The sequence below is a fragment of the Balaenoptera musculus genome, chromosome 1 (assembly GCF_009873245.2).
Source record: "Balaenoptera musculus isolate JJ_BM4_2016_0621 chromosome 1, mBalMus1.pri.v3, whole genome shotgun sequence".
Taxonomy (NCBI): domain Eukaryota; kingdom Metazoa; phylum Chordata; class Mammalia; order Artiodactyla; family Balaenopteridae; genus Balaenoptera; species Balaenoptera musculus.
This window is the reverse complement of record NC_045785.1, coordinates 16948399-17092577: the sequence shown is the minus strand read 5'-3', so window position 1 is coordinate 17092577 and position 144179 is coordinate 16948399. Positions and strand designations below refer to the sequence as shown.

The window sequence follows — 144179 nt, the reverse complement described above, 5'->3', positions numbered from 1 at the left end:
GGAGGACGGGAGCTGCTCACCTACAGGCAGTGGGGCTCGGAGTAGGGGTTCAGAGGAGGCAGTCCTGGGGGACGATGAGGCCCAGGGTGGCCACGGGGTGGGCAGGTGGAGGGAATGAGTCACTGGAGACAAGACAGTCCAGGAACTGAGTGACCAGGTGCTAGATAGGCCATCCACGAAGTCACTAAAGTCACCCTGGATGACAGTAGGATGGAGTGGAGGGAAGGGCGTGAGCCAAGTCTTCAGGGAATGTGCAGGGTGGCAGGGAGGTCAGGGCGACAGCAGTGAGAAGGACCCCAGCCTGCCAGAGCGTGGCAGGGTTAGGAAGGAGTGTCCCCAAGGAAAGCAGGGTCCTAGAAGGGGAAGGGAGCTGGTGTCAGGCTAAGGTGGTGGAGCATCTGTGAGCTATAAAGACATCCAGGACCTGCACAGGGGACCAAAGGCCTGGGCAAGGATGGCGTCTATGGTGAGGGGAAGGAAGGCAAGAAAATGGGAGGATGAGACTGCATTATCCTACCACACAGATGAGAAAACGGAGGCCCAGAGAGAAGAGACTCACCCAGGGTCACACAGAAAGTGACTGAACTTGAACTGGACCCAGGCCTTTGCTCTGGCCACTCAAGCCTACACAGATCCCTTCACATCTCTAGGCCTCAGTTTCCCCATCCATCAAACAAGATCAGCAGGTGTGGTGGCTAGATCTCAGCCGCAGCCCATGAAGATTTGGGGGTTACACAAAAGTTCTTGCGGTGAGAGATCCCCTTCTCCCAGCCCTGCCCATTTTAACTGAGTCACCTCCGAAAAGACAGAACTTTAAAAATTCCTCCAGCTCTGTGTTAGGTCCTCAGGGGAACTGAGTCACAGGAAAGGTGGAGACTACAAGGAAGCTGGTGGTTGGTGCAGGTGAAATCGGGCTGCCGCCAGGACCATCACACAGGTGCCCTCTCTCCCCAGAGGTGGCATCACACCCACCCTGTAACCCACCTGTGTTGATCTGGCCACAAGAAGCCCTGTACAGTGAATGGTCCTCGACACCAGAGGCTTGTTCCCCAGCTCCCTGCCTGTCTTCATCCCAGCCCAGTTCCTCTACCTGCCTCTGGAGCCATCCTCCCACGGCTTGCTTCTCGCCCCTCTCCTGCTGTGGTCTTCCATAGCGCCCCCATTGCCTGTATAAAAAATCAGCTTCTTACCTAGCATGCCAGGCCCTTGTGACCCAAACCCATTGGCCTCCACAGCAACACCATCCAAGAGTCCTCCACTCCAACCCATGCTTCTCAGCTCCAGGCCTGGGTCGTGCCGTTCCTCCGCCAACAGGGAATAGCGTTTCCTCTCTGCTGATCCAAATCATACAAATATAAAACCAAAACCCCAATGTCACCATGTCCTCTAGGTTCACCGTGGCCTTAATTTCAAAATAAAATCATTCAAAACCCTATGCCCCATACTTCAGAAAGCCCAAAGCCCTTCTTGATGCTCCTGGGACCTTGTGAGAGGGTTTGTGGTTCCTGTCTCCCTCCACTCCTACATCTGCTCTTGGCCTGAGCCACGTCTCCACTGCATCGTGCTGTCTGCCGCCCCCTCTGCTCCTGTGTGCAGCCTCCGCCATGACTCCTTCACCCCCGAAGGCCACAGACACAAGGCTGTGTGTGCAACAGAACCCACTGAAGGGTCAGGGAAAGAAGGGAGACTCCTGGACCTAACCAGCAACACCACCAAAGTGACCAGTTCACTTACTGTTTGGGACATTCGGGCCCTCGCTGCCAGCCCGTTCCCTGCCTCTGGCTGCTCCCACATTCCCAAGCCCCTCCCTCCCAAAGAGCCCGCTGCTCGTCCCCACCCTGCTTTGAGTCCCGGGCCTCCCAAAGTCTCTCTCCAGCGGCCCAGAGATGACTCCCAAACTCCTCCTCGTTACACAGACCCACGTCCTTCACTTTACAAGGAACTTCCTCTTCTAGACCAGGCCCGATGTGGGGGTGGGGTGGGGAGACCCTGCCCTTTCATAACCAAAATGGGCCTCTCAAGGAGTTTGGGCACAGTGGTTAGGAATCCACCTGCCAATGCAGGGGACATGGGTTCGAGCCCTGGTCCGGGAAGATCCCACGTGCCGCACAGCAACTAAGCCCACGAGCCACAACTACTAAGCCCGCGCGCCACAACTATTGAAGCCCGCACGCCTAGAGCCAGTGCTCTGCAGCAAAGAGAAGCCACCGCAATGAGAAGCCCGCGCACCACAATGAAGAGTAGCCCCCGCTCACCACAATTGGAGAAAAGCCCGCATGCAGCAACAAGACCCAATGCAGCCAAAAATAAATAAGTAAATAAATTTATTTTAAAAAAATTTAAGAAAGAAAAAAAGGGGGTTTTCTGAAGTGAAAGTGCAGCCTCCTTCTGTTACAGCCCCATCTCAAGCGAGGAGCAGCTGCCCTCAATCCTTTATTTAAGCAGCAATGTTCTTGTTTTCGTAGAATGGAATTTTAGAGTCAGAAGCAGGACCATCAAGTCCAAGGTCATCATTTAACAGATGAGAGGTCGACAGAGACCCAGGGGTCAGGATCCCACCCAAAGAAAGCCCAGCAATTCAGTGCCAAGGCTGGGGCAGAACCTAGTTCTCTGATTCCAGGTCTGGGGCTTCTCTGCTCCCCTCACCACCTGCTCCTTCATATCCAGTACAAAGCCGGGAGGTGGGCAGGAGGGACCTGACATTTACTGAGCACCTACTATGTACCAGGCATGATGCCAAGCATTTTATGTGCATTATGTCATTTAATCCTCACATCTACTCTTGAAATGGGAAATGCTATTATCCCCGTTTTACAGATGAGCAAACTGACACCTGAAGAGGAAGCCCACGGTCAGTTGCCCAAGGTTCACCAGTTCAGAACTGGAATTAAACCAAAGCCAACTCTTTAGGAAACTGACCAAGCTTGGTCTGAAGCAGGGTTCTTATTATTCATCACAATAAAAGCAAACATTGGTGGACTCTTTGCTTGTGCCAAGCAACCATATGAAATTTTGCATGATTCATCCTTGTTTACTCTTCACAATAATCCCAGGATGCATGTAGGATTATTCCCATTTTACACACAAGGAAACTGAGTCCCAGAGAGGTAAGGTGATATGCCCAAGCTCTCACAGCTGATTAGCGGCAGAGGTAAATTCAAACCTAGATCCATCTGGCTCCAAGCCAATGTTCTTTCCATTCCCCTTCCCCCAGGGCCCTCATCACCCCCCTTTCTGCTGTGGAAGGACAGGTGTAGACACAAAGGCCTGTGCCTGCCTCTCTCCTCGGCCTCGCACCAGCTTTAGGGCCTTTTTTCCCCTCCACTCGTGGATTCACTTCTGGGCACTGGAATGTGGTTATGATCATGGTGCCAGCCTAGAAGGGGTAGTCCCCCCCCTTCCCTCCCCTGAGCCCCACCATCCCCACTCCCAGGTCTCAGCAAAAAGGACTAGGTTTGGGGTTAGGAGGCCCCTCTGGGTAAAGTCCTGGCTGCCTGGCCCAGGCAGCCCCTCGAGTTGGACATTGGGCACCACTCAGGGACTGAACAGCTGATCCCTGTGGTCCCATCCAGGGCCAAGATGGGATCCCCCTCTGTCCAGACACTCTCACGACCACCTTCTCCTCCCCACTGGGGCCCTGACTCTCAGCTCCTCTATCCCAGGAGTTTGTAGATTTGCAGGGTGTGTGCATTGACTGCCAGCCACAGACTCCAATTTGGCTTCCTTAAGCTTGAAGGGTGTTTACTGGGGGTTGTGGAGAGCTCACACAGAGTGGCAGGCAGGCTGGAGAACCAGGTCCAGACTCAAGTCAGGAGAAGAGGGCTTGGGTCTGTCCAGCAGTACCAGCAGCATCTCATCATGTCCCACTGGCTCTGAATGAACCAACCCCTGTGGCTGAGGGAACACGATGACCAGGCTGGCTTAGGCAACTCACACGTTCCACCTCTAAGGGGTAAGAGTCACACAAGACAGTGGACTGAGAGGGCAGGGGAGGATGCCCAGGGATCCTGGGTGCTGTAGGCATTGTTTCTTCCATCCACATAGACTAGAGGCTTCTCTGGCTTGGTACTGTGCCTCTCACATCATACTAATTGTTCCCCTAGAGCAGGAAGGGCCATGTTTCCACGTTAGAGGGAGGGAGAGAGGAGGAAGGGAGGATGGAAGGTGCACTTTTAAGCACTGATTATGCATTTAACCCAGTGCTGGCCTCTTTCACACAGGGTATCCCTGCAAGTAAGGGAGGGTGATCCTAGGGGAGCAAATAGCCTGTGCAAAGGTATGGAGGCGTGACACAGTGAGACTGCAGAGTGGCTCAGGACTGAAGCCAGGGAGGTAAGGCAGGGGAGGAGGCTGGAGGGGTGGACCAGGGTCTGACTGGGAAGGGCCTGGAACACCAGGCCAAAAAACTGGCCTCTCACTAAAGACTGGGCAGCCACTGGGGCTTGGCGTGGTCTCCTCCCTCCCAGTGGGGCCCAGAGTCCAGCCACCCCACAAAATAAGACCCTCCTAAGAAGTGCTCCTGCCTGGGCCATGGTGGGAACTCCCCATCACCCAGGTTCAGACCCTCCTCCTGGTGAGGCCTGCATCCGGATACAGCCTGTGCCCACGCCCAGTGGGGCTGAACAGACAAGCGAGGAGAGACAAGCAACAAAAGACACGAGCCCAGATGCTACCTGGGCAGCCTGTCTGCAGAAGGGCAGGAAGAGAGTGCTGAGCAGAGATGAAAAGACAACAATGTTGATTTTTGAACTACTTTTATAAAGTTAAAAATGAGCTGCAAAGCAAAATAATCACTGCTTTTTTAGCTAAAGACATACAACATTGTTCTTAGTTTTAACTCAACTAAGATGATTCTTTGCCTGGTGGCCACAGATTCGTTCTATCATTTGATCGGTGTGTTAACAATCACCAGCCCCAAATCTCTCTGCAATTGATCTGTACAGATGCCCACATGTCTCCATAGATTTGTCATCTCTTGGTCCAGTCAGTCCAAGATGCCTGCGACCTGTGAATATGCTACTGAGGCGTACACAGCCTGACCCACTAGGGCAGGACAATCAAGCTTTGGGGTCTGGAGTGAGTGGGATTGGGGTGGGTCTTAAGGAGAGGCCTCAGGACATATCTAGAGAAGGTGAATGACCAGGGAACAACCTGGACTCAAATCACAGCTCCACTTACAAGCCATGAAAACTTGGCCAAATCACCTCACCTTTCTGAGTTTCAACTTCCTCATCTATAAAATGGAGATAACAACATTGACCCCTCAGAATTGTTGTAAATGTTAAGAAATCGGATGCAAAGGCACCTAGCAAGACACAGCACACATAGTAGACCCATAGAATATGGCCACTTTCCTGTCCTTAATCAATCCTGCTGGTTAGTTGAATCCATTCTCTTGCCTTCCCAGAATGCCCACCCCCAGCCCGCCCCAGGCCCCATCCTCAAAGCCTGTGGGAAGGTAACATTCCCTTATAAGGTGACTCCTGGAGCAGGGCTCGTTAGATGGGTCCGACCAGCCTCAGAAGGAGACACGTCCAGGGCCCCAGCCTGGAGCCCACGGCATGAGGTGTGATGGCTGCCAGATGATGACCTACCCTGAGTCACAGCAACAAACAAAGCCTGAAGTTTCCCCTGGCAACGGCCCCACCACCAGGTAAGCCCATTTACCGGCAGCATCTCGGCAGAGCCAGCGCCGCCAGCGCTGCCAGAGCCGGCAGGGTACTTGATGAAGACCTAAGTCTGAACCTGCCAGGCCTCATAGGAAGCAGAGCCGCTGGGCTCCACTCCCTGGGCAGGGCCACGTGGGGCTTCAGAGATGCTGGAGGCCATTACAGATGGCAAAGGGCTCCATCCTTCCATTCATTCAAAGGGGCTCTGATGGCAGCCACCATGCGGCTCACCCGTCCTCTGGCCACTCTGCCTTCTTTCTCATCAGGACCAAGATTGCCCCCGGCCCTTCTCTCCTCTTCCTCACCCACCAGAGGTCACAAACTGCTGGGGGGGCCATGGCCAGGCTGCAGATGGGTTCTGTGGATAAACGCATGGGCTCTGGAACCAGACTTGCCTGAGTATGCATCTTGTTCTGACCCTATCCAGCTCGGGTCCTTGGGTGAGTTACACAGCCTCTCCATGCCTCTGTTTCCTCATCTGCAAAACAAGATAAATTCCTCATAGAGTTGTTGTAAGGAAAAGGAGCTTAGAGCAACCCATAGATGTACTACCCAATTTTGCCTTTGAAGTTGAGCCAACATTTTAAAATAAGGCTATTTCACAGAAAAATCCAGATTTCTGGCTTTTCTTGAAAAATCAAGGGACTTCCCTGGTGGCACAGTAGTTAAGACTCCACACTCCCAATGCAGGGGGCCCCGGTTCGATCCCTGATCAAGGAACTAGATCCCACATGCACGCCGCAACTAAGAGTTTGCATGCCACAACTAAGGAGCCTGCATGATGCAGCTAAGCAGCCGATGAGCTGCAACTAAGGAGCCCACAAACTGCAACTAAGGAGCCCTCGAGCCACAACTAAGGAGCCCGCCTGCCGCAACTAAGGAGCCTGCAGGCCACAACTAAGACCCAGCACAACCAAATAAATAAATACTTTTTAAAAAGAAAGGAAAAGAAAAATCAAAAATTTGGGAAGACACATTACTGCAAGGCACCAAGTGGCATTCCTTTTGGACCACTGGTTTTCACCTCTGGTGATACCTTAGAACCACAGAATCACCTGGGTAGCTATTAAAATATTTTGCTGTCCAGGCCCCACCCTGGACCAATAAAGTCATATTCTCCAGGGATGGGGTCCAGGAATCCTATTTTGTAAAAGTGCCCCTGGTGATTCTAGTGGCTAGTCTAGTTTGTTTTAGGCAGACTGTGGACTTTCCAGTTGGCCATGGGGACATTTGTTCTTCATCATTTCACTGGTTTGTTTTAATTAGAGAGCAATTGTTGGATCCCTGCCCTTTTAAAAATGGGAAATAGAAGCAGACCCACAAAGCCATAAGGTCTCTCTCACACCTGACCAACTTAGCTCACTCATGTGCCCGCCTGGCCCCCAAAAGCAGCAGCCTGTGACCCTGGTCTCTGCTCCCTCCTTGGCCAGCCTCATCCCACTTGTAACCTCAAGACAGGAAACTTCCAAGTCCTCATCTCTAATCCAACCTCACCACATCAGGAACTCTTGTTTTTTAGTGCCTTCACCCCCATTCCTGCCTTCTTTCCCAGTAAACTTCTATTCATCCTTCATGGCCCTGCTCAAGGGCCACCTCCCCTAAGAAGCCCTCCTCAATTTTCCAGGCAGAGTTGAAGTTTTCTTGCCAGGCAGAGTTGAAGTTTTCTTCCTCTAAGTCCCAGAAGTATATTGTATATCTCACTATCTGTACACTGAGTCCCAGTCTTCATTCCTTAGGGGTCTGATCCCACTAGACTGAGAGCTTCTCAAGAGTGGGGTCTTATCTGGAGCCCTAAGACCTAGCTCAGGACCTAGTTTCCTGACCTCTCAGCCTCTTCTTTCACACAGCTTCCCTCCCTCATGACTCCCCTTTGCACAGCCCCTCATGGCCTCTCAGCCTCTCTCCATATCTCCTCCAGCTTCAGATCCCCCTTCTGGCTGCCTCGATCTCTCCTCATCTCAAAGCTCAGGTCTGGGATCTGCTCAGGCCAGTTTAGCTCTTCTCATTGAGTCACAATGAGATTCTGGCCCTGGATTGGCTGCCTTTAGCTCAGGACCCATTCTTGTCCAATTAACTGTGGCTGGGGGGGTGTCATGAGGTGCAAACGTGGACTCCTTGAGCAGGGGTGAGGATGGGAGACCTTCCTCTCCCAGGGGGTGGTAGCCACTGCAGGCACAGTGATGGCCATGCAAAGTATACTTCCCCTGCAGGGCCTCAGGGTCCCCATCTGCTGACACCCTCGGTGACCCCACTCCTCTCTGCTCTCCTCCCTCCCCTCCTTTCGCTCCTCCCCAGTCACCTCTCACATCTCCAGGCTCCCCGTCCATCCAGTGACAGCTCGCCATGCACCATGCCTGTCTCCTCCTCCTCCTCCTCCTCACCTTGTGAATGAACCTGTCCAGGGTGACTTCAGAGGAAGTCTGGGGTAGGTTTTCCAGATTAAATACGGGAAGCTCAGTTAAATTTGAAGTTCAGATACACAATAATTATTTAGTATAAGTATGTCCCAAATAGCGCATGAGACATACTTATACTACCAAAAAAAAAAAAAAAAGGATTTGTTGTTTGTCTGAAATTCAAATTTAAGGAGATGTCCTATATTTTTATGTGCTAAACCTGGCAACTCTAAAATGAGTCCCCACGGTGAGGCGGGTCCCAGTGGAATTCTCACCCCGCCAGGGGTGAGATACACCTCGGTTGAATCACACTGAATGTGCCCTTTCGAGAAGCAGGTCTCTCTGGGGTGATGACAACTGGATGAGTCTCAGAATTCCAGCACCACCTCTCCCATGTGTCCGCTGGGAACCCTGAACGGCTTAAGGAAATGGGGATTCTTTGGCTCCTGTCACTGAGGAGTCCAGGGGCGGGCTGGCTCTGTGAGGCCTCAGCAGAGGCCCAAACCGCTCTCCAAGGACCCAGCTCCTCCCTCTCCAGTTCAGCTCCCCTCTCCTGCGTGCTGGCCCCGTTCACAGGCAAGTTTGCCCTCAGAATTTATCACCTTCGGCCACTACAGACCTCCGCGCCTCTTTAGATTTAAATCCTCCAAGTCACTGTGGGTGGCTCCTTCCCAGAAGCCCCAGCGAAACTCCCATTGCTTCTCATTGGCTCTGATTAGGTCACTTCGCCATCCCTGAGCCAATCAGTGTGGCCAGGGAAATCCAACGCTCTGATTGGCCAGATCTGAGTCACAGGCCACCTTTGGAACCAGTGGGAGCAGCCAGTCTCCCGGAGCTTTATCAGGGTGCAGTCTTGCAGGGAGGAAAAATGGGTCCTGGAGGCAGGAAGGACAGATGACCGCTATGGTCCTGCAATACACACCCTCGCCTCATCACACCCTCACAGCTGTGACTGTAACATTTTCAAGAGGAGCACGCCTTTTCCATATAAACGTTTTCCCAGATTTTACATTTAGTATTGATTAGACGATAAACCACCTAATAGTTTTTTAACATGTGAATTCAGAAATTCCTTGAAACTAATTTGTATTTTATTCATCCCTTCAGCATCATTATACATGTATGTATTCAGCCTGCAGACAATGCCTGACAATGCACAACGGCTTTGAGGACACCCTTCACAATTACCCAGTCTGCCTCCCCAAGAATGGACCCACAGAGTGCATCGCCAGAGCCTTGTGGGAAATCGCCCAGCCTGTGTTTGACGAGGCTTCTCAATGAATGACAGACTTTTCTCCCACCTTGCTGCAGACCCTTCAGCAGGTGTATCACTGAAGGCTCTTTGGTTGTAAACAACAGAAATGAATCTTGCTAGATTCAGCAAAAGGAAAAATATTGGAAGGCTGCTACTGGGAGTTCACAGGATCCACAGGGGGCCAGAGCACCGGCTTGGGAACCAAGGATGCTGCAGAAGTTAGATAGCAAAAGGTACATCGGGTTCACGACTGGAATAATATGGTGAGGATCCTGACACAGAGATAGATGGACCAGCCTCTTCCACTCAAGATTCCATCTCAGTAAAGGAGCTTTTGTTTAGCCCACCTTTGGCTAGGGAAGGTGGGACCCCTGCCATAATTCCAGGAAAAGAAACCAGAGTGCTGGCCTGCAGGGGAGGAGATGCTGACAGCCAGAAGCAAGGAATATTCCCTGCAGGGATGATACTCCCTTCAGGTGGTTTAGATTGGGATACACCCTCCTCAGTCAGGAGTGTGGCTGTCAATTATTTTGCTATTAGAGTTGCCACCACTTTTGGTTGGTTTTTTTTTTTTTTTTCTTTTTGGTTATTCTGGAAGCATTCATTTGGATTTTTCCCTGCTCTGGTTTTCTTTATGTTTCCATAATCTTTCGGCTCCTGGGTGGTCTGGTTTCCGACAGGCAGCACTGTCAGCTGGTTCTCACAGAGCCCATGTGCTCATGGAGGAAATGTGGCCTGAGCTGATGTCACCACACCCACAGAAAGGAAGTGACAGCTACACAAGGTGGAGAAGTGTATGTGTTGAATCTGTAAGGGTGACTTTGGTTACTAGGAACAGAAAACTCAATTCAAACAGCCATAAATAATAAAGGCGATTTATTGGCTCACATTTTTTGAAAAGTCCTTCAGGAAAGGCTTGATCCAGCAGCTTAACAGTGCTAGCAAGGACTCAGTTTCTTTCTCTTACTCAACTTGCCTTTTTCAAAACTGGCTTCCCTTATCGTCCCAGGACACCTCCCAGCAGTTCCCAAGAAAAAGATCACTTCATTCGTGATCAGTAGGGTATCAGAGAAGCATCTTTGTTCCAGAATTCCCAGCAAAAGTCCTAAGCTTCACTCTGATGTGACAGGTCTAGATCACATGCCCAACACAAAACCAATCACTGAGCCAGGGGGTTGAAATGCACTTGTTGCCTTAGCCCTGCTCCTGCCTAGCACCAGCAGTGGAATCAGTCCCGGCAACTACATGGCTCCCCAAACCACAATCAAGGTTATCTGGGAGGGCAGAGGGGTGCTGAGAACGCCACGCACTCGGCCCACTGCATTGGGCAGCCACCTATTGGGTTGGCCAAAAAAGTTCATTCGGGTTTTTCCATAAGATGTTATGGAAAAAACCAAACGAAATTTTGGCCAACCCAATACATGGGAGTTAGTTGATTAATCATCGTAATTGCAGCTCCCATCATGAACTGCATTAAGCACTTCACATGCATGAGTTATGTGATCACAGAATCCTGGGAGGTGGCCTTTTAATCCTATTTTGCAGAGAAGGAAGCAGGTTAAGTGAAGTGACTTGAAGCATCGTAGCTGGTATGAGTCAGAGACAAGATATGAACCCAAAATCTGTCTGATCCCCCAATCCATTCTCCTAACCTGTACCCCATCGTCCTCTTAATAATGTGGAAGTCACTGCTGGGGACTCCAAAAAGGGAGCACACTTATTTAACAGGGCTTAACTGAGCACCTATTATGTGTCAGGCATCCTGCCGGCCTCCGAGTACTCAGAGGTCAGAGAGGTATGAGGTTCATGGCCTAGAAAGAGAGACAGGCACAAACCTATAATGACAACCCAGTGGGAAGCACTATTTATTGCTATGGTGGGCATTTCACATACATTATCTCATTGAATCCTTAAATACACCCTGGGAAAGATGGTCTTATCACTCTGGATTCCTGAGTTAGCAGGGGGACAGTAAGTTTAAGTCACTCCAGGTCACTCAGCTGCCTGGGCAACTCTACCTGCTCTCACTTTCTGGAAGCTGAGGGGTCACTCACAAAGGTCAGATCAGCAAGAAGACAGCCATGACAGGTACAAGTTCACTGAGAATTCATGGCCTGGAGGAGGGGAGATGTGCTGTGGATTGGGGTGGGCTGGAGAGGAACACATTTTTCTGAGCATGGAGAGTAAGGGTACAAATTCAAGGTACCCAGGCTGGCACTGGTGCCGACCACTTCCCCCGCATGCTCTGGGGATTTGTTTTTGCAATATTCCCACCTCTGGGAATTCCCATCCCAGAATCTCAAACCTGCTTGACTCTCTCCATATTGCTCAAACCCCAAGGTTAGCATAAGAGAATTTTAATAGCTACAGTTTACACCCCTTCTCGGTGCCAAGGCTTCACCTGTCTTCTGATCACCCTGCAAGGTAGGAATGTAGACATCATTTTACAAGCAAAGAAAATTGAGTCCTAGAGACAGAGGTCAGAAGTCACGGGGCCAGAATACACCCCCCAGACCTGACTTTAGGGTCCTTGCTCGTCCTGAGATGCTGAAGTTCCTCAGGCTGTACATATCCTGGCCGTCAGGGGCGGAGGAGGCTGTGTTCATCCTGAGTCACCCTCCTGTAGGCTTCTCTCTGTCCAGCCCTCTGGCTTGGGCTCCTAGCTATGGACATTCTAGAAGCCTCAGGCACCTCACTGCAGATGTTCCCTCAACAGGGAGCTGGGTTCCCCAAGCCTCTCTAAACCTGCCACTCATTTCTCAAAGCCGTCATGGAAGAGATAATTGCAGAGAAAAAAACATGGAGAAGAAGAATACGGGTTTTGAAGACAGGAAGACTTGAGTCGGAATCCAGGCTCGGCCGCTCACATGCTGTGTGACCTTGAGCAAGTCATTTCCTGTCTCTGAGCCTCAGTTTTCAGAGCCAGTTAAATGAGAGCCGATAATCCCCACTCCATAGGTTTCCGTGTAAGCCAGGAACCTAGAAGCTGTCCTTCAAATGTTTATCTCTTCCCACCCCTCCACCATTCAATCAGGTCCCCAATTCTATTAATTTTAGCTCCAAAATGTATTTCAAATTCATCCTGTCTCCTATGTCAATTCCTTCACTTAAGCCACCATCGCCTCCTGCCTGGATGACTGCTGTAGCCAACTGTCTCTCAGTACCTACTTGCCCCCTTCAGTCCATTCTCCATAGCGTAGCCAAAGAGATCTTTATAGAGCATATATTCTGTGATGCCACCCCGAGTTACAACTCTCCAAGGGCTTCCTATGGCTCTCAAGGAAAGGCCAAAATTCCTACTGTTGCCTCCACAGAGAGGCCCGCATGGGCTGACTGCCAACATACTCACTCATCTCTTGCTCTCTCCCCAGGGCTCTCTGCACCCAACCTCACAGCTGTTCTGCTCCTTCTGTCTCAAACACTCTTCCCCATTCTATGCCAGTTAATTCCCACTTCTGTGTCAAACCCTTATTCAAAGGCTAGTTCCTCCAGGAAGCCTTCCTTGATTTCTCAGACCAGATCAGATTCCCTCATTTACTGATCTCACCCTGTACTTCTTTGTGACACCAATCACAATTACAATTATATAAGTATTGGTCACACTGGTCCTTGAACATCTGTCTTCTCAGTCATGGACACATTATTTTCGCCTCTTGCTCAAGAGAACGCCCCCCACCAGTTGTCTCAGAAGTGGGTCCGAAATTAGATTGGCTATGTGGGTGTTGCTAGAGAAGGGGAAGCTGTAGGGATCCTGGTTGGGGCAAGCATCTTCAGGGACCCATCAAGAATGCTCAGGTGAGGGGCTTCCCTGGTGGCGCAGTGGTTAAGAATCCGCCTGCCAATGCAGGGGACACAGGTTCAATCCCTGGTCTGGGAAGATCCCACATTCCGTGGAGCAACTAAGCCCGTGCGCCACAACTACTGAGCCTGCGCTCTAGAGCCCGTGAGCCACAACTACTGAGCCCACGAGCCACAACTACTGAGCCCACGAGCCACAACTACTGAGTCCATGTGCTGCAACTACTGAAGCCCGTGCACCTAGAGCCCGTGCTCCACAACAAGAGAAGCCGCTGCAATGAGAAGCCCACACACCGAAATGAAGAGTAGCCCCTGCTTGCTGCAACTAGAGGAAGCCCACGTGCAGCAACGAAGACCCAACACAGCCAAAAATAAATAAGTAAATAAATAAATTTATTAAAAAAAAAAAAAAAAAGAATGCTCAGGGTGAATGAAGCCCCAGGCAGAGAAGGTACAACCAAGAGATGGAGACAGAGCAGTTGAGCCTGAAATGTTCTTTTGCCCTAGAGCCAGCAGCATGGGAAAGTCTTCTGATCACAGGATGCCCTCCCCCGCTGTGTTTTGTTTTGTTTTGCTTTGCTTGAGCTGGTTTCACCTTGCAAATAACAGATGAGAGGAAGCCAATATATGGAGCTTTCTAGACTGAAGCTCCATGGAGGTGAAGACTGTGAGTTTGGCAACTTCGGGTCTGTACCCCAAGCTCAGAGCCTGATTGATTACCGTTTGTTGGATGAGAAATGAAATAGCAAGTAGACAGCCCATAGTGTGGGACAGAAAGGAGTAGTGATGATTAAGAAAGGTGATGTACATATTTACAGATGAAATATTTGATGTCTGAGATTTGATTCAAAACAATCTGTGAAGAGTGGAGAGTGGGTCAGAGTACAGATGAAACAAGACTGGTCACGTATTGATGACTGTTGAAGGAGGGAAATGGAAACAGCAATTGTCTCTACTTTGGTGTCGTTTTTACATTCTATAGTAAAAAGTTTTTTTAAAAATTAAAAAAAATAAAACAGAATGAATCAGCATTGAATGGCTGCTTACTGTAAAAAACAAAAAAGAAAGAAAGAAAGGAGATGTACACAGATAACCAACAAGGACCTACTGTATAGCACAGGGAACTATACTCAATATTTTGTAATAACCTATAAGGGAAAAGAATGTGAAAAAGAAAATATATGTATGTATGTGTGTGTGTGTGTGTGTGTAACTGAATCACTGTGCTGTAAATCAACTATACTTCAATAAAATTTAAAAAGGAAAAAATAAAGGTGATGTCCTCTTTCTCTCCCGTCACACAGATGCTGCCAGGTTGACCAGAGCAGAGCCTCCCTGATGTCCCGACTCCAGGACCCTCCTCCCTGGGGAGCAGACAATGCCAGCCCCCAAGCCAGCCCAGCCAGGGCCAGCTTCTGTGACAGCAGACTCGTCTTGGGCCCTCCCTTTGGTGCCCTCCACCTCACTCTCAGAGCACGAGGCCTCTGGTTTCCCTCCTTCACTTACCAGAATACTCCAGAGCTGACCTATCACCCAGGTGCACACCCAAGTAGCCAAGGCAACTGTTTACCCTCTGCCCTTAGAAACCATCTCTGGCTTGTGGCAGTAGGCACCCAACACAGCTGCCCTCTGCCCACAGCCTGGCCGAACAAGCAAAGGTGTTTCCTGCTGGGGCTGGCATTGCCAGGCTGGGTTTCCTACCCATCCACACGCCCTACTGCTCCCGTCCACCCTGGCTCCCCGCAGCCCCAGTGCACCACACACTCACCTTCTGGTCTGTCTGGGAGCCAAGGGGATTGAGAGTCAGAACTCACCTCTTCTTGCTCCTCCAGACACACGGCCCAAGGCATCAGCAAACACCAGGCAGATGGAGGAGGTCAAGCCCTTGGGCTCTGGAGTCACAGAGCCCTGGGTCCAAATCCCCCGTCCACCTGCTGCCTTGTGACCTCAAGCCGGGCACTGCATCTCTCTGAGCCTCCATTTCTCCCTATGTAGCATGAGGGTAACAACTGTGGCCTCCCCTTTGGGCTGTTGTGACAATGAAATCGGCTTAGTGCCTGGCATGTGACTGGACACTGACTGACTGGAGGGGCTCTGTTCCAGGGGCTCAGCCCTCTCCTGGGGGGACAGGGAGGGCTCAACCCTTTCCTGGGGGGATGCTGTGCTGGGAGAGTCCTGCCTCACCCCGTGGCAAGTCCTGTTTTAGGGGTGGCCACCTGGCTGGGAGACAACCAGCGGGTTTGAGCTGGTGCCTCATTTGTGTAGCCAGCACCCTGCATTAACTTGACTTGTGTTTATTTGGGGGGAGGCTCTGGGATGTCCAACTGTGGTTTGGGGGTCTGAAGGGCTCCCAAGTTGTCCCTGGACACTGCTGACGCCCTGGTGGTCCCAGTCCTCCTTTGTGACGGGGACCCGCCCCCCCCCTTGCCCTCTTGAGGATCTTCAGAGCCATACCCACCTCCTTCCCCATCACCCTGTCACCACTCCAGAAACACAGCACATGCACCCATCCAATTTCCCCAGAGTTCTACTCTTTCCTAAAACATCTGTTCCCCAGCCTGTGAACACTAGCTTTGGAGTCAGCAAGTGAGGATGTTCTACTGGCTGTGTGGACTTGGACAAGTCACCTGGCCTCTCTGAGCACCATAGGATGGGGAAAACATTACCTAACCCCCTGGACACTGTGAGGATTAGACATGGAAACTTAAGGAAGCTCTGGACATGGCAGGCCCTAAGTAAATGATGAACATACGTGGCAAGGAAATGACACATATTGGCATTCCCCCCCACCCTTCCCTTGCTCGCTGTCTAAGGAGGGGGCAGGCTTAAAGCAGAGAAGCCGGGGGTGAAGTCAGAAGAGGGTGAGGCCGCTGCCATGCCCTGAATGGCCCTGGAATATGAGTGGGCACAAGACGAAGCTTTGCAACTTTCCAGTCATGGCCTGGCCCCTTCTCTTCCCACCCTGGTTTCAGTGTGTGGACACCTCAGCCCGCATGTCCAAACTCTGTCCCATGCCCCCCAGACATCTGCTCCATGGCCAGCTCGGCCTAGCAGGGCTCACACCCACAGTGCAGTCCACCCTCGGGAGAATAGGCCTGGGGAAGGGGCCCACACAGACCCTGGAAGCAGGCTCAGGCGTCTTCAAGCACGGCAGGGGTTCCAGCATCTGGAGGGTGGTCTACAGGGGGATGTATCAACAGTATGAGCTCTGGGTGGGCACATCCCCTTGGTGCCTCACTCTGTGGGATGCAGCGCAGTCAAGAGAGGACCAGATCAGGGTCCAGGAGCAAGGTCAGGACCTCGCTTGCCTACATGTAAAGGCAGTTAAGAACTGACTTGATCCCTGCCCTTGGGACACTTATAGTCTAGCAGAGAAAATAGACGTTAAGCAAGGAATTATATGAAAGTGGGACCCTGATACGGATGCCTGAAAGGAGAGAGAGCCTGGCTTCACTTGTGGGGGGCAGGGGGTACACCCTCTGCTACCCTCACTGAGGGCCTAAGGCCCCTCCTGCTGCACAGCCCCTTCCCAAGACCCTCAAGGCAGGATGTAGGGGAGCCACACCCGCAGCTCAGCACCAGTCCTGCTGTGCTCGGGGCCCTTCTGCAGACCAGGATCCCCAGGCCCGTGTTTCCCGAGGGATGGCCTCCAGACCTGCTGCAGACCCCTGCTCACCCCAGACCCACAGAATCAGATTCTCTGGGGCAGGACCCAAGTCTGTATAGTTAACAAGCACCCTGGGGCTCTGATGCTCCTTGAAATTTGAGAACCACTGTTGGAGGGAACACACCCCATTTGTGCATTTATTCAGCATCCTTTGATTGAGCACCTACTGTGGGCCTGACACTGTGCTAGGTACTGAGGATACATCTGTGAACAGACACAGCCCCTGACCTTGGAGCTGACATCCAGGTGGGGGAGACAGTAAGACAAATCAATATATGATGAGATCATCCAGGCAGTGGTAAATACTGTGAAGACAATAAAACAGGGGCAGAGCAGACAGGGAAGGCCTCCTGGAGGAGGTGACATTTGAACTGAGACCTGAAGGACTCAAAGCCAGATCTGTCTGCGTCCACACCTTAACCACTTTGCAGCTCTGCCTCCCTTGGCTGGTCGGCCCCCCAACTCTGAGAAGCCAGGAAAAGCAAGGATGATGGTGGAAAGAAGAGCACGCTCCACCCCTAGAGAAAAACCTTCACAAACTCAGCGTGGAGGGAAGTGGTGATATAATGCCCACCACATATAAATAGGTCCGACCGCTCCAGAGTCACCCTGGAAGACTGCGGTCAGTTTGGACTTTGCTTAAGGCCGAGCTCCCTGCCACCAGGAGCCCAAAACGGCTGAACAAACTTCGAGTTTCACATGGGGCCGACCCTCGATGAGTTCAAGGCCAGAGCATTTCCCCAAAGTCAAAACCGCAACAGGAAGGCACAGAAAAAGTCTTCTGAGGAGGCCCGGCCTGGTGCAAGGGCTCTGGTCAGCCTTCCCAAAGGCCGCATGGAGTAAGAAAGAGGGAAGCTAGAAATGTTCCTCCCCAAGTTCCAAAATCTCTGCCCTGCCCAGGTGCCACCATGCCTGAAATATCACCGTGAGAACTGGGGATTTGGGTTAAGCATTGACCTGCATCCTCACTCCCGGAAGAAGCGATGCATTTAGCCGCTGAGACGGGAGGGTGCAAGAGGAGGGACTCTGTGGGGTTTAGTTGTGCTGACTGTGTCTCGAATTTTCCTTGACCGTTCTGATGTCAGATCGTTTGTTCCCATGTCCCATGGGAACTAGCTAGTGACTTGTTGGGAAGTAGGATCATCCTGGGAGTTCCATAGGAGAAGGGGCCCTGGGCAGGGCATCTGGAGCCCAGGTTCTCAGTTCTGGCTCTGCCACTTGGGCTAGTCTCCCTCCCTGTCCCTGGGCCTCAGTTTCCTTACGGTGGGGACCGTGGCCTAAATCAAGCGCAGGAGCCCCAGGCTGATTCTCTTCCCCGACAAGAGGGAGGGAAGAGGGCCCCAGAATGGAGGTGGCGGTGGTCCTGAGTAGGGGAAGGACGCTGGGCCCCAGAATGGAGGTGGCGGTGGCCCTGAGTAGGGGAAGGACGCTGGGCCCCAGAATGGAGGTGGCGGTGGTCCTGAGTAGGGGAAGGACGCTGGGCCCCAGAATGGAGGTGGCGGTGGCCCTGAGTAGGGGAAGGACGCTGGGCCCCAGAATGGAGGTGGCGGTGGCCCTGAGTAGGGGAAGGACGCTGGGAGTAAGAAGGAGGTGTCGGGAGGCAACACGCTGACTCCCCAGTGCCATTGCCACCTGCTGCCCAGCGGCCCACTTCCTGCCCCCTTCCTGTCCTTGGGCCCCCAGGGAGCTTCACCCAGAGCAGACCTGAGCCCACACTCCGGCCAGGGTAGCAGCCAAAGGCAAGTCCCAGGGCAAGGTGGCCTCCTGTGGGCACGAGGAGAGGCTTTGGCAAAGCTGCCTGGGCCGTCACATGACCTTGACTGGCAATGGAGAGAGCGACCAGCACAGGGGCCTGAGTACTGTTTGTGCAAGAAAGAGCAAAGGAGTTGGGGCCGCTGGGACCTGGGCTGGAATCTTCACTCCATCTTTTATTCACTCTGTGGCCTTGACCAGACCCTTGGCCTCTAAGCCTCAGTTGCACCATCTGTAGAGGAGTGGGGTTAATGATCCCCCTTAAAGCCCATGCGACGCTCCCAAGAAATTATGCACCTACTCTGCTAACCTCGGCACTTGGCACACAGTAGGAGTTTTAGAAAGAAAAATTCCCTTCCTCTTATAAATGTAAGTTGAATTGTGCCCTTGATCCCGGTTCCTAACATTTAACCCCAGGGCCTAAGCTCCCTCCACAAGAGGAACTGGACTTAGTTCAAAAATAAATCACCAGCATCACCCTCATCCTTGCTACCAAATCTCTGCACATTTGTTACCAAGTGGCGTCCTGTCCAGTGCACAGTGTTACCACCATTGATAGTAGGTACCATTATTGCACACCTACTATGTGCCGGGCACTTCTGTCACTATCCCATCACATTCCCAAAACAACCCTTCAAGCTGAGGAAAACCCCATTTTACAGATGCGAAAACTGAGGCTCAGAGATGTGAAGTTTCTGCTCAGGGACCACAAGGAGGTAAAAAGGAACTCAAGCCCCACAGTCTGCCTGTAAAGCCCATGCATTTACCACTAGTCTACACTGCCTCCCAGGCTGAGGGAAGCCTCCTCTCTCCGTACTGCAGCAAGGGCTGCTAGGGAGACCCCGGAGGAAATAGCAAGGCTTGAGTGGCTCCCCTAACCATTGAGCATGTGATAATTTCACTAAAAACTCAATTTCCCTCCATCAAGGGCTCCTCCTCCTTTTTTTCAAAGTAAGACCTGTGTTTCAAGGTGGACCCCAGGGCTGCTCTGAACCCTGGAGGGGTCAAGAATGGAGCTGTGGTGGTGGGAGCACATTTCTAGAATGATCACATTTGCCAAACCCAAAATGGACCTGTGAGGCCTGCCAAGGACAAGGTCCCCACATATGTGCATTTGGGGCCATTCTGGCAATCAGGGTCCCAGGGTCACTGCAGCCAAATTCCCATGATGCCTCAACTCTCTCTGGGAAAGTGCAGTTGTGCCTCCAGGTTGTGACTCAGTCGACACATCTGTGGGCCAGTCACGGTGATTAGGGCTCTGTGGTCTCTCTGGCCCCCTGGACACCCTCGCTGAGCCTGGGAGCAGGTCAGGGAAGTCTTCTTGGAGGAGGGAAGGTTGAGCAGGCTGTGGTGGACAGAGAGGTTTGGGGCAGGTAGAGAGAAGGACGTGTCTTCTCCAAAGAGGCATCCTAGCACAAAGGAGGTCTGCTTCATGGCCAAGCAGACCTGGGTGTGAATCCTTAGATGGACAGATGGATGGGTGGATGGATGGATGTACAAATGGATGGATGGAGGGACAGACAGATAGATGGACAGACGGGAGGATGGATGGGTAAGTGAATGAATGGGTAGATGGATGGACAGATGGACGGATGGACAGACAGACAGATGGATGGCTAGATAAATAAAAGAAGGAAGGAAAAAGGATCAGTTAGTTAATCCCAAGGCTGCAGTCTCTCTTGCTGTCCCATAGCTTCCCCACCCCAGAACCCATCAATCAGGATACACAGGTTATGTCACAGTAACAGACAACTCCAAAACCTCAATGGCTCCAAACAGCACAGGTTTAGTTCCTGTTCACACTACATGCTTGTGGGTTGGTGGGGGCTCTGCCCCATCCTGCCCTCACTCAGGAACCAAGCCGCCACCATCCTGCTAGTCTCTGGTTGCTGTCACATTTCATTGGCCAAAGCCTGTCACATCATCATCCCTAACTTTAAGGGAATGGACAGTGCATCCCTACCACGGATCCGGAAAGAGGTAAACCTGGCTATTTGTCAACAGCTCCAAGGCCAACACACATGCTGTGCCCCACTCCAGCTGCCTGGGATCACTGTTCCCAGGGTCAGTGGGATGGAGACCAGGTGGGGCGGGGGGAAACAGAGAACAAAGGCCCTGGCCCCATCTCCCTGGACATCTTCACTCCTCAGCCCCTCAGCCCTGCCTGCATTGGGAGGCAGATTCTCAACCACTGGACCACCAGGGAAGTCCCTGAATTGATTTATTCTTGATTTCATTTCAGCAGGTGCCTGCCAACTCCAGGGCCAGCTCTGTGGGTGACTAGATGACAAAGTTCCTCTGTCCTAGGAGGAATCCAAACACATCCGCTAAAGATGCAGGAGAACAGGAGGTCCCAGGTCATTCCGGATACTGGATGCTTGTCTGTGTATCACTTGTTCACTGATTTATAGCCCATCTCCCCCACGAGGCTATGAGCTCCATGGACACAGGGACCCTCTAAATCCCCAGCACCTGACACGTGGCTTATCTTCACTGAGTATTTATTGACTGGATAGAGGATCTTGTGGATCCCAGATCTGTTTTCCTGGCAGTCCCTTCTCTTGAGCCTCAGGTTCCTTATCTGTAAGATGGGAGGTTGGGAAAATAAACTCAGAAGACAAAGGACTGAGATAACTTAGTCTGCAGAGTTCCTGGATCATCACAAGCCTGCAGTGGGCATGGCTGTTGCCATCATTGTTATCATTATTACTAAGTGCTATAATATTGGAGTGATGGGAGAGACCTCTCCGGGGCTCAGAGAGCTGGGGGAGAGCTCCAGCCCCGCCCACAGCTAGCCCTGAAATACCACTCACATTGCAGTCCACTGCCACACCCACAAGTCCATTTCAGCCTCCCAGACCATGGTTCTTCTCATCTTTTCAATGAGGAAACTGAGGGTCAGATTGATGAGAGAATTCACCCAGGTCTCAGAGCACCTAAGAGGTTTGACCCCGGGAGAGAGCATTTCCTGAGTGTGTGCAGTGGACCTGTCACTGCCAGGAGAGACACTTCCTTTGCCTTATTTTATCACCCCGTCTTACAGATGAGGAAGCTCAGACTCGCAGAGGTAATGGGCTTGCCTGAGGTCCACAGCCAGTTAGTAACAAAGGAGCACCTCCTGCCCCTGCCCAGGGCCTCAGGCTCAGACCTCCACCCCTCAAGAGACTAGAATCTGAGCAGTGCCCTGGCCACCCTCTGCTGCTCCCAGAAGTGCCCTGCGTCTGCACCTTGATCTCCACACCCACGATGCCAGGAAACCCCAGCAGGGCGGCCGAGCTGCCGGGTATTTATAGCGGACATGCAGAAAAGCTGCCACCCCCATCTGTTTACCCAACAGCGCTCTTCTAGCTGGACGCTTTCAGCCCCGCCAGCCACAGACAGACCCTCACCGCCGCCTCATCTATTTTTTCCTCCCCACTTAATTTTGCATCATCCCAGCTTCCAAAATAAACTTCCCCAAACCAGCCGGGCTCATTCTGGCCCAGAGCCCCTAACGGAGAGCCCCCTGCAGCCCCAGCCTTCACATCAGCCCACAGGGCAGAGCCACCAAACCCAACCCGGCCCCTCGGCTGCCTTTGGCCTTGATTTAGAAGCAGCTGCTCCTGCCCTGGCGGGTTTCTGACACTCCAGGGCCGGGGTGTCTGAATTTGTGGGGATGCCAGCTGGGCACCTGTGTGCATGGTTCCTGGCTGGAGGCCAAGGGTGCTGCCCTTGCCCCCAAAACTGCCCCCTCATAAACTCACATGTACACACATACGTGTACACACGTGCACACACTCACACATGCATACGGTGTCCTGCAAGCTGCAGTCTCCTCCAGGACATCGCTCACGTGTTGGTGGCCTCCTCCCTCTCTACCCTTGCCCTGACCCCTGCTGACCTCTTCCAGCTTCATCACAGGACCCACCCACTCCTCCATCTCTGCCCACCCACCACTCTGAACTTCTTTCATTCCTCCAACACATCATGCCATCTCACCTCCAGACCTTTGCATCTGCTATTCCCTTAGCCTAGAATACTTTTCCTCTCACCCTTTGCTAAACTAACCTTACTACCCCTTCAGGCCTGAACTTAGATATCACCTCAGCCAGGAGGTCTCCCCTGACCAGCAGAAGGGGAGCACACACAGGCAAACCAGCTCTCTCATCCCCAGGAGAAAATGCTCCTTCCCCTCGGGATCTGAGCGAGTCATTTAGTCCATCCCCCTGTGGCAGAAACCAGGGATATCTCAGTCATTCCAGAATTACAATTCCAACTTTATGAAACTCCTTTTCAGGTGGGTTTTTCAGGTGAACAATTCAAAAGACCATTTATTTCTTCTGAGTTTTTTGCAAGGCGTGAAGATACGAAAGGAACTAATGTCTGTGAGGTATATCTATTCCCATTCAAAAGAAAGATACTCATAAGCCCATTTTTTGGATGAAGAAACTGAGCCTTAGGGAATTGCACTTCATTTATTCATTCAGCACTTATTAACTGAGCTCTCACCATGTGCCAGGCATACAGTGGCACTAGGAACACAGCAGTGAGCGAGACAGGCATGATCCCCACCCTCTTGGAAATCATAATCCACTGGAAGAGACACATTACACAGATAATATTACATAGAACTATTTAATAACCATTGTGATTAGGCTGATAGGGCTTCAAAGGAAAAATCCAGGGGGTTGAGAGAATATATGTAACCAGGAGACCAAGGAAGTCTTCTCAGACATGATGTGTACACCAAGACCTGAAAGGAATGAGCCCAGTAAAAGGCAAATTGAGGAGCATTCCAGCAGGGGAAACAGCACATGCAAAGGCCTGGAGGGGAGAAGGAGGGACAAAATAGACGGTTTGGTGAAAGCCACACAGCCAGTAAGGGACAAGCCTAAGTCAGATCCCAAGGCTAGCTGACCCCAGGGACTTTGCTCATGCCTCCCCAACATGAGGGCAGATTGCTGCTGAAGGAAAACAGCACGAGAGCTGCCTCCTTTACTGCCTCCTTGGCCAGAAAGTTGGATTTCAGATGTGAGCATGACACAGAGATTAGTATCACTTATTCTGCTAGAAAATGTTTGAGAAAATTAAGTCCTCTATGAAGACATCTTAGCCACCCATTTTTTTAAGCCCTAATAAAAACAACTCAAGAAAATAAACATTCCAGAGCAACTTGGCACCACATGCAGAAATCCTTAGCTGTCAGTTACATTCCCTGTTACCATGACCTTAACAGAATGTCTCTTCTAACTTACCTTGGATAGTTTTCTACAAATCAGACCTTTTTTCTGAGACTTCAGGATTACAGGTATCCAAGGACTTGTAGGTAATGTGAATTGAGAAAAAGTGAAGTTCATACTGCCCACCCCCAAGTTCCCTTCAGGTCAATGAGCTGCTTTACAGTTCCACAATGCGCAAGGGAGGGGTCCCACGGGGCCTTCCCACCCCTGAAGAGTTTGCTTCCTGGGTTGGGTCCTAACAGCAGCTTCAACACAAACTCAGATTCAAACTTCTGGCACAAGGCAGCACGCTAACGAAGCTTCCACGTTCCCCAGATGCCGCTTGGCTTCCTGAAGTTACCAACATCACTTCTAGCTCAAGCCATTTTCAAGAGTCAAGCAGAAGGCTCAGCCTCAAGAAGTGTTTTCACCCCAGCCCTGTTTCTGGAAGGAAGGAGCAAGCTCCCAGCTGACTCAGTAAGGTGGGGTCGGGGCCCGAAGGAGCAGACCAGAGGACGAAGGCGGAGAGGAATCAGCTTCCGGGATTTGGTCCAGATGGGAAGAGTGGCCCAGGACAAGAACACTGTCGGGGACCAGAGACACAACTTAAGGCTGGGTCGGTGGACAAGACCCCAGGCCTGCCAGCCAGGGAACGCAGGGGGACCCCAGGATGATGGGTAAAGGAGAATGCCCTCTGCCCTGATCCGTAAGGATCCCCATCCTGCAGGTGGGTGGAGAAGGTATGCACAACTTCTCCTGGGCAGGGGCTGAGGGCACAGCAAAGTTAGAACCACTCTGGGGTAAAATGACTACCACTTCAAGTATAGGATTTAGATTCCTGGAATCACATGGTATTTTGGTTTGTTTTTCTCCTCAGCTCTAGAAGAGACTGGAGAATGGAGAGATTAAGAAATTCCAGGGTTTCACTATGGAGAACTGTATGGAGGTTCCTTAAAAAACTAAACATAGAATTACCATATGACCCAGCAATCCCACTACTGGGCATATACCCAGAGAAAACCGTAATTCAAAAAGACACATGCACCCCAATGTTCATTGCAGCACTATTTACAATAGCCAGGTCATGGAAGCAACCTAAATGTCCATCAACGGACAAATGGATAAAGAAGATGTGGTATATATATACAATGGGATATTACTCAGCCATAAAAAAGAATGAAATTGGGTCATCTGTAGAGATATGGATGGACCTAGAGACTGTCACAGAGAGTGAAGCAAGTCAGAAAGAAAAAAACAAATATCGTATATTAATGTATATATGTGGAATCTAGAAAAATGGTACAGATGAACCGGTTTGCAAGGCAGAAATAGAGACACAGATGTAGAGAACAAAAGTATGGACACCAAGGGGGGAAAGCGGGGCAGGGGGATGAATTGGGAGGTTGGGATTGACATATATACACTATGTATAAAAGGGATAACTAATAAGAATCTGCTGTATAAAATATAAATAAAATAAAATTCAAAACAAAACAAAACAAAAGAAATTCCAGGGTTCCAGGTAGAGAAAATGGGCTTGACCTAAAGCAGGAAAGACTGCAGTTAGACATGAGATAGGAATAGCTGACCATCCGAGTGACAGCATCCTGGAATGAACTCCCAACGGCAGTTCTTCGTCCCTGAGAGCGGAATGTAGAAAGACCTGCCCAGACTGGTGAGGCCCAATCAGAGAGGCCCAGCTTTCCTGAATCTGACGACCCCTCCTGCAGAGCAAAAGATTCCATAGTGGGTGTATTTGTTGTCTACGGTGATGGTGAAATAGCAAAGAGCTACCATAAATGTTTTAATGCTTGTCTGTGACTTAGCATTTTGTTCATCACAAAATCATCTACAAGCATCAAACAATTAATTGTACAGCCCAGCACTATCTATGAAGTCTTCTGTCCCCACTCCTCCAAAAAAAACAGACAAATGGAAAAAAAAAAAGCTGAATCTATTCAGCCTTTCAAGACCGGATATACAGGGATGGAGGAGCACATTAACTTACAGAACATCCAGCCAAAGCAGAATGGGGACTGACTACAGATCAGCCAACCTGATGTCTCCAACGATCAAGGCCAGAAAAATAAACACAGGTGGGGGATAAAAGGGCATGCCCTGGATTAAGAAAAATTAAGAAATGTAACAACTAAATATCATAGCTAGTTATTTGACCTTGTCTGAGCCCTGATTAGATGAACAATCTGTAAACAGATATTTTTGAAACTAATGGGGACATTTGATTGGGATGTGAGCATTCATTTCATTAGGGGAGATAATAGCATGGTGGTTATGTAAGAAAATGTTCGTGTATTTTTGACAGTGGTGTACTGGTAAATGTTTAACAACCAGCTCTTGGGGGGTGGGGGTGTGGAGGGAGCCCTGGTTTGTAGCCTTTGTCAATTTCCATGGTGTAAATACTCCCACCACAGATGATTTCAAGCTACCAACATGACATCACTGAACGCCAAGTTGAGAAGAGACCACACAATCAGCTCTCAGCAGCCAGAACCAGCTGGCTCCAACCCTCCACTGGTTTTAGAGATCTACACTGAAGTATGTGCAGGAGACATGACAAGATATCTGGAATGTGTTTTGAAATAATGCCCTAAAGAAAAAGAGAAACAAACAACAACAACAAAAGAGTAGATGAAGCAAATGGAACAAAATATTGATAATGGCTGAATCTGGGTGATGCGTACATGAGAGTTTATTATACTACAATTTTCTTCTATTGTGTATATTGGAACATTATCATAATAAAACATTTAAAACTACAATCATCTTATATATAGGTGAGAGAGCTTTATTCCAAGACTTCTAGGTATGCACACTGATTCCTGGACTCCTACTCCTAACTCCACAGCCCCCCAGGGATCTGAATAAAGAATGGGAACCACAGGCATTGACACCACATGCCTAAATCCATCTATCAATCCATCAACAGGTAATAAGCAAGATGTCTCCATGGACCCTGTGCTAGGCTGAGGGTGGAAGGAGAGCCCCCAAAAGAGAAAAGTGACACAGGGCCTGATTGGAAGTCCTGGGTTTGTACCGTCTGCTGACAGAATGGGCAACTTAACCCAACTCTCTGAGCCCCTATTTCCTCGTTGGCAAAATAAGGGTATGAGTAACCTATGGTGAGAATTAAATTGCAATTCGTAGGCACAACTCCTGACATGATCCCTGACACACAGTAGGATGCTCAGGAAATACTGGCTTCCTTCCTTCCCCTAGGGCTCTGCTGGGGTGCTGCAGGGACACGCGTGAGCCGTTACAGGTGTGCAGAGGTCACTTTCTTCATCAGAGAATGTCGGTGTCCTGTTGCCAAATCTCCCCATTATTCAAGAGAACCTGGGGATCCCGCTTCTTATGTGAAATCTCCCGATCTTGAAATGTTGTCAACAAATTCATATATTTAAAACCTTGGGCAAGCCAAGCAAAACACACCTGCAGACCACTGGAGTGTGACTTCTGATTTAAACCATAGAACACGATGAAGTGCTAACCTTCACTGAAGCCGGGCCCCAGGCGTAGAAGGCTTTACACACAGAATCACACTGATTCCTCACAATATCCCTTATGATCCCCAGTGTACAGATGAGGAAACTGAGGCTCAGCTTGGTGAAGAGTTCTGGCAGGGCTGGAAAGAAATATAGGTCTTCCTGAGAACTCGAAGTTCCACTTTACCCCCTCTCTAGATTCCTAGAAGGGTCTTTAGGAAGCAAACGCCAGGCCCAGAGAGGGGCAGGGAACTGCCCAGGGCCACACAGACACACCTGGCTGGCTGAGACTGACCAGGTTTCCTGTGCTCTTCTGGAACGGGGCCCCAGGGCGGACAGCTCTAGAAAAGGTGACAAATCAGATCCAGCCAGCCAAGCCTGAGATGGTGCAGGAAAGGCACCCTCTACTTTTTATCTCCTTGAACAATGTATGTATAGGCTTAAGAATGCTCTAGACCACAAGCCTCGGCCCTTGGTTTCTCCATCTCAAAAACCTGGAAGTTGGACAGGAAACCCCAGTCATCAGCTGCTCCACTCCTCAGTGCTTCTAAGACTGGGCTGGAGACACAGCCAATCACCCTGTTTTGGGCTAATTCACCCAGAGCTGGCAATAATTTAGACATGCAGTATGTGATTCTTTCTGATTAAAAACTTGGCCAGGTTTCCTGTCCTTGGTGAATTTTTCATAGTTTTACCAATGAAGAAGGAGAATTCACTCCAAAAAAGGGCCACTCCAGGAGAAAACGGAACCCTCCTGCACTGTTGGTGGGAATGTAAACTGGTGCAGCCACTATGGAAAACAGTATGGAGGTTCCTTAAAAAACTAAAAATAGAGTTGCTATGTGATCCAGCAATCCCACTCCTTGGTATATATCCAGAGAAAACTGTAATTCTAAAAGAAACATGCACCCCAATGTCCATAGCAGCACTATTTACAATAGCCAAGACTTGGAAGCAACCTAAATGTCCATCAACAGATGAATGGATAAAGAAGATGTGGTATATATCTACAATGGAGTACTACTCATCCATAAAAAAGAATGAAATCATGCCATTTGCAGCAACATGGATGGACCTAGAGATTATCATACTAAGTGAAGTAAGTCAGAAAGAGGAAGACAAATACCATATGAGATCACTTATATGTGGAATCTAAAATATGACACAAAGAACCTTATTTACGAAACAGAAACAGACTCACAGACATAGAAAACAAACTAATGGTTACCAAAGGGGAAGAGGGGGAGGGATAAGTTAGGAGTTTGGGTTTAGCAGATACAAACTACTATATGTAAAATAGATAAACAGCTCCTACTGTATAGCACAGGGAACTATATTCAATATCCTGTCATAAACCATAATGGAAAAGAATATGTATATATATGTATAACTCGTCACATTGTAAATCAACTATACGCCAATTAAAAAAAAAAAGAAGACACTCCAAAAGTTAAGGAATCGTTTCCTTCAACCAAGGAACAGGAAACAACCAATACACGTTCAGATTCCATTTGTGTGGGGCACTCAACACACTGGGCACAGAGACGAGCTACAGATGGGGAGACCCACCTCAGTCCTAGAGGATTTACAGTAAGTGCCAGGAGGAGCCTAGAGAAACCCCATGACTTTCCCCTTCTGGACCCAGACATTAATCCTTACATGTGGCAGACTCTTGTCTACTAAACAATGTAGTGGGTCATTCAGCACCCAGAACACCTGTGTCCAAACCTTGGCTGTGCCACTTACTTTAAGCAAGCCATTTTACCCCTCTGTGCCTCAGTTTCTCCATGTGTAAAATGGGAGTAAGAACAATAGTGCCGATGTCAGAGGGTCACTGATATATCTTAAAGCACTTTAGAGCAGCACCTGGGTTTCACCACGTGTAAATGGGAATAATAACTGCACCTACTTCCTAGGGCTGTGGCCAGGATGAAATGAGTTAACATGAGCAAATCATCTGGAACAGTGGCTGGCACGTAGAAAGCACTAGATACACGGTTGCTATTATTATATGAAAGAGCTATTGATGATTGAACTTTTTATTAATTTGTATTTATATCTTCACAATTGAGGCGCTCTTGAAAGTTAGAAGAGCATTTTCTCAAAGAGACTTTCACATTAAGACTTTCCACTGACTCAGACCAAAGGACTCCTCCTCTCCCTTATCATGATCAGGGCGTGCCTTTCTGGCCGGGGGCCTCAGTTCCCTCCCTCCCTCCCTCCTGGGCTCATCTCTTTCCAGCTCACAGGACTCACACCCACTGCTTCACGTGTGTCTCCCAGCAGCCCCAGGAGAAGGTGAGTCAGGTAACGTTGTCCCCACCTGACGGTACAGACACTGGAGGTCCAGCAGCTCCCCAAATGTCAGAGGCATGTGCTGAGGGACAGGGACCCAAACACCAGAGCCCCAGGCACCAGGCAGCACTGGGTACACCACTTTCCTTGGGCAAGTCACTTCTCTAACCCTCATTTCCTCATCTGTAAAACTGAGAAAAGAACAGTACCTTCTTCCTCGACTTATTGTGAGGATGGAATGAGTGACAGCATGTAAAGCATTTAGAACAACGCCTGGCATATGAGGACTCAATATTTTAGCAAAACAAGACATTCTAGTTTGCCTGGCACAGTCCTGCTTTATGCCTGATACCCTAGCAAATCTTCCAGTTAGACTCACCAGTCACTCTCAAAAATGTCCTGGTTTGGAAGAAAATTATATGGCCACCCTAAAATAATTGCCCGTTGCTGTTTAAATTATTATTATTATTATTATTATTATTATTATTTTCCACCATACCATGCTGAGACTCTAAGAGTAAATATGTTGGCTCAAAGTAGTTCTGTAATTCAGTACTGCTCTTAGGTGAAAGTGGTCCCTGCCCTGGGGACCCCAAACTCTGGTCTTCCAGCTAAGCTCTCACCACAGGGAGAAGAGACCATGGGGCCAAAGGGACGTGTCATCTGGAGACTGTGCCCCCTCTGGGTCACACTCTGGGTGCCCAGGGCCCTGAGATTCCCTACCCGGATGGCCCTAAGCCCAATTCCAAGACCTGGGTGGGTCTCTTCTGCAGATCAATCCCTGAGGTCAGATGGCACCGCTGATATGCCCTGCCCTGCGGCCGAGGGGTGGCCAGGGGCAGCTCTCTTGGAGGTGGGGTGGGGTGGTCCGAGCTTGTGTATGCAGGCTGAGATGTTCACACGTGTGTGCACAGAGCCCCTGCACCACCATGCTCCAGTGCAGGCTCTGAGGAGTCTGAGAATTCTACATTCAGAGCTAGCCTTCCAGGTTGTTATGAAAGTGTGCTTGTCAAGGTAGGAGAATAGAACATATTTTATTTCACATTTTGTTAGCTTGATTTATAACTTGCAAATATTTAGACATATGGTATGTGAACCTCCACCTGTACTCTTGCTCAGCCCCACAAATCCCTGCCACCTCCTGCCCACTCTCAACACCGAATGGTTACTGAGTCCCTCCTCTGTGCTGAGCCCAGGGGACTCCATGGAGTGAAGGGCACCCTCCTGGCACCCAAACGTGACCATCTACGTGGGAGCAAACCTCTTGCCCCTAAAACAGTGAAGAGCACAGTGTCAGGGGTGAGGGTGTGAGCCTGGTCTACGGCTCTGCCCCAGCCCGAGTGAGGTGGGCAGCTCCCTGCCCCTCTCTGGGCCTTCATTTCCCCCATTTAGACAAGAGATCTCTCCAGCCCTGAGAGGCTCTGGTACCCAGGCTAAGGTAGGGTGAGGAAGGACACAATTAGATCAGGGACCTGGAGAGGGCGTGACCTGGGGATGGGCAAATAGCTCTCACCGGTCAGTAAGGTATGGAACTGAGCACTTCGCACCAGGGAGGCACAGGCTGCAGCCCATTTCATTTCATTCATTCATTCCACAAACATTGCAGCCACCCACGCTGTGCCAGCTAGGGGCTGATCTGCCGGATCTGGAAGGATAAATAAAACAAGCACACAGAAAACGCAAACGCAAAGCAAGACTTGGTGAGTGTGCTAAAGAGACCTTCCCTAATCTCCTTCCATCCTCACAACCCCCAGGTCTTATGTCCATTTCTTGGAGGAGAAAACGGAGGACTGGAGAGGTAAGGGGCTCGGTCAAGACCCTGCTGCTTAGGGCGCGCCCAGATCTTGTGGCCAGCCAGAAGCGAGGTTTCGGATTCCGGCAGTCTCCGGCCACTGTCCCAAGCTGCCCGAAGCTGGGGAGGCCCCGTCCAGCTCCCGGAAGGCTGGAGGGAGGTGAGCGCCAGGGAGGGGCTGGGCCAGAGGACGCGCCGGCCGGGAGGCAGGGAGGGGCCTGGCGGGGGGCGGCCGGGCGGCACCGAACTCCCTGGTGCGCAGCCCGGGTGCGCAGCTCCTGGCGCCCGGAGCGCAAGCGGCTGGGTGCGCGCGAGCGGCAGCCGCGCTCGGGCCAGTCCGCCACGGTCGGGCCGGGGTCGGGTTCCGAGGCGCCGGCGGGGGGCGAGGCGGGGCGGAGAGGGCGGCGCTGCAGTGCCCGCAGCGGCGGGCTGGGGGAGCTGTGCCCGCCTGTCCCCCAGGCTCGGGCGGGGACCGGGCAGCTGGGTCGCCGCGCCTCTAGCCCGGCCGAGCTAGGCGACGCGCAGCCAGGCGTGCCTGGAGCGCACTCCGGCCCCAAGTCCTCTCGGGTGCCCGGCCGGGGAGGCCCCGGAGAAGCCAGTCCTGCGGGCCACGGCGGCCGCAGCCGCCGCCGCTCCGGCCCGCCCCCGGGGGGTGTCCCGGGCCGCTGGGCCCGCCCAGGTAACCCCATCCTCGGCCCGCCCCCGGCCCGCCCCCCCGGCCGCCCGCCTCCCTCCGCCGCCGTCGCCGCATCCCGGCTCTGGGGCGGCGCTGACAGTCTGGTCCGCGCCGGGCAGCGGGCGCAGCAGCGGGCAGGGCTGCCGGCAGGCACGGAGGCAGAGCCCCGCCGCGCGCGCGCGCCCCGGCCCGCGCCCGGCGCCGCGCCCCAGCCAGCCCGCGGGGCGCCCACCTGCCGCCCCGACGGGAGGCCCCCAGCGGCCGCAGCCGCTGCCCGGGGCCGGGCGCCCGCGGCGGCACCATGAGTCCCCGCTCGTGCCTGCGTTCGCTGCGCCTCCTGGTCTTCGCCGTCTTCTCGGCCGCCGCGAGCAACTGGCTGTAAGTCGGGCCGGGACCCGGCTGGGCCGGGCGGGGGCCGGGCGGGGCGGGGCGCGCAGGCCCCGGGAGCAGCAGTCGGTGCCAGGCAGCGCGGGGCAGCGGGCGCGGGGGCGCCCGGCAGGTGTCTCGGCCGCGGGACGCGAGGCTCGTTCGCCCTCTGCACTGCCGCCGACACCGCCCGGGCCTCCCTCCGGACACCCCTCTGCCCGCGTCCCAGCCCAGAGGCTGCAAGGGTGGCGGCGGCTTCCGCACCCCTAGGCGGCCTCGGGAGCCCGAGAGCGCAAGGGGTGCGAGAGCGGGACCGCGGCCGGCGTGGGGTGCCGGGCGCGGGGCGCAGACCGGGCTGGGCTGACAGGTCGCCGAGGAAGCCCATTACGGGGAAGAACCCTGGCTCCTAATAACAGGTTAATCCCCAGAAGTCCAGGGGCGAGTTCCCCGCGCCGAGCTGCCCCGCGCGGCGCTGCGGGCTGGGCTGGAGGCGTGCAGAGACCTGTTTCTGCTTGGGGGGCGGGAGCCGGGAGAGAAGGAGGGAAGGGACGGGACGCCCGGCATCCGAGAGACCGCAGCCGACGCTGGACGGCCTTGGTTCTCCCTGGGGCAGGAAGAAACTCCGTCCAGACCTTAAAGAGCACAGCAGCCCTCCACCTCCCTCAGTCTCACCTAAGGAGGGAGGGGTAGTGACCGCTGGTGACCTGTCTGTTTCTCCTTGACTGGGCCTGGCTCAGGGGACTCCCTGGGAAGATTGGCTCGGGGGGTGGGGGGATTCTAAAGGATGAGCTTCCATGAGTGGGTGAACAGGGAAGCAAGAGGACCCTGGACCCCTTCTTCATCTCCCTCAGTGACCATTCCCCCAGTCCCAGGCTTAACCCTGGTCCCAATTCCTTCTGCGCAGAGCTCTGCCCCCATCGGCTGTGGGCAGCCAGTGGGGAGCCAAGATCCAATATTGATCTGAAAAGCATGAGGTGGGAAGGGGGATAGCCAACAGTGTAGCTGGGGTTTCCATGGAGACAGCAGGAGAGGAAAAAAAATTCTCTCTGCATCAAGACCAAAGAACAAATATCTCCCATGAAATTGCCCCGAGTGTCCAATGGCTGTTGCTATGAGGTCATTGCAGCCGCCAGGGCCCCGCAGGCTGGAAGGAGTGTGTTCGTTGGGGTCAGAGCCACCCAGGGCTTGGGGGACGGAGGTGATGTGGAATTCTCCCAGCTGTTCTGAGAGCAAGAGTGAGCGACTCCAAGGCAGGCTGAAGTGGCTGCGGAGCTTTTGTTTTTCTTGGAGACTTAATTTGATTAACACTTCAGGGGCAGTGGCAAAGTGTACAAAAACCAGGGCACCACTACCTCCCTCCCACTACCCCCTAGCAGGCCGTCCCCCTGAGAGGGGCCTGGGTCGCAGAGCCGAGGAGGGGAGCTGATTTGGACTTGGGGAAGTCCGGGGTCCCTGGAGCTGACTCTGGAAAGCATGGGTTCAGAGCCGGGGTCTCCAAAGCGAGCGTGAGCAAGAACTGGGTATGACCGGCCCAGGGCTGAAGGCCACTAAAAGGCAGAGGAGGAAGCGGCAGTTCAAGGGTCTGACCCAGGCCATCGGGAAAGAGCGTGACATCCACAGTGGAAAGTCCTTCAAAGAGCATCTAGCGTTTTGGCTCATTTTACAGATGAGGAAACTGAGGCCCCAGGAGGGGAAGCTACTTGCTCAAACTCAGAGCTGAGAACTGAACCCAGGTGCTCTGACTCCCAGCCAGTGACACACGCCCTTCCCTGAAGCCGTCCCAAGGTTGAGCCAGTGTGGCCCAGGTGGTGTCACCACCCACCCTCAGCCACATCCCAGCCCGAAATCCCAGCCAGGGAGGCAGCCCCAGCTTTGGGTCACGCAAACCATGGGGAATTCCAACAGCTCAGTTCTCGTGCTGCGCCGTGGGGGGGGTGGGGTGAGGAGCGGCGGCCTTCTCGAGAGAAGAGAGGTTGGCAAACCTGTTCTCTGCAGCCGTGATGGTTCAGGTTGCCACGAAGCAGGTCTCCGGATGACCCAGCTCACTCCTGCTCCACCCTGGGCTTCGAGCCAAGGGTCTCTCTGCTCAGCCCAAGGCAGGAAGAACAAGGGGCTTCCCAGGACGCTGCCAAACCAGAGAGGCTATGATGGAGAAGAGATCTCTGGGCACATTCCAAGACAGGGTCCATCCCCAGGCCAGGGACTGGCCCAGCTCTGGGGGAAATAGATGTCACAGCCTGGTCTCTAAGAGGAAGACAAGATAAAAGCAGATCACGAATGGATGAGACCATGAACATGCTATTGCTATCAGAGGAAAGAGTTGAGTGTGAGCTGGAGCGGTCATGGAGGGGACTTGGCCTGGAGGTTGTAGAATCATGACAATAAAGATTATAGTAGCTCCCCCTGTACTATCTAAATCCTGACAACATCTGAATCCCATTTTACATATGAGAAAATTGGGGATCACAGAGGTAATTGCCCCGAGTCACCTAGCTAGTAAATGACAGAGGCATCTGACCCAAAAGCTGCCTCTAGAAGGAAAAGCTTCTGGCGGGCAGATGTCCATCCAGGCATGGTAGCTGGCACTGTGTCTTTTCAAGTGTGAGCCACGCTGGAGGTCTGGCCACAAGAGGATGGCTGGCAGCACTCTCAGAGGGGCAAGGCCTGGGTGTCCACTCCCCTTCTAATACCTGGAGTCAGGCTTCCGTCCAGGGTCTGCTGGCTGGCCGGTTGCAAGAGCCAGTGCTATCTGTTGTTTCCGAAGGGCGGGTGGCCTGGAGGGGAGGCCAGGTGTCCCGCTGCGTGCAGCTGTTGGGCAGGATGGAGCTTGGAGATGGGAGGGCTCTGCAGCCTGAGGCCTGGGCAAGCCCAGAGAAGCTGGAAGCTGTTGATTAGACTTGTGTCTGGCACCAGGAGTGAGTTGACAGCTTGTGGCAGCTCCCACCGAGGGAGGGATGGAGGGATAAAAACAGTCCATCGGTGGAAGGCCTGGACTCTGCCACAGACCTGGGCTCATAAATGTCTCTGAATGTTCCCCCCGGCACTGGGGCTATGCTGGAAGTCGGGAGACCAGGGTTCCAGTCCCAGCTTGGTCCCCAGTGCTGGGCGGCCTTGGATGGGCCTCTTTTTCCCTCTGGGCCACAATCCTCAGCAGATTGTTCTGAACCCCAAATGGAAGTACTGGAAGAGTTAGAGAATAGATAAACTAAAGTTTCATCATTGTGGGTTTCCTGAAGAAAGGCAGTGACGTGCTATGCTGAGGCCCCAGCGGAGGCCCAGTAGGCGAGGGCAGGGGGCCTGTGCTACACTCAAAGGTAGTCCAGCAGAGTGGCTAGAACAGATTGTATGCAGTTCCATCCCAGGTCTGCCACCGACAAGAGTAGTGACCTTGGACATGTTACTCAACCTCTCTGAGCCTCGGGTTCCTCATCTGTAAAATGGTACCCATGCTTGGGGGTGATGAGGCCAGAGAGAGCCCGTGCATGTGGCATGCTGAGAACAGTGCCAGGCACAGCGATAGAAACTGCAGCCATGGCTGCTGCAGGACGTGGAGGGCAGCTGTCACTGAAGTGGGGGAGCTGTGCCCCTGGTTACAGAGATGATGGAGGGAACGGGCCTTCAGGCTTCTGCCCCCAAGCGCCATCTACCCAAAACTGCGCTGTCCAGACCCTGTGATCTTACACAGGCCACAGAGGTAGGATCCTAGGCTGCTGCCTCCCTGCTCTTCAACCAGGGCCCCTGCAAGAGCCTCACAGAGCCAGGGAGGCCAGCCGGGCTCCCGGGCAAATCCTGCCAGCCAGAGGAGTTGCTGCTGGGAGTGCCCTTCGGTGCCCCTGGGGGAGGCATCTCCCTGCGCACTGGATCTGACTCCCCACAGGTGTGCACCTCCGTCTCCGGGCCAAGCTCCCATGTGCCTGCTCACGCAGCAGAGGTGTGTAACTGCCCTGCCCATGAGCAGAGTGAGGCCTGGCACTCTGGGTGCAACTTGCTGGACCAGGTGTGGGCAGAGCCAGCCAAGATGTGCAGTGCCAGCCCCACAGGTAAAGGTGTGGTCTGTCTCCCCCAAGAAGTGTCCGCCTAGTCTCCAGCTGTAAAGGATCCCTCGCTCCCTTCTAAATAGCAAAAACCCACCCCCTTGGATCGCCTCCCATGGCTCTGGGCATTGAATCATAATCACTACACACCCACAGCTCTTTACAGTCTACACCCGGATTTCTCAAATCCACCATTGATATTTGGGGCCCGTCCTGTGCACTGTAGAACGTTTAGCAGCATCCCTGGCCTCTCTACCCACTAGACACCAGTAGCACCCCCCCCAACCAGGTGACCACCAAAAATGTCCCCAGACACTGCCAAATGTCCCCTGGAGGGCAAAATCACCCCTGGTTGAGAATCGGTGGCTGACAAAGCATTTTCACAGCCATTTCCCTATGAGAACCACATAACCTCTCCCCCTCCCCCTTCAGAGGAGGGAGTCTGTATTCTCTTCAGCCCCACTTCAGAGGCCCAGAGGTGCAGTGACTTCCCCAAGGACATTCTGCACGTCAGAAGCAGGACTTGAACTTGACTTGCTCTCACATGTCCAGATCTCATGGTTTTTATCCCCTGCCTATAGAACTGTCTCGTATTGTATATAACTATAGTCTAATAATGTGGCTCCTTCTACAAGGTTATAAACCTCTGGAGGCCAAGGCTGTGGCATCAACACTGCTCAGCAGCCTCAGTGCCTGGCATATGTCTGGCATGTAGTAGGTGCTCAGTCAACATTTGATAAACAAAGGAAGGACAGGCCTGTTCGCTCCAGAGGGTTGTAAGTTGCTGTCACATCATGCCCCACTTTCAAAGACCTCGAATGGGAGGGAGGCTCTGCTCTACTGCCTTGAGCCTCAGGTGATGCTAAGATGTGCCAAAGTGGGTGTCAGGACGTGTGGCTGTCACCCAGCAGATGCGCTGCCCTGGCCCGCAGCTCCCGGCCAGGCCACCCGCTCAGAGCCAGGCTAAGCGCTTGTTCCCCTCACCCTCTTCCCAGGGCCCTGGGACCAGGCTCTGCCCGAGGGGTTTGCTCAGGCAGCAGTCACGACCCAGCTGTCTGCTGTGGCTTGACTTTCTTCCCTCAACCCTGGATTAGCAATTGAGCAACTCAGCATCTGACAAGACAGTGCTCCCCAAACCTGTTGAAACTCGCCCAACTCGGGCCCTGTGGGTGCATTTGGAAAGCTGAGCAATTGTACCACGGCTCCTCCTCTTGTTCCTCCCTCTGGGAAGAAGGGCTTGGCCTGAGCCAACTGGGCACGGAGTTGGTCGGGGAGCCGCTGATGGGGGTGGGGGGTGCGTCACAGCTGCCCCCACCCCAGTCACCCCCGCTCCAAAGGAGCTTGCAAGAGCTGCTCGGCAAACTCAGCTGGGAGGCGAAGCTGCGACCCCATGGTGGCTGTCCAGATTTCTACAGGAGTTGCCAGGTTTTATCTCTGAGTCCTGAACTGCGTCTTCTGTGATTCGGCCAAACCCAGGAGAAGGCACGCTCCCTGCCGTGACCACCCCCAGCTCCCCCTTCCCTGCTCCAAACCCCTCTCCACCTCCCCCATCTCCTGGCAAACTTGAAACCAAACTCTGTTTTAAAAGTTCCCTGGCCAAGTCAGAACCCCCGCAGCAGAGGGGACCTGGTCTGAGAAGAGAGGCTGGGCGGGGAGGGTGGAAGGAGGGAGGGATGTGTCCTGGGAGGGAAGGAACCTCCTGACAGCTCGCAGTTCACGGGGGAACTTTGGAGCGGCCCACTGGGAGCAGCATGAAATTGCTGATGAAACTAGAGGGGCCTCTTTCCTGCCATGACCCTGGAGGCTTTCAGACCCTGTTTCTCACTCTGTTCACACACAAGTCATATCATCGCAGGGTTGGGTCCCAGGAACTCTTTGCCAAGGACTGGAGCCAGCAGGGTATTCCTCTTGAGTCAGTGATGCCCTGCTGTCCTGGCACCCCAGGCATAGAGGGCGGAATCACAGCCATCAGAGTCAGAGGGGGTCTCAGAAGTGATCAGCTCTGCCCGCTCCCGGGACACAGAGCCTCCAAGCAGGAGAGTGAGTGCCGGGTAAGCCCTATTCAGTCATGTCAAGCACTTACTTGTCCAGACCTATGCTCCGTCAGGCACCGTGCTAGGCACTTGGGGTCACAGAGCATATTAGTGGTAGAGCTGGAACGCTACCCCAGGTCTCCTGACTGTCTTCCCAGAACTTTCCCTGCAGCAGGTGAAAGCAGAGCTGCAGCCCATACACCTAGCCAGTCATCTCTGCTGGAGGTGATGAGCAACGAGGGAGGAACCCACGTTTTCCCATCCGCCCTGTTGGGGTGGGCGTGCGGGCTCAGCTACAGGCTCTCCCAGGACTGGGCCTTTAGAAGGGGTGCACCAAGGCCAAGGAACTCGCTAGAAACCTGAAGCCACCAGAGCATGAGCCTCACTCCAGGAAGCCAGCGCCGGCCCTGGACAGCTCATGCAGCTTCCCCATGCCTCCCTGGTCCTCATCCCCAGGGCTCCCTCAGCCGAGCTAGGGAGGACAGTGCAATGGTTCGATGGCTCCAAGGGCAAGAAAGGCACCCTGGGGACGAGGGTTGGATGGGTTCTTTGCAAGGGAGAAGCTCTCTGTTGGTAAATTAGGGGGGCAAGGCAAGGTGAGGAAGTGCCTTACATTCGACACCCACTCACCCCACAAGCACACCTGCCCCAGAGAGAGAAGAAGAATTCTCACCTCTGGCACAGCTCTGGAACCATCCAAGTTCAGGTCTGAGTGGCTACTTCCTGGCCCTGAGTCAGCCACCAGCTCCCCTGGGAACAAATACTGTGAGATGGGAAATGGGGGGGCTCCCAAATAAGAGGTGGGGGACAGGAAAGAAATCTAAGGAGCTGAAAATAATGGAAACTGGGATGTCAAGAGACGGAAAATATGGGTGCTGAGGCTTCTGCGGATGGGGAGTAAAGGGAGCTAGGGATCCCAGGAGACAGGTAGAGGGGGAATTAGCACCCTAAGGTACAGGAGCGGGGCCTTGGGCTCCAGAGGAGGCTGTCATTTCCCCCCAGCTGGGGCAATGCACTGGGAACAAAGAGAACATTACCTGGGCATTGAGAACTCTAGAGTTACGCTACATCTGGGAAGAAGGTGGCGTGGAGGCAGCACCCGCCACCCCACCACCACTGGGAATGTCTCCAAGGCCAGCCCCTCCTCGTTGGCTGCCCCCCCAGGGGGTTCAGGCCAGTGACAGCAACTCCTTCCGTGGCCTGAGTAGCTGCAGAGACCACCGGCCCAGATGCTGTCCAGGCAACCACATAACCCCTGAGACATTGCCCTCCCCAGCACCCCTCACTCCTGAAAGCAGCCCTGAAAGATGCCTTCACCATAGTTCAGAAGAGACATGGGGCTCTAGAAAGACTCATCAATCGAAGAAGAAGACCACCTTCCTCAAATCATTGTCCACTGATGCCAAACCATCATGCCCTCGATGCCCTGGGCCACCTCTGGAGCCTGATCAGCCAGCCCGGGCTTAGGAGCCAGTATGACCTGTTTTCAAATCCTGACCACCACTGACACGGCCTTGAACACATGCCTCTCTGAACCTCAGTTTCCTCATCTGTAAAATGGAGGGGATGGGGCTTCCTTGGTGGCGCAGTGGTTAAGAATCCGCCTGCCAATGCAGGGGACACGGGTTCGAGACCTGGTCCTGGAAGATCCCACCTGCCGTGGAGCAACTAAGCCCGTGCGCCACAACTACTGAGCCTGCGCTCTAGAGCCCGTGAGCCACAACTACTGAAGCCCGCACACCTAGAGCTCGTGCTCCACAACAAGAGAAGCCACCACAGTGAGAAGACCACGTACCACAACAAAGAGTAACCCCTGCTTACCGCAACTAGAGAAGGCGTTTGCGCAGCAACGAAGACCCAACAGAGCCAAAAATAAATAAATTTATTTTTTTTTAAAAATGGAGGGGATGATACCCACCTGGACAACCCTGCATGGACATATGGATATATATCCATATAAGGAAATAGTAAAGCATGTGGCTGTTGTTTGAAGAGCACAAGTGACAAGGGACATGAGGTCCCTTTCTTCTAGTCATCTAGTGCCATGAACGGTTTCCAAGTCCCCTGGGCACACCTGAGCTAGTCCTAGGTCCCCACTGTCCCTGCCCTCCTCACCCCAGTGTCCCCAGCTCCTAATCTCCTAACAGGACCATCGCCCCCCATCCCATCCCTCATACTCCCAGTCCTTGGAGGATCCATCTGATGGGCCAGAATCACTGGAAACACGTTCTCTAACTCTGCATATTCTGTCCGGAGACTATCAAGAATCTACAGTTGGGGGGACTTCCCTGGTGGTCCAGTGGTTAAGACTCCACATTCCCACTGCAGGGGGCACGGATTCGATCGCTGGTCAGGGAACTAGGATCCCGAATGCTGCGTAGCCAAAAAAAAAAAAAAATCGACAATTGGGATCGAGGCTGAAGTGATCCACTGTGCCCCATGGGCATGTGCCCTGCCCTCCCGAGTGCTCAGCTGAAAAACAGGCTGGGAACCCAGGTGGAAGAGAGCGGATGGAACCAAGCCAAAGAAGACAAATGAGCAGAACTGTCTGGGGTCCAGAAGAGGGTCCAGCTCAATGGACTATGAAGAGGCTTGGAGAGGGCAGTGATGATGATAAACATCTTAATGATGATTATGTAATACTGTTGCCAACAGGGGAAGAGTGCCTCCTATGTGGCTATTTAATTCGCTTAAGCCTCCTGAGATCAGAACTATTCTTCTCCCCATTCTAGAGGTGAAGACACTGAGGCTCAAAGATGTTCCCTCTCTTGCCTCAGTAACACAGAGGTGGGACGCTGACCCAGACGGTCCCTCTCTCCTGCACAGCGCACCACGCTGCCTGCCACGCGAAGGGATAAGAGTCTCCAGGACCGGGACACTGTAGGGAAGAGGACAGCAGGAGACTAAGACCACGGGTACAGAAACCCTCAAAGGTCTGAGAACAACTGGGGGTGTGGAAGGCTCCTGGGGAACCAGGTGCGCCCCGCCTGCCACGAGCGCACAGTCCCGGATGGGTCTGGGTCCCTCTCGCCCTCACCCGGCCACGTCTCCCCAGGCGGCTCTCGGCTCATCAGGGGCTCATTTCCTTCCGGCTCCTCCTCCCGCCGCCTGGCCTCCTTCCTCCCTGGTGTCGCCGGCAGGCACGACCGCTCCTGAGGAGGCTCTAAATGTGGCCCGGCCGGGTGGGGAGGCCAGAGGGAGGGGGTAGAGAGGCCTGGGCTGGCGTCCCAGCCCCCACCTGGAGACCGTGGGGCCAGGACCCACGACGCTGATCTGCTTGGCCTCCCAAACGCTCCAGCTATTTCCCGTCCCCTGTCCTCTTGACGCGCAGAGCAAGAGCTGGGCAGGAGTCGCGAAGAGGTGCGGATTTTCCTCTAGGAATTTGTATATTTTTTTTGAAAAGTAAGCAAACCTGGAAAAGCTTGGGACGAGCCCAGCTAATTTTAGTTTCTAATGAAAACAGCAGGTGGCCGAGAGGATCTGATCTCCCTGGCAGGGCCAGGGCCCTCCAGCCTTGCAGGCTGCAGGCACCGGCCGGGCGTGGGGAGGGCCTCCTGGGAGGAGCCTGAAGGACCGGAGCCCCCGCTGGAGAAGGCAGGGCACGAGCTGCCTGGCAGCGGGGCGGCCCGGGGTTGGGGGTAACCTGATCGATGGCACGGCTGTGGCTGGAGTCCTGCGTGGCCGGGGCAGCGGGTAGCAAATGGCTAAGCCTGTGCTCAGCAGTGGCAGGAAGAAGCCTAAATTGGGGCGATGCAACCAGAACGAGAGAAGAAGCAGGGATGGCCGAGGCCCTCCACAGGCCGGCCCAGCGCAACGCAGTCAGCACCCCCGCACACGCCCAGGCTCTTGGTCTCCTCCAGGAATGGCTTGTGCAGTTGACATTTGAGCCGGGCCCGGCTCCCGGTCAGCAAGTGGCACGTGTGTCTCTGGAGGAAAGGTTGAGCCACCTGAGGGTGCAGAGAGGGGATTCCTGAGGCCCCTGGAACCAGCTGGGCCTTGCCCCTAAGGGTCTCCAAGTCCTCAGCAGACCAAAAAGCCACAGAGCCTCCACTTTCTCCCCTCACCGCCCCGCCCCCAACCCTGAGCCCTCTGCCAGGAGGGGAGCAGAGGGGACCTAGTCAGGACAGAGCCATCCATTTATGCTGCAAGCATGTATTGAGCACCTTCTAGGTGCCACACCCTGTGCTAGGCATCGAGGAGGCCACGGACTGGATGTGACACCGAGGGTGGTGTTAGCCCCCTGCAGCTGTCAAACAAGGCAGATCCACAACCAGGGTACAGGGGAAAGAGAGGTCCCAGTTTGAGCTAGGTTTGCGTTCCAGCTTTGCCACTCACTAGCTGTGTGACTTTGGGGAGTCACTCCACCTCTCTGGGCCTCAGTTTGCTCATCTGTAAAATGAGGCCAGGCACCCTAACCAGATACCAGAACGAGCAAGCAGTGTGGGCAAGGGCGTGTGATGCCTGGGGTCCTAACTCTCCCCACTCCATTCCCAGTTCCATTTCCAGTTCTGATACCCAGCCCTTCCCAGGCAAGACCCTGGGATCTGAGAGAACCAGAGTGAGTTGGGGCCCTGCCTCCTGTGGCATGGAAGGGGACAGCTGTGGAGCCAGATGAAGGCAGGGGCTGGGGGCGGTGGGCATTGGTGCCAACCTTGGGGGCAGGGACACTCCTCAGCGGAAGAGGGTTCTCAGCCTCTTCCTGGAAGCCGTCCCAGTGACTCACACCCGTGGCAGGCCAGCAGCTCACCCCTAAATCCCTATTACTGTTATTTCAGCCCGTGTCCCTCGTTGAGTCCTGAGCTTACGGGAGGCAGCGGTGGGTGGCCCCTCTGGCCCATCTCACACCTCTTCAGTGGCAGGGGCTCCGTCTATCCGCCTGGCATGGGGCCAGGGGGACTTTGAGGCTTGAACCCACCCCCCCGTCCCAGCGGACTCTGACACAGACCCATTCATTTATGGTACCGTGAGGAGACAGGCTCCAAGTGGGGCGGGGACTTGCCCAAGGTCCCACAGTGGGTTGGTGGCTCAGCCAGGCCTCCCCAGCTTGTTCCTCCTGCCCAGAGAACCCCTGCCTTGAACACAGAAGCCAGGGCCCAGCACAGCCCCACCTGGCCCCTTGGCAGGGCACAGAGGGAGCAGAGGCTGAGATGGGGACAGGTCAGCTCTGTGCCCCCATGTCACAGAGGGAATAGGGGGCCCCACCTTCTCCTAGAGACCAACCCTGGCATCTGAGCAGGAAAGGACCCAGCTTTAGGCCCAGTTGCTAGTCCCCTCACCCGTGGCTTCCCAAACGTGGACCTGGCCCACGGCCAGTAGCCGGGCTCTTGGTGCCCCCTGCAGGCCAAAAGCGCCAGGTGGGACTAGCTCCATAGCTGGCAGAGGCGGGGGATGCACCTAGGTAGGGCTGAGGAGCCAAGTCAGCCCCCTCCCCTTGCAGATACACCCTCCCCGGACCCCCAGCCATCTTCCCACCTTTGTCTCCCTTCTGAGAAGCTCAGGCTTCTGCCCAGGCCTCGTCGGGACACTACCAGCCTCTGTGCATCCTCTGGGCAGGACCTGGTAGAGAAGACCGTGAGGCTCCCGGGAGGCAAGGAATTCAGGAAAAGTGAGGGGAGGTGGGACTGCCTCAGCCCGAGACCACCCACCTCCCACCAGCCCGAGCTGCCAGGGAAGGGCGAGATCCTTACAGCTACGGCGCACCCAAGATGTGCCGGCCGAGAGCCAGATGCACCAGCCACGTCAAGTCACGTTAACTTCTCACAGGCAGCCTGTGGGATTGCCAGATCAAGAAAGCCAGATGCAGAGAGGCCCCGCAGCTTTGAGGAGGAGAGAGGGTCCCAGAATCAGATTCCTTGGAACTTGGAAAGAAACATCCCCAGTGGGTACTCACAGACTTCCCCTAAAGTGCCCTCCAGGCCATTGCCAGCCTGGCTTCACAGCTGCTGCTGGGAACGTGTGAAAAGCCCAGATGCCCACCAAGCCCTGCCTGGAGTGGGGCCCAGACACCTGCACTTTCAGCAAACCCCACAAATGTTTCGATGCGCAGCCAGATACGAGAACCATCACTCTGGTCCAGCCCACGTGCCTGACAAATAGAACCCAGCTGCTGATTGTACACCCCCGGGGATGGAGAGCTCAGCAACCCGCAGGCGGCCCACCCACTGCACCGTGGCCCGCATCCTTACGTCAAACGAACCCAGCTCCCAGCAACCTCTGCCCACGGGTGACGTTCAAGTCCTTGAGCCACATAAAAGAATATTGTCTCTACCAAAGGTTCTGAAGTCGGGCAAAACCAGGTTCAAGTCCTGGCTCTGCCTTTACTAGCTGTGTGACCTCGCACACAAAGCAAAGTACTTAACTTGTCTGTGCCTCAGTTTCCTCCTCTATAAATGGGGGTTCATTGGCTTACTGGGAGGATTAAATGCAATCATGCAAGTAAAGTCTTAGGCTTTACTGATTAAGGGCCATACAGGTTAGCTATTCTTATTGTCATTGTCATAAAAATCTCCCATATCTTACTAGGCTTTCTGTGTGCTTTTCTACCTGGGTACCATGCATTTATTCATTCCTTCACTAAGTAAACAGATGTCGAGTTCCTGCCCCATTGCCTGAGGCCCCACGTAAGACCACCTTTCACATACAGGATCCCTTTAGAGCCTGACAACAGTTCCCTGACTTGGCCACAATCGGTGGTCTCCCCCTCACATTACAGGTGGAAAAACTGAGTCCCAGAGAGCAGTAGCCTTTGTCCTTCTTTGGACAACAAATCTGTGCAGTTTCCCCGGTAAAGATGCACTGGCATCTTCACCTCTACCACCCAGAGAGCCATTGCCCCCCCATCAAGCAGACCTGGGTTGCTGGGCTGGTTCACTGTGGTCTCTGGGGCAGTGGGATACTTGCTCTGCTTTTGTTCAGAGCCCCTGATCTATGGGGCTGAGGCTGAGGGTAGAGCCAGGGTCTGAGTCTCCTGCTGGGAGGTGGTGGGAAGGCCCCTCTCCTTCTCTGAGCTTACCTGTAAAATAAGGAGTCTGGACCAGACCACGTGTCAGGGAACATTCCTTAAGGCTGTGATTCTGTGCACCCTGCTGCTCCTCCAAGAATCTGGAAGGCAGCGCCAGGCAGCCCTGCCTGCCCTGGGAGGTGGCAGGTGCATCTCCCACTGAAGAGGGGGGAAAGGGAGGCAGGGGAGGGAGAGGAGGCCTTCCAGAGTCACCACTCAGCTCTCCTTCCACCATTAGGCTGCTACTTGTGTGCCTACTATGTGCACTGGGCCCTGGCCAGGGATGCTGGAATGGGGTGAGGGGACAGGTTGAGGGGCAGTGGTTGGAGCACAAGCCTCAGGGTCATCCAGACCCGGGCTCCAATCCAGGTCTGCCCCTACAAGTTGGGGGACCTTGATGGTCATCTCACTGCTCTGAAACATGCCTGGCACTTAGTAGGTGTTCTGTTAATGCACACCCTTCCCTTGAGAGAAAAACCAGTTTCTTCCTCACAGGGTCTTTCCCTAGCTCTGCTCCCACCCCGGTGAGTATTTTTGTGTCTTACTCCTGGCCCCCTTGCCCCCTGGCCCAGATTGCAAAGTGGCCGTCATTAGGGACTTCCCTGGTGGTCTAGTGGTTAAGACGCCATGCTTCCAATGCAGTGGGCGCGGGTTCGAACCCTGATCAGGGAACTAAGATCCCACATGCCATGCAGCACGGCCAAAAAAAACACACAAAAAAACAAAGTGGCCGTCATTAGACAGGGCAGAGCCTTCCAGCGCCCTCATGGAGGGGGTTGGCAGGGGAAAGGCCCATGGGGTTTGTAGGGGTTTGAAGCTTGGCTCTGACACTTGCTACCTGGGTCACCTTGGGCATGTTACCCCCTTAGCCTTTATTTTGGAATCCATAAAATGGTCGTAGTAATTGTCACCTGATAGATTTGGGGTGAGCTGGCAACAGGAAGAAGTGCCTGCCGCCGTGCACAGCACGTGGTAGGTGTCCAATCAACAGTAGTGCTCTCTGTCCTCTGCTGAAAGGGATGCAGTAAAGCCCCTTCCCACATGTGCCTGGCCCCAGAGTGCCTTGACATAAGCTATCTCATCTGGATTGTGATCCTCGCTATAACCCTGTGAGGTGGGGCAAGCACTGGTGCCCCGTTCTCTGGCTATAAAGACTCCAGGGGCTGAGGGGAGAGCATGGCACACTTTGTTTTCAAAGCCCCCTCCCCCAACACCATCCCCAGCCCCCCCAGCCCTCACTGCCCTTATTGTCCTAAGTGCTACAGCAGTGACGCTGGTCTCTGCCTGGTGGCCCAGGGGTATGGCTGGCAGTGAGGATCGTGACCTTGTAGCCAGAGGTGGGCTTAGGTCACTGGGGTCTCTGCCTTGGGAGGGGAAAGAGACACACCAGGGCAGACAGCGGCTCCAGCCTCCCATCTAGAGGGCGTTTCGACATGAAGGGCTCGGAGCCCATGGGCGAGGTCTAGGGTAACATCGGGGCACAGATACCAGTGCAGGGGCCACCCAGGCAGGGAGGGATCCCACGGGGGTCTGTCAGCCGCCCTCCCAGTGCTCTCCCTGCTTTGGCTAACTTGAGATGGAGGCCTTGTGCAAGACAGCAGTTCCGCCCTTCTGGCTCTGGGAACCAGGCAGCAGGGCCGTCACTGGATCCAGAGAGAAGCCGACCTCCAGGACCCATCCCTGGTACAAACTGGCTCCCAGAGACCTGGGCAGGGCGTGGCCTCAGCCGGGGGGTGGAAGGAGGAGGGAAGGGGCTCAGCACCACGTCCCACCCCCATCCCCAACCCCCCTCTCCCCAGGTACCTGGCCAAGCTGTCATCAGTGGGGAGCATCTCAGAGGAGGAGACGTGCGAGAAGCTCAAGGGCCTGATCCAGAGGCAGGTGCAGATGTGCAAGCGGAACCTGGAGGTGATGGACTCGGTGCGCCGCGGTGCCCAGCTCGCCATCGAGGAGTGCCAGTACCAGTTCCGGAACCGGCGCTGGAACTGCTCCACGCTCGACTCGCTGCCTGTTTTCGGCAAGGTGGTGACGCAAGGTGAGGGAGGGGCTCGCGGGGGTGCTGGGGACCCCGGAAGGGACCACTGTTTCCTGGGGTGGAGAATCATGTGCTCATGAGTGGCCTGACGGGTCCATCACTCATCACAGGATGCAGGTGGAGGCATGGGAGCGGGCAGGGCCCAGCGGGCGGCAGTCCCCTGCGGGAGGGCCGACGGAGAAGGATGCCGTTCTCTGGCTGTGCAGCACAATACGGTGTGCCGTGTTTTCAGTCCTGGAGCCACCATCCCATTTTAGAGTCAGAAACTGAGCCTCAGGCAGGGGAAAGGACGGAGTTGCCCGGGGCTCCTCAGAGGGTGAACAGCAGAAAAGAATTCAGACCTGGGCTTCCAGCCCCCCCGCCCCGTGCTATTTTTACCTTAGCACTGGCCTCACCTATGCAAGCGCATCTCGTTCGTCTGTACCTTTGACGAACCACGTTGAGCCTCACTTGCCCAGCCCTGAGTCCCCGGGAAGAGCAACACCCAGACCCTGTCCTCCTGGGCTCACAGTTGAAGCAACGATGACACCTCACTAGGGGCAGTTGCTCTCACACCTGTAGCACCAGCTAGGGACCAGACACTGTTTAAGTGCTTTAAGTGATATTAACTCACCTGGCCCTTTGAGATAGGCTTCCGTATTGCAAATGACGAAACTGAGGCACACAGAGGTTAAGTAACTCGCCCAAAGTCACAGAACCAAAAAGTGGCCAAGCCAGGACTTGAGCCCGTGCAGCCCAGCTCCAGGGTCTTGCTCTTACCCACGATGAGAGGGGACACAGGATCCTCAGGGGCACGAGGGTGGACCCCTGCCCCAGCCAGGGCGGGTGCTCAGGGAAAGCTTTCCTAAGGAGTGGGTCCTCGGCTGACACCAGAAATAGGAGAAGGCATCAAGCCAGAGGAAGATGGGCCAGGGCATAGAGAACGTTCCATGCAGCTGGAAGGCTCCTTAAGAGGTCACCGGGTCAAGCCGCTGCCCTCGACGGAGCGCTCTAAACCAGCTGCCCCTTTTTCTACTTCCTGAGTGTGAAATTGACACTCCGAGCCACCAATAGTCCACAGGCCCCTTGACTCGCTCAGGCAGCAGGAAAGCGTTCCTGGGCCAACCTTTGTCTTGGCACCTGTGGTCCTGGACAGCGAGGGCTGCTGGGCTTGTGGCAAAGCCATTTGGATGTTGTTGGAAACCAACTGGGATAGAAATTTGGAAGCCATTCTCCTGGGAGTTGGCAGGGGCCGAAAAGGCACGATTATGCTTGGCATGACTGAACATTGCTGCTTCGGAGAAGAAGCAAAGGCCCAGTGAGCGGCCTGGGAGCGGAGGCCCTCCCGGGACCATGGTGCCCCTGCCGAGGACCCAGGGCTGTCTGTCTGATGAGGCCCAGACACTAGGCTCAAACAGCAGACCCTGGGCACAGGAAGCCCCTTGCACACAGTAGGTGTTCCGTGTTTTAGGTGGACTGATGAATAATAGACTGGCAGGGTTACATGCGCCAGGCCCTTCATACCCCCGTGCCTTTGCACATGCTATTTCCTCCACCCCCAAACACCCAACCCTCTTTCTCCACCAGCTCAGCAGCTCCCTCCTCCAGTCTGCCCAGCTCCTGCAAGCAGGTGGTTGCTTTTTCCACTGGGCTCCAAAGCTCTTTGTTCATGCTGGGGTTTTTTCCCTTTTTTTTTGGTAACTGTTTTGATATAATTTCAAACTTACAGAAAAGTTGCAAAAATAGTACAAGGAATTCCCATATACTCTTTTTTAAAAAATCTCTATGTGATGGGTTTATTCAGTCAGCTACTTTCATTTTCTTCTTTTTTAAATGAGGTATAATTGACATATTATATTAGTTTCAGGTGTACAATATAACGATTCAGTAAGTCTAGTTAACATCCATCACCACACAGTTGCAAATATTTTTTTCCTTGTGGTGAGAACTTTTAAGATCTACTTTCTTAGCAACTTTCAAATATGCAATACAGTATTATTAACTATGGTCACTACGCTGTACATCACATCCTCATGACGTATTTATTTTATAACTGAAAGTTGGTACTTGTTGACCCCTTCGCCCATTTTGCCCACCCCCCCATCCCTGCTTCTGCCTCTGGCACCACCAGTTTGTTCTCTGAATATATGAGTTCAGTTTTTCCTGTGAAGAATTGCTATATACTCTTTACCTAGATTCACCAGCTGTTTACATTTTAACCCATTTGACTTATCAGTTTCTCTCTCCTTGCTCTCTCACTCTCTCTCTCCCTTAATACACACACGTGTACAGACACACACACTTCTGTCTAAACCATCTGTGTCCTCATGGCTTTCATTACACCTTTCACCCTGAACTGTGATGGCTATCTCCCACACCCCACTCCCCCATCCCTAAACCTTGAACTCTTCCAAGGCAAGGGTAATGTCTCATTTACCGGTTTCCCAGCGCGTGGCAGAGCCTGGCATGAAGGAGACAGTCAAGGGATGTCATCCAGTGGCAGAGAGCAAGTCGGGGCAAGGGCTCAAGGGGCAGAAGAGGGGAGGCATGGGTCAGTGCGGCCTGACGCAGGAGAGGGACCCCTTCGAGAAGTGCTTTCCTCACCTGTGTTTGCACCAGGAACCAGGGAGGGGGCCCAGCCCCGGCTCATCAAGTTCAGGGAGATGCTGAGAATCCTACCGGGCTTGGCTGGAACCTGCTCTGGACTAAAGTCCGAGTGGCTTGGTCAGGCAGCCAGTCTCCTCGGGGCTGAGTCAGGGCACGCACTTGCCAAGCCAGCCACACGCCAGGCAAGGGCAGTCGTGTCTGGAGGAGTCTGAGCTCTTCCCATTCGTCCATCCCCTCACTTCTGCATTTTCCATTTTCTTCCCTAGTAAAATTCCTCCTGGAAAAGTCTCAATTTATCTCCACTGAACAAGAGACGGGACTTGCCCCTCCCGAGGCCACAGTGCTGCTCTTGGAGGGTCCAGGGTTGATGAGGCCGTGCGGGGAGAGCACGGGCAGCATGACCTTGGGGGAGGGACCTCACTCCTCCGAGCCTCGGTATCCCCACCTGTCAGTGGGACCTGCACGTGTGCTTACCTCATAAGGGCGTCACCATTTAGGGTGGACCTTGACCCCAGAAAAGCCATCCGTCCTCACCAGCTGCTGTGATTTTGGGCAGCAGCCGGTGGGCAGGCCTCTCTCACAGCCCCCAGGGTTTAGGGGTTGGGGGGCTAGGCCAGTGCCCGCATTCATGGGCTGCCTGGCTGGGGTCCTGCCCTCAGACCTGGAAAGGTAATAGCTCACAGATCCCTCCAGGAGCCAGGCCATACTTGGAGAAGAAAAGGAGCCCCATTTGTTGAGGGCCTCCTCGGTGCTGCCTTGCATCCGACCACCCTCACGACAAGTCCGAATGTGTAGTATTGTTCCCACGTTACAGCTGAGAGAGGAGGCCCAGCAGACAGAGGGTGTGATGCACCTAGATCCGGGACCTGCCGGCTCTTGGCATGAGACCTCGGGCAAGGTCCATCCCCTGTCCTAGCCTCAGCGTCCTCCTCCCTGGATGGGGGGCAACCCCAGGCCCCAGCTCCTGGACTTCCCATCAGGATTCAAAGATGATGTCTCCAAAGGCCTGCCTGACTCCCAGGGCACCCGGGGATGGGAGCAGCTCTCTTACGGCCAGCACTGCCCGAGGCCGTACAGCTCCAACCCACACCCCCTCCCCTCCCGGGCAGTTGAGACCCCCTGCTCCTGGCCTACAGAGGCAAGACAGACGGTGACATAATGGTGACTGGTGAGGACCGTGTGCAAGTCAGGGCCAAACTGTGTGCTCTAGGCTGAGAATCTGCCAGAAATTTGGTGAAGTTGGCATCGGCGGCAGCCAGGAATGGGGCAGGCGGTGGTTCTTGGCTGAGCAGGCGTGCAGGGCCAGATGTGGGATGGCCTCTGTGCGGTTTGGTCACTGCTTAATCCCTGTGCCTGGGGCAGCACCTGCACAAGGTAGGTAACTGATAAGTATTTGTGGAATGAATGACGAGGGTTTGAGGGTGGGAGGGAGAGACCAGGGAGTCTGGCGAAAGTTCAGTGTGGCCGTGAGCAGGATGTGGTGGGGTCTCAGAGTGGGCTGGCCCGAGCAGGACAGGGAGGGGTGGGGAAGGCCATGCAGACTCCTCTGCTCCTGCTTCCCTCCATCTGTAGCCAACGCTGGGCGTGCCCCTGCCTTCTCACACCTCGCTCTGTGAGCTTGATCGTGTCCCTGTCCCGAGAGAGGGGACTCCATGAGCCCTGAGGCCCCTCTGGGCTCTGGCTGCCATGTCGGGAGGTGATGTGGTGCACTGGTCGTAGCCAAGAGAGGATCCAGCCCAGGCTGTGTTTGCAGTCCCCGCGTGTCTAACCTCAGGGCACCTGACTGACGGTAACTTCAGGCTGGATCTACGAAGTGGATGCTTTTCAGTCCTGGGCTGTGACTCCCTAACACCTGTGCTCTCACCTTTGTCCTCAATGTTGGCATCACTTTGGACCCAATGAGGGTGACAACATGCCTTTCTTCTGGGGACCTCTCAGGCCAGCTTTTAGTGCCATCAGATACATCACAGGAGGTCTGGGGAGGGGTTAGCCCAGAGACACTTTGCACTGGGGGTTCCTTGAGGACAGACTCACGTCAGTCTCCCTCGTGCTGGCATAGGGCCTGACTCACAGCAGGCGGCTAATAAACGTCTGATGAGGGAGGAGGTGTCTCTGGGCTAAGGAAACCTTTAGCCCAATGGCAAATATGCGGACAAGTGGCCCTCAGGGGGTAAGTGCCCTACCGATATTTGTTAGCGAATGAATAAAATGGCATTAATCACCCAACAGTAACATTCACAGTAGCTACCATGTCTCAAGCTCCTACTCCAGGCCAGTGGCTAAGCACTTCCCATGTTTTACGTCATTAGATTTCCATACCCACCTGAAGAGGTCAGAACTATTGTCAGCCCCATTCTATGGACATAAAAACTGAAATCACACATTTAGGAAGTGGCAGAACCAGGACTAGATCTCAGGCCTGCCAGGCTGAGCCTCCACGCTCCTCCCAATACCCGCCTCTGTCTCCAGGGAGCTGGGAAAGGCCTGTTCTTGCCAGCTCTGTACTGGGCTCGAGGCGGGCAGAGGAGGTGGTGAGGGACAGCGTGGCCCCTGGAGCTTCCAGTCTGGCTGCAGACAAGCACACAAGACACTTAGAAGATGAAACAGTCCGAGTGCAACTCTGACTGTGTGGGGAGGGCAGGCCAGGCCAGCCAGAGCACCCGGGGTCCCAGGAATCAATGATGGTGGGAGGGATGTGCAGAAGTGCCAGGGCCTGGCCTGCTGGGCCAGCGTTACTTTCCCCATGTTAGAACTGGGAAAGGTCACTACACTAGTAAGAGTCTTAACATGGCTTTGTCCAACTCCAAAGCCTTTACTCTTTCCCCCGCCCTCCATTGTCTCTTAAATCCAAAGAGGCTTCCTGGAGGTGGTTTCAAGAAAAGGTGAGCCTTTGCAGACAAGAGAGCAAAGGAAATTGGCAAGGCAGGCTGGGGGGCAGGGATGGGGAGAGGACAAGGGCAGTGCCTCTCCTGCCCCTCCTCCCTAGGACTCCCGCTGGGTCTGCTTTGGAAACATGTAAGTTATGTTCGGAATGACACCGCCACCAGGACACCTGCCTGATGCCCCGGGGATCCCGACGCCTGTGGCTTCCTTTCTAGCCCAACTCAGCCTCATCTGTTTCTCCTCCAAACACTCCTTCCTGCTCAAATGTCCTTCCATCCAGCATCTGGGGAGACAGCGCATGTGATGTGCTCAGAAGAGCACCAGCCTCGAGTCAGGCAGGCCGCGGTTCCAATTCCCTCTTGGCCACTGACTGGCTGAGGGACCCCAGACAAGCCCCCGAGCCTCACTTTTTCCTCCACAGAGCAGAGCTGGAGAGAGCTGGTTGCTCAGGTCGCCATAAGCTCATGGAAAGGCCCTGGCACATCGTAGGCCCTCAGAAAGGGTAGTTATCACTGGATCCCCAGGACAACTCTGAATTCCCAGCCCCAGGCAGCCTTAGCACCTTGGAAAAGATGGCAGTGAGGCGGGACCTAGAGGACGCTCAGGATTTAGACCAATGGAGCCAGGGAAGGAGGTGCTCAGGGAAGAAGAAAGAGCAGGAAGAAAGGAGTTGGGTGTGGAATGGGGCAAATGGCATTACGGAAAAGGCAGAAGGCTGTAGGGCAGCTGCTAGCACCTTCGAGAGCTCTGCCTTTCCCTCGGCTGGCTCTGCTGTCCCAGGAGGACAGAGTCAGGACTGTCCTCCCCCTGCAGCTGGAACAGGCAAACCCCCAGACCAGGGAGCAGTTATCGACCAGGTCGCTGGGGAACTCCCCTCTGCCACCCTCACAGCCACACCACAATCCTTTTTCTGCGTCTCAGCGGTCTCTGCCAGGCGCCCCACTGGTGAGCAAGGCTCCAGCCGGGCAGAGGGGATGAGCCAGGAGGGGCCACAGCCCTGGAGTCAAGGGATCGGGACCCAGGGCCAGTCATAAAAGGCTGGAGGAGCCGCTGCCATCGGCTCTCGGGACACAGTGACTCAGCCACATTCTTCAGGCCTTCTGGGGCCTCCTGTGCTGAGCACAGGCCCACTGCTCACCATCCCCCAGTGAAGAACCCACAAAAGGAACTGGACATGTCCCACAGCTCGTGGCTTCACACATGGAGGTGGGAAGAGATGTGCATATATTCCTGGGGGCTCCAGGCTCTGGGCTCCGGGCGGCAGGATCATGTCAAGGTTGAAACTCTGGAGCTAGGCTGTCTGAGTCCGAATTCTGGCTCCACCACTTCCTGGCTGGGTGTCCTTGGACAGGTGCTTCATGGCTCAGTGCCTCAGTTTCCTTATCTGTAAAATGGGGAGTAAAAGTCTCTACTTCGCAGGGTTGTTGTGAAGAGTATATAAATTATGTCAAGTGCTCAGACAGTGCCCAGCACAGAGTGAGCTCTCTCTGAGCTTTAGCTCGTGTTATTATCTTCCTTCCAGAACCTCTTCCTTCAGGCCCAAGTGGAGAGAACTATAGCGCCCTTGCTCCCGAGGCCAGGACAAGGGGGCCTGTAGTCCTGGCAGATGGGTGTTGGTTGGGGATGAGGCAGGGGTCTCCCTGAGCCACCTCACAGGGAGCCCTGCACCCAAGGCTACTAGCGCTCAGGGGAGGAGGTGGGCCCAGAGCTTGGGGCAGGCCGGGGGCTGCCTGAGGGGCCAGAGAAGCAGAGGAGAAAGGAACATGCCAGGCCAGGAGCTGGGGCCACCCTGCCAGTCCCATCCACCCTACTATCTCCTGCTTTCCCTTCCCCCTTGGTCTTTGGGGCAAAGATTTGTGCTGGTTCAGGCCTGGAAATACCAGAAATACCAGAAACTAAAGTCGTCTCTCTTTGGGCGGCCACAGCACAAAACCAACCAACATGATCCTGCTATTAACCTCGATTAACTTGGAGAGGATTCCATCTCAGGCTGTCAAGGCCCCCGTGGCTCCAGCCAAGCCCCCTCATGCCGGCCCAAAGTGTCCAGGCCAGGGCAGAGGGTGGGCCGTAGAAAGTGGGTGGCGGGCAGTATCCCCAGCTCAAGGGCCGAACCGAGAACAGGGCGTCCTGGGCCATGGGGGCCTGAGCTGCCCCCAGCCCCAGCGCTCGGGCTCCACTGCCTGTCCACAGACACGGGCACAGAGGAGGTGATTGTTTCTGTCTGACCACGGCGACTGCTCCCCAGGGCAGCCGAGAGCACCGGCCTGGGTGTCAGAGAGGTAATTGCCAACCACGAGGCCAAAGCCTCCCCCCTCTGCTCCTGTGGACACAGACACTCCAGCAAGAGACAGAAGGACAGTCACGGGCACACAGAGGCCCTCACAGGGCCCAGAGAGGAGCAGGGCCCGTCTGGTCACACACCCAGCCAGCCGTGTGCACACACACCACACACACACACACAAAACGCACACAAAGACACTCCCTCCCACCACCCACACCCCCAGAAAGGGGCTACATGGCAGCTACACCCCCTGAGGCACAGTTCCTAGGAGGATAAAAACACCCATTCAGGCAAGAGACAGGGCAGGCACCAAAATAGAACCACCAAGAAGTCATGGGGCGGAAGGGAAAGACAGGCAGCAGAGGCGGACAGACCGGAGTTTGAGTCCTGGTTCTATCACTTCCTGACTGGACGACTGCGACCCACTTCCCATCCCCAAACCTGCACTGTGCCATCTGTGAAATGGGCACAGATAAAGCTTCCGATGGTAGAGGGCATCCCCTCTACAGCAGTGATCCTGGTAAGCGGTGGGGCCACTGTCCTTACAGTTTACTCTTAGAGGTACAAGGAAGCAAGGTGGTCTCAGAAATGGGCCCAGCCTCAGCAGGAAGGGCTGGGGCAGGTTCCTCGGGCGGGGGACCCCATCAGAGCCTAGAGGGGCCAGCTGGGGAATAGGCACAAAAAAGAGCTGGGTTGACAGGCCAGCCTGCTACTTCTGCAGTCTTGGTAAGTTAATTCACCTCTCCCACGCCTGTCTTGTCTCTCATAAAATGACGTTAACGTCACTAACCTCCCGGAGAGGTTGTGAGAACAGTAACTGACGGTGCTCAGAGCACTGAAGCTGCACCGTCTGGCTGCTCAACCACATGCTGTGTGGCCTGGGACAAGTTGGCTGATCCCTCTGAAAGCGGGGAGAATAATTGTACTCACCTGACGGGTGCGGGGAGGATACATGACCAGCACACGTGAAGACCGCAGGGCAGTGTCCGGCGTGTGTAAGTATGTTGGCCATCGGTGGGTAAGAATAAGCGCCAGCACGGCGTGACTCCTGCCCCACAGGAGTCAGCCTGCCTTGCTCTCTCCCTGGGCCTCCATCGTTTAGGAGTCCCATCTATGCCTCTCCTCTAAAAAGGAGGGTGCGGGGAGGAGCACTGGGACCCAGCCCTGCCCTCCCTCTGCCTCCCTCCCACAGGGACTCGGGAGGCGGCCTTCGTGTACGCCATCTCTTCGGCAGGTGTGGCCTTTGCGGTGACGCGGGCATGCAGCAGTGGGGAGCTGGAAAAGTGCGGCTGTGACCGGACGGTACACGGGGTCAGCCCACAGGGTAAGTGCGGGCGGTGGGGAGGGCATGCGTGGCAAGGCAGGGGCCGGGGCCCGGGCCCTCACTCACCCGCGGACTCCGCATGCCCACCCCACCCAGGCTTCCAGTGGTCGGGATGCTCGGACAACATCGCCTACGGCGTGGCCTTCTCACAGTCATTTGTGGACGTGCGGGAGAGGAGCAAGGGGGCCTCGTCCAGCCGGGCCCTCATGAACCTCCACAACAACGAGGCCGGCAGGAAGGTAGTGCGTGCAGCCCTAGCACCCTCACGGCCGGCCGGGAAAGGGCGGGCTCGGCAAGGTCCCCAGACACTCTCCCCCACCCACCTGCCCCTCAGAAAACACTTGTTGGGCTCCAGTACCAGGCACCTCCTATGGGGCGGGGGACGCGGGGAGGGAGTGGACAGGTAAGCAGGCGTCACAGAACAGTGTGAGCGGCCCCCAGTGTAGCACACACGTGCCCCAACACGCCCCCACCCACACATATATGTGCACACAGGTGTGTCTCCATCCCTCTTTGTCACGCACACACACCCCTAATAAGTAGCAGGGTTAGGATTTCTCTGTGTCACTGCGAAGACCGTGTGCTTAACTGCAATACCGTCTGCTATCTCAGTACCTACTCGTCAAGGTTCCTGTGCAGGTTCAATGCAGCCGTGTTCTTCCCCAACACGTCACTTTTCACTGTTTCGTGTGACACTGCCCTTTAACATGTCTCTCCTCCATCAACTCCGAGTGCCCCAAGGGCAAGGACAGTATCTTTGTTCCCAACACAGCTTACCAGCCCACCGTGGCACACAGCAGGAGCTTAATACAGAGGAAGCATGATCGTACATCTTTCTCCAATTCTGCGCCATGCCCCCATCCCTGCCCCCGCTCGTCCGCCCCCCAGCAGCCCCTCCCCGGCCTCCCCTGACATCTCCTGATGGCCCCTCTCCCCTCCCCACCCCCCGCAGGCTATCCTGACTCACATGCGGGTGGAGTGCAAGTGCCACGGGGTGTCGGGCTCCTGCGAGGTAAAGACGTGCTGGCGAGCCGTGCCGCCCTTCCGCCAGGTGGGCCACGCGCTGAAGGAGAAGTTTGACGGCGCCACGGAGGTGGAGCCACGCCGTGTGGGCTCCTCCAGGGCGCTGGTGCCGCGCAACGCGCAGTTCAAGCCGCACACAGATGAGGACCTGGTGTACTTGGAGCCCAGCCCGGACTTCTGCGAGCAGGACATGCGCAGCGGCGTGCTGGGCACGAGGGGCCGCACGTGCAACAAGACGTCCAAGGCCATCGACGGCTGTGAGCTGCTGTGCTGCGGCCGCGGCTTCCACACAGCACAGGTAGAGCTGGCCGAGCGCTGCAGCTGCAAGTTCCACTGGTGCTGCTTCGTCAAGTGCCGGCAGTGCCAGCGGCTCGTGGAGCTGCACACGTGCCGGTGACCGCCGCCCAGCCCTGCGCCCGCAACCACCTAGTGGCCCAGGGAAGGCCGATAATTTAAACAGTCCCGCACCACCCACCCCAAAAGATACTGGCTGTATTTTTTATTTTGGTTTGGTTTTTGGGTCCTCATGTTATTTATTGCCGGAACCAGCCAGGCGACCCCAAGAGCACCAACTGGGGCCTCCCTGAAGCCTGGGCCTTTGCGGCTGCCACTGACCAAAGGGACTTTGCTCATGCTTCTGGCTGCCCACATGTGGCCACTGCTGACCACTCACTTTTTATCTGTACCTGTTTTTCCACTTGCAGACTTAAGGTGGGTAACGAAGTGTTACAGCCACATGCCTACTGACCCTGCCATCTAGGGAAAGGGGCAGCCCTATGGCAGGGGAATGGTGCCATCTTGACGGCAGTTGCACCCCACACTTACACACGCACCTCGGGCAGCTTCAGCCTGGTAGCTTTGTCTCTCAAGCCCCCTGGAAAAGGAATGGGCAGACACCAGGTCCAGGGCAGAGGGTTAATTTCAGGCCTCCATGAGCAGCCAGAGGTTCAATCTCTGTGGGACCCTCCAGGCAAGAACAGCAGATGAGGCGAGAGCCGGTGAAGGCTGCAGTGCCCCCACCCCTAGCCCAGCCGCCAGGCCTCCCCTCAGAGAGGGAGACCCTCACTCCCTGGTCCCTCCCAGGCAGGAATACGGCTGCGTCCTGGATCAGAGACCCCAGCTGGGCCTTCACGGTGACGCCGTGAGCGTCACTCCACGGTGCTGCTCCTCCATGAAACTAAGAATGGAAACGCCACACGCACACAGGAGAGGGCCACGAGAAAAAGCCATCTCCCAACTTTTATTTCACTCCCTTAACCAAACCTACTGAGCAAATACTGTTCTAGGCCCTGTACTGGGCCATCTCACTGGATGACCACAGCAGTCCTGGGAGGCCAACAAGACAGGGATGCATGCTTGTGCCCATTTTACAGGAGGAAGGGCAAGGCTCAGCTGGGTCCCAGAGCCAGTAGAGGCAGAGGCAGAGCCAGAAGAGCCCCCCCAGCCAAGGCTCCTCCTGGACTCCTGTACCCAAAGGCCCAGAAACTGTAGGTCCCCCTGGGTCTGAGCCTTGGGGATGGAGCTCTGGCTGGAGGAAAAGGGGCTGGGAAGCAGCAGGAGCCACAGACCACAGGCTGAGCCAGAGCCCACTTGGTTCCCAAGGGAGGGCAGAGCAGGCTCTGAGGGAAGAGGTGGACAGTGGGAAGGCTGACGAAGTGAGGTCTCCGCAGCAGAGGCACCCCTGCCCCCAGGTACCGTGGGTACTGAAGCAGAGCCCCCCAGAGCCAGCACCAGCAGCCCGGGCCTGGCCCTGTGCACCAGCCAAACCATCAGGAGCCCAGCCCAAACTTCTGTGAGCAGGACCTGCACACAGCAAGCCCTGGCCTGACCCAACTGCTGCTCAGGTGGGCTCCCCACCACCAGAGGACCTCACTCTCAGCCCTCTCTCCAAGCTGCACCAACACTGGGGCTTTCGGCTCCTGGTTTGAGGTCTTAAGCTCCAGGCTCCAGGTTCTCAGACTCCAGGTTCTTGGCTCCAGGGTTCAGCGTCTGAATTCAAGGTCCCAGATCCAGAATACGGGCTCCAGCCTGTAGACGCTCTCCTCCAGGCCTTGCGGTTTGTGCCTCCTGGTGTTGGCTCCCTCACGAAGACAGGGTCAACACCCTCGGCCCCCAGCCAAGCTCTCTGCTCAGTGTCCATCCAAGAAGAAGGCCAAAACCAAGTGAGATGCTGGACCCACATTCAAATGTGGGGATAATCTTGGGGCAGGCAGGCTCTGATGTGGATGAAAGCTGAGCCGACTAAGTGTCCCCACAGCTGCCCAGCTGGGCTCACTGCTCCTCTGGCGGGCTCTGTTCAGCTGTCTGCTCAGAGCCAGGGAAAATACTATCCCTCACTGGCAGAGGCCCGACCCACACAAAGGAAGCAGTGGAGACCCCTCCCCCACCCCTAAGTCCTGTCCCCAGAGCCAGAGGACTAGTAGATTCAGGCTGGATGCTGGTATGATGGGCACTGCCCCAGGGAGAAGGGAGAGGATCTCTGCTTATTCATAGGCCTCACCTCTCCACCTACCAGGGGGCTCCTCAAAGCTGATCCTCCCGGGGTTCTGAAGGGTGTAGCCCCGGTGAAGCAGACTAGATTCTAGGAACCTCTGCCCAGCCCTACCACCACTGCCACCAGCACCCCAAAGGCCAAAGGGATCCACAGCTGCAGGAAAATGGAGTTTCCTTGGACACACCCAGCTCTAAACTGTCCAGCAGAACAGTTTAAAGAGGAACCAGCACAGGACTGACATAGCCACCCACCCTGGAAGCTGGCCAGAGGGTTCAAGCCCTGCCCGAGACCCTCTCCACTAGTCTTAACGCAAGGCAAAGGTGTCCTCGGAGGCCTAGGGCTGGACAAGCCCCAGCTCTGGATGCTGCTACCCCCTCTGCTGCCCCCACCTCATCCCAATTTTTATACTAGGCACCTTGCCTTTGTGACGTCCCCATGAAATAGTCTGGTGCACGATAAAACGATTATTTCTTTACCTTGCAATTGTGGCAGTGACTTTTTTGTAGAAGAGGGAGAAGAGAGACTTGGGGAAGGACATGGGAAAAGCAGATAAACATTATCAAATTCTAGATATGGGGACACTCTTTGCCCCCTCTCCTTCTCAATAACTAGTTTGAATTCACCTTTAACACCCAGAGGCTGTATCCGCATTTCACTGAGCCATGATCAGCTGTTCAAACCTTGGCCTTATCCAAGGTCTCAGAACCCTTCTTGGGCATTGATTTGGAAAGGAGGGACAGACACGATGACAGAGGAGGGTGTGGTAAAGTGGATGTAGATTGAGGAGGTGGGGGACAAATAGAAAAGAATTTAGTTCCTGCCCAAGCACACAAGGATTCAAGGCCTGTGGCTAAAAGTAAACTCCAAGATCGGAGCCCAGTCAGAATGAGGAGTCTGGATGGAAAACTCCATATAACTCAAGTCACAGCTGCTGGGGAAACCCGAAGTGGCTTCTCAGGAACCTCAGTCTAGTGGAATGAAGTCCTCAGCCTTACCAAGGGGGCTATGGTCCCACACCCACACCCCGCCCCTACTGCAGTAAACCCACACCAGCCTGGGAACAGTTAGGCTAGTATGTGCTTGGCTTTCCAAAAATTTAATGGGGTATAAAAGGGCCAAAGCAAAGTGCTTTCAGGATAGCAGTGGTACCCACAAATTTGTGAAGCATTGGGGAAGGGATGGGGTCTAGAGTATGGGTGGATAGAAAAGGACACATCCGCAAATCAGGGTCAAACGCAGAGAGAAAGGGACTGGTGACATAGAGGGTCCGAGATGGTAGAGCAAAGAGGTGGGGATGTCCGTGCCCAACCACCTTCCAGAACTGGGAAAAGGACCTAGGCTTTGCAATCAAACAGACCTGGGTTGGAATCCCGGCACTGCCACTTCTTCACTATATGGAACCTTGAACAACTCTTTGTCCCTCTCTGGAACTCATTTTCTTCATTTGTAATATAGGGCTGCTCCCCTTGCCCCAACTTCATTCATAATTTGGGGTTAAATAATAATAGAACCTATTTCTTGGGGATGTTAAATAAAACATGTGAAGCTCAACAAATGGCAGCTATTACTATAAATATTATTATTCCCTTTTCAGGAATGCAGTGGGCAGTTAAGGGAGCTCTAAGACTGAGGGGATCCGAGGGACGATGAGACGAGGAAAGCAGATAGTGTGGGATAGGTTAGGGGCTGAAGGCAGGTGTGCCCCAAGACTGTGGTCCTACTTTGGCCCCATCCCAGAGATCAGAAGCAGGCGGATATCTCAGGGCAGAGATCTCCAGGCAGGAAACAGAGAATCCAAGGGATCGGGATACCCAGGGGGCAAAGCAATGGCAAAGCTGCCCTAGGCACCAACAGGAGAGGCTGAATCAAGGTTCCAATGTGGGGGAGAGGCAGGACTAGGACAGGGGGTGGGGGTGAAGGAGGCCACAGTCAGAAGTAGAGGCGGGTGTGTCAGAGCTGTGGGAAGCTTATGTAGTGGGGCCCAGGGGCTCCTCCTGTGAGGGTGGGAGGTTTCCAGGGCTCCCAGGCCAGGTCTGCTCGCAGAGGGGCTGTGTCCAGACCCATCCTTGGCAGTGCCCTCAGACTCAGGCCTGAAGGTTTCTGAGAAGGTTGTGAAACCATGTGACAATAAAGTGGACCTCCTTCTCAGCTCCTTCTTGACAGCCGGTACTCCAAGGAAGTCTTGGGGAGACCAGAGGCAGGGTTTAAAGTGGATCTTGGGCCAAGAAAGGGCCAGAGAACACAGGAAAGTGAAGGGTAGAAGGAAGTATAGGGAGGGTTCTGGGCAACTGAGAGGGGCTAAGAAAGGCTGAGTGAGGAAAAGGCAGCGGGTGGGAGGGCAGACACAGAAACAGAAAGATACCAGAAGAAAGAGAGGAAGGTGCTGAGGGACCAGAAGGCATCCGGGCAGAGGAGCCCAGCAGCTTCCTAGTAAGAGGGGAAAACGCTGAGCTTCAGGAGAAGGCGTTTGACTCGAGAAGGTCTAAGGGATGGGGGGGAGGGGGCGGAGTGTGGCCTGGCCTGGCCTGGCCCAGGCGATGACTTCATAGGCATCTCCCCCCATTCCTTCCTGAGCCGCCAGCCCTGCTGACCCCCTGCCCGCATCTCAAGGGTCTAGGCCAAGCAGGCGCTGACAGGGGAGAGAAGGGGCCCTCCTGGGCCAGGTCCCCAAGCCTGGCATAGTGCCTGCTGGGGAGGAGGGGCCTAGAGGCCCAGCCCTTGTCAGCATCCCGGCCGGCACTTCGGAGGCAATTAGCAGCCCAGCTGAGCTAATCCCCCGCCTGGCGAGGCCAACACAAACAGGCCCAGGCTGGGTACACACTCGCCTCCCTGTTTGCTGAGGGGCCCGGTGGTCTGCCAAGAACAACACCAATAACCTGGGGCCTTCTCGAGGTTAAGAGGAGGACCGGGGCTTGCTGAAGAGCTGACAGTGCCCGACAGAGCATACTCTGGCCAGGTGCCCTGACTGCCCCAGAAAGGCAGCCACTGTTCCCAAGCCTTTGGCCAGCCAGGAAGAGGAAGCTGGACACAAGGAGCCATATACTCTGATTCAGTGCCCACCCCCACCCCCACCCCTGCCACCTGTGAGCGAGAAGGGCCAGCCCGGGCTTGTGCTGCCTCAGCCAGCCCGACAACTGAGGCCGGGAGGGGCCGGGCCCTCTAGGCAGGACTCGAGGATTACATGCTCCACGCTGGACATGGGAACCCAGAGGCAATTCAGACCTGGACCCTGCCCTCAGGGGCTCACAGTCTAGCGAGAACAGACTGCGTAGGACCCTGCAGCAGGGCCAGTCTCTAGCCGCACTGGCCACTGCTCCAACTTGGAAACGCCATGGCAGAACTCCCACAACTGAGAAGGCAAAGGCGGACCCAGAAGAAACAAACTGAGGCCCAGAAATTGATAAATGGGGAGACAGGAGGGATCCAGAACCAACTTTGGCACAGACTGGTCCCGGTTCAAGCCAGCAACCACTGGGTGAGCCCAGAGACAAGGCCCTGCTCTGCATCCCCGCTTCTCGATTCCAGCCCAATTCCACCTTCATCAGCCCGTGGCCTGGGAACATCTCTGTCCTGAGCCAAACCCTCTATCCTCAGTTGGTTCCTCACCCCCACAGGTATGTATGGACTCTGCAGCAACATCAGGAGCCACAGTCCCTTTGAAGCGTCTACTTGGGAAAGTGACATGGCCTCCTGCCTGGCCAGGCCCCTTGGGACACTGTGCTGATCACCAATAGCCAACACCATCACCGTTTACTGAGCACCTACTGGCTGTGGGGTCAGACCCACACCAACACTGCCTACCAGCACTATCCCGTGTCATGGTCACAAGCGAATAATGGAACAGGAATACTTCCCGTCGGATAAACCAGCTGGGAGGCAGGCGCACGACTTACCCCCACTTTACAAATAAGGACACTGAGGGCCACAGAAGGGAAGACTTGCCTACAGCCAGAGCCCAGACCTCCAGGCTCCTGGTCAGGATGTCGTGTGTCACCAGGCTCCACCCACAAGCCTCTTCATTTTTCTTCACCCCACCCTGGCCTAGACCCTCCTGGGTCAAAGAGTCTCAGAGTCTTGAGCCTACCCCTCCCCACAAAAATAGCATCATCTGTCTCCGGCTGGGCTAAGCTCAACTCTGTCACTCTGCCGGGAACCTACACATGGCTATGCAGACAGCTTTCTCTAGGGCAGAGGGTGAGGAAGGCTGGAGTCACTCTGCTACGGTGGACAAAGCCACATCTGGAAACAGCAGCCCTGCCTACTGCCCCCTGCCCTGGCTGGTGTGGCAGAAGACTAGGTCCGGTTCCAAGCCTGCCAGATAGGCTGTCAGGATCCTGCCCACCACAGGAAGGGGCTGGCAGTCCATGACCTGAACTCTCTTTGGGCTGCTCCCACACCTGGCCCTAGAGCATCTAGCCTTGGACCAAGGTATAGATGAATAGGTGAGTCCTTTTCCCCTTCAGTTCAGCCAAAAGGGGAGGTATTGTCCAAAAAGATCTTTTACTAGGAAATTGAAGGAAAAGAAATAGATTATAAGCACACAGAAACAAGCAGATTCCTAAGCAGGACTTTAACCAGCACCTAACCAGAGCCCTGTGGACACCACTTCTCCCTTCTCTCCTCAGGAAGCCTCCTTCTAGACACCAGGACACGGGGGTCTCATTCTAGCTCCACTGCTAGCAGCCTGTGGAATCTGAAGCAAGTTAGTAAACTCTAAATCTCATCGGTAAAAGAGAGATGAAGATAACGACAGAGCCAGGACTGAGCTCGCTTCTGACTCCAAAGCTTCTATTCTGTACAGCCTCCCCACCCTGCCCCCACCACCATGGCTTTCAGAGGACCACACGAAACACTGAATGGGGAAGTGCTCTGTGGACTGGGAAGGGCTGTAAAGGACATTGATGGTCATCATCAGCCAGCACCCTGGCTCTTTAAGAATGAGGGAAAGCGTTCTCTGGGGGTGTGGGGATGGCACTGTAGGTTCCCGGTCCCATCAGGTTTAGACGACACAAGAATTTGCTGGGTCTCTCTTCTCCTGGGAGTCTTCCCATCCCTCCTTCTCCCTCCTTTCAGCACCTCAGGCAGCCTGGGCCTCCTCCTCATCCCCTTCTTGGACTGTGGCTGGAGCCACCTGGGAAACTTCAGAAATAGCTGATGGTTATCACAGCCAGGACAGGGCGAGTTGCTGCCCCTCTGATTCATCACAGAGCTGGAGTGGATCCAGAGAAGTGACCAAGAGGATGCAGGGCTGCTGCTATGAATTCAGACTGCTTCAGTCCAGAAAGAGAGAGGCAGAGAGCTCATTCATATCATAAGGGGATAAGGAAAGGGGACTTTGGAATCATTCTTCAAAAGAACAGGCACGCGGGGTGCTGGAAGAAGCCTGAGCTGAAGTCGCACAGATCCGGGACTGAACCTCTTCTAGGCCTCTCGCTAGCAGGCTGACCTCGGATACGTTAACCCCTGTGAGTCTCAGCTTCCCCATCTATGCCATCTCAGAGGCTACTGTGGGAACTGGACCATAACGTAGGTGGGTGTCCAGTAAAAAGTTCTCTGTCCCGGTCCCTTCACTTCGACCTGGGACGTGTGTTCTCCCCTTCCCCCTTCCCACCTAGCCAGGTACCAGAGGCACCACCCACACATACCCCAGCCCTCTCCTCTCAGCGCCAGGGGAAGCTCAACATGTCACATGATTCCTAGGCCCCATGCTGCTCAGGCTCCCGTCTGCAAGCCCGGCAGGCTTCAGTTAGACAGCAGGCCCCCAGCTCGGTGAGGAGAAAGGCAGGTTATTCCCCTCCAACTTGCCCTCAAGGGTAAGAGCTCCATCCAGTTCACCCAGCAGAGGCTTCAGCTCATTAGCAAGAAAGGGGTTCTCAACCTTTAACCTATGCCCCCCTGCCTTTGAGCAACAAAACCCTTGCTTTGTTAGTTCTATGTGACATTTCAAAATAAATCTTGTGACTAAAACGAGCACTTCAAGTTACATACACCATTTGTCCCCTGGCTATTCTGTTGATAATACTTCCCCTCAAGGGAAGTCTAGTGGTCAAAAGCTCTGGAGTCAAATAATCCCAGCTCTACCATGTCCTAGCTGTGTACCTTGGGTAAGTCATTTAACCTGTTTCCTCAGTTATAAATTGAGCTACTGTGAAGATAAAGCACATAAAGCACTTAGCACATTGCCTGCCACACAGCTGGTGCTCAGCCATTAGCTAGCTATCACTACTGCTGTTAACAGCAGAGAAGGCTCCGGAGACTCGCTGAGCCAGATGTGTCACGGTGCGCTCCCCAGACCTCAGCTGGCAGAAGATACACTGCACAGAAAAATGGGTGGGTGCCCCTTTTACAGACCCGTGCTCCCCTGAAGTACCTGTCACACTGTTGCTTCTAATGTTCACATCCTCCTCCTCAGACCGTGAGCTCCTTCAGGGTGGGATCTGCATCTTCTATTTTACATGGCAGGGAGCAGGGGAGTGTCAGGAAGCATTGAATAAATGTCAAATGACCCGAGGCATGCACTCTAGAAAAAAATGCAACGCAGCCATCTGCCAAGCACTAGATGATGGCACAAGGTGAGCTGCTGGCCTGATAAAGGGCAGCAGAGGAGTGGCCTCAAATCCTTGAAAGCTCTAAAACACTACAGCTCTATGGCTGTTACTCTAGATTCCTTCTCTAGAACAAAGGAGTCAGGAGAGTAAACTATCTCCATCCACTACTACCCCTGGATTACAGGACCCCACCGCCCTTTCAAGGCCCCGGAGAAAAGCCCCGGCCTGAGCCCACAAGCCCTGGTCCCTGCGCAAGGCCCCCCGGAGAGCCAGCTCACATGGCTTTGTTATAAATGATGCCCTGACAGCCATCTGACCCACTGCCTCCTGGTCTCCCCATCTCCAAGTTCCTGAAGTCTCAGCCAAAGACAACAGTGAGGACTCTTTTCTTCAGGGCCCAGAGTGGAAGGCTCCCCAGCACCTGGGAGCAGCTGGAAGTTGGAACTCAAGGACTCATCGCTGCTGGTCTCCCCATCTCGAGCCAAACACATCTGTAAACAAGCCTTCTCAGTGGCTCCCTGCAGCTGCTCCCCAGGAGTCAAAAGGGAGAGAAGCAGGCTAGAATCAGGGCAGCCCAAGGCTTACAAGTGAGAACTGAGCCAGGCGGGGCCTGGTCTGAAAGATGGTCCCTTGGTATGGTCAGGCCTGCGATGGTGGCCTTCTGCCCAGATCCTTGGAGGGGTTCACCACTGCCCAGGACTGCTGCCCTGTGCCAGGCTGCTGGGACCCCAAGAGGCATGGGGTCTGTGTCACACTGCTGTAGGTCCCACTGTCTTACAAGCTGACGGAGAGGAAGAACTTGCTGGGGCGGAGATGCCTGGATGCTGGGCTGTTGTGCGTGATCCTGTTTGCTATAAAACAGCCAGACATTCCTAGGACCTGGAATCGCGCCGAGGCCGTGGAGCTAGCCTTCCCGACCATATATCTCCAGGCGGGGGACAGGCCTGAGACATCTGAGATAATAAAGACATGAGTGTCTCAGCCCTGGGGCTTGTCCCCCCTTTGTCCCAGGGCCCAGCAGCCAGCAAGAAGGTTAAAGACATCCGCCCCCTTCTCCTGGGAAAGTACAAATGCATCAGATTCTATAGCCCCTGGGGTGAGCTTCCCAAGAACCAGGCCTGGGATTCCTGCTCTCAGCTCACCAGAGCAGAAGACAACCCAGGGTCCATCCCGTGGCAGCACACAACTAAGTGGAACGCAGAGCACTCATCTGGGGAATAGGCCATTCTCTGCGCATACAGCTCAATCTTCACCAGCCCTACAACAGAGGAACTCTTCAATTTTAGGGATGAAGAAACTGAAGCTGAGAGGGGTTAATGCACTTGTCCAAAGTCACAGGTATTCAAAAGCAGATGGTTTCAAACCTAGATCTGTTTTACTCCAAAGCCTGCAACCTCCATGTTAACTCTAAAACTCCTCCACAACCCCAGACTTTTTTTAATGCTCCTTCTTCCCTAATGTCCAATTTCTCAATTCCAAAACAAGAAGGTTTACCCTTTAACATCTGAAGGGAAAAATTCATGAAGGAAGCAAAACCCAGACTCCTGAATCTAGAAGCCAAAACAGCAGTTGCCAGCCTGGTTTCCCCGAGTCATTTCTACCTCAATCTGACCAAGTGACAACCACCACCTATCCCAAGGGAGGGTGGCTTCACAAGGGAAAATAGACGTGAGAGGTGCTGAGGATGAGCCCCAGCCATTTTGTGAATTAGTGGAACGCCAGTCCTAGCTTTCCTAACCACAGGACCCGCTGAGTGGAAAGGGGGCATCATCCACACGGAAGGGCAGGCTCAAGGAGAGGCAGTACTGGACGCAGAACCAAAAGACTCTGATTCGATCTGTGAATCTTACGGAAACTGAACTCTAAGCCAGTTTTCCCATTTATAAAATAAACACCTGTTCTACTTGCCTCACAGGCTTTTCTGAAGATGAGCACAAAAGCATTTTATCAACAGCTTTACAAATAGATGGTATTATGACCCATGCGTGGTTTCTTCCCCTGTTGGTTTCTTTTGCATTCCTGGCTCCCCACTCTTCTCGCTGCCTTTCTTCTGTTCAAACATCTGAACTCACTATGTGCTTAACACCATGCTGGATACAAGGAGAGGCTCACACACAGGGTAAGAAAAGATGACAGAGACATAAGATCAGAGAGTGTGAGACCCGAGCCAACTGGCTCCCAACAAACTGAAGAGCCAGGCCCGCTGAGGAATGGCCAGGGTCTTGTTAAGCCTCAGGCCTGCCCAAGGCCCTCTCAGCCTGGCTGTGGGGCCCTAGGACTAAAAGTTTAGCTTTCCCCTAATTCAGACATTCATCTGCCCATAGGCAAGGATACAGACATGATCTTTCAAGGATACTTCCAGCCCCAGGATCCCACCAATCTCCCACTAAGTCCTTGATTTTTCCATCCTCTATTCGTGGGCCTTACCAAATTAAAGAGCCTCAACTCTATTAGATATAAACTTCCCTCCTTGGGAGCAAAAGGGCACTAGGCAAAACCAAGCAGTAGGAAATCTTTCTGAATGCCCCCAGGGAAAAGCTGAAAATCCCCCTTACCCACCCATTTTGGCCATCTAGGCTCAGAACTCTTAAGAGGATATGGAGGTCATCTCATCTGATGGTCCCAGTGTACACCCTTAAGGAGTTCTCTGCTTACACACATTCCAACCAAGCCCAACAGCCCTGAAATAAACCAATTCCCTCCAACTCCCGTGCCACACACAGATGTTTCACTCTTCTCTGGCAGCCCAAATGTGATGCTCCTGCTTGTAGGGACAGAACATGTCTGTCTATACAGAACATGTCTGTCTATACAGAACATGTCTGTCTATACAGAACATATCTGTCTATACAGAACATGTCTGTCTATACAGAACATGTCTGTCTATACAGAACATGTCTGTCTATGCAGAACATGTCTGTCTATACAGAACATGTCTGTCTATGCAGAACATGTCTGTCTATGCAGAACATGTCTGTCTATGCAGAACATGTCTGTCTATACAGAACATGTCTGTCTATGCAGAACATGTCTATGCAGAACATGTCTGTCTATGCAGAACATGTCTGTCTATACAGAACATGTCTGTCTATACAGAACATGTCTGTCTATGCAGAACATATCTGTCTATGCAGAACATGTCTGTCTATGCAGAACATGTCTGTCTATACAGAACATGTGTCTATACAGAACATATCTGTCTATACAGAACATGTCTGTCTATACAGAACATATCTGTCTATACAGAACATGTCTGTCTATACAGAACATGTCTGTCTATACATGTCTGCAAGGTCCCCAAAGACAGAGCCTGCACAAAGGCTTGGTTCATGATCCAATTTAAAGAAAAAAACCTAGGGAGAATGAAGACTGATGCTTGGCTGAAGGTTAATTGAAAGATACTCAGTTATTTGAGAAATGAGAAGCAAGATCATTGGCTCTGGAGGGTAGTAATGGGTCTCAGAGTTGAAGTACAGGCTGCAGGTATGGGTGACAAGACACTGTGGGCAGTGGGCTCTTTTCCCAGTAGTTTGAGAATTTGTACTCTCTTCCCAGGGGGCAATGAGAAAGGCAGAAACTCAAGAAACCTTGCTAAGTCTCAGGTGCACAACCAGCCAGACTTTTCTTGCTGTTTCTCTGCCATCTAGTGGCTCCTCTGGAGCACTACAGGTCCACCTTGTGGCCATTTTCCTCAGCCCCTCCAATATCTTCCTAAATAATGGTACCACTTAGACAACCAGGCATTATGCTGATGCTGTATCTACATTACTGCTGGTCTTCATAACACTGCAAGGTGGGTATTGATTCCACTTTTCAAACAGGAAAACCCAGGCTTACAGAAGTCAAGTCACTTGTCCAGGGTTACACTGAGAGTCAGTGGAAAATATGATGGCCGTCCTCATGCCTCCAACCCACCTTGAGGAACAGAAGGCCCCAGAACTAAAAATAATATCCGTTCTTCCATAAATCCCTACATGCTCCAAGTTCCTCATAGTTAGTTAACCATCCTGGTCAAGTAGATGGTACCACAGCCTCCTCCAGCCCCAGGATACATTGGGCACAGCACTGGGAATTGAGCAAATCACCCCACTTAATCTCTCTGCGGCAAACTGAGAGGCCACACAAAAACATCTACACAAATGCTCACAGGATCGTGACACATAATAGCCAAAAGGCAGAAACAACTCAAGAGTCCATCAAGTGATGGATGAATTAATTAGACAAAATGTTATCCATACAATGGAATATTAGCCATAAAAGGGAATGAATTTCTGACACATGCTAAAATACGGATGAACCTTGAAAACATTAAGTGAAAGAAACCAATCATAAAAGACCACACATCGTATGATTCCATTTATATGTCCAGAAGAGGCAAATCTATAGGAACAGGAAGTAGTATTAGTGGTTGCTTAGGGATGGAGGAACTGGGGGTGGGGGGAGGAGGGTTTAGGAGGTGATAGCTAAAGGGTACGGGGTTTCTGAGGTAAAGAAAATGTTTTAGGGACTCCCCCAGCAGTCCAGTGGTTAAAACTCCATACTTCCACTGCAGGCGGCGTGGATTCGATCCCTGGTCAGGGAACTAAGATCCCACATGCCATGCAGCGCGGCCAAAAAAAAAAAAAAATGTTCTAAAATGTATCATGGGGCTTCCCTGGTGGTGCAGTGGTTGAGAGTCTGCCTGCTAATGCAGGGGACACGGGTTCGCGCCCTGGTCTGGGAAGATCCCACATGCCGCGGAGCAACTGGGCCCGTGAGCCACAACTACTGAGCCTGCGCGTCTGGAGCCTGTGCTCCGCAACAAGAGAGGCCACGATAGTGAGAGGCCCGCGCACCGCGATGAAGAGTGGCCCCCGCTTGCCGCAACTAGAGAAAGCCCTAGCACAGAAACGAAGACCCAACATAGCAATCAATCAATCAATAAATAAATCTTAAAAAAAAAAAAAAAAAGTTTAAAATGTATCATGGTCATAGTTGCACAACTGAGTGAATATATAAAAACCACTGAAACTTCCAGTTATAAGATAGATAAGTACCAGGGATGTAATGTACAACATGATAAATATAATGAACACTGCTGTATGGTATATATGAAACTTGTTGAGAGTACATCACAAGGGAGAAATTTTTTTCTATTTAATTTTATATCTACATGAGATGATGTTCACTAAACCTACTGTGATCATCATTTCATGTTGCATGTAAGTCAAATCATTACACTGTACACCTTAAATTTATACAGTGCTGTATGTCAATTATATCTCAAAACCGGAAGAGGAAAAAAAACACTGAACTGTACCCCTTAAATAAGTAAATTGTATAGTATGTGAATTATATCTCAATTGTTGCACCACCCTCCCCGCCCAGAGTGAGAGCGCTGGTCTAAATAACCTCTAAAGGGCTTTCCAGTTGTCATTTAGGGGACAGAATCATCTATCACTGTCAGTCCAGCACTGATTACTTGGCCTGAACAAATGCAACCTGGTATTACCACCAGTCCCATCAAAGGCCACCACAATAACTTTGCTTCATGCCCTCCTCCCAAGCCCTGAGCAGCCTCTGCCTCCAAAAGGTGGATGCCTTCTCTTCCTACCTTAAGGAACCCAAACCACAGACATCTACACACTCACCGACTCTAGGAAAGAAAAACAGGGTAGATGCGGTCCACCTCAAGCTCTGGTCCTTTCTCTTTTCACAGAGGTCCTCCAAAGGTGTGGCTCCAGTTTGAGCTCAACCTTTCTGAGAATGTTCATTCACACTTGGAGGGGGCAAGCATGTTTTGTAGGAAACACACTGGCTTTGGATCAGATAGCTCTGAAGCTGAATCATGGTTTCACTATTTTGAAGCTTCACCTTAGGCAACTTACTTAGCTACTCTGAGCCTAAATTTTCTGTCAGATGGTTCTGAATATTAGCTCCCACTACTGTTATGGAAGTAGCATGTATATCACTTGAGGATATCATTCCATAAGCCACGTACACTGTACAAGACATCAGGAACACCCTCTCCTGTAAGTCTTGGCTCAAACACTCCACCCTCTTGAGAATTCCTACATGACAGCCCCACTTCACTGATTATCCCCCTGGCTTTCAATGGTGCTATTCTAAAGGCCATTCTGTGAGTTGGTTAAGAGAAAAGAGGAAGGGTACCAGGTTTCAGAACTGGCACTCCCATCATCCCCCTGGCCTTGGATACTCACTAAGGTCCAGCTTTCTCATCAACAAACCCTGCTGTGCCAACCCACAGGGATGCTAGGATGAAAAAAAGAGTCTCTACAGTTGAGCAGAGACTATAGGCAGACTATCCAGATTCAAAGGCACCTCAAGATCCTCTAAATCTACGCAAAGGAAAAGGGTATCATTCTCTCATGCTACAACTGTTCCTAAAGTCACCTTCCCCAAAAAGGTCCTACCCAATTAACCTGCCACTGTAGATGAAGGCTTTCACACAGCTATGCTTGCCCTCGGCATTATACCATGCTTAAACTATAATTTTCTTTGTAATTAGTCACATACATTTTATTTTCACAACAAGATACATATGAATAAGCACACAGGTTCCAGAATCAGACCTGAGTTCCAATTCTGGTTGGAGATATTAAGCAAAGTCTCAGAGTCCTTATCTATAAAACAAAGTTACTTGTAGCATAAATCTCACAGGGCTGTTTTGAGTACTAAATGTGATAATACTGTGGGTTCAACATAGTGCAAAGCACACAGAAAGTACTCAATCAACATAGCCATTCTTTTACCAAAGAATATGCTCCTTTCTTTCATGAACCTCAATAATTAGAGCTGAGCCCTCCCTGAGTGTGATTAACGTTCCCTCTTTAACTCACTCATTTGTTTATGGGGGCCCCTAAGAGCTATCTTTCTTCATACTACACCTATCCCTAAACAGGGCTCCTGACTACTCCCCGAACATGCCAGGTATCTCTCATCTTTGTTCACTTTCCATCCACCCAGAAATCCATAACTCATCCACCTGACCCCACCTCCACCCCTATATATCTCTGCATGTCTAAATCAGACCCACCTTTCACCTTTTTCAAGAAGCCTTTCCTGATTTATTTTCACCACCCTCCCTTCCTCTCACCAACAACATACACACACAGCTAAATGTGACTTTTCTTCCTGGTATGTTCTGTTACCCTCCCTTACTTTCATTCTTATTAGAACCATTCTCATCCACCTTGCTATCTAACAGAGGGCCTCTTAGTACTAAATAAATATGTAAAATTGACATTACACAAAACAAAAGCACTGGAGAGATTTGTAGTTCTTAACATAATAATGTTTTCTGAACAGTTCTTATCCCTTGATGTTCACAAACTGGCTCGGACCAGCAAGATCCTCATGCTAGCTTCAGGGATTTGGCCAACCTGAGACAACAGTCCTGGTAATTCTGGGACACAGGGGAGACTGCACAGCTGACCTGACCTTCAGAGGTTTTGTTTCCCTGCCTCCCAGGGGTTCTAGAAAGAAAGCAATTTCAGAGATGAAGCATCTAAAGCTCTTTGGATACAACGTACTATGCACATGAAGTACTTCTATGAAATTAAAAAGCTTGGGAGAAACCCCACCTCTGGGTCTCAGGTTCTCCTTAAAGAAAGCTCTGAACTACCTTGAGCTCTACCATCCTAGCTCTATAAATAGTGAATCTGTACTCCTATAATTACTAAAACACAAAATCTCCAAATACACCCAATAGCATGTCATTAGTAAATGATATTAGTAAATACTTCCTCACACAAACCTAAATTCTTCCCATTGCAAAGCAAATCTGGTAGCTGTTAATATTTGCACTGCACTTCTTTGTTTACAAAACATGTTCACATATATGATATCCTTTAATCCTCACACTCACCCCCGAGACGTAGAAATTATCATTATTCCTATTTACAGATGAAGCAAATGGAGCTTAGGGACATTCACTGACTTATCCAAGATCACACAGCTAGTAAGGCCAGAGTTATAACTTGGGGCAATTATTTCCCTACAGCACATTGGATTTTTACATTTTGACTGACTACAAATTCTCTGAGTGACTCTTAACCTCTCCTAGATAATTCAGAAATCTCCCTAGTCCACAAGTGAATTCGCTCAGCCAATATTCCTTTCTGCCTCACCACCTTCTCCCTACCCTCTGCCATCAAGACCCCACATAGGGAATTCCCTGGCGGTCCAGTGGTTAGGGCTCCACGCTTCCACTGCAGGGGGCACGGGTTCGATCCCTGGTCAGGGAACTAAGATCCCCCATGCCGCACAGTGCGGCCAAAAAAAAAAAAAAACACAACACAACAAATAAATAAATAAAACAAACAAAACATCCACATAAAGAGTGGTGTTCAGATATTAGGTAAAGAGCACCCTGGAATCAACTGCCAGTTTTAACTTAGATTCACCACTAGGTGGAGGTAATCTCAACAATCCAAGAAGTTCATGGGCTAGCTCATTGGGAAAGAGAGAACAGTGGGGCCAGATTTCAAACTAGCTCAATACTGCGCTCTAGAGCCCGCGAGCCACAACTGCTGAGCCCGCATGCCACAACTACGGAACCCCGCGCACCTAGAGCCCGTGCTCTGCAACAAGAGAAGCCACTGCAATGAGAAGCCCGTGCACAGCAATGAAGAGTAGCCCCTGCTCGCCACAACTTGAGAAAGCCCGTGCGCAGCAATAAAGACCCAACGCAGCCAAAAACAAATAATAAAATAAAGAAATTTATTTTTAAAAAAAAGTAGCTCAATAAATTGTTTAAAAGAAGAGATAGCTCAATACAGGCACAAGTTTCCCCACTTTTGTGAGGGTATGCCCCAATACCCAATAGCCCATTCTCAGGAAGTTAAGAAAGAATTTTCAGTTCAGAGCTTATGGCTCAAAAGCACTGAACATTTGCAAAACCACACAGGTACTCTGCTCCAGTTCCTGCCTCTGAGAAGACTGGTCACATGACTGCATCAACTTACAGCTAAACCACAAACCAAGACACGGAAACTAAGATCTTATCCAATCAAATATTAATGCATCAGTATGAGGCTAATACAAACGAAGCAACTATCTGTTTCATCAGTCAGACTTCAAAAAAAAAAAAATCCACCTGGAACTATACTCACTGACGAGAAAGAGGAGGAAATAAAGCCACGTAACACTGGTTCACACCCTGCCCAAAGGTCTGACAAATAACCAGGGTGTGTGTGGGGCTGGGGATCTGCAGCAGAGAAACAAAGTGACCTTGTTTTTAACTTAGCAAGAGATTTCATCTCCCAGAAGTCCAATTTAGTCTGTTGGAATAACTTCAATTTCATACTTATTTCTAGCACTAACTTACACTTTGGAATTTGGACCTGTGTACTCTCTGCAGATGAATTAGAATATTCCTGGGACAAGTGAAAAGGATATCCATCTCCAGTGAAATCTGTACAGTACACTTGTCTTGAAGTTATCAGGGAAATACAGCCTTCCTCTACATTCTAGCTTTGACTTAGAAAACCTTAGCTGAACTCTACAACTCAAATACCTGCCCCCTTCTCAAATTGCTGCCTAAGTAATTTAATTACTTAGGTGACTGCCCAAACTATCTCAGTGCCAGTCCAATAAGACTATATATGACTATGAATTTTGTAAACCCTCTTTCTGATTAAGGGTAAGAACTGAATGCTGGTTTGGAAAACCTCGTCCTCAAAGGAAAAAAAGCTGTAAAGATTTGTAGCCCAAAATTACTCTAAAATTCATGTCAGACATAAATGAAACCTTAAGAGATCATGTAGTGCCACAGTTTTCAAACCTGGGGGTATATTAAAATATCTGACGAGCTTTAAAGAAATGATGCTCCTACAAAAAATAATTTGAAAAAAATTGTGATGCCCAGACCCTATCTCCATTATTTTCCTTTTTTAAAATGAGCTCAAACCTATTTTTGAATTTACTAAATATGACGGAATGAATGTATGAGTGGCAGACTTTGAGCTTGGCTATGTGGAATCCTCTGGGCAATGGAACGTGAGAAATTTCAAATGTGCTTGACCTTGTGCCCCCTTTGGCTCACCACATGAAGTCCTCTCAGGAAGGCACTGCTCTCTGGAGCCAGGCTCCAGAATGAGAAACACGAAGCCAACCTGAGCCTAATCTGAAGCCTGGAGGCAAAGCCCAACTGACCCCTCAGTGAGAAAAATAAATGCTTGTTGGAGTAAGCCGCTTGAGTGTTAGGGTGGTTTGTAATGCGACGTTACTGTAGCAATAGCTAATAAAATGGTTTTTTAAAAAGAGGAGGGGCTCTTCAGAAAAAACTCAAAGTAATACATAAAGTATTGTAACAGCCCTGGAAAGAAAATATTAAGATAAGGTCTTCTGTTGAGCTATGTAGTTAAATCACCATGCTCTGAAGTTCGGGGAACCTGGGTAAGTCTTACAGAAAACAATGAGAGCTAAATTAGGAATGTGATTTAAAGATACTCCCCTCACATATTATTCAGATACACTAACCATGAAGAGCTCAGCCCTTTCTGAAAGATAATGGAGTTGCTACTTCTTGGTGAAATACCGTCCCTTCCCCAGACTGTTATATACCAAATTCGCAGTGTATGTTAGCTGTACCCAGCGGAGGCTAAGTTCCAAACCTCAAGAAGCAGGGTCCTTGCATACCAGTTTCTTAGCACTCAGCACCCCAATAACCACTAACAACATCAAAATGGGAGAAGGAAAAAAAGAAAATAGTCCAAACCTAATAATGAAGAAAAAGTATTATTTTATCCATTCTATGAAGGTATTATGAAGATACCAATAAGACACCAATGATTTAACAACAGCTTTTCGGAACCAAAAAAAAAAGCACCACTACATTAAACGTATACACAAATTTTAAGAGGTATTCTGATTATACTATGAAAATGAGCCCCCCAAAAAAGGAAAAATACACCTCAGAATAAAGGAAATATTGCAATCATTTCTTAGATTCCACAATCAATCGTCTCTCCCCCTTAGAATATATTCCCTCTACTGGCATAAAATCCAACTGAAAGGGAATTCTCTGGCAGTCCAGTGGTTAGAACCCGGCTCTTTCACCGTTGGGGGCCTGGGTTTGATCCCTGGTCAGGGAACTAAGATCCCACAAGCCACGTGGCGCAGCCAAAAAGAAAAAAAAAAAAAAAAAATCCAGCTCAAAGGATGCCTATTTCTAAGACCTTCAGTAAAACATTGGTATTTTAGAAAAACAGTGATGTACTGGTGTTGTATTAGCCTAGATACCGTAAATTTTGCCATAAGCTAAGTCTGCTAAGGCCTGTTTCAAGATAGCGCTTTTCCAATCTCTAGATCACACTCCCTGGGCAGTATCACTCACTAAGCCAAAGATAACAGACAAGTTTGTTAAGTCAAATAGAAAACAATACTTAAACAGAAAACAATGTTAGCTTCATCCATTTGCCACCCATGTTCATCTGATATGTGTAAGTCAAATTGAAAATATTTAATTAGAAAACAATGTTAGCTTCAATCAGTCCTCTTGTCACTGTTGTTCTTCTGACGTGTGGATAATTCATCAACACAACCATGTAACCTGCTTTATTTCATTTATTCATTCTTGAAAACATGTACCCATCCAATGACTATTTTTAGAGCCATTTCTTATGTGTCAAACACTGCTCTAGGCCAGGGCTACAGCAATAATCAGGATGGACCTATATGCCACTGTACTAAGAACTAGGGATACACATACACAGTTTCTGCTCCCCACAGTCTCGTAACATGATCCAGGTGTCTCTCCCTGGTATGGTCAACAAGGAATAAGATACATTGGTTAAAACAGCAAAGCTTAGATTTGCCTCTTCCTAACCCATTCCCAACCAGCCCAGCTTAGTTCTAGCACAGTATGGAATCAAGTCAAATATGACTCCATATAGAAAACTATGAAGATGAGGCTATACACTGTATCAACCTTATTAACTGAATTAACAGTCCTTAGTTTCTAAGATTCTCATACAGATCAGTATAATGCCCTTAAGGGAAATGAATCATTCTTGTCACCTACAGAAAATGTGTCCCATATTCAGATTCAAAGCACAGAATCTGGAATCTTATAGAAGCAGTTTGAGGTTAACAACCTAGGAGCAGTGGTTCTCAAACTTGGCTGCATAATGTAAATACCTGGAAAGCTTTTAAATAACCCACTGCTCAAGCTCCACTCGACTAAAGCAGCGAAGCTTGAAAACCACTGGTAAAGAAAACTTGGAGAAAAATGGCTGCTTTCCATCTGATGGATGGATTTGGAAGTATGCTGCCATTTCCTTCCAAAAACATGAGCAGTGAGCTTCCAGAACATTTCTTCACTAAGAACTGTTATGAACCCACTTGGTATTAAAGAGAAGGAGTATGTAGGCTACCTGCCAAACTCAGGGGAGAAGGCACAAACCTGAATGTGAGGGGAAAAAAAAATCTCAAACTGAATTCCACAAAACAAAGTACATTAAATCTTTATGCCCTAAATCTTTATCTTGAAATCTGTTAGAAATTGATGTCAATAAGAGTCAAGTTCCCATTCCTAAATATCTAAAAATTAAGAGGCGGAGGGAAAATAACAACCCCCAGGCTGACTTGTAATGGGTTTGTTTGTTTGTTTGTTTAATACATCTGAAAAGAATGCATATACAAAGAATTCAGACATGAGAAAGCATTGGTTCAACACTAATGAAATCTACAAGAAGTAGGATTTGGGGAAGGTGGGGAAGATTACCTAACATTTTTAAGACTTGGAAACTGCAACCAAAATAAGCTGATAAAATCCCTATTAACACTTATGAAGAGTCTTCATAAGACTCTCCCCAGGATTTTTATTAAACTAGAGAGCCTCACCTGGCTGCTCTAGGGTTCCTCATATGCAAAACAGAAATAAGGGGATTCCCCTGACTGGTCCCCATGTTGTTAAATGTTCTCCCCACCCCCACCCTACCCCACCCCACCCCCAGCTTCTTAATGAAGCAGGTCTCCATCCTCATAACTTGAAAGAGGATGTGAATCATCCCATAGACATCTGTCTTCTAGCACCACCCCTCGGATTTCCTCTATATACCAGGTCTTCAGCTGTGTTCTAGGAACACTGTATCATACACTATTAAGCTGCACATCTATGCTAAGCATATAAAGACAATGACTGACAGGGAAAAAAAATTGTTTTTTAATTACGTACTCAATCCATTTGGTGTATTTCAAAAGGTGCAATACTTTTCTTCATTTATCAGTGAAAGTAGTTAGAAATTAACCTCAAAAAAAATCAGCAAATGGCAAACAAATTTCCTTGAGAGTCACAGTCACATATATAGTGCATCCTAGAAAAGAGGAGGGGCAAGACAGGTTCCACCCACTTTCATGAGTTTCATCAAATGCTGGACCTACTCAAGGGTGGAGAGAAAAGGCAACTTTCAAAAAGGAGTATATTATTAAATGAGGCGTTTACTATACTCCTTCCTAAGAGCACCAGGTGGGGAACACGTTTTCTAAACTAGATCTAGGAAGTGGAATGTGGAATCAATCTATCCTCCTCCCCTTAAGGGCTGTCCAATGGTTAATGAATTAAAAAAACATGACTAAATAAAAACAAATCCCACACACACTCCCCCGCCCCCCAAAAAAAAGAAAAGAAAAAAAAAAACTAGATATCCCAGATTACTCGCCAGAGTGGAACCCGGAAACAGCTTCAACAACCAAATTAGTCTGTTACAGAGTCATCACAAGCATGCCTTGCTTTTAAACAAAAAAAAATAATAATAACTTTTTGAAACGACAAAACAAAAACTAGTACTGATCACTTTTCTGACAATACACAATTACTCAAAATTAACTAGTACTGAGAGGGGGAAGGGGGCCATACCTATGGGCCTTGTCTCACACGAGTGCATGTGGGTAGGTGCAGGGCATTTGTCATTATTGCAAAAACGAATTTTAATCTTTAATCTTTAGTTTGATTTAAACATTGCTTTTAGTATGATGCCGACACCAGCTGTGCAGAAAGGGCTCTGGAGAGACGTTCATAGCAGCACACACCTGCGGCTCTTCTTCGGTTCTGGAGGCTCCAGGGCAGCCAATATTGCTTCGTCAAATACATTCTTTAGGCCTTTCTGAAAAGGGGTAGAAAGAAAAAAATGGGCAGTCTGATATTCAGTATAATAAAGTTGAAGATCAAATTTAAAACATTCAAACCCCCAGGAGTTGGCAAATAAGGAAACATTAAAAACAACCCTGAATCTCAACACAATCATCTCACTTCACCAAGTTTTGTCCAGGCAGGGCACTGGAAGGATCCAGCAATTCAGGAGAAGAGGAGCAGATATTCATGAGTGAAACAGTGGTCCTTTGAGAAAGCTTTTTGCAGACCAATGTATGTCACAAGAAGCAAAGAAGCACATGTCATTTGCTCATTCAATATGAGTTTTGTAATATGCTGCTGAAACATTTTACATAAAAACAAGTAAGCAGCTCTGCATTCAAATGAAACAGCTGGATATGGAACAGGACTGAGAGGTTGGGCACCGGGCAGTGGCATCCTTATATGGAAGGTGCAGACAAAGATGGAGAGAGCGATTACAGTAGTTGCATCAAAGATAGTCACTCTAAACTCCCTTTATCCCACCAATTAGAGCCAAGGGGATTCAAGGAAGCAAAAATGTGGGTACCTGATACATAGGTAAAACTAGAGCCAGTCAGTGCAACAGGAATAAAGTTTCATCAGCCATTTATACAAACAATTGTATATTTTTAATTTCAAAATTTGAAGGTAACCACAATTGTATGTTTCCCTCACAACAATAAAATCAGAAGCAGGAAAATATAAAGATGGCAGCTTTACATCTCAACATTAACAAACCTTAAGTCAACTGTTAAAATGGATGCTACTCTTAAAAGATAATGTAACAAATGATCTCATAAAGCAGTAGCAGGTACATCAATTATCTTTCCCACCCAGACTGACAAATACTCCACTACAGCACAGACAGCCAAAGCAATAGCAACACAAAGTTTCACTACACAAAGGAAAACCAGAAAAGAATCCTCCCTTCCCCATTACACTGTACTAGCAGGTCACCCTTTTTCCATAAATTTTGTCATGCAATTACAATTAACAATTGATAGTAAGAGTAAAATGATGTTTGTGTTATTTTCTCCATCTAGAACTAAGATCTAGAAGTGTTAAACTCTTCTTATTTTCTCCAAGAGGACATTCTTAATGCCAGACCAAGTTCCCTTTTGCAATAGTAATCCAAACCAAACAGCTCTGAGCATCAGGCAACTCAAGCAGCAGAAAGTTAAACAAGTCCAGCTTGACTACTGATCACAAAAAATATTCTATAAGATATTGCATTCTTGATCAAAAACTAATACAGAGGTTGCTCTAAGGTGGTGAGTAAAAAGACGCAGAGGCTTTCAAACAGGATGGTTTTATTCCTTTGTTTTTAAACGATCTTTCTACAGTAGTGGGACAGGAAGCAGCAGCAAAGAGGGGAAGGAGAAAACAGTTTAGAATATACAGCACTTCCTTTTGGGCTGAGTTTCCGGAGGCTCGAGGGCAGCTAGGATAGCCTCATCAAACACATTCTTCAGACCTCTCTACAAGACAGAGGGGAGGAGAGAGAATAGCAGCCAGGTTAGAGGATTAGAGTGACCAGCAGATACAACAGCAGTCTGGATTAAACGGGCTGAATTCACAGAAGCAATGTGCCTTAAGAAAAATAACTGCCAGAAAGCTAGATCTTAAGCCCATTATCAAGACAGTAAATAAGAGAACAAACTTCTTACCTCAAAAAAGGTTAACTGAGCAAGAAAGCAATTTTTGTGAAAATGCCATATGTTGACTTCTATAACAATCACACTTTGAAATCTAAATTACAACATTTTAATGAAAATAATGCCAGAGGAGAGGAATGGATATGTAAGCATGAGATACATGCAGTGAATAATTAGGCCTTGCAGAATTCCCTAGTACTTCTAATGATAAGAATGGCACACACATTTTGGAACTACACCTATTACAATTTCAGGCTTCTGTGAATTCATCCCCTGAATAACTGAAGGACACAAATAGCAGGCTAACAGGCATGCTACATGTTTCTAGATTCAATGACATATCTGGATGGGATTAATCAGGATTTCAGAGTAAACCAGTTTCCCAGAACAAAAGGTTCAGACACTTAGAAAAAGTGTTAAATGTTCAGCAGTACCAACTGGGAGAAGTTTAAACAACAGACTCTAGAAACAGCATACACCTCAGTTATTCAGTAATGTTATTAGAGCCAGTAACCACCACCCAATAGGAAAACAAAGAACGGGGTCCTGGAATGAGTTTTAGCAAGCAGTCCAATGCTTTTAGATGTCCGCATGGGTATCAGAGCATAAAGCATGGAGTGAAAAACAAAGAATATTCTCAGATCTACAGGGATTAAGATGCAGAAATACACTTACACCTCAGCCAGAACTCCAGCGTGACAGTGCGACTCAGTAGTACTGGTACCAGGTCTACAGACTCACCTAAACTCACCTAAATCTGAAGCCACAGGTTTACCTCCCAAAGAAGTTCCACATGTTCTTTAGGTCAGTTGGATCCCAAGTAAAACCTTCCCCCAAAGCCCCAGAGCACAGCTCCAATAACGAGCGCCAGGCCCAGACTACCCCAGCCGCCCCCACCTTGCCCTCCCTCCACCACAGAAGCCTCGAGAACCGGCACTCACATATTCCACTAGGGACAAAATAAATGAGAAATAACAGTAAGCACTTGGAAAGAGGCAAAGAGCTTAAAAAGTTTCCTTCCTTCTGTGTCTTTTACGAAGTAGAAATGATGAAAGTTAAAGTTCCTCTGAAATTCTTTCTACACATCTAGGAGCAAACTCTGGTTGTCAAACATAAAAGGAAGGAGGGAAGATAGAAAGAGAAATAAATTTTATAAGGGAAAAAAGAGGAGGACGACAATCAGAAACTAGGGCATCCCTTAATAAGAAGCAAATACTTTCTTGCTTATTGACAAAGATCAATTAATCCCCTACAAGACAAAACTAACCCCTGCTTTAATCACACTATCCGATTATATTAAGAGCTCAGTTTTAAAGGAACCAACAAACAGAATCTGGAATCCTAAAAAATTCTAGCTCCCAAACAGTACCCAGGGACCCCATTTTCTATCTTCTCTTTTGATTTCTCCAAACTTCAAAATCTGGTAAGAAAAATGTAGTTGCTAAGACCTTTTCAAATTTCTGTTCTCTGGAAAGTGACACTTACTATATAAACCTGTTCATACTGTAAAAAACTTTATATGGAAGCATCTAATTCTCTAAAATAAGCTTCACTAGTGACCTAAAATTGGGTCCACATGGCCTACTTGCCTCCATTTCCCCCCAAAGCAACCCGTATTTAGAGAATGGGGATATGCAACAGTTATCTGACTCAAATGTTCCACACACATCCTTCTTCAATACACACACAAACACACACACACACACACACACACTTTTCTGGGGATGGTATCAAAACACAGAAGCATCAGGCATTTTAAAAAATCTCAGTGCTACATGTGAGAAGATGTAAAACCTTCTCAACTTTTAAATATCTGCAATAGCAATACAACAGAACTAAACTGCCAAGGAAAACTGGGTTTGGGAGAAGAAATTAGGCCTTGAAGTCATCCTGTGAAATATCCAGCTAAGAACAAAAATTTTATCTTTACACATCCAACCCAGGGCTAAATTGGAGATTATTAAATTATGTCTACACGCTACATATTAAATACCTAGTACATGTATAATATGTAACTATATATGCTATTTACCTTAGTATACATATCATCAAGAATCCAAGTGTTTTTTTTAAACTTAATAAAAAAGAAAAATTACCTGAAAAAGTAGCATGAGAAATATAAGTAAATTTCATGTAATTATAAGAAATCTCCACCCTTCAGTCTTGCCTTATTTCAATTAGGCATGTTTGCTCATTGTTCAAATGTCAAAGTAGAATAAAAGAGTTCTGTGCTAATTATTTACATTATTCTTTCCTTTGGTCCCCAGAACAGTACTCCGAGGAGAGAACTGGTTGGTGATACCATGAAGGTAGAGAAAATGAAACACACAGGTCAGTTATAACTCTCACTCTAAATACCCTAACACTGCTCCCTGTCCTCAGAATCTGAAGTTTCCCATCAAACTATGAGAAGAGTTCCAATTAAATCGTTCAGAAAGAAGAGAGGACTGCATAAAGAAGGAACGCCTCCAAAAACATAAGAATGGAGACACTATATAAAGGCATGCTTGAGAAATGGCCTAGGTAGCTTTCTCTGACATGAAAGTCTCAATGATTACAACCAATTCCCTATCCCAGTTGAATTACCCCAGAAACAGTATAGCATCAAATTGCCAGTACTGATAAAAAATCAGATTTATTTAGATGAAATTTTAAGTTGGGGGGGAGGGAGGGGAATCATTCACAGACTCTTGTAAATTTGTGCTAATCTGGACCTTTCCGTTAATTTTTGTTTTTAACACAATCCCTGACCACTATAAATGATTCAGTAAAACGTGGGAGCTCACCAACACAAGAGCTTTATTTAGAGACTAATAATTTTCTCCATAAAAACAGAGACCTCTAACAAAAGAACATACACTGTGAAGCTGGTCATAGTCTTCCTGGGCAGCTTTCTTGAGCACTGCAGACCGCTGTCGGAAATAACCCCTGAATCCTAATGCTGCTCTAAACCACTCCACTGTAGATAAACGTGGGCTCCACACAGTCCTCACCTGTGTAAGTGCAGAACACTCCACGTACTTGACAGCCTTCAGGTCGCGGGCCAGTTTTTCCGCAGTCTCTGGGGTGATCGGCTTCTGTTTATTCTTGGCAAGCTTCTCAATAGTAGAGGGGTCATCTCTGAGATCAATCTGGGTCCCAACAAGCAAGAAAGGAGTCTTTGGACAGTGGTGAGTTATCTCAGGCACCCACTAGAGAAAAGATATTTTAAAAAATACACCTGCATTAATCCACAAGCCTCCAAAGCTATTTACAATCAACAGTTCTATGACAACCTTTTTTTCAGGGCAAGAATATCTGACTAACTCACCTTTTCTTTCACATTTTCGAATGAGGATGGAGAGACCACTGAAAAACAGACTAGAAATACATCTGTTTGTGGATAACTCAGCGGTCGTAATCTGTCATAATCCTCTTGCCCTAAGGGGGAAAAAAACTGGAGAAATCAGCAACTGAATCTTGGTGCCCTCATAGCATTAAAATCACAAATCAGTCAACAGATTAAGCATGCAGCTAACAGCACACTTATCATTAATAAGAAGGCAACTTATTTAACAAAATATATGGCTTTGTAATAGAATATTTGAGCAATATTCTCACTCAGCTAATTCTAGTTAAGAGGTACAAACTATCAGTTATAAAATAAATAAGTCACAGGGATGTAATGTACAGCACAGGGAATACAGTCAATAATATTATAATAACTTTGTATGATGTGTAATATATAAAAATATCAAATAACTATGTTATACACCTGGAACTAATATAATATTGTAAGTCAACTACACATCAATAAAGAAAAACAAAACCAGAAACCAAAAAAAAATTTCACGTCCTTAGAACAGCAATGAATTTGTTATGTATTAATTATTTGCTTTGTTACTGATTTGTAGTTTTCAATCTTTGTGTCTACTAGCAACCAAACAATAATGTAACAAAAATAAACTGTTGCTACAGAAATAATTAAAAATCAAATCTACTCAGATCTGATTAAGAAACAATCACAGTGAAACTATCTAAGGGAAGAAAAATCTCAATGAAACCCAGCTGACAAAATCCACTGCCCATGACTACCAAAGCAGGTTCACATGTTTAGTTAATGTGTACATGTAAGACCAGTACCTGAAACTGAAAACACATAGAAAAAAATTCAACAAGAATCAATGGATACTAAATCAATATGGAGGAAACTCTGGTGAAAAGGAGAATATCTGTATGGTCTTAAAGATTATTAATAAACCACAAGGGGAAGAACATAACTACCTTGTGAAGAAACAACATCACCTTGACTGAGTGATCAAGATTGCCATCACCAATGAATGGCAGATGAGTATCATATGCCTCTACACTTATATCCTGAGAAAGACATCACTAAGGTAGTATTCCAACCAAAATAGCATAACTTGTATCTAATCATGAGGAAACAGACCAAACCCAAAATGAAGAACATTTTTATAAGGGGAGGAGGGAGAGACGATTTCCTGGGCCTGTATTCAATAAAAACATCACGAAAGACCAAAAAAAGGGGGGGGGGGGCAGGAGGGCTGAAGAACTGATCCAAATTACAAGAAACTAAAGAGACATGACAATTAAATGCAATACATGGTCCTATACTAAAAGCAGAAAAAACTGGACTTGGATCAACTGACAAAACTGGAATATAGATGTTAGATCAGAGTATGGTATCAATGCTAAATTACCTTAAGTTGATTACCATTATACAAAAATGTCTCTGTTCTTAGGAAATACATACCTATTCAAGGCTAAATGTCAACTTACTCTCAAATAGTTCAGGGGGAAAAAATTATGTATAAATATGTTGAAAGAGAAAAATGCAGCAAATAGGGTAAAACATTAACAACTGGTAAATTTGGTTAAAGGATGTATGTGGGCTCCTGATACTATTTTTGCAACTGTTCTATAGGTTTGAAATTATTTCCAGATAAAAAGTGTTTTAAAATATCCATACACATTTCCAAAACTGTGAAGGGAAGGGAAGAGTCACAGAGGAAGGATTTAACAGTCCAATTTCAAAACTGAGCTACAACAATCCTATGTATTAAAAGAATAGCCCTAAAAAACAAACAAACAAACAGAAAAAAACAAAAAGGGAATTCCCTGGTGGTCCAGTGGTTGGGACTCTGCGCTTTCACTGCAGAGGGCACAGGTTCAATCCCTGGTAAGGGAACTAGGATCCCGCATGCCGCGCAGCCAAAAACAAACCAAAAAACAAACAAATAAAAGAATAGGTAAGTACTTAATGACACTGAACCGTATGCTAAAAATGGTTAAAATGGTAAATTTTATGTTATATTATTTTACCACAAAAAAAAAAAACTTTAAGGGGAAAAAAGGAAAGTTAAATATTTTGTATGCCAGTGATTTTTTGTTTTGTTTTGTTTTTGCCAGCATTGAGAGAATACAAGAATTTAGGGTAGCTATCAAAACATGATAATTAAAGATGTCATTCTTATTGCCACTTAAATAATACATCATAGTAGACAATAAAGGTATTGTCAGGATAATACTCTATGGAAAGTGAATAAAGGTTGAAGGAGAAGTCAAAATAGCAGATATTACAAAACAATAAAACCACCATCAGTACCTCTAGCATTTATTGAATACTTACTATAGCAATATGCTAGGGTTAGAATCAAAGGAATTCAAAGGTATGCACTAAGATGTGTAACTCTCACTTCTTAAATTATTAATATAATGTACAACTGTAGACATAGAAGGGATTTGGAAAGGAAAGAAAGGGGAAAACAAAATCAGCCAAACTCTTTAACAATTCTCTCAAACTGCCTGAGCTCTAACACTAGCTGGAGCTTTGAGGCATCACAACCAAAGCGCCAATAAAACAACAAAACAAAAAATAAATGCAGAAAATAAGACAACAAAACAGTTAACCAAGCTGTGTAAAAAGTACAGACGTTCACACACCTTTTCTTAGCCCTAGACCTTATTCAAATGGAATATATTTCACAAAAATTAAGTCTGGCATACTAGAGAAGGCTCCATTTTTAGTCATTCAGCCCCTGCATCAAAAACAGATCCAAGTCTGTATTCCTGAGCACCACTAAGGGCATCTAAATAAATGCCCAATGTTTTACATGCAACCAACCTTCTATTCAGATGGACTGGTGACAGAAAACAAATACAGCCATTCTTTTTTACCACTAGATCCAAAGCAGTACTGGTCTGTCCATTTACTTGCAATGAACAAGCCCTCAAAGCTATAAATCTTTTCCTTTCCCAAGGAGAAAAAAATTAAAATTGTTCAATAAACAAAAAGTAGGCTACCTTACATCTACATTTGCTACAAGTGCTACATTTAAGGAAACAATGAGTACGATCCCTTAGATGAGCAAGATTCTTCAATATCCAAGCATAATTTATCCAGCTAAAATCTATCCTCTAAGTGTGAGGCAGCACTATCATTTAACATCCTTTAAGGTACACAACATGATCAAGAAAATTTCACTCTACTGTGTGAGACAGGTTTTGACTACAAGTCCTAAACTATATCTACTCTAACAGTACACCAGCTCATCACTTAATTTCTAATACTTGACAAAAAGCACGGATACATCTCATGAGTTGCTGGTTTTTTTCCTTCCTCACAATCTCATATTCAGAATTTGAATTCAAGAGGAACTAAGTCAGTTTAAACTGAGGACTCTGGTCCATATGAAAAATCTGAAATGATCTCATGGTAAGAAAAATAAGATACTGTATTTAAATAAGATAAATACTGCTAAAAAACAACACTTTCAGAGAATTCCAGTAGGACATTATAAACCCAAGAAGACAAATTAAACATTTCACAGAATTTACCACCACAAATTAAAACCTAAACATTTTTTCTACAACCAAGTACTCAAAATTTAATGGTACTTAGTGATCCCTGCTTCCTCTGTGCTATGGAGCTTACTCCTAAATAATTCCATACCTTTTATATTATAAAAGAAACAGAAAAAGAAAAAAAATCCAAAAATAAATGGGGACACTCTGGAACCTGAGATTCCTACTATTTTATGTATAACATCTGTAAAACTCTATACTATTGCATGTTAATGCAGAATTTACTGAAGATTCAAATCTTAGTCGTAACGCCTTTGGAAGGTTCCACAGTAGCACTAAACTACAGACCAAAGCAGCTATAAATATCTCTATGGAGAGCGTTGTCATTCCTGATAATGTAATTGATCAGTAACTGCAGAAGGTTGCCAGATACTAGAAAACACCTCAATGAAAGGAGTTATTTTTAAAAAACAAAACAAACAAAAAACAGAATCAGCTAAACCAGGTCAAAGTACACCACTGTGACTTGTTCTGAATATTATTCTTCTGCTAAGGAATAGAATAATATTAGCTGTACACCAAACACATTCCAGTCCCTGTGCTGGGTTTTTTTTAATAGTAAAGTGTGTGAATCATAAATACACAGCTCCTGAGTTTTTACATATGTATACACTTTATTAAACTATCACTGAATCTTCGCAACACCTCTAAAAGGAAAATATTTTAAACATTTTACATATCGAGGTAATTAAGCCCCACACAGTTAAGCAACTTGTCAACTATCTAGCTAACTGCTCTATCTAGCATCAAAGTCCAACCTTTCTCTTGTTTATTACCATGGTAATGCCCGGAATGATTGACTGTGATTACAATGATTAAAATTTTAAAATGAAGCTATCTTTTGAAAATTGAACCTAAGAAAACAATTAAGGCTATATATAAATAAAATAAATGAGAATGGGGAAAAACAATTTTAATGTAAACATAAATGAACCCAACTGTATTCCAAATAACATAGCCACACTTTGGGGGGGGTGCGGGGGGGATAACAAATCCAAGTAACTTTTGAACAAGGAACTTTGTATGCTATTAGACCAAAGAAAAAAATTACTGCAAACAAATCTTGAACTCTTCTTACATGTTTGTTTTTCACAGTGGTATAGTATAGCAATTCTGAAACTGTTTTGTGTGTATTGCAGGACTGAAAACGGGTACATCTTTTGGGGAACCTAGCTTCTAACTATAGAAGAAATGGAGATGAAAATATGGAATTGGTGAAGGCAAAGAAGACTGCCTGAGTTGGACTAAATTGGAGGTATCAACAAAAACTCATTACCCAGAATAAACATGTTAATATTTTCTTCCCTAGTTGAATGAATGATATTCAGGACAAGTCACTGTGGTGCAGGACAAGTCACTAGCATGCTATAGCTGTTTTGCTGTCTTATCTCTGTCCAGACCTCTGTAGCAATGAGCATATCTAGCACCCAGATTCCCATTTTGCAACAACTGTAGGAAAAATTAATTCAGGCAAGAATTGTCAATGGTTATTAAATCTAGAGGGGGTGCTATTTAATGACAATGGTGTAAAGAATATTTATACCATTTTAATGTATCTCCTCACAAATTAATTATTATAAAAGGAAAAATTCTAAACATATAGTAGGAAAACTGGACAACACCTTAATCAAGTGATCAAAATTACTTTTACCAAAAGGTGATACCCTGAGATGGACGTAACATTACTGATCTGGTATTCTAACCAAATATGTAATATCCTGAATCTACTCATGAGGAAATGGACAACCTCAAACTGAGAAACATTCTGTAAAATAAGTGGCCTGTTTCCTTAAAAAAATGCCAATACCATAAAAGGCTGAGGTTCCATACTAAAGGATACTAACCAAAGAGAGTGACAACTACATGCAATGTGTGATCCTAGGTCAGAACCTATACAAGAAAAATTGCTCTAAGGGACAATATTAGGACAACTGACAAAATTAGAGAGTTGACTACAGGCTAAAGTTTAAAATGTTATATATAATGTCAAATTTCCTAAATTTGATAAGTGCACTGTAAGAGAATATCCTTGCTCTTAAGAAATATACAGTGAAGCATTAAGAAACAAAAGGGCATGATGTATGCAACCTACTCTCAAATGGCGTAGAAATAAAAGCAATATGCATATAGAGCTGGAGAATGTCACACAAGGTTAAGAACTGGTGAACCTGGTAAGGAGTTCTTTGTATTAGCAACTTTTCTGTAAGCCTGAAGTTAAATCAAGACAAAAAGTGACAAAAAAGAATGTGTGTCCAAATACTAAAATGTTTCTGTAGTAAAGATCATAATATGAAAGAAAACTGCAAACAGACCCCTAAATTAACAAAAGAAGTTAAACAAATTGTGGTGTGAACTGCCACACAACAGACTACTGTGTAACCATGAAGACTATGACACACAAGTACAACACTGAGAGGTATCACCATGCTTTTCTTTTTTTTTTTTTTCCCATGCTTTTCTTTTAAGAGATAAAGTCAGGTACAGAGAGAAGAATATCCTTTTTTTTTCCTATGTATAAATACAATGAATGTATAGGAAGAGCTCTGTTTAGGACATACACTAAGATGTGATTGTCTCTGGATATAGATGCTTTTTCATTTTCTCCTTTTGCTTATCTATATTTTGATTTTCCTGTAATAAGCAAAACCTGTATCTCTATAATAAAGAATAACATTTTAAATTTTGACATAGAAAGGAATTGCTGGTGGAATTGGAATTATTCAATATGAAAAAGAGCTTATGATAAACATATTGTGAAAAAAGCTAAGTATAGAACTATATACACAATAGTAAAACATGTGCAAAAAAATAAATAAATAACTGTGGAAACTCATTAAACAAGAATTTGGGGGACTTCCCTGGTGGTCCAGAGGCTAAGACTCTGCGCTCCCAATGCAGGGGGCCCAGGTTTGATCCCTGGTCAGGGAACTAGATCCCACGTGCTGCAACTAAGAGTTCGCATGCCTCAACTAAAAAGATCCCGCGAGTCACAACTAAGACCCAGCGCAGCCAAATAAATAAAAAAATATTAAAAAAAAAAAAAAGAATTTGGTGTTGTGACCACAGGGGCAGAAATAAAGCTATGAAACAGAGGGAGAGTCCTATCTCTGGTCTTAAACAATATTATTTTAGTATATCTATGAGTTTCAGCCAAAGACAGGAATAGTATAAAAAGAATTCAAAACGACTATATTCAATATCTTGTAATAACCTATAATGGAAAAGAATCTGAAAAAGAAAATATACATATATATATAAAAAACTGAATCACTTTGCAGTACACCTGATATTAACACAACATTGTAAATTAATTATACTTCAATTTTAAAAAGGTTTTTAAAAAGAATAAATAAATTGAAGAATTCAAAATAAAATAACACAATCAACAGGTTAAAAGTAACCAAACAGTTAAAGGAAGTCAGAGGCTATCTCAGTGGGGATGAAAGCTTTAGCAGAAAGAAAATTGAGTTAATGGCATGACTTGAACTAGGACTCTGAGATTAAGGCCTTTGGAGAAGGACACAGAGTCTCCTTGTAGGTACATCAAAGATAGGAGACTCAATCTGGATGCCTACAGTCCCAGGTCTCCAGTGCCTGTCAAAAAAGATCTCTGGCTCATAGCGACCTTAACCAGTTGAGGTGAAAACTCCCCAATTTGCCTGGTATAGTAAAATAATTTCCTTAGTGAATGTCCTTTAACCCCTAGAAAGATTCAGAATCTAATATAGAGATGAAATAAATCAACATTATTATTGTTAATTTTCAGTTACATTTAGGAATAACCTATTCTTATTTAATACTCAGTGTCTATAATATTTAAAACAATCACCATGGGAGTTTGCTGGTGGCACAATGGTTAAGAATCCGCCTGCCAATGCAAGGGACATGGGTTTGAGCCCTGGTCCAGGAAGATTCCACATGTTGCGGAGCAACTAAGGCCATGCGCCACAACTACTGAGCCTGCGCTCTAGAGCCCATGAGCCACAACTACTAAGCCCGCGTGCCACAACTACTGAAGCCTGCGTGCCTAGAGCCCATGCTCTGCAATAAGAGAAGCCACTGCAATGAGAAGCCCGCGCACCACGACGAAGAGTAGCCGCCACTCGCCACCAACTAGAGAGAGCCTGCATGCAGCAACGAAGACCCAACGAAGCCAAAAATAAATAAATAAATATATTTTTTAAAAAACTATCACCATGTTAGAGAACAGGATAGATTAGTTTTCTGATTCCAATTTAAACTGTGTAATCGAGTAACTGATCTTGAGGTTTTTTGTTGAAAATGTTAAGAATTTTATTAAAGTTGTAAATAATACTGTTTAAGATAAATTAAAACAAATACAGAAAATCGTGAATTATCAGGTTTATTAAAGTTACATATGTAAAAACTTGGAAATGTTTCACTTGTCAGGTCAAGCAAACTGAATTGCTTAAAACAGAAAAGTAAATACATTAAGTTTATAAATGCAATCTAAAGCGCTAGAAGAAATTTAACAGTTGTAAATGAGGCTGACTGGGATTAAAGTCTGACCAATCCAAGTTAAATAAACCAATAGTAATCAAAGGACCATAGGCCACCTTGAGAACAATCTGTCAAAACTGACTGTTTTAATAAAAGATTTAATAAGTGTGCAACTAAATTTAAAGGCTTACCCACTCCCAAACTAAGACTATACAAAGACCTGTATACAAATGTTCATAGCACCATTATCCATCATAGCTTAAAATTAGAACCCAAACAACCAGCAACTCGTAAATGGATAAAACAAACTGTGCTATATTCATAGACTGGAATACTACTCAACAATAAAAAGAAACAAACTACTGATACACATAACATAGATGAATCTCAAACAATATGCTAAGTGAAAGAAGTAAAACACAAAAGGCTACAGACTGTATGGTTCCACTGATATGAAATTCTAGAAAAGCAAAACCATAGTGACAGAAAGCAGATCTGTGGTTGCCTAGGGCCAGGTCAAGGGAAGGGACTGACTATAAAGGGCAAAAGGAAACTCTTTAGGATGATGTATCTTGATTATGGTGGAGGTTACACAACTATACGGTCAGCAAAAATAATCAAATTGAACACTTAAAATGAGTGAATTCTATTGTATTATACTTCAATAAAGCTAAAAAATTAAACACTGATTAAAACGTAAAGGTTTATAAAAATAAGCTTTGAAATTTGAAAATAAAATTTAAAATTAATTTTCAACCCCAAGTAGCCATAAATTGTCTTCTCTCTGTATATAGATTGCCTCCAAGGGCACACAGAAACACAAAAAAATCCCTCACCTACCATGAAATGTAGGTCATTTATCTCATTTTGTCTATCTTCCAAGTTTCCTCTAATATACCATTACTCATAATTTTTTTTTTTTTTTTTTTTAATTTATGGCTGTGTTGGGTCTTCGTTTCTGTGCGAGGGCTTTCTCTAGTTGTGGCAAGTGGGGGCCACTCTTCATTGCGGTGCGCGGGCCTCTCACTGTTGCGGCCTCTCTTGTTGCGGAGCACAGGCTCCAGACACGCAGGCTCAGTAATTGTGGCTCACGGGCCCAGTTGCTCCGCGGCATGTGGGATCTTCCCAGACCAGGGCTCGAACCCGTGTCCCCTGCATTGGCAGGCAGATTCTCAACCACTGCGCCACCAGGGAAGCCCCACTCATAATTTTTAATTCATAAAAACTTTAAACGCCTAAAACACCATTAGAAAGCCACTGATCTCTGGGGCTTCCCTGGTGGCGTAGTGGTTAAGAATCCGCCTGCCGGGGCTTCCTTGGTGGCGCAGTGGTTGAGAATCTGCCTGCTAATGCAGGGGACACTGGTTCGAGCCCTGGTCTGGGAAGGTCCCACATGCCACGGAGCAACTAGGCCCGTGAGCCACAACTACTGAGCCTGCGCGTCTGGAGCCTGTGCTCCGCAACAAAAGAGGCCGCAATAGTGAGGGGCCCGCGCACCGCGATGAAGAGTGGCCCCCGCTTGCCGCAACTAGAGAAAAGCCCTCGCACAGAAACAAAGACCCAACACAGCCAAAAATAAACAAATAATTAATTAAAAAAAAAAAAAAAGAATCTGCCTGCCAATGCAGGGGACACAGGTTCGAGCCCTGGTCCGGGAAGATCCCACATGCCGCGGAGCAACTAAGTCCGTGCGCCACAACTACTGAGCCCGCATGCCTAGATCCCATGCTCCGCAACCAGAGAAGCCACCGCAATGAGAAGCCTGTGCACTACAACGAAGAGTAGCCTTCACTCGCCGCAACTAGAGAAAGCCCACGCGCAGCAATGAAGATCCAACGCAGCCCAAAATAAAAATAAATAAAAAATAAATAACTTTATTAAAAAAAAAAGAAAGAAAGCCATTGGTCTCTAAACTTAACTGTTTACTATTGTCTCTCCATTTCACCTTCCCAATTGAATCTAGACAGTTCCTTAAAGTGGGCAGTATGATACACTCCATAAGAGCAGTATGTTAGCTGGCAGACAGCAAGAGGGTAACTCATAAAAAGCGAAAAAGTTAGGATTCCTACATACCAAAAGGATACCTTTCTGAATTTTTCCTTTGCCTAACTGATCTGATGACAACAGAAACAACAGAGAAAAGTCAGAAATGAAGATGTGCAGCTACTGTTAAAACAAGGAAAAAACACTGAGAAACTGGGAATACTTAAGGAAGAAAGAAATCTGTTCCTTAAATCTGAAAAGTTGACCACAAATGTCAATACTGTGAGCTAGATATTGGTTTGCCCTCAAAATATTTTCAAATGTAGTGTAAAATAAAAAGCTATAGTATGATAATGTAAGAAGCTATCTGTACATATAATATGCAGACACATATATTAAATAAGTCTTCAAATATCAGAGTGATAGTACAGCCTGTCTAAGGTACTCTGCTCTCATCCTATTTTATCTCCTTCCACACCATCCATCCAGGGTACCCCAAATGCCTATTTGCTATTCCAGGTCTGGGATTGCTTCTTGGTCAAGCATCGACCATCATAATATTCAATCCTGCTATTAACAAAAAGCAAATGGTATGCTAATCTTCTAGTTTCCCAAATGTCCAAAAAAATACAACCACCAAGTGTTACAGTTACAGACCAAAACATTATAAAAGACATCAAGTTTTCACCTGCAGTATCAAAAAGTCCAAGAGTATAAGGCTCTCCACCAATCATAACTGTGACTGCATAGTTGTCAAAAACCTAAAACATAAAAATATGACATTGTTAGTGTGCAAGGGGATGGTCAAAACAGGACAGGACAACTCTTAAGCTAAGACAATGTTTCCTTCCCAAGACTCAACCATCTCTTAGTCCATCTTTCTTATATGACCAACCTTGCCAACTAAGCCCTTGCATGACCTAATAGTTCTTGGAAAAAGTGGCAGGAGATGTATTCTGGGATGTCTGCTCTACCCCAGCAGCTTGGATAAAAACCCACAGAAGGCTCAGAGGTGTCACAGGAGCAGAGTCCCCTGGCTATACAAAATGATCCTATTCAAGTTTGAAACTTTTGAGACAGTAGTTTAAAGTTCACCTCAATTTTCAACCTGATTTCTAAGAAATTATTTCTTCATACACCATTTCCTTTTAATCTAGTATTAAAATCTCCTAGATCCATGATAATCTTTTTCCTTTCAGGGTTGAAGACAGGAGCAGCCTTGTTGCAAACATTCCCATTAGAGAGAAATGTAGGTTCCCTCAAGGTACTCAAGGAAACCGTCTAAGAAACAGCTGGCAGATTATTTGTTGGGACTTCATGAATAAAACTCATGTTATTGGGTACAAACCACATGACCTAAGATATCTTCTTTGAATTGGGTATACTTAAGGATAGTATATAGGTAGGGGTGTGTGTGTGTTTATGTACACTTAAGGATAGTGAAAAGGGTGTACTATTTGTAAATAGACTGTAAAACCCATTAACAAACTCGGTATATACTAATATTGGTTGTACTAAGTTATTTGTGAAAATGGGAGCTAACAGTGCTAAATGAAAAAAGACCCAACACTAATTCATGGACTCCTCTGAATTCATTTACAATTGAAAAGCAAGGCTTTGCAACCAGGAGAAGGATGTTAGATTTTAAGATCAGCTCTGTTTAACACTGATTTTCTGGTTCATGTTTTAGTGGGTTGTTGGGAGCTTGTTTAAACGTAAGCAAGAGTGGACTGGAAGCAAGGGCTTTGGGGGAGGTTGCAGTTCAAGGAAAGTCAGTTCTCGATAACAAGAACAAGGAAGTGTAAAGAATGTGGTTAAGCTCTCAAACCATTCAGGTTATTTTCTTAAGTCATACCTAACCCTTTTCCAGAGATCCACATACAAACACATACATAAAACACCCATAAGCCCTCCTTAAATAGAACGCCTAGACTCAGAAACCATGTTTACAAGAGAACAACTTTAAATGGAGACTGAAACACAAACAATCTGACAGTTGCCCTCACTCAAGATCCACAAAATCGATGTATCTCTAAAAGTCCCCTAAAAGTCCCTTTCAACCTCAGAACTTCTTTCACTTAAGAGTGTCCCCAAATGGGCCAACTCGAAAATACGATTTCGTATTTAAAAATATGATTTCTCCCCCTCAAAGAAACCTAATTTTTCTTCCAATAGCCTGGGCCTACCTCAATCACTTTATCTGCCCTGGGACATTATAGACTTTCAATTACAATTAAACATAATTACCAAGCCTTTAACCTGTCACCCTCTTAAAAATGCTCTCATCTCTGAAGACTAACCTAAAGTAATAATACATTTTCTTCCTTTTTACTTCCAAACAATACTAGTCCCATATTAATCATACATAGGTGCTTCATAACCCACCCCTAAAAGAGCTCACTTCACAGAGGTGGTTATTGCCAGGCCAGGCCAACCCTAGCTCCTCTCTCACCACAGAATAGACAACTATGTCTAATATAATTACACCACTGGATTGGTCAACCAACCTGGGACAAACACTGGATCCCCAAACACATTCACAATGAGTGTTACTCTAAATAACTGTCTCTCTCTCTCTCTCTCTCTCTCACTTCAGTATCTTTGTTATTCCCATTTTCCCTCTACTCTTCCAAGGAGCTGATAAAAAGCATTTGTGGAAGAGAATCCCCAAAGGCTTCTTCTGTTGATGTTCTCATAAGAAAAACAGGTCTTCTGCGCCTCTAAAAACCAGTCTGGAGCTCCATTACTGCTAGGACAACAGCTCCATAAGCTTTCCTTCTATTCCCTAAGGAGAATAAGTGGAGACACATACTACTTTCCCTGAAGTTACAAGACCCCCAAAATCATCCCAGAAGACTTCCAAGCACTGATTAATCATTGGCCAAGATATCAAAAAAAAATCACCTCATTCCAAAATGTAGGGCATACTTCTCCAAACTGAGACCACCACTCTTTAGAATCTTGTCTATTGGAGTTTTGCCTCCCAGCACTTCTTGCAAACCCTTGTATCACCCCTTCTGACTTTCCACTGATTTTTCAGCTGTTTAATTTTAAAGTGTATATAATTTACCCATGAGAAGTCAAGATCTTTAAAAACAGGAAACAAAGGCAGACAACAGAAAAATTTCAGTACACAGAGAAAGTTTTCAAAAGGATATCAAATTATATTTCACTAATAGATGGAAGCTTTGTACTTACAGTCGGTACATACTCAGATGGAAATTTGTTTGTTGTGTAGGATATCAGGAGACATGTTTTACCAACGGCACCATCGCCCACAACAACACACTTAATTGTCTGCATTGCTGAAACAGTTTTGTATCCACTTTAAATATTTCAAATTTGATGATGACCTACAAAAGGATTAAAGATATTTCTGTTAATTATTTGTACTTATACATGTGTTTTTTTCCTTCAATTAGCAACAGGCTCTCTCATTCAGAGCAATAACAGAACCAGCAACCCAACTACTAGGGCTAAAAGAACCTAAAAAGAGAAATAGTGACTTGCAAATAAGAGTCAATTTTCTAAGTTTCTGATCCTTAGTTGTTTTCGACTTAAGTATTTTTTAAAAAATCAAAAGTAGCATAAAGAGCAGCATGTTTCTTTTTATAATGAAAGAGAAGAGGCTATTTCAAAATGAATCCCACATAGTGTGTCAAGTGTTACTTTGTGCAACATTTCCTTCAGTTGTACGTGCCCACACATGTGTGTGTACAGGTATATGTGTACTAGACTGCAATACAAAGACCACTGCTTCAAAGAATGGTCCATTTACCCAACCTTAGAGCTATAGTTACTCAGGCTATAACCAATAAGCAGCAGAGCACCACCACCTCCCGTCTGTAATAGATGAGCAACATGAGGGACTGGACGAAGATCAGGGTGATCCCTGGTCTCAGCAGCTCTTTCAGCACCAAGTTGCCTAGTTACTAATTCAATATTCATGGCATGAAGAGGTCAAAACCTAGATTTTTATAATGAAAAAGTCAGATCACTCTAAAGCATCCTAACTTACAAACAGATATAATTACTTTAGCTTCTCTTACTGTAGTCCTCCATTCTAAGAAGCTACTGATTACAAATGCACCAAGGATTTATTACATTTCATCCATTCTGAATGCTTGTTTTTACACTTAAACATTTCTAAAATCAGAACATATCTTTACCGAAGGTTCCTTACCCTTGTTACCAGCCATTTTCCCCCCACATTTTGACATCTACGAAAGTGGGATATATGACATCTCAGAGTCAATGAAAAATTATAACAGTTTTTCTGGAAGAATAAAGAAGAAACACCACACCCTCTATACCTATATTTTAAGATAAAATCCTTTTTTCAATTATAATTCTGAAGGGATTACAATTTCTTGTTAGCTAAAGCTGCCACCTTATTAAACATAAAAATGTCACAGAACCATCTAACTGTGGATTGGATGCCAGGTCTATATGCTCGTACAGTAACCTTCACAACTCTTAATCATGACTTATAAAAGTCTGTTAACATCTCTGTATTGGGGCTTCCCTGGTGGAACAGTGGTTAAGAATCCGCCTGCCAATGCAGGGGACACGGGTTCGAGCCCTGGCCCGGGAAGATCCCACATGCAGCGAAGCAACTAAGGCCGTGCGCTACAACTATTGAGCCTGCGCTCTAGAGCCCACGAGCCACAACTACTGAGCCCGTGTGCCACAACTACTGAAGCCCTGCGCGCCTAGAGCCCATACTCTGCAACAAGAGAAGCCACCACAATAAGAAGCCTGCGCACCGCAACGAAGAGTAGCCCCCGCTCACCACAACTAGAGAAAGCCCACGCGCAGCAACAAAGACCCAATGCAGCCAAAAATAAATTAATTAATTTCAAAAAAAAAAAGAAAAGAAAAAAAAAGCTCTGTATATACAAGTGAGTAACCTACAGGAAATATACATTCTCCTGTTCCTCATCAAAACCATCTTGACTACATTTTCCCTGTAATGCATTAGAGGAGCACTCATACTAGGTTAAGGATCTTGATCCCTAAACTAAATCAAATTACCTATCAAAATAATCACACTAAACCAAGTACTAAATTAATTCTAGAGAATTATTCTAGAAGAATGTCTTTTACTTAATAATAAAAGAAGAGAAAATAGGAATAGCTGTCTTCTCATGGTTCCTCAGTCCACCTCTGAAAAACAGGATAACATTCTGCTAAAAAACAAGGTCTTCTGTAAAATTTCTTTCCAATTCAGAGTGAAGAAAAGAAAGGTAAGCAGAGAGAGTTCTGATCATCCTACATAATATTTTCCAGGTGCCTAAAAATCAGTTTCAAGTTCAGTTCCTGTATCTTCTATTTCTCATGACCATTATTATGGGGCAATTTTTTTTACATAGAGTTTAATCATCAACACTGGACAGAAAGTAAGGTTTGATCACTGTGGCAGACACTGCTAGTGGTCTGCCAATTCTTCCTCTCTTCTTTACTAACAGAATTTTACTGAAGCATATGGCTCTTAGTAAAGACTACATTTCCTAAATTCTTTTGCAGCTAGATGTGACCAAGCTCTGGCAAATGGGAATGGAAGCGATGGATGCAATTTTCAAGACTAGCCTTAAAAACAAGGGTAATAGTTTCTCCTATCCCTGCCTTTAGGCTGGAATGCAGACATGATAATGGAAGCTGAAGCAGTCACACTGAACCAGAAGACAGAAATTACATGCTAAGGATGAGTAACACAATAGGAAGGGCCAGCCCTGTATTGCCTTCCAAGACTTTTACATGAGAAAGAAACTTCTCTTTCATTAAGCCCCTATTATTTTGGACTTCCCTGTTACAGCAGCAGAACTGAATCCTAATTACTATATTTCACGGATGCTAAGAAGACAACAATTTTTAAAATACATCCTAAATTTAGAGGTGTTAAATGTAAGAGAAGAAGTCTCAGAATCAATAAAATTATAATAATATTTGGATTTATCAAGTAACTTTACAGTAAACTTGACCACTTTTGAGACTTTGTCTTAAAAACACCTAAGATAAATGCTATTATTAAATTTTAACCGTGGTTAAATAATCAATTGTCATCCCTAAATATGAAGATCCTTATCTTCAGTCTACCTATGGTATTCACTTTTAAGACTTGTAACCCATACTACGTAGCAAATACAAAATCATCAAGCCATTTATAAACTTGAAACTTCTAGTGAAGGAAGAGCTACCATTTCCTGAAAGTTTCATTAAAATTCTCTAGGAAATAAGAAGAAATTGAAAACAAAAAGTTTCCATGATTAAAGACATGAATATGACTGCCACATGGTTAAGTCACAAACTACCACAAGCTGTATTGAATTTGTTACAATATTGTTCTGTTTTATGTTTTGGTTTTTTGGCCGTGAGGCATGTGGGATCTTAGCTCCCCGATCAGGGATCGAACCTGCACCCCTTGCATTGGAAGGCGAAGTCTTAACCACTGGACCGCCAAGGAAGTCCCAAAATACCTCTGCATTCTTAAGAGCAAAAACACTACGACTAAATGCCAAACTTTCTGAGGAAGATCTTTAAGCTTTTCCAATGAAAGATAATGGGTGACTAGAACTCTTGTGAGAGAAATGTGGTCCGCAAACAGTTCGGCAAGATCACTAACATTACTACTTTGAGAACTTTTAGAAGTCTGGATCTTTTCTGAGCAGGAGAAACAGCCCCCAAGCCAATCAGGCCCTTCTTGCATGTCCTGCTTAGTAAAGCTGGGAAGAATTTCCGAACTACATAAACTAAATACATAACAATAATAATTTTCCTAACTCTGAAGTCAGGAAAACCCTGGGTTTTAACCTCTGCTCAGCATTTACTAGCGACCTAGGCAAGTTTCTTAATCGCTTTTTGCCTCAATTTTCTCATCTGTAAAACAGAACTAATTATAATTTACACCAACACCTTGCAAAGTTATAAAGATTAAGTAATATAAAAGGACCTGGCTCCTAGCACATACTCAATATACATGAATTCCTCTACCAACTGTGCCAGTTAAGTCAATCCCACCATACCTATTTTCGTCCAGAGGATCAAAACTTGCACTGCACTTTCTTCTCTCTTTGGTGGACTATTATCTAATCAAAACTTCTCACACTTTGCACAAAGCAGGTGCACCAAAAACATAGGCTAAAATGAACTGAATATATTTGCTGCTATTTAGCTAATGACACAAAAAACAAGAAATCCACCCAAATATTTCTTCTTCACTTGAAGACTCCCGTATTATTTTTTCCTGTATTTCCTGCATTTCCCTGTATTTACAGAGCAGTCCCTAAAACCAAGCCACTTAACAGGTGTTAACAATATAATTTAGGTATTGGAATAGACCCTATCACTATCTTTAAACACCAAATTAAATGCTTTTTTAGTTATTAATTATCACTGCCTACATGCAAACTAATGAAAATCTGACAGTTGTTAACCTAAAACAATAAAACAGCCAGTTATTTTACCTTCTCCCTATTGGAGATACAAAAGTACTTCTCGGGTCTACAAACTGAAGTCTAGTGGTAGGGTGTGAGAGCTCCCCCTTCTGGTCACCTGACTCCATCTTAAATGAGGTTTCTGTTTATTAATGTCCACATTGTTATTGATAATATCTTTTATAATCTCTTTTTCCTGTTAGGCTTGAATTCAGCCTCTAGATCAACAATTCCAAAACTATCACTTCAGACAACCAGAGTCAGAATTGCCTGAAATGAGTTTGTTAACAATTCAGATTCCTGGGCCCTCACCCCAAATCTAATAGATCAGAGCGCAACACTTCCTATGAAATTCTAATGCACAGTGAAGTTTGAGAAGCACTGCCGTATATGATAACAAGACAAAAAATACCAGTAACAAAAGAATCTAAACTAAGATAGACACTACTGGCATTTAGATCACCTAGAAGTGAGTTTCTTAAAAGTAGAATCCGAATTATCACTGTGAATTATCTGTATCAACCAGGCACTTTACATATTTAGTAATGAAAAACTCATGTTGTATACTGAGAGATCACGAACCAAGATACTTCAGAGGTGCTTTAAAACTGGTTCAACCCTAGTGTTCTCAAATGATAGTGCCAGTGGCAATACTTATATAGCATTTACTATATGCCACATACTGTTCTAAACATATTACACATATTCATACATTTCGTCCTCTCAACTCTGAGATATGTACTATACTGTCCCCATTTCACAGGTAAGAAAAGTAGGGCTCAACGAAGTTAAGTAACTAGACCAAGATTACTGAGCCCGTAAATGGCAGAACTGGAATTTAAACCCAAACAGTCTGTCAAGGCTCTGCTCCAAAATTCTATACTATACTACTTTCTCCTAAGAAGTGACATTAATCAAAACAAATATGATCACTACAAATGGAGTGGCAAGTATATACCTATGACAGTTGCCAGACTGGGAAGAGGAAGGCAGAGGAAGAAGCAAGAAACAGGGGTTAAGTTCATTTCCTATTTCTTCACCCTGCAGACAACCACTCAATCTTATTGGGGAGAAGGGAAGCAAGAAGAGAGAATTTGTAAGATAGAGTTCACTCTTCCCCTTTCTATCTATATACCCACAAATCTTCCATTTCTTATGCTTCCTCACCTGACAGTTCAGCAATCTATCAGAAACTGGTTGTGGATCCCCAGTTAAGAGCACTGGTTCAGGAGTCAGACTGGCTCTACCACTCTAGCTATGTGACCTTAGGCAAGCTATATAACTGCTCAGTTTTCCCTTAGCTCAAAAATGAAAATAGTAATACTTTTCTCATAGGGTAAGTTGATTGAATAAGATAATATATGTAAGGAATTCAAAACAGTGCCTGGCCTCTGGTAAACGCTTAGTAAATGTTTGCACCTACTCTTAAATGAGTAAAGGCACTTTTATAGTACTCATTGTCTTTACTACAAATGTAGTCAAATTTAGAGCTATCACTACAAAGGCGGTCATTTCAGAGTCAAGTTCCAATTTAATTAGGATTATTCTGCAAAGCATTTGACATGTATTATTAATAATTTCATGTACTGAAATGTCACCAGATGACCCACAGATGGGGAGGGAGTAGGGGGCCAGGGGAGAGACTTTGTTCTTGCAATATATACAATGCCAGCTTCAACAACATGGAGGAAACTAAGCCAGACATGTTTGTAAATCCTTATGTTAACTTCCTATTTAAACAACGTCAAATCACTATAACAGCAAAGAGTCTATGTAGTACCAATGTACCATTCTGCTATCCAGAGTGGCTAGAAAAGTTATTCTGCACCAATAACTAAGACTATTTCTCTTTAATAATGAAGTTCATTTGTACCAGAACTTGGAATTGGTTGGTGTTGAGCAACTTAAGGCATAAAAAATGATTCTGCCAATCATAAGGAAGATAAATTGTGAAATAAGGTGGATCTTCTACATTCCCTCCCAATACCTATCACTCCTCCTGACAGCCACACCAAAACCGTTATCTCCTACATTCTTAAATGCTTTGGAGGTCCAAATTACCCTTTGAGAATCTCAAAACTAAAGCCCCTTTAGTTTTCTGGGGTTCTTGAGCTCTGGATTTAAAGAGGCTATGGAACGCTCTCTTTAGTATCATTATTATTATTGGCTGGATGCCAACTAAACTCCACCAAACAATGCAATCCCTGAGGAAAACGATTTGTATGCAGGGAAGGGAAAACACTCCCAGCTACAGATGCCCTATCTTCCCATGCCCCATAGTTTATTCTAGGCACAAGGCACAAAGAGCATATGAAAAGATTTGGGGGTTAGGTATTTGCTAATGAGCTTGTTTTGCAAAAAATGTATATTCTCAATCAGACTATTATATCCCTTATAAAAAGGTGTCAAATATTAACAGTAAACAGTGTGAATAAAAGCCCCATCCAATTTTTGGTATTCACTGTGGTGAAAATAAGTGTTTGGTCTTTGTCCAGGATTCCTGTCACAGAGCTCCTAAAACCCTTGGAATTTCCCCTAAATGGCAGCAGAACCTTTTGTCATTCATAATGAGTCCCTTCCTAATAATGACTTAGGATGGGGCCTCTGATTAGCCCTGGGATGGGACTGCTCACCAGAAAGACCAAGTGATAAGAGGATTAGAACTTTCAGCCCTACCTGCCAACCTCAGGAAGAGAGGACGGGGGGTGGGGGACCACTGGAGATTGAGCTCTGTGAAAACTGGTGAACAAGAAGATTTAAAGAGTTTCCAAGTTAGTCAACACATCGTGCTGGAGAGTGCCTGCCTGGGGAGGACACGTACCCCATACCCCAAATCTGCCATCAGCCAGGCAGAAGGGTGGATAGCCTGGGTACCCCATCTGCAGCTGGTGCCTGAAGTGGAGGCAGTTTTGTGGGGATGAGCCCTTAAGCTGTGGGGTCTACACTAACTCTGAGAGTTAGTGTTACAATGGAATTGACAGAAGTGATGTCAGAAAAAGACACTACATTCACACTAACACAAAATACACTCAAAGTAATGCTCTTTTCATTTGAAACACATTTCCCCCTGAAGTAACCCATTTTCATACTTAGGATACAGGAAAGAGACATGCAGAATCAAGAGAGTAACAACCCTGAATAACAAGCCTTCCTTACCTATCCAATGAAACAGCTAGTCTGGTTAAAGGATTAAACAGAATAAATAAAATCGGCACCACATGTCTCTCCTATCAAATCCAGTCACTTTAGAGAATATGGTTTATATAACCTTTTGCTGTCCTACCCAAAAATTCTATTACACCTCCACCATAGTTACCTTTCTCCCCCAAAAGAAGCAATACACTGTAAGAAAAATGTCTTTAAACCTTGAAATAAACATTTAGCTTCAAATAAATTTATGGGGCTTCCCTGGTGGCGCAGTGGTTGAGAATCTGCCTGCCAATGCAGGAGACACGGGTTCGAGCCCTGGTCTGGGAAGATCCCACATGCCGCGGAGCAACTGAGCCTGTGAGCCACAACTACTGAGCCTGCGCGTCTGGAGACTGTGCTCAGCAACAGGAGAGGCCGCGACAGTGAGAGGCCCGCGCACCGCGATGAAGAGTGGCCCCAGCTCATCGCAACTAGAGAAAGCCCTCGCACAGAAACGAAGACCCAATACAGCCAAAAATAAATATGAATAAATAAATAAATTTAAAAAAAAATTTATGAGAACCAAAATTTAAGAGTTCACCCAATATTACTTAAAAAAACAAAATAAAGAATAAGATTTTTTTTTCAGAATTGGAATATTCCTTAATGAACTAACTAAATCCTATCATTTTGCAGATATTCTGGCCTAAATGCAAAGGACTTGTCCCTATGCCAGTTAATACTCATGTACCCTGACATTCTTTCCCAACTCTTCAGAACTCAGGCAAATACAGAACAAGCCACTTAAAGACAGTTCTTTTTGAACTTCATGATTTGTTTTCAGAGTCCTCAGTAAATAGGAAATAATCTTAGAAACCTTTGGCACTCATTCCGCCTGCCAATGCAGGGGACAAGGGTTCGCTCCCTGGTCCGGGAAGATCCCACATGCCGCGGAGCAACAAAGCCCGTGCACCACAACTACTGAACCTGTGCTCTAGAGTCCGCGAGCCACAACTACTGAAGCCCGCATGCCACAACTACTGAAGCCCGCACACCTAGAGCCCGTGCTCCCCAACAAGAGAAGCCACCACAATGAGAAGCCCGCGCACCGCAACTAGAGAAAGCCTGCACACAGCAACGAAGACCAAACGGAGCCAAAAATAAATAAATAAATAAATAAATTTATTTTTAAAAAAAGAAAGTCAAAGCAATTCAACTACTGCTCAAACTTATTTGCCCTAATAAAAATCCAAAAGAAGCTTACTATGATCAAGTAGTTTGCCTCCGTTTTGAATAATAAATGTATGCATTCCAATTTGAAAAATAAGTTAAAATTGGAATTCTATAAAATAACTTCCAATTATTAAAAAGTAGACAACCCTGTGTTGGAAGAGACAGTCCCCCATAGGTCTCTTGTGGTCCTACCCATCTTGCTAGGTATGCTAAGAATGCAAGGCCCTGACCACTCTACCCAGGCCACGTCATAGGGTTGTGTCTGTAGCAAACAACCTTGAAGGATACAGTAATGTCTCCCTCTGGGACAAAGAGCAGGGTTGCCTTCTGCGTGCTATTAGATAGTAGGTTCCCCAAGCTCGGTGTTCCTCAGCTATGACACAAACCCACTGCATCTCCCACATGGAAGTCTTAGGGATAAGGGGAAGCAGCACACAACACACTGATCTCCTGCTGCTGGCTGTAGCTTAATTAAATTCTTTGTCTCTGACCCTAGAGTCTCATGTCTTCTGCCAGCAGCCATAAAACAGTATCAGGCTAACATATTGTAAGGAGCGTAAAATAAAATCCCCAACCCTGTTTACTTAATTGACTGAGCTTTGTGAGACACAATGATTTTGTTGTGAATTTAAGTTGTGTAAGTAAATAATAGAGCAATTAGATGGTTTCTTAGAATAATTATTAGAGTAGAGGCTAGGTAAGAACACCAGGTCTCAAATATTTCATTCATTACCCAGAAGTTTTCTTTATAGAAAATCCTCCTGAAATAATTAACATTTTTTTGCGCCTTGTCCTCCTCACTCAAGCCAGCACATGTTCCCTAGGAGCTGACTGGCTGTTTCAGTTGTTTATGTTCCATCTCCTAGGTGTCTGTTCTAACAGGAAGAAATTAGTGAAGGCCAGAATCCTATCATCAAGAAAGGTGGTAGGGACTTCCCTGGTGGCACAGTGGTTAGGAATCCTCCTGCCAGTGAAGGAGACACGGGTTTGATCCCTGGTCCGGGAAGATCCCACATGTTGAGGAGCAACTAAGCCCGTGCGCCACAGCTACTGAGCCCATGTGCCACAACTACTGAAGCCTGAGCACCTAGAGCCCGTGCGCCGGAACAAGAGAAGCCACCGCAGTGAGAAGCCTGCACACCACAACAAAAAGTAGCCCCCGCTCACCACAACTAGAGAAAGCCTGCGCACAGCAACGAAGACCCAACGCAGCCAAAAAAATTAATTTTTTAAAAAAGGTGGTAAAGGGGCTTCCCTGGTGGCGCAGTGGTTGAGAATCTGCCTGCCAATGCAGGGGACACGGGTTCGAGCCCTGGTCTGGGAAGATCCCACATGCCACGGAGCAACTAGGCCCGTGAGCCACAACTTCTGAGCCTGCGCGTCTGGAGCCTGTGCTCCGCAACAAGAGAGGCCGCGATGGTGAGAGGCCCGCGCACCGCGATGAAGAGTGGTCCCCACTTGCCGCAACTAGAGAAAGCCCTCGCACAGAAACGAAGACTCAACACAGTCATAAATAAATAAATAAATAAATAAAAGAACGTGAATTTCTTTAAAAAAAAAAAAAAAGTGGTAAAATAAGAAATTAAGTATTCACTGGTTTTGCTTTAAATAAGGCTAATAAAATTTTTAACTTTTCAAAAACCAAACCTTATTTTGTTCTCTCCTATCCTCAAATAGCTGTAAGCTTATTTTCCCCCAAAATTCCACTTACTCACCTCTAGAATTAAGTCATTATAGAAAGTTAAAGGACAAAGTCTCCATGGTACATGTCCAAGAGCCCTGTTGTTGATTTTTTGTTGACTTTTTAACGTGAGACTGTCAAATACATGCAAAATTGGTAGATATTTCACCAAAATATAGTCAAAGAAATCAGGGAAGTAAACTTGGGCAGAATGCAAGTGATAACACTACTGCAGCCTTTGCTTTTTGGGAAAGATACTGGGTTTTTCTCCCCTCCCCTAAATGTACTTTCCAGATGTTTCATAGAACAAAAGTATCTTTGGGCAAAAACATCTCAAATTCTTCATGTATCTCTCTCCCACAAAATGGTTGCAAAATTCCTAATATCTCCAGCTGCCAATTAAATGCATTAACATATGCAAAGTGATGAAAGGCAAACATTAGGCACTCATTAAAGCAATTATTCAATTCTTCCATTTTCTGCCACTTGTGAAAGAAACTGATAAATACTGTGAAACCACAACCTACGTGAAAGAGTAGAGAAGCGGGTGTCAAATTAAGGTTCTATGGGTCCTTGAGATGACAAAAATGAAGCAACTGTCAGGGAAAAAAGTGCTGACAGTAGCACTCATAAAATGAAAGATTATGATTCTATGTGGTAAAAGATGTTTTCAGCAGGGCTAGAAGTTTGCTGTGTCAGCTTCATTTCTGAAAATGACTTCATTCCGAAATGTCTGATCCAATAAGAACGTGAGTCCTTATTTTTACTACCATGCTGAGTTTTCCTTCTTCAAATTGGCAAAAACTAAGGTATGCTAGCCAAAGTAATCATTTTATATTGTCTTTGTGACCAAAAAAAATTTTAGTCCAATTAGTAAATATCTACATAAGCTATATAACTTTTGAATGTAATATTTCAAAACAATTTGGAAAAATTGAATAGTATGCAATAATGTATAAGAGTACTCAGTATCTGATTAGAAGAGAATGGATATTACAATAAGATTTTCCCTCAAAATATTCAAGACTCGTAGATTTATTCATTCAGTCAACAAACCTTTATTAGGCACCTAATAAGTGCCAAGCATTGTCCTATACATAGCCATATCCCCCTCTGTCTGCAACAAAGTTCATGTCCTCTTGGGGCAACAATCCAAAGTGGCATATACAGACAATAACCAAATAAGCATCACCCCCCACCCCATATTCTTCCTTAATAGTATTACTAATACTGACACCCTTATATGCAATTTTCCCATTCTGGTCTCTTAATCAAGGGCAACATAATTCTGTTCTCTTAAGAAAGGGCAAGGAGATTTTAAGACACACTCAAACCTCCCCTCAGTTTCCTGCAAAAGACCAGATAACAAAAGATAGAGCATTTCACACATCCCAAATCTCAAGTCTGAATCTGCCACAGCTCTGAGGTCTTGACAACCTGGGGAATAGGACTGAAACTGCACAACTAAGTATGCGTCTTACTTGGCCCACCTAATCAATTGCCAACTGTCTGACACTATTTAAATTATCCAATATGGTTTGGTGCTTATTTCAATGTCTATGCCTTTATCCACATCATATCATCTCTCCAAACCTTGGATGTCTAGCCTTACAACTCACCCTATTTCTATCCTAACTTACCACCCCCAAATCCCACCTTAACTGAAACACCTTCCCTAATTATTCCAGCTAGCAAAAACTGCCCAAATGGGGATTTCCCTGGTGGTCCAGGGGATAAGACTCCACATTCCCAATGCAGGGGGCCCACGTTCCATCCCTGGTCAGGGAAATAGATCCCGCATGACGCAACTAAAAGCTCCCAGGTGCCGCACCTAAGACCCAGCTCAGCCAAATAAATAAATAAATATTTTTTTTTAAAAAACAAAACTGCCCAAATTCTCTGAACTTCCATGGCAAGGCCCTTCTTAGCTCTTAAATCTCATATTTCACACTCCTATCCCCAACACTCTCCATGTTCTAGCCACACAAGTCTCATTATATTCCTCAAACATGCCGAGCCCTGTCCTGCCTGCAGGTCTTTATACGTGCCAAATATGCCTTCCCCTGCTCATAACGCTGTTGACTTCTCCTCCTCCAGATCTCAGCTCAAATCATCATCTCCTCAGAAAATTCTCCCCTAAACACACTATCCAGATTACTATCCAGTCCCCTTCCCCCTTACTTCCATCATACTACCCTGTTTATTTCCTTTACAGTATGGTCATAATCTATAATTATTTTGTTTATGTTATATTGCAGTAAAGGAAGACAGATAAAAAATAAGGAAATCTCTGTGAGGGCAGGGACTCTGATGTATTCCCAGAACACAGATCAATACTGGACACCGTAGGTACTCACTCAACAAATGTAAAACACAACTGAGCACTTAGTCATATTGTTTTTATTCACATAAGTTTGTGTTTATTCTAAAAGATTTTAAGCTCTCAGAGAAAAAACTAGGCTTATACTTTATCATCTCCTTCCCAAGGCACTTAATATAGTACTGAGCAAGAAAAAATTAAAATTTTTAATGTATGTGATCCCAGCAAGTTACTTCACTTCCATACCTTAATTTTCTCTACAATAACATCTAACTCACAAAACTGCTACAAAGAGAAACTAAGCAATGTACATAGAACTATTAATTATCACCTGGCACAGAGTAAACACCTAATATGGCACCTTACTCTTATCCCCAATTAAAATTTGCAAAAACCAAAAGGGCCCTATGATAAAGATCGGAACCACTATTGTAAAATGAAAGCATCTAAATACTATAAATAAGAGGAAACTAAGAAAAATCCTTGCTTCTACTTGACAGGGTTATTTGCTAACTTGATCAATCCTTTCTAAAATCCCCTGGATCTGATCTCAAAGAACAGTTTAAACTAAATGTCACATTTGTAGCAAGAGGATTTGGAATGTTACAGAAAGGGTTGTACCCACCTTCACTTAAAGAAGACAAAGTAATAATCATAGAACAAATATTTATCAAGTCTCTAATATGCCAAAGGAAGACAATATAGAGTAGGAGTCAAGCACAAAATCTTTCAATTCAAGTAGCCCTAAGCTCACATCCCCATTCTTGTGTGACTTGGGGCAAGCTACTTAACCTCTTTCCAACACTCTTGTTTCTCCATTTGTAAAGCAGAAATAGTATTACCATCACAGGTTGTAAGAATTAACTGAGTTACTCCTCTGTACAGCACTTAACGCTCAAATATAAGCTCTTTTAATCATTGTGAAGTGATCCAGATAAACAGTCAATTCAGAATTTGATTAAGCAATCTTCTGTAGGGGGTTGTGTTTATACTCCGTCCAAGTGCAAAGTGAAAGCCAATCATGTACCCCTGAAAACAAAATGTGGTTTTAGATTAGGACATAATACACAAGGCAAATTTTTGCTTTCAAAAACTATCAGAAACAATATGAAACAAAGTTTCCATGTCTAGGCCAGTACCTACCAAAATTTAATATGTACATTCATTCTTTGATCTGGCAATTCCACTTCTAAGACTTTCTCCAAGTATGCAAAGAGGTAGACACAAGGATATTTACCACAGCCTTGCTTGTAGCAGCAAAAGACAGAAGACTACTGACATGTCCACCAACAGGGGAATGGTAAAATAGGTTATAATACAAAGGAATATCATGCAACTATTTAAAAAGAATAAGCTCTAGTGCCTGTTATGGACTAAACTGTGCCCATCCCCACCCCCTGGCTGCCACAAATTGATATGTTGAAGTGAGAAACACCAGTAACTCAGAATATAAGTTAGAGATAGAGCTTTTAAAGAAGTAATTAAGGTAAAATGAGATCATATTGGTGGGCCCTAATCTAACTTGGTGTCCTTATAAGGAGATTAGGACACAGACAAAGAGGGAAGACCAAGTGAAGACACTAAAAGTCCACCATCTATAAACCAAGGAGAGAGGCCCTCAGAAGAAACTAACCCTGCCAACACCTTGATTTTAAACTTCCAGCTTTTAGAACTGTAAGGAAATAAATTTCTGTTGTTTAAATCACCCAGGCTATGGTACTTTGTTAGAGTAGCCCTAGCAAACAGTGCCAATACAGAGCCAATGTGCAAGATCTTCAAGATATATTAAGTTTTTAAAAAGCAAAGTGCAGAAGAGTTGTGTATAACATGCCGATTTATGTATGTGAATTTTTTTATGGAGAGGAGATACACATACACTTACAGGTGCAGAGACTATGTACAAAGACACTTACAGGTGCAAAAACACATCTGCTAGACAAAAGTGACTGCTTCTGGGAAGAGGATAAGGGTGTGTCTGGGATGGGATGGGTAGACTTATTTTTCATCATATTCTCTTTTGTACTGAAGTTCTCACCATATGCATGTAATATTTTCTTTAATTTTAAAAACAAAACTATCAATTAAAATGAAAAGATCTCCAAAACACATTCAACAATTAAGAAAAACACCACAAGCAAACCTGGTCTAAAAGTTATCAAGTCCTAAACTCACCAAAATCTCTGATCTATTTCATGAGCGTAAGCATTTTTTTTAATGCCCTGCATTGTATTGTATTCTAAGAGCCATAAAAACATCCAGTCATTTGTCTCAATAATTCCATTTCATACACTTAGTACTGCAATGTAAATCACTCAATTTACCAATGTATTTCAACAATTAAAACATTTTTATTCCCATTTTTGAAAAAAATAATTCCACTTCAGATAATTTATCCAAAATTAAGAAAATACTTTATCAAGAAACAATGAAATGCCATAACATTACAACAGAAAAAAATGATTAAGTAACAATACACCAGAGGATGAAATGCTATATATATTAAAAATAGTTGTGAAGACTACCAACATAGTAAACAATGTAAAAAAACAAACCCAAGAAGAGTTAACAGCTGTGCTGGAGTGTGTGTATATCAGTTAAGGGACAAAAAACAAGTGCGTAACGGATCTTATTCAATCTTCACTGCGTCAGGACACAAGTTAGAATCTAAAACATGTTACAACAGACTTATGTTCTTCCAAGAAACAACCCTATATACTATAAAAGTCAGCAAAATATTTAAGTACCTATTATAGCAGTACACTGGATAGGCAGAAACCCTGTCTTCAAAACATTTTAGTAATTTACTGAATGCCTACTCTGTGCCAAACACTATGCTAGATAGCTTGACATACATCACCTTGTATATTTTACTGGCTATAAGCAGAAGAGATTAACACAATTGTAGTAGTCTGCTACAAAATTACACTATAAACTACAAGTTCCATAGATTTTCAAAAGAGTAATTAATAAAATATGGGGGTGGTCTAGAAGAAGGAGAATAAATCTCTAGTTAGATAGAATACTAGGAGAAAGGGCACAAGTAGCGCTAGCCTGCAAAGTGAAAGAAACACACACACACACACATGCACACACAGGATGAGTTCAAGTCATACAGACTGAAAGCTAAGCAGAGGAACTTTCATTTAACGTGGGTGGGGACAGGAGGCTACCATTTCTTTCTGATCCATGAACAAGTTTTTTTTAGGAATATCAATCTTGTACCTGTATTCCAATGAACTGTCAAAGGTAACCAGATAAAGTACAGGAACTCAGCTAAGAAACTACTTTAATAATCCAAGATTTACATGAAGGACCTGTACTAGGGTAGTAATCGCATGGCAGTAGAGAAGAAACAGTTGACCAGTTTGGGGGTGGAGGGTGGGTTTGTTTAAGGAGGTAGTAAATTAAGAAAGAAGTTTTTTTTAGTTTGGGAAATTACAGGATAGGTTTGTACCACAGATAAATGGAGAAGTTGGAAAAAGAAATCTTAGGGTCAAGTTGTTATGTTCTTAAAGCACTCTTGTGAGAAAACATGCAAAAGAATAGCCTTTCCAGAATCAGAACACAATAATTTGGTCCTAAGTCTATCAAGGATGAAATCACGTGCCAGTCTGTATCAGAAATCCCACATACAAGCATACATTTGCAGAAAAAAAAAAAAGTTACTATATTACCTAGACAACACACACACAGTAAAATGAGTGACAAACTGAGAACCTTTCTTTGAACAGGTTACCAGGTGAGAGGCCAACTACAAAACTAACCATGATCATTTAGACTTTGTTATATCTAATGAGGCAGAGGTACCTACATTCAGATCCTCATATAATCTATTTTACAACCTACAAGCCATTTTTAAACCAGATTACCAAGATTCTGAATCAAAGCAGTCTACCAATTTTGATGTAAAATCTGTTAACGGGGTGAACTTCTACAGAAGCACTCAACTGTGTGCTCGAAGAAATAATTTGACAAAGAATAAGAGATGCTATAACATTTGCACTAATTTCTATGTCAATGCAGTACAGCTGGCATGACTGCAGGCTGCATAGCAGTGAGTAACAGTATAGTTCTATTCACTAAAAGAGATCAAGAGAAACAAAAACAACAAAGAGTTGCAAAGACTGAAAAACAACCAATATGTGTTGGCAACAAATCTGCTTTTAAAGGACACTTTGCAACCAAAGACAACACCATCAAAGCACAAACTTCTACCTTGATTATCAATTGTTTCTATGGAAATTATATACACACACCGTATTTTGAGAAGCTAAGTTCCTATAATGATATTCCAGATGTATCATGGAATACATCTGTTTACTGTCTATTTTTAAAGACTTCATATAAAATTAAGCAAAACAGTACCTGTCACTGATTAAGAGTGACTACAGTAATTCCCTCTATCTACAACGCTCTTCCCTGGATGACTCATTCAGTCACATCCCCGACAGATCTTTGCTCAAATGTCATTCTGGAGTTGAGAACTCCTCTGACTACCTTATTTTAAATTGCAACCCAAGTTCTACAAACCCAGAAGCACTCCACTGTACCCTGCCTCTCCTTCTTCATTTTTAGCCAAACACTTATCTCCAACTCACACACCAGTATGTCAATTTCATGGGGACAGAGATCTGTTTGGTCTACTGTATTCACTGCTATATCCCCAATACCGAGAACAGTGACTTTGCACACAAAGGGTTGTTGAATTCACAAATTAATAAAATAGTATGGGTTAGAGATGCAGCAAGTCAAAAAAACTTGTTCTTTGGACTCAGAATATACCCGTTAGTGGGTCCTCTAATCTCCTAAACCCTCATCTATTACTATCTGGATAAACAACAAAACAAAACAAAACAAAATTTAATACCCTCTGAGAGAGAAGGATTCTATTCCTAAAGCTTAAGTCACGTCCACAGTCTGAATTAGCTGAAGTAGTTAACAGCAAGTGTTTAATAGCCACCCAGCATCATTTTTGGGAATAAATACCCTGTATCATCTCTAGCAACTCTATTCTCTATTCTGTTCTAGTAATGCACAATTCTACAGACTTTTTTTTTTTGGCCTCATGGCATGCAGGATCTTACTTCCCTGACCAGGGATTGAACCCTCGCCCCTTGCGGTGGAAGCACAGAGTCTTAACCACTTGGCCACAAGGGAAGTCCCTCTACCAATTTTTAAACTAGCAAGAAGACGATACTTTCCTAGAAGAAGCAGGATCCCCACAAAGTATGTGTATCACATTGTGTTTTCAACTATATCAGAGTGACATAGTTAATGTAAACAATCTTACACTGTCATTTTATAATTAAAACATGCTTCTAATTTTGGAACAATGCACTCAGATTTAAATCAATTAAAATAGTGTATAATGAACTTAAGGAATCACATAATTGCCAAAAAGTTATCTCCAGAATCTGCATCTTCAAAAAATCTTTGCCACTGATTAGTTCTATTTTAAAAGCTGCTTCTGTGTCTTAGGTTTCCTTTTTTAGAGTGTGTTTTAATATTTGTAAAGAATCATCTCATCTTCATATTTTAACAAAGAGAGGCAGAGTGCAAGAGACAGATTTTTTTATAAGAGCAGAAATGATACCAATTTCTCCAACTGAAAGTAGCAGAGGTAAAGAATTTCGTGCCAACAGAAAACAAACTTTTGTATCTTCAACATAATGTGTCACATTCAAGACATGAATTAATCTTGCTCCTGAAGAAAAATTACTCAATTACCAAAAAACAATAATTTTTTAAAAAGAACTAAGACAGCCCAACCTAAGTCCTTAACCCCAATCCTGATACACAAAATGATGTCTTTTCCCCACTCTCCCACCTCTCTCAGATAACTATCCAATAATAAGTAAAATGACTTTTCTGTTCCTGGCTCTGATTTAACTAGAATCAAGGACAAGTTTTAAGGCAAATACATCTTCATTTCCATGTAACACATGCAACCAGAAAAAAAAAAAATTAATGTAAAAGATGGGATCTGGGGTGGGTTTTTGTTCTTGTGAGGGAGAATTGGATTGGGCAGTATGTATGATAAGAAAAAGAAAAGGAAATATGTCAAATTATAAAATACAAAAAACTTAGATTACTACCACAAACTCCTAAAAAACTTCTCATGTATGTTAACAATTATTTTTTTTTAAACATAGAAATTCTTTGGATCGCAAATAAAATAGTTAAAAATTATATGACTTTCAGAGCTTTAAAAAAATGGCTTTGAAATTACCGCAAGCTTTTCAGAATACTGGAAAACAATAAATACCTAAACTAGGATCACTGATCCAAGAACAAAGGAAACTGGAGACAGTGACTCCATTTCAGAAATTTCCTTTGTAGCCACTGGACAATCACTTCCCCAGTCCCTAATAATGGTCTGCTTTTCCCTTCCAATACCTTGCCCCATTTTTAAGTTGAGATGGAGTTACTCCCCCTCAGACACCCCAAAGATGGGTTTTATACGTAAAATGCTAAATTTCATCCCAAGGAACTACATATTAGCAATTTCTGTACAACAGCTCTTGAGTGGGGTTTAGGCCACAGCAAGAATAGATAATCTATGGCCTCTGCTGAAGCCTCTACCTTTCACGTGCCTCAGTAACTTGAGAACATTTTTCCCATTTTTCTACCCATAGCAAAGCCACACCAACAGCCCCTGAACCTAATAGAGATTAACAAGCCACGAGACACCAGCATCTCCCAGTCCACTTTCTCAAAGCTTTAGAGGGTGTTCCATGGGTGGGGGAGGCAGGGCCGTCACCAAACAAGTTTAAGAAACACTGAATTAGGACTTCCCTGGCAGTCCAGTGGGTTAAGACTCCGCACTCCCAATGCAGGGGGTGCAGATTTCCATCCCTGGTCACGGAAGATCTCATACGCCGCATGGTGCAGCCAAACAAAAAAAAAAAACCACTGAATTAAACACATTTTCTGATGATCTAACTTCTATGAACCTTTAATAAACTTACACACATCATGAATTTCCAAGATGGGGATATAATAAGTAGGGTTTCCAATTTATTTGATACCTACCCCCATGGAAATCTCTTCCAGGTATTCTGAAACACACCAGAGAAACAATACCGGCATTACTCTTAAAATTTAAATTATCCCTTATCCCCATCTCCACTGATTATTATAAACTCTTAGGATGAACTAACATTCCCTTTGGCCTTATGAACAAATAAATCATATGACCTAAAATAATTCAAACATTTTCATAGCTTATATTTTGTAGTATGTATACTATTTGTACACTTTCTGAAACAAATGAGGGTATTAGATTTTGATTTAAACCCCAGCACTCTAATATTCACAGGAACTATCCATTCATTCCTAGTTATCTGATAAATGAAATTTTACATTTTAAAATCTAAGTTTATTTTTAAATCTTACTGTTAATCTTAAACTTCACAATAAAAATATAGTTTTCTGGCAAAGTAATAAGTGATATAGATGGTTTAATTCTTCAGAAGATTCTAAAATTGAGCTCCTCTCAAATAGCATTCAGCTAGTGAAACAAATACTAGTAACTACAGTGAAGTTGTATTAGGAATGAAAATCCTTGAAACCACACATAACAATGATTCTTTGTTAAGAAACTTTATTCTTTCACTTCCTACTCCTCTTCATCTGCTTTTAAACAGATTTAAAAGCAAACCAAAAAATTTAAAAAATTACAAATATCCTTAAATTGCCTACCAACAAAGCAAATGGATTGTAGCTGAAATCTTGCTTATGATTTCTTCTACAAAATTTATCATCTCATACTTTTAACACTAATTAACATGGTATTCTTTCATTCCACCTCCATTTCTCCCTCTGGTTTCATTTGATCTGTTATTCTCAATCTCTTCTGTTTACACAAGGAGTAACAAAAAGTGATCGTCTTTTTAGCTGGAAACAATGGCTGTGGCTTACTATCCAACAGTAGACAGCTTCATATTGCCATCCGGGACACAGAGAATGGACACAGGTGTGCCTGAGACATTGATCCCCCAGCTCTCCTGGGGCTGCAGCACCTCTAGCCAGCCAAGAATAGTCTTATCCATTTACTCCAGTGTAGCATACAATATTTTTCTATGTCTCCCTTGATTTGAAAAGGGTTAGGAAACATTGCTCTAGAGCATACACTGCTACATCAAATAGTGTAAGAAAAAAGAAAAATTAAAGAAAAATTCAATCAAGTCCTTTAAAAATAGCAATAATTTTTTCAGGATGGTAGCTATATTAAGACTTGATTTTAGTTATTAACATTTTCCCTTGGGACTTCCCTGGTGGTACAGTGGTTAAGAATCCGCCTGCCAATGCAGATGACACGGGTTCGAGCCCTGGTCTGGGAAGACCCCACATGCCACGGAGCAACTAAGCCCATGCACCACAACTACTGAGCCTGCGCTCTAGAGCCCACGAGCCACAACTACTGAGCCCTTGTGCCGCAACTACTGAAGCCCACGGGCCTAGAGCCCGTGCTCCACAAGAGAAGCGACCACAGTGAGAAGCCCATGCACCGCAATGAAGAGTAGTCCCCCTTGCTGCAACTAGAGAAAGCCCACGCGCAGCAACGAAGACCCAACGCAGCCAAAAATAAATACATAAGTAAATAAATTTAAAAAAAAAAAAACCAAACATTTTCCCTTGAGATTGGAGATATGATTTTAGTAAAAAAAAAAAAAAGCAGAAAACATTTTTTACATTTGATCAGCTAAATGCCAACTTTGTATTTCACCTGTTTTCATAACCAACAATTATGTGAACGATCCTAATCATATGCTCTTCGTAACAATTAGTTTTCCACAAAAAGTCACTGCGTTCAAACATGTAACTGTACTCAAGCTCAAGTAGTTCTAAAACTAGAATTTAAGATTATTTATTTATTATTAAGTGGGTAATGACTCTTTAGTAACTCAACAACACATTAGTTCCTGATAATGAGCACAGACATGCGGCGATTCTACACAACACACAAGAAACTATAACTCAATCCTTTAAAAGCCAAATAGGTTTCACATTCACTTCCTGATTACAATCCTTGCAATAAATTCTGATATGCTGCCTGAAAGAGACCAGGTTATACTTAAGTAGGGGGAAAAACAAAAATAAAGCACTCAACACTTTTTGTGAAATCCAGCAGTCTTAAAGAGGGTGCTTCAAACATCAAGGTGCATAAAAATCACTTGGGGATTTTGTTAAAATTCAGATTCTGATTCAGTAGGACTGGGATGGAGCCTGATATTTCTAAGGAGCTCCAAGCTGATGCTTAGGCTCCTGGTTCACAGACTACATACTGCATACTTGAGAACTTACACCCCTACTTCCATGACACTGGTTAAGATAATGGATAAAAATTTAAAGCAGACACCAATCCTCACCTCATTTAATTTTTATGGTTTCATGAGATTAATCTGGCGGGGGGGATGGTTATTAAACTGTTGATGTTTGAGAGAAACGCAGATAACTTCTGAAAGGTGGGGGCATTAAGAGAGGTTGTAATAATAACAAGGGCAAACACCTACAGAGCACTTACTATGTGCCAGTGAACTGTCTTAAGTACTTCACTTAGATTAACTGATTCTCCTAACACTGTGAGGTAGAAACTATTGCCAGCCCTATTCTACAGAAGGGAAACTGAGTGACAAAGACTTTACTCAGATTGCATGTAACTAATAAATGCCAGAGCCAGGATTTAAATCCAAGCAGTCTAGTTCCAGAGTCTACACTTTTAATCACTATACTAACAGTGTCTTTCCCAAGAACATACAACAACAGAATTAAAATAGCAAATCAAAATGGCTTACTCTTAGAGAAAATGATGCAAGTGTTAGAAGTGTAAAGTGTTAAAGAACAGAGTGAGCAACAGAGGTTCTCTTCAGGTGACTGACCACTGAGGCTTGGTGAACACCATGACTTAACAATATGTAGTATTTTGCTCTATTAGAAATTGTTCTGGACTTCAGCATAATAGCTAAATAGTTGAAAAAAATTTTTTTTTAATTTTTTTTTAATGGGAGACCATTTCGGTGGCAAAAATGGGGTTTCACTTCATGGAATAAGCAGTTTGAGACCAATGTCCCAGGGGCGACTAGTAACGAAGAGTTCTGACATCCAGGACTTATAATAGCAGCAGTGGCAGACATAGCTGAAATGACAAGTAATGAAAATTGCTTTAGCAAAAATATTTTGGACTGAAGGGATGAGTAACTAAAAGTAGAAACGTAAGGGACAAAGCATAACATGACCAGGAATTTGATACTGTTGAGTTGAGGGGAAGAAGTGGAAAAATTAAACTGCTATTTCAAACAAAGAAATACAGGAAGGAAACAAACATTAAAGTCCGAATAATTTTTAGGAGAATAAGAACTGGTCATCAGAAAAGATTTTCTAAGCAATGGTTAACTGTTCAGACAGTACAGCTGCAGAAGATATAGGACTAAACAGATGGATATGGTCAAACAAAAGTAGATGAGTAATCATCACTTCAATGAGCCCAAATATGAATATGGCTGACCAAGCACAAAAGAGGTCCCAGGAAACAGTACACAGGCCTACAGAATATGCAGAAAGTGAAAATATTAACCCTCAGACATCACATTCATTCATTTGACAAACATTTCTTGAGACACATCATGGGTCTGGCACTATTCTAGGTGCCAGGGATACAGGGGTGACCATACCAGGTCAAAAGCCCTGCCTTCAAAGACTTACATTCTAGTGGGAGAAACTAACAGACTTGGAAGAGAATACTGAATATTGAAAGCCTAGAATGAAGCCCTTTAATATAGGAGAATATACAGATCTATTTATGGGACATAAGTTAACAAAATATTAACCCCTCCTTCCCCAGCAGAGGAAACTCTGTAGCCTGAAGTGTTGCTCATTAAGCATTCTTTGTCCTCTCAAAAAAGACCCTAAAATGATAAATGTATTTAAAATATATCTACAAATCAACTACAATTTGACTTTTACTTCCAAGAATGGCTATAAGTACTACTCCCAGACAGGCAGCACAATAAGTTGTACTTCTAAGTTTTCCAAGTGCAACACTTCTTGGATCAAAACATTTTATTAGTGTAACCATTTTTAAAATAACTGGAAATGCTTCTATAATATACCACAAAATTATAAGTGGAAAAAGTATCCGAATAAAAGAAAACAAATCTTGAAGTTACAAAAAAGTCAAGATTTGGGCTTGGTGGACTTTAAAAGAATCTCACCAATATTTGATTTTAGCCCCTGACTACCCTAGGCTGTAACACCTGCCTCAGACTGCCAAAAAATTAAGTTCAACTGAGTACAGGTGTCAGTTATTACATGCAAACATTTTAAGAGGCTGTGACACCTTCTGGGTCTTGTCCACCAACACCTACACACTACAGAAAGCTGATTTAAACCTACCACTTCTTTTAAGTGTTTCTTAACGAGCAATCTGTTCTCTCTATACAAATAAGGAGAAACAATATGAAAATAGTCGTTTCAACATTAACTATCCTTATAACAATGCATTACACAGTTGGATCTCATTTGCTTTACAATGCTAACATTTTTCTGTGCTACAGTACCCTGGATGTACCTAACATTCTGGAGAACAAACACTGTGATCCCCAAAGTCTGAAAATGTTACTCACTTAAGGTTTTTTGGTTAAAAAACCAAAACCTGTTTTTAATTACAAAATTAAAGTGACTAGCAAGCAAAGATTAGGTGTAAAATGAACTGATTCTCTTTTCACCACACCCTTGCCACAAAAAATGCACGAGTGTAGACTTAGGTACACACTCTGAATCAGTAAGTCATATGGGAGAAGTTAAACAATCTGGGAATGTCATTTTGGACCAAAGAAATGCTTCCACAAATAAATTAACTTCATTCCAGTACTCAATGGGATCTTTAAAGTTACTGCCTACGCAAGTGTTGTCTTACGCTTTATTTCCTGGCACAAGCTCATCTTGAGATTTTAAACCTTCCTGGCTTTTAGATGCATATGAGACGGCCAGGATTTCAAAAGGTTATCTCTGAATACGATGAGTTGGGAAACAGGCAGGATCTGCCACTGGGTGACCCAACCGAGCCAACAAAATGCTGTCTTAATTTAGTGAGTCCCTGACTTGTAGGAGTTAAAAACTCTCACCCCTTATATTGCGATGACGTAATCTTCCCCACTGCATTTCTCTTGGACTTAAAGGGGAGGACCAAAAAAAAAAAAAAAAAAAAAACGAACAAAGAAAATTTCCCCCTAAAGAGAGGAATTAGGCAAACGGCAGAACGACAGTTTCGGGAGGTGGTTAGGTAACTCCCTGAAAGGGAAGCTTCAGCTGAATAGGCAGGGAGAGTTGGAGAAGGAAATGTAAATGGTATTAGGAACTCGACCTAAGGCAGGAATAAAGGAGACCGGAGAAGCGGTGACCAGGCCCACCCCGCGGGACAAGGCGTCGGGCTGCGGGACCGCTGAGGGAGGCGCACGGCAAGCAAAGCCCCGGGCCGTCAGCGAGCCGCGCGCTGCCCGGCCGCCACTTCCCCGCCGCGCTCGCAGTCCGCTCCCCTCCCCCCGCCCGCCGCAAAATGTCCGCGGCGGCGCCCGGCGAAGCAGGAAGTCGAAGCCGGGGCGCGGGGGGCAGACCCGGCCTGGGAGCCCGAGTCACCGCCACCCTGCGCACCCCAGGCGCCCGCCAGCGGCTCCGCGGTCCATGGCGCCCCGGACCGCCGCCCGCCCTAGGGGTCCGCGGCGCCGGGGGGAGGGGAGCAGGGCGGTCGGGATGGGTGTGACCCTTTCCTTCCGCCGCTGCCAGGTGACAGCCCGGCCCCGGCCGCGCCCTCGGCCCGGCCCCGGCGTCCCGGCCGCACACCTCTTGGCTGACCTGTGCCCCCCAGCCTTGCCCTCCGAGACCCCCTCCGCTCCGTCCCCCGACAGAACCCGGACCCGCGCGAGCCCGGACGGCGCCGCGCGAGCCTGGCACCCCCCCCTCCACCGCGCGCGCCCCACGATCCGAGGCTTCCAGGGATCCCAGAGATGGGGTGTCCCCCCCCGGACGGGAAGAGGCCGGGGGCGGCGCGGCGGGGACCGGACTGTAGGGAAGCCGCTCCCGCGGGGAGCCTCGGGCCCCGCACTCACCTCAGCTCCTCCGCCGGGGCGTTGGCAGCAGTGCGCGGGGTCTCCTCGGCTGCCGGACAGGGGCACGCGCCTGACGTCAGCACGCAGGACACGCACGGTTGGGTGCCCGCGGAAAAGGGAGGGATCGGGAGGCGAAAAGAGGCAGAGCGGTTCCGGGCGGGGCCTGAACTCATCCCCTGCCCGGGCTCTGGCCGCCTAACGCGCACGCGCCAGCCAGCGCCGCTTGCTAGTTGGTGGCTGGTATCCGTAACTCTTTCTCCAGTGGTTCCAATGAATTTGTAATAATGCTATAAACGGTCGTTTGCGAAGCGCTTCCACTAACATGTCTTTTGATCTTTGCAACCTTACAAAGTTTTATCATCCCGATTTTGCAGAGAAGACAGTGGCTACTCAAACAGGGGCAGTGACTTGCCCGAGATCACACTACAAGTGGACAGCCTCCTGACTCCCCAGGCCTGTATTCACTCCGCCTTGGCGTGAGAGCTGAGGCCTCGCTTCTCATCTCTGCCAACAACCCACTGTCCCTCGCTCCAACCACATCGGTCGTCTTTTGGTTTAGAGACTTCCTCCCCACCGAAAGGCCTTGCACTCACCGTTTCTCCTGGCTTCCTCCTCTTCAGCCCTTCCGTTGGCTTTCAGCCTTCAAATGTCACTGCCTTCCTGATCATCCTATCCACACAGCACCTGTTTATCATGTGTCTTTCCGGCTAGTGTGCAACCTTCGGGAGAATAGGAACCTTCTCTGTCTTTTCTCAGATGTTTCCCAGTGTTAGAGGGAAATAGCTTATCTTAATAATAGTTCGTTTATTGATGACTACCACAGTTATTTGGCCAAGAAAAACACCTATTTCCAATATAGTTAATAGTCGTATTTTCTTTTGGACTTTTTAATTACACAAGAAGAATAACTACATTTTTTGAGTGTTTACTATAGTATGGTGCTAACAGGTTTGCATGTAATAGTAGGTAATATAAAATTCATAACCACCCTATAAGTTAAGAACTATTACCCCCACTTATTGATGCATGAAGGTGTTAAGGGACTTACCCAATGTCACCGAGCCAGGCAGTAGCAGAGCTGGGACTTGAACCCAAGAGGCTGGCTCTAGTTGACCTACATACTACCTAGCAGGTTTATTGCAAAGAAATCAGGAGATAAGCTTCAGCTGTAGTCCTACCCCTAGTGATGCCAACTATTAACATTTTGGTGTACACCTTTCCAGATATTCACAGATGTAGATACATGTATACACATTTGTTGCACAAAGACAGATTGTACTCTGCATTTCTCTCTCAAAACTACATTGTGAGCATCTTTCCATGTCAAATAAAGCATCATTTTTAAAGGTTTCATTCTACTATATGGGCATTACAGTGTTTATTCAATCAATCTCCTACTGTTGGAATTTAGGTTATTTTTGGCTACTGTAAATTTTTGACTCTTGTAAAGATGCATGAGCTTAATTTCTTAAACTTGAGGGAAAACTGGTTGTTTTCTCCCCCTGCAAGACCAGTTGGCAGTGACCTTTCCTCCACCCCATCTTACAATTCCATCAGTGTCCCCAGACAGTGTCTGCCCTTTCCATCATCAGCAATATCTTGTGAGGTGTCACCCAACCCACTTGGCTTTTCCTGCCTTTATTCTGAAGACAAGGACTCACTTAGCACTTTGTCTATCATGTTGTCAGGTTTTTGTCAGAAGGACCTCCCCAACATTTTCACAGCCCCCAAGGCAATAGTGTTACTATTTGACCCCAGTCTACACCTTCCCCTGCTGCCAGCCCAGACTCCCACCTCCTAGTGCCCCTTCCCCACAGCACCACTGGCTGCAGCTGCTTCATATTGGCAGAAGGGGCAGCCTGTGGGTCTCCAGGCCTCCTTGCCCTGTGGTTACCAGCCCAGGGTCCGTTCCTTCTTCCTTTGGTAACAGCACTTCCACTTCTCCTGGGGCAAGCCTTCCCCCAGTTCTCAATCCCTGTGGCTCTAGAGGAGATGTCTACCCCTAGTTACAGGGATAGACATGTGACCCATGCTTGGCCAATCAGCATTTTAGAGGGCCCTCTTGCCACAGCATCTCAGCAATGGGCGTATGACACAATGAGAACCACAATGAGAAATGAGCCTTAGGTCAATTCTGAGCCTTTGGTCAGCACTGTCCAGTTGAATGAATCTATCTTCTGAGGGCAGGATGTACTCATGGCACTGCTGGTGGCCATCTTCCCACTGTAAGGCAAGAGACTACCTGAGAATGAGTCCAAGACAGAGGGCAAAACAGAGCTGAGAGATGGGACAGTGAAACCAAGTCCTAGGAGCATTGTTTGAGCCCTTGGATCCAGTCTTGCTTCAATTTTCAGTCATATTAGCCAATAAATTCCCTCTACTGCCTGCAGTGGAAGCACAAAGTCCTAACCACTGGACTGCCAGGGAATTCCCTGGATCTCAATTCTTATTAGGTCACTTCCCAGTTCAGGAAAACCCAGTGTTTTCTCCTTGCCTTCAAAATAAAATTCAAAGTCCTTTAGCCAGGTATTCTATGTCCTCCATGATCTGGCACCAACTTGCCTTTTCAAAGTTATTTCCCTTTCCCTTCTGTATTAGAGTTCTCCAGAGAAACAGAACCAATAGGAGATTGGATGGATAGATAGATAAATAGATAGACAGAGATCTACATCTATCTATATCTATAATATTTATCTATATTTCCTATTAGATATGAATCTATCTACCTGAAGAGATTTATTATACACAATTTATCACACAATTGTGGAGGCTGATAAGTCCCAAGATCTGCAGGGTGAGTTGGCAAGCTGGCGACCCAGGAACTGGTATAGTTCCAGTCCAAGTCCGACAGCCTAGGAACCAGAAGAGCCAATGTTTAAGTTGCAGTCCAATGGCCAGCAGGCTTAAGACCCAGGAAAAGTCAATGTTTCAGTTTGAGTCCAAAGCCAGGAAAAATTCTTCCTTACTCAAGGGTGGATCAGCTTTCTGTTCTATTTAGGCCTTCAACTGATTGGACGAGGCCCACCACATTAGGGAGTGCAATCTGCTCTACTCAGATATTAATATCATCCAGACACATCCAAAATAATGTTTGACCAAATATCTCAGCACCCCATGGCCCAGTCAAGTTGACATATAAAACTAACCATCACAGGACTTCCCTGGTAGAGCAGTGGTTAAAGAATCCGCCTGCCAATGCAAGGGACACAGGTTCGATCCCTGGTCCGGGAAGATCCCACGTGCTGCGGAGCAACTAAGCCTGTGTGCCGCAGCTACTGAGCCTGCGCTCCAGAGCCCGTGGGCCACAACTACTCAGCCTGTGCACCACAACTACTGAAGCCCACGCACCCTAGAGCATGTGTGCCACAACTACAGAGCCCGCGTGCCGCAACTACTGAAGCCCGCGCACCTAGGGCCCGTGCTCCACAACGAGAGAAGCTACTGCAATGAGAAGCCCGCGCATGGCAACAAAGAGTAGCCCCTGCTCGCCACAACTAGAGAAAGCCTGGGCGCAGCAACAAAGACACACGCAGCCAAAAATTTTTTTTAAAAGAAAATAATTTAAAAATAATAATAAAATAAAATAAATCATCACAAATTCCATCACACACCTTATGCTGAAGCTAGACTAAATTACTTAGTATTGTGCGTGCAGGTACCATGATTTCTGGTCTCTGTGCCCCTGCTCATGCTGTTCCCCTTGCCTAGAACAGCTTTCCTGCTCATCCAACCTACCTGTCCAGTCCCACTCTCCTTTCCACCACGAACTGTACCTTTTGCCAACACTGTCCTTGTGTCCCTTCCCACCTCTGTGACTCTGCAGATTCAGTGGTTCCCTCCTCTGTTTGCCAAACTCCTTTTCTTCAAGGACTAGCCTAGATCTCAGCTCTGAAAGCTTCGCTGACAACCCCAGGCACCAATTATTCCCATTACACTTGGTATTTAAAGCATACCATATTGGAATCATCTGTATCTGTGCTAACTAAACCATTAGGCCGTGAGCAGGCAGGGCCTTATCTTACTCATTGTTGTTTCCTTTTACCTAATTTCCCGGCACTCTGCCAGCCCTCAAAAATGTTTGATAAACAATGAATGAATGAGAGTCATCCACCTCTTCCACAAAGCCTGCTCTGCTTCTTGCCGCCAAAAGTGATCTCTGGGACTTCCCTGGTGGCGCAGTGGTTGAGAGTCTGCCTGCCAGTGCAGGGGACACGGGTTCGAGCCCTGGTCTGGGAAGATCCCACATGCCGCGGAGCAACTAGGCCCATGAACCACAACTTCTGAGCCTGCGCGTCTGGAGCCTGTGCTCCACAACAGGAGAGGCTGCGATAGTGAGAGGCCCGCGCACCGCAATGAAGAGTAGCCCCCGCTCGCCGCAACTAGAGAAAGCCCTCGCACAGAAACGAAGACCCAACACGGCCAAAAATAAATAAATAAATTTATTTAAAAAAAAAAAAAGTGATCTCTGCCTCTTCTAAACTCCCATAGCACTTATCTGAGGATTTCTTTGGGCCTCGCCCTCCTCTGTCATGTTTACCCATGCTTCCTCTGCCTGACTGTAAGCTCCCAGGGGCAGGCTCAGTGTGGGGCGCATCTTCATGCCCCTAAGAGTGCTCTTCAGGTGCCTTAACTGTAGTGAGCACTTAAACACTGGCTGAACGAGAGAAGCCTCAACACTGCGTTCTCTGCCAAATGCCAAAGAACGCAAATCCTCTACCTTCTCCCCAGAGCCTGCCAAGATTACTACAGGAGGCTCCATATTAAAGAGGCTCTCCTTTGTCGCCTTCAGTCTTAGGATTTACATGAGAAAATCCTAATTTAAGACCTTTCTATGCAGGGACTTCCCTGGTGGCGCAGTGGTTAAGAATCCGCCTGCCAATGCAGGGGACAGGGGTTCAAGCCTTGGTCCAGGAAGATCCCACATGCCGTGTGCGCCACCACCACTGAGCCTGCGCTCTAGAGCCCGTGTGCCACAACCAGTGAGCCCGCGAGCCACAACTAGTGAGCCCATGTACCACAACTACTGAAGCCCGTGCGCCTTGAACCTGTGCTCCACAACAAGAGAAGCCACTGCGATGAGAAGCACGTCCACTGCGACGTATGAGTAGCCCCCATTCACCACAACTAGAGAAAGCCCGCATGCAGCAACGAAGACCCAACGCAGCCAAAAATATTTAAATAAATAAATAAATTTATTTTTTAAAAAAAGACTTTCTGGGCTTCCCTGGTGGCGCAGTGGTTGAGAATCTGCCTGCCAATGCAGGGGACACGGGTTCGAGCCCTGGTCTGGGAAGATCCCACATGCCGCGGAGCAACTGGGCCTGTGAGCCACGGTTGCTGAGCCTGCGCATCTGGAGCCTGTGCTCCGCAACAAGAGAGGCCGCGATGGTGAGAGGCCCGCGCTCCGCAATGAAGAGTGGTCCCCACTTGCCGCAACTGGGGAAGGCCCTCGCACAGAAACGAAGACTCAACACAGCCATAAATAAATAAATAAATAAAAGAACGTGAATTTCTTAAAAAAAAAAAAAAAAAAAAGACTTTCTGTGCGATTCATAGGCGATAAAATTATCAAGAAAATCAAGGAAGTGATTATTGTAAAAATCCGGCTACTGGCTGCCTCTAAAGGAGGTTGTAACCTGGAATGGATGGGGGAGTGCAGGGTTGGTGGGATGGTATTGACAATGTTCTATTTCGTGACCTGGGTGACGATTACATGGATGTTTGCTTTATAAGCATTCATTGTACTGTACATGTGTTTTACGTGCTTTTTTTCTCACGTGTAATATTTCATAAAAATTAAGGTTAGAAATAATTAAATAAAACAAAAATAAAGTCTCACTGGTGTTACTAGAAGGCTGATGTTGTTGTGTAAATTTCTATCATCACTCAGACTCAAGCCTTCCCTTCCATTCTGATTTACTAGCTGGTCTTTCCCTCCTCTGACTGGTCACGGCCCAGGCCTTGCCAGCAGCTCCATTTTGCTGCTAGGACTCCAGATGTGCTCCTGCTTCGGCCTGCCACACCTTAGGGGGCTAGAGCTGCTGCAGCTGCAGCCTACTCCAAGGGCTTCGACCTCACCTCCTACCCTTCCTGCAGCCCCTCCTGCTGCCCAGCCTCCCTCCTCCACTTTGTGCCACATCATTATGCTTGTCCAGGGACCTGGACCCTTCTTGGAGTCAGAGAAAGGAGAGGAACTGACCGAACCTGTTTCCTACTTGCCTTTTCTCTAACCGGCCCAGGCTTGCCTCCTTCTCTTCATCTCTGTTACACATCTCTGGTGGAGATAATCTGGGTCACTGAAGAAGCATGGATGAGATGAGATAGGGAAGAGAAAAATCTAGAAACAACTGAGCAACTTCTTCCCTATCCGGTAGGGTTTGGTAAGAACCCAGAGGCACATGGCACAATGATGAAGTTTTAACTTCAAAATGACCTGAGAATCACTCATATGGACTAACTGGCCATGGGCACGTTGTCACCAATATTCAACAGTCAGTAGGTGTCTATTATGTACTAGGTACCTTGGAGGCAAAGGTGAACAATAGCCCCCTGCTTAACCCCTTCAGTGGCTTCTCCCGGCTCTTGCCCATCTCTCCGACCTCCTCTGGACCACCCACTCACTCACTCACTGGGCTCCAGCTACGTTGCCCTCTTTGTTATTCCTCAGACATATCTGAGCCTCCTGTGCCTACCCCAGAGCCTTGCGCTTGCCGTTCTCTCTCCTGTTCCACACGTGCCTGCTCCTTTCCACCCACAGGTCTTTGCTCAAATATCACCTCTTCAAGAAGACCTCCTCCCCACCCAGCTTCAGTGGCACCTCCAGCCCACTCTCACACCACATGGCTTTACTTCCTTCCTAGAGCTTATCACTATCCAAAATGATCTCACCTCTTTATTTTCCCCATCACCACTGTACCCTCAGTGCTAGAATATAGTGCACACTCATAAATGACTGTTGAAAAAAATACAATGAATGAAGGAGATACAATCCCTGCTCAAAGAATTAAGGTCACATAGTGGGACAAACAATAATCAAAATAAGTGATACTATGAGGCGTGTACAAGGATCTGGGGGAATAAGAAGAGTATTCACAATAGTTATATGTAATATTTATTAAGTACTTCCTAAGTTCCAGGTATTGTTCTAAGTATTTAATATGTATTATCTCATTTGAAATTCACAAGAACTCTGGAATATAGAAACCCTGATCTCCAACAAAAATGAGGAATGAAGAGGTTAGTAACACGTGGCCAAAGTCATACAGCTGGTAGGTGGATTCAAACCCAGAGATGATCAAGAAAGATTTCCCAAAGGAGCGAGGTTTAATCTGAGTCTAGAGGACTTGCACAGACTGGTCAGGCCAGGGTGGGGCATGCTGACAGAACAGAAAGATTCCTGGTGGAAAGAACAGGCATGTCAGGTTCACAGGCATGGAAAAGCAGGATGCTCAGGGGACAGATGAACTGCACAGACATAATGTTGAACATAGGAAGCCGGACACAAAAGGGTATATACTGTATTACTCCACTCGGTTCAGAAACAGGCAACACTACTCTAGAGCGATAGAAATCATAACAGAGTTACTTTTGGGGGGGTTGATGACTAGGAAAGGGCATGAGGGAGACTTCTAGGGAGCTGGTTAAATTCTGTATCTTCATCTGGAAGGTGGTTAGAGGAGTATGCCCACTTTGGATAAATTCATCGAGTCATACAGTTAAGATTTGTGCACTTTACAGGATGCGTGCTATATTTAAACCTTAAAAATTAAAGGTCACTACATCAGTAGTATTGGCCTAGAAACTAAAACACTTGGGATTTTTTTTAAGAAGTGTAGAATTTTTTCAATGATGAGGTTTAATGCCTGTGGATAAGGTAAGCAACGAGGAGAGGGATGGGGAGGAGTGGGAAGATAAAAACAGGATTTTATGTGGAGAAATGAGAAATGAGAAGACAGAGCTGTTTGAGAGAGGGGCTCAGAAGGAAAGAACAAGATCAAAGGGACAGCTGAGAAGGAATCACTCACTGAATCTTCCCTTAGCCAAGCAGATTCAGATACAATAACATTTATTGAATATTTCTGTGCTTTTGGTGCTGTGCTAGGGTGACACTAGCTGGGAATGAGACAGAAACGAGACAGGTGTGGGAACTGGAGCTCAGAGAGGTGACATGACTTGTCTGAGATCACACACCTCTTAAGTGCTGGAGTTACCTTTGCTAGAAACATCCCATTTGTGCTCCTAAGACAGGGCTCCAAAACACTAAGTACTGGCCCCAATTGAAGGCGGAGTTTTGGCTCAGAGGAAGTGAAGGGGAGGCCCTGGCTGCTTTGGTGGTGTTGGTGGCTTCCTGCCCAGAAGACACACCCAGCTTCAAAATCACTATTCTGGGCAGTCAGGTTGTTGCTAGGCACCAAGGGGGCCCTGGAGCTTTCAAGCAGAGCCAGCCAAAGGCAGTTAACCTCACCTCACTGCAATGTCAGGTACAGAACAGAGAAGAAAGCCAGCCACCCCAGCGAAGCCTGAGTGAAGCCTTCCTCTTTTGGGGGGTCTTATTTTCATCATCATCTCCAGCTTTAAACAGGAATTAATAATCTCCCTCCCTCCCCCCTCCCCAATGAAATGCTTGTTTCCCATGAATTCTAGTTATTTGTGTTCACTAGAAGGAAGCCCCTTAAGTCAGGCAGCAACCATGTGTCTCCTACAAAAATTAAGCTATTCCTAGAAGATCAGTCATGCGCAGGTCTCGTGTTGGAGGCCAAGAGCAGAGACTCCCTCTACGTGGGGTTCACAATCTGCTTGGGGACACAAACTAGGCACCGCATTACAGTGTGAGACTTAGAACAGGGCATGGCACGTTGCGTACACAATGCATATTCGCTGAATGAACAGGGACTTAGAACTAAAGGGAAGGTGTTATAGGAGCTCACAGGAGGGATTCAAATGCTGATTCAAGGCAGAAATCAAAGAAGGCTTCATGAAGGTGACCATGGCTATCTGCGTCACAAAGAATGAATAGGAGTAGGCTGGCAAAGATCAGGGGAGGCATAGAGATGGGGCATTTCGGGCCAAGGGAAAATGGCCAATAAATGCATGGTGGTGGGTGGAAAATGCTTAGCAAAATAGTCAACTCATTGTCAAGGGCATTGTATTGAGCTGCCTGTGGAAACTGACCACACATGGTGCTCCTAGGAAGGCCAGTTACACTTGAATTCTCCAGCCGCCACCACCATTTTCATGCACTCCTCATGGCCCCCACACTCCCCGGAGTTGGCTTCCTTTCCAACAGCCAGGGCCTGGCACCCACTCACTGCTCAGGGAGTAGCTGCCCAACAGATGACATATTTTTCCATGACTCTAGCCAGTTGCTAGGAATCTCATATTACCTTGTGGTCAGAACACTGGTTTTCACCAGTAGCCATCTGGCAGGAGCATTTTTCAATAACTAGATGCAATTATTCTCTTGTGGAACTGGAGTCACTATAATCACAAAGGGAAAATTAGACACGAGACATTTTAGAAATGCTTCCCTCTAGCTCCTCTACATTGTCCTCCTCTTGCCCTGTCACTCACAGAATTTAAAGTGTTTAGGGTTCTTTAGAATTGGGGTCTAGATTGACTCAGAAATGACAATGACTGGCATTGGTGGTAACTACTCAACTGCGTGGAGAAGGCACAGGAATCATCTTGCGGAGTGGCGACAGAGACAGGGAATGACTATTCCAAATCCCCACAGGGCTCTTGAAACACTTAAAGTTGGTTTACTCTTTAGTATCCAGGCAGTGTGACCTCATGGCAAGGGCCTGGGACTAGAGCCAGACAAAATGGAGATGAACTCAAGCTTCTCCTCTTACTGGGTTGGTTTGGGGTAAGGATTTGCATCTGTAAGTTCACTTCCATGAGAAAGCGTTGGTACCACAGGGTTGCTGGGAGACGGCACTGGGCATTGTGCCAGTTCTGGTTTGAGGTTCTGGTTCTGTAACTTACCTCTCTAAACCTCACTTATGCTTTGGAGATTTGACTCCATACCTGAATCCTCTACCTTGCTTTTTTTTTTTAAATGAAAGCTTCTTTATTTATTTTTGGCTGTGTTGGGTCTTCGTTTCTGTGCGAGGGCTTTCTCTAGTTGCGGCGAGCAGGGGCCACTCTCCATCACGGTGCGTGGGCCTCTCTCTCACTGTCGTGGCCTCTCATTGCGGAGCACAGGCTCCAGATGCGCAGGCTCAGTAGTTGTGGCGCACGGGCCTAGTTGCTCCGCGGCATTTGGGATCTTCCCAGACCAGGGCTCAAACCCGTGTCCCGTGCATTGGCAGGCAGATTCTCAACCACTGCGCCACCAGGGAAGTCCTACCTTGCTTTTTTTTTTTTAATATTTTATTTTTGGCTGAGGTGGGTCTTCGTTACTGCACGCAGGCTTTCTCTGGTTGCAGCAAGCGGGAGTTGCTCTTCATTGTGGTGCGCGGGCTTCTCACTGTGGTGGCTTCTCTTGTTGCGGCGGACCAGCTGTAGGTACGCGGGCTCAGTAGCTGCAGGCTCAGTAGTTGTGGCGCACGAGCTGAGTTGCTCTGTGGCATGTGGGATCTTCCCGGACCAGGGATCAAACCCGTGTCCCCTGCATTGGCAGGCGGTGAACCTCTGTATGTTGACAGCAAAAGACAGCTAAGGCTTATTGACATGAAAAATATACATACTAAACATGCATAACATATTTTGTGTAAATAAGAAGGGATATAGGGGCTTCCTTTGGTGGCGCAGTGGTTGAGAATCTGCCTGCCAATGCAGGGGACACGGGTTCGAGCCCTGGTCTGGGAAGATCCCACATGCCGCGGAGCAGCTGGGCCCGTGAGCCACAATTGCTGAGCCTGCGTGTCTGGAGCCTGTGCTCCGCAACAAGAGAGGCCGCGATAGTGAGAGGCCCGCGCACCGCGATGAAGTAGTGGCCCCCACTTGCCGCAACTGGAGAAAGCCCTCGCACAGAAACGAAGACCCAACACAGCCAAAAATAAATAAATAAATAAAATTAAAAAAAAAAAAAAAAAGAAGGGATATACGGGGATGTCGGTCCAGTGGTTAAGACTCTGCACTTCCACTGCAGGGGGCGCAGGTTTGATCCGTGGTTGGGGAGCTAAGACCCCACATTCTACACAGCATGGCCAAAAAAAAAAAAGGGGGAGGGAATATACATATTTGTGTGCACATGCATGTATATCTGCTTACATAATTTATATTTTCTGGAAGGATGCGTAAGAAACTTAATGGGAAGAGAGCCTTTAAATTTTCCATTTATACTCTTCTATACTATTGGACTTTTCTATACACATGCAAATGTATTTTATGACCTTAAAAAATGTCAACAGGAGTTACCATTTGGACCCTTTTTGGTTTTTTCATACTTTTTGTGTGAAATGAATCAAGAAATGTTATTTTCAATGGTAACATAAAGATGAGAAAAGCCAAAGAAACATCTTGCACACAGGAGATTGCAGACATGATGGAAAAAGCCCAAGGCTAAGGGGACAGAAATCCAAGGCTCAGATTCTAGCTCTACCACTTATGAACCAAGATACTTAACTGCCGGTTCTCAGTTTTCTCATCTGTAAAGCAGGTGTATTTACCTGAATAGGTAACCTCACATGAGTTAGGATTAAATGAATCAAGAATGCATCTAGTCTAGATCCTGGCACACAGTCAACCATCCCAATATAACATTCTCAAAGTTGGAGGCATAGTATTAATCTTCCTACCAAAACGCTTCTTAAGATTTGCCAGAGTAAGTGGCATTACCCAAACACATAAAGGAAACATATTGTACAACAGGGGGAATACAGCCAATATTTTGTAATAACTGTAAGTGAAAATAACCTTTAAACGTCGCATAAGAATTTTTTTAATTAAAAAAGAAAAAAGGAACCATAAAGCCCAATTCATACAACTTTTCCAATAGCTTTCCAATTCAACATTAACCTTAAGAGACCATGGACCTGAGGGTAATCTGTGGCATGTCTGGATGAACTCTCCTCCTTAAAATCAGTGGTTTTCAACCAGGGGCAAACTTGCCCCCAAGGAACATTTGGCAATGTTTGGAGACATTTTGGTTGTCACATCTAGGGGGTGTTACTTTTAACTAGTGAGCAGAGGATAGAGATGCTGCTGAATATCCTATAATCCATAGGACAAGTCCCCACAAAAGGGAATTACCTGGTCCCAAAGTGCCAAGGTTGAGAAAAACCAGTGCTAAGTGCACTCAATCCAGGAAACCTCAGCTGTTTTGTAATAAAACCCCCAAAGTGAAAACTTTTTGGTCCACCTGTAAATGCTGGTCCTTTACTTGCATGCTAAATTCTAGGCCATCGAAGCAGCTGAGAAACTGGAGCAGGTCAGGAAATTCCTTAACACCAGGAGTTCCTAATGCATACAGACTAAAGGAAATACCTTCAGAATGTTTGGAACAAACTGAAGTACTGACGATACAACACTATCAGAGCTCCTCCTTTGCCAATGTTAAATTTTACTCTTAGAATTTAGAGAGCTTAACCCAGTGGATGAAAGGCACAGTGAGTTCACCTACCTGTATGTTCACTATTCCCCAAACACTGTACGCCCTCACATCCCCATGCCTTTGCAAAAGGTGCACCTTCTGTCCAATGATCTCCTACTCCTAAAGTTCAATTAAAATGCCACTTCCCTTAGCTATTTCCTCTTTGCTTTTAACATTTTTTTTCAATAGATCTTTATTGGAGTATAATCGCTTCACAATACTGTGTTAGTTTCTGTTGTACAACAAAGCAAATCAGCCATATGCATACACATATCCCCATATCCCCTCCCTCTGGAGCCTCCCTCCCATCCTCCCTAACCCACCCCTCTAGGTCATCATGTTTCTTAGTGCTCTCTCAAAACCAGATGCCAAAAGGAAAACTAGCTTTACTCCAGCATTTCTAATGATATATTTGGATAGCTTCTTCCTCTCCTCAAAAACTATACATTTCCTTCAAACTTGGTTTTATAGTATTTATATGCTAGCATCTAGAAGAGTCCCAAAGGCACAGGAAGTACTAAACAAACATCAGCAGAATCAACACGAGTTCCAGCATGGAGTTAACCAGCTCCTATCCCAAAAGATTACTTTCCGAATTGGTACCAAGTGTGTTACAGGAGCGGATCTACAAATCCCAAAGCCAGGCCGCAGAGGCAGAAAGGTTCCTCAAGACTGGGTCATGCTGGGGAAGCAGCTGCTGTTTCCTCTCTGCCTGTCACAACCAGAGCTACTGCTCTGTCTCAGCTGTCAACCAGAGTACAGGCCTCCACACACACAAAGCCAGGATGACCTCTGTTTCGGGAAGAGCAGAATTGTCAGATGGTTGAGTGAGTTCTCTTACAGGAAGACGAGCTGTAGAACAAAGGTGACGAAAATGGAGAAAGAGCAAATCAAACAGCCCTGCCTGAGAGTTACCTCTTATGACCCTGTTTTACCCCTCTCAGTTTTGTCCAATTTAAATTCTGACTTTGAAAACAAAGGCCAGGCCTGTTCCTATTTCCCAGCTCAGTGAATGCCACATAGTTCTTATCTCGAGCTCACATCTACTCCAGATAATTATCTCACCTTTCTCAAATGCTGACTACTAAGAGCTAAACTGGTAAATCATCAAAGGACATTTTTACTAAAAACAGAACTTTAATATTTCAAGGACATCCCAAATGAGTTACTAGTGGGGTTACAGAAGCTTCCATTCATGCCACCACAACAAGAATCAAGAATATTAAAGTTGAAGCAATCACCCCTTTGGATACATAAAAACAATATATTAAAGCATGTCACAGAGTGCAAAAAAGGAGGCATTCAGCAGAGCAAAAACAAGCAGCAGGCTGACTGTCCTTACAAGAGGGCAGGGAAACTCATTCTGGAGTTCACAGTCCCAGGAAATAGAGCTGCTTCAGCCAAAACAAGGTTTTGGTTAATTCTTATTACAGCTAGTCAAAGGCAAGCTCAAAGAAAACCGAGGTTCAGATTTCCCATGACTGCAGTTGGATCTTATAACAAAGAGAGCCGTTGGTTACTTCTCACATGTAGGCTGAGCAAGAAGCAAGCAGTAGGATTTAGCCAGTGATTCTGACCCCAGGCTGACATCTCTGTGCCGGAGCTCTGAGCTCCTCAGGGAGGAAGGCCTGGAATTGCTCCTGCACCAGTATTTCCACAATCTGCTCCTTTGTGTGAATATCAGGTCTCAGCCACTGTCCAGCAAGCTCCTGGAGATGTCTGAGGACATCCCTGGGGCCAGCTGCATCCTCATAGCGGAACTGCCGGAACCTCTGCCTGGAGGCCGCAGGGTTGAGAGGACTCCCTCGTGGCACAGTCTCAAGGTCTTCTGCAGAGTTTTCATCGAGGCTCTCTGGTGGAACCTGGACCTGGGGAAGTGCTATCAGGACAACTTCTGGCTCCCCAGCCATCCTCTCATTTGGTGATGACCTTATTTCATCATTCTGGATTTCTCTATTTCTTTGTATCTCTGGGTACCCTTCAGTCTCCATTCTAGAACTCTGGAAAAGGATTTCTCAGACTCCTAGGCACAAAGAGAAAAGTCAGAGTCAGCAAAAACAAAGGATGTTAAAACCTCTTTGATCACATGGATCTGGTCCAGACCTAGGTTCCATCAACTTTTCAAACTTAACGGGGTTTCTTAATAAAGCTACTAGAGGGACTTCCCTGGTGGTCCAGTGGTAAAGAATACGCCTTCCAACGCAGGGGACACGGGTTCGATCCCTGGTCTGGGAACTAAGATCCCACATGCTGAGGGGCAACTAAGCCCACGTGCACCACAACTACAGAGCCCACATGCTCTGGAACCTGCACGCCACAACTCAGAGCCCACGCATCCTGGAGCCCGCGCACCACAACTAGAGAGAGAAAACCCACATGCCACGACTAGAGAAGCCCGCATTCCTCAGCAAAGATCCCACGTGCTGCAACCAGGACCCGATGCAGCCAAAAAATAATAATAATAATAAATAAATAAACTGTTAAAAAAAAAAAGCTACTAGAAATTCTGTTTTTGTTTCCTCTTGCTGGATCAACTGACACAATTGAGAAAATGTATCAATAGTTTACCAAAATGTAAGATGTAGATTCTCAAAGAAGAAAGAATGAAGAATGCTGGCCTTGCTAGCTGGAAAATCTTTCATCCATTTTTTCCCCCAATACAAACATATACGCATATGATTTGTAGGGGAAATCTTTAAAATCATGGGTGTTTGCTTCCTCCAGCCACTTTTATGGAGCATTTGCTATGTCCAAAAGCAAATTATGAAGAAGTGCTAAAATAGAGGAGAAAAAGGTCTGTTCATTTACATCCAACTCTACTGTCTTTTCCATGTCCCCCCATCTCTTTCATGAGAATGAAAGAAAAGCAAGTGTTTAAAATACTTTAGGGGACTTCCCTGGTGGTGCAGTGGTTAGGATTCCATGCTCCCAAGGCAGGGGGCCCGGGTTCAATCCCTGGTCTGGGAACTAGATCCCGCATGCATGCCCCAACTAAGAGTTCACATGCTGCAACTAAGGAGCCAGCGACCCATATCTAAGGAGCCCGCCTGCTGCAACTAAGACCCAATGCAACCAAATAAATAAATTAAAAAAAATTTTTTTTTTAAAAAAGGTACTTTAGGAGCTACCATCAGGGTGGAGTCTAAGGCAATTAAAAAAAAAAAAAAAAAAGGAAAAAGCCTTTATGTTAAGATCAAGATCCTAAGCTCCCACCGTGTATGGGAAATTGAACTTGTCAGAAGCCTAGCAGCATACATTTCCGACTCATCGGATGCTTGACAGTTCCAGGATTAGCAAACCAGCTGTAGTGGGAGGAAGGAGGATGGGGGCCAGGTGGGCAAATCAAATACCTGTGAAATAAGGTTTTGCTTCATTTGGGCTAGAGCCCCAGTCCAAAGAGGGATTATTTACAGGAAAACCACATCCTATGTTAATTTATTTAAAAGAAAAAAAAAAGAGAGAGAGACTTCAGATGACAGTATAAAAATGACTATATTAATTTTCACACAAGGAATGTCCAATCATAGATCATAACCCCTGTGATGAAGCCACTTTACAAGGATCATCTTTTTTAAATTAACACCACCTCCCCCAAGGATTAGTATGTTTAAAATCTCTCCTGCGTCAAAGATTCTCAAATCTGTTTCCTGCGCAACAACTGTCAGAAGCCAACAATCACAACACTGACCAGCTGACGTGAATTAAATGGTTCTCGGCTCCTAATCACCTGTTCTCTAAACATTCACTGACCGATTTTCTAGGAGCCTGGAATTGATTCTAGACTCCCATCACAGAGATATTCTTGGAGTACACCACTTCTTCTCATGTTATCTGCATTTTTATTCAATCAACAGGGTGTGCTCATCCCCAAAAGTAAGTTGTTAACTAATCCAGGTGATAAGAAGGACAAAAGCAGAATATCTCCAAATCTCAGGAGTGCCTTCAATAAAAAGGAAATATTTAGTCAAGGAAAGGTTGGATGAAACACTGTAGGAAAGCAAAATCTTGGTAACAACTTAAGCCATCAACAGGGAAATGATTCAATAAAGTACTGTCCCCCACTCAGTGGAATACTATGCAGCCTCGTAAGGAATGAAGGAGGCCTATGAGAGCTGATATGTAAAGCTGTCCATAACACAGCACCCCGTGACCAAGGTGCAGATCAGTATATGTAGTATGATCCCATCTGGGGAAATTAAAAATACATACACATAAGCATATATGACCAGATATATCCCCAAACAGTACCTGCTTCTGAGGAGCAAGAACAGTAAGAGGGAAACATTTTTCTTCTATCTTTCTGTATTGTTTTCTTTTTAACTACACCTATATTACTTTCGCGACAACTCAAGAGGAAGAAACTTTTCAGGTTTTCCCCTCCTGCTCAAACCCTTTCTGCGTGAAAACCCCTAATCCACTTAGAAAAACACCCTTTTACTAATTCTTCTAGTTCCTAGCACCAGAGGTTTTTACAAGCTCGACTTTTAGGAACAGTCTCAATTGTCAGTAGGCCAGTTTTCAAGGTTGGTTCTGAAAGATGGACCAGCTCCACGATTTACCCAGCTTCTAAATCCTATCGGTTATTAGAAGCCCACCTGCCAGACAGAATGCTTACCCTCACCAGTTAATAACTCCAGTTTACGGAACCCTTATTTCCTACCTGACACTGTGCTGAGCGTTTCACATTCTCTACGTGATCCTCTTAGCCACTCAGGTTAAATTCTTGATAGGACTCTCTACCGCCCCGGTTATCTCCATTAACGGCAGCCTCCGCCGCTACATTTGTTGAACTTTACAAGCCAGATACTGCGCAACAGCTTTCCCTCATCCAATGCTCCCGATAACCCAGTATGACAGTTACTGTCATTTCCACTGACAAACTTAGGCTCAGAGAAAGGGGACTTGCCCAAGGTCACAAGGCTAGGAGGTGGCGGGACCACTCAGCCCAGTACAAAAATCCCCGGCGTCTCCGCAGGGATCTGAGCCCGACTCCTCCCACCACCTGGGCGCGGCTCAGAGGGCCGAGGTCCGGCCGGAAAAGGTGCGTCTGTGGCTCCAGAACTGGGAAGTCCTCCTCCTTCAGGGCTGAAGCGGGGCCCAAGGCCACGGCAGGCCGAGCAGCCGGCACACCCCGCGGGCAGGGGCTCCCTGCTCCTAGGGCCGCCCGCTCCCACCCGACGGTGCGCGGGGGAGGGGGAGGCGCAGGAGGCGGGAAGGGGAGTTCACCTGCGCAGGTGCCCCTCCGAGGGCGGGGGGATGGGGGCGGCTGGCAATGACACGCGAAACACCGCCGCCGGCTGCAGGAACGGGAAACCAGCTTCCCGGCGCCAAGCTTTGTAGCCCGCCGCCGGAACCGGAAGTCGCGCCCCGCCCGGAAGCTGGGAGCAAGGGGGAACCGGGTTCGAGGCGCCCGGTCTCTCTAGGCCTTGGCGGTGCTCCGCAGCTTCATGATCTTAACCCGTTCTGGTCTCTTGGCTCCCTCAGTTCCCAGTTTTCCCGACCGTGCGGAGCTTTGGGCACGGCCTAGGAGTTTTTCCGGTGCGGGGAAGGCCTTTATCTTTCTGAGCCGCAGTTTGCCCAACAAAATGGAAAGAGGATGAAGCAGGAATCAAGATAGTCCTGGAGCCTGCCCGCAGCTGAGTCAGCGCCGCACCCTGAGGTTACACCCTTAAGCCTTTGCACCACCCAGAGGAAAGAAACCAAAATAAGAGGGCTGGTTGGCTGGCTGCTGTTGGCTGACAGTGGTCTGTATGGCTTCCAGTGGAGTCACTCCAGATGGACAGAGGGCGCAAGTCTGTTAGGTGTCTCCGTGTACCCAAAGAGACCCCCGCCCACCCCCAGATAGTGAGCATGTGCCCGTGGGGCTTTGGCAGTCTGTCCAAGGGGAGACCCCGTGTGCGTAGGAGGCTGAATCTTAGCCCTGTGTGTCTCTTCTTCGAGACTTTCCAGTTGCCATCGTTAAGAACTGAAATTTCGAATTCTTACTAAGCTGGTTTGAGTCTAGGCACACAGGTTAAATAGCACAGCCTGTAAGAGAAGGTGCAGAGATGCTAACCGAGGCAGACTTCCCAATTCACTTTTATTCCTGAAGGGAAGGGACTTGGCCGTCCCATTCTCCTTCCAACTGGCCTATCCAAAATGGAATGGGCTAGGAAATTAAGAGGGGCACCTCAATGCCTCCTCCTGGGTTATCACCCCAGAGCCAATGTCCCTGGGGAAGGGAAAATGTGCCTTTTGTCTTCACAGCCACCACTGGTCAGTAAACTCCTAGATGGCCAGGTACTCGAGTTGGTGGTTGGAGAACCAGAGCTCCTTGCCATGGCCCTACCCCTCCCTCCCCTAGCGACTGTGGGCCCTTCTCCCACTCACTCCTACAGTGCAGTTGCCACCTTTACCTCCTCTTAGCCTTGGTTTCCCCATCTGTAAAATGAAGGCATTGAACTAGAGTAAGGACTTCCAATTGTCATTCCTCCCCTTCAATTCTTTTTTTTTTTTAATCACGTATCTATCCAGTCTTTTATTTAATCCATCTGAATTTTTGATGCATTTCACAGTAAGTTGTTGACATCAGTACACTTCTTCCCAAGAACTTCATCATACATATTGTTAAAATTCAATATTTGTTTGTGTACTTTTTTCTTATGAGATTCACTTACAATGAAATACACAAATCCTATGTAGCATTCAGTGGGTGGGTTCTGACAAATGCATCCATTTGACAAATCCTTATCAAGATGCAAAACACTGTCATCACCCCAGAAAGTTCCCTCATTCCTAGTCAATCCCTGTCCCAAAATCAACTTCTGTTCTAATTCTTTCCAGCATAGATTAGTTTTTTGGGGTTTTTAAAATTTTTTTTAATTTTTATTTTTGGCTGCGTTGGGTCTTTGTTGCTGTGCGCAGGCTTTCTCTGGTTGCGGCGAGTGGGGGCTACTCTTCGTTGTGGTGCGCGGGCTTCTCATTGCAGTGGCTTCTCTTGTTGCGGAGCATGGGCTCTAGGCGCGCGGGCTTCAGTAGTTGTGGCACGCGAGCTCTAGAGCACAGGTTCAGTAGTT

The 144179-nt window shown here is 47.3% G+C and overlaps 2 protein-coding genes and 1 long non-coding RNA gene across 7 annotated transcripts; 1 reads left to right on the top strand and 2 right to left on the bottom strand.

Moving 5' to 3' along the window:
* The first annotated feature begins 32160 nt into the window (after positions 1-32160).
* WNT4 (Wnt family member 4) lies at positions 32161-61593 on the top strand. Of its 3 annotated transcripts, none has more exons than XM_036852713.1 (5): positions 32161-32379; positions 47234-47469; positions 56412-56543; positions 56640-56782; positions 57595-61593. In XM_036852713.1, the coding sequence occupies exons 1-5, from the start codon at positions 32303-32305 to the stop codon at positions 57961-57963; spliced, it is 957 nt and encodes a 318-aa protein (XP_036708608.1). In that variant the 5' UTR covers positions 32161-32302; the 3' UTR covers positions 57964-61593. The 3 variants fall into 3 exon arrangements, with proteins under 3 accessions (XP_036708608.1, XP_036708599.1, XP_036708589.1); XM_036852704.1 differs by having other exon boundaries at positions 56454-56543; positions 57496-61592; XM_036852694.1 differs by having other exon boundaries at positions 57496-58066.
* Positions 61594-79192: 17599 nt separating this feature from the next.
* On the bottom strand, positions 79193-124723 carry CDC42 (cell division cycle 42). 3 transcript variants are annotated; one of them, XM_036852181.1, is made up of 6 exons: positions 124590-124721; positions 98886-99040; positions 96376-96448; positions 85690-85799; positions 85373-85570; positions 79193-80716 (listed from the first exon to the last, which is right to left on the bottom strand). In XM_036852181.1, the coding sequence occupies exons 2-6, from the start codon at positions 98988-98990 to the stop codon at positions 80627-80629; spliced, it is 576 nt and encodes a 191-aa protein (XP_036708076.1). In that variant the 5' UTR covers positions 98991-99040; positions 124590-124721; the 3' UTR covers positions 79193-80626. The 3 variants fall into 3 exon arrangements, with proteins under 3 accessions (XP_036708076.1, XP_036708083.1, XP_036708094.1); XM_036852188.1 differs by lacking the exon at positions 124590-124721 and adding an exon at positions 123609-123632; XM_036852199.1 differs by lacking the exon at positions 79193-80716 and adding an exon at positions 82022-82202 and having other exon boundaries at positions 124590-124723.
* Positions 124724-138249: 13526 nt separating this feature from the next.
* On the bottom strand, positions 138250-142742 carry LOC118885020. Its single transcript, XR_005017432.1, has 2 exons — positions 142351-142742; positions 138250-139147 (listed from the first exon to the last, which is right to left on the bottom strand). It is a non-coding gene; the product is annotated as an uncharacterized LOC118885020 (long non-coding RNA).
* Positions 142743-144179: the final 1437 nt, after the last annotated feature.

Bases quoted from the DNA above. Each gene is read 5' to 3' on its own strand.
- WNT4 (XM_036852694.1), top strand. From the start codon at position 32,303: ATGAGTCCCCGCTCGTGCCTGCGTTCGCTGCGCCTCCTGGTCTTCGCC. The intron at 47,470-56,411 runs GTGAGGGAGGGG...TCCCTCCCACAG, and splicing joins CGGCAAGGTGGTGACGCAAG to GGACTCGGGAGGCGGCCTTC. The intron at 56,544-56,639 runs GTAAGTGCGGGC...CACCCCACCCAG, and splicing joins ACACGGGGTCAGCCCACAGG to GCTTCCAGTGGTCGGGATGC.
- CDC42 (XM_036852199.1), bottom strand. From the start codon at position 98,990: ATGCAGACAATTAAGTGTGTTGTTGTGGGCGATGGTGCCGTTGGTAAA. The intron at 85,571-85,689 runs GTGAGTTAGTCA...TCTTTTCTCTAG, and splicing joins TCGAAAATGTGAAAGAAAAG to TGGGTGCCTGAGATAACTCA. The intron at 82,203-85,372 runs GTGAGGACTGTG...TCTGTCTTGTAG, and splicing joins AGTGTTCTGCACTTACACAG to AGAGGTCTGAAGAATGTGTT.